This window comes from Amblyomma maculatum, chromosome 1 (genome assembly GCF_055883805.1).
Source record: "Amblyomma maculatum isolate TAMU_Amacu chromosome 1, ASM5588380v1, whole genome shotgun sequence".
In the NCBI taxonomy this organism is placed as follows: domain Eukaryota; kingdom Metazoa; phylum Arthropoda; class Arachnida; order Ixodida; family Ixodidae; genus Amblyomma; species Amblyomma maculatum.
In genome coordinates this window covers 57297904-57418610 of record NC_139344.1, presented here as the reverse complement: position 1 = coordinate 57418610, position 120707 = coordinate 57297904, and the positions used below count along the sequence as shown (strand labels likewise).

Sequence of the window (120707 nt, the reverse complement as noted above, 5' to 3'; positions counted from 1 at the left end):
CTTTGCCTCGCAGGTGACTGCTATTTTTAGGGCGTTGTTGCGACCATTATAGTGCCTGCGGGCTATTTCTCTCTTTTCTTTGTTTTCCGTGCGGTGGTATAGAGAGCTCGTAGAATAGTTCTCGTCCCCTATTGTGTATTTCACCTTTCCTCCATGAATCAATATCAGCGTTCGAGAGCTGTGGCAAAATTAGCGAGATGCGTCAGCGAATAATGCGCCATCAGTACTTATGGCAACCACAAAGTGCCGCATGATGTGAAAAGCCGTATTTGGAGTCCGCTGCAACAGTGTCTGACAATAACAATACAACAAAAAAGACCCATACACAAATGCTCTCCAGAAAAGAAAAAAGAAAAACACCGCCGGCAACGATGAATACTCGTCAAAGCGCATATTAAATATCAGTAGGTGAACTATGTGCAGCCAATGATCCACCCTTCTTACGTGAAAATAATTGTCCACGCGATATCCGACGTGCTGTCGCATATTGTTTACTTAATATTCAAGTTTGAAACTTTTCCTAAAGAACTTAAACGTGCAAGATACTTCCAATTTTTAAGAAAGGTGACCGCACATTACTAACGAATTACAGAGCCGTTTGCATGTTGTCATTTTTCAGTAAGATCATTGAGAAACTTTTCGAAATGCGCTCAATGAAATAATTAAACAAATTCAACATACTATCCTCAAAACAATTTTGTTTTCGACCTGGAAAGTCAACTTACCTCGCTCTTATCACCCTCACAGAACAGCTGAAAATTGCAGTAGATGAAGGAATGTTCTCTGGCTAGGTTTTTATCGACTTATCAAAAGCCTTCGATACAATTAATCATGTAATATAGTTTGACAAACTAAAGGAAACAGGCATATCGAGTCTACGCTTACTTCTGATTAAAAACTGTTTGCTCAAGAGATTTCTTACTGTCAGCATATCCGGTGTTTACTCTGAAACTAAACTGTCTAATACAGGAGGTCCTCAGGAATCTATTCTTGGGCCAATTTTATTTCTAATTTATATTAATAATCTACCCAAATGTCTCTCGTTTTCTAAATGTATACTTTACGCTGATGACACTACAATATTTTGCTCTCATACCTCCAATTATACACTCATATTGAGCTTAAACCAAGACCTTAATAACCTTGTGAAATGACGTAACACTTTTGATGAATAATCCAGACAAGACTAGTTTTATATTATTCAGCTCCCATAAACGACAGATAGCGTTTATTCCTCCCGTAAAGATTGGTTGCCATACTATCCCACCAAGTGATTCCTCATAATTCCTAGGTATCATCCTTGACTAAAACCTTACATTTAATCTTCATATCGAGCGCGTAAAAACGAAAATAGCGTACGGGCTAAGGTCACTTATCCGAGCACGTCCATTCTTTTTACAGCCCACATACGTCCCTGTATTTTACTTTTATCCACTCTCATTTCACTTATAGCATTAGTTGCCGAGGTAACACATACAGCATTCACCTCCAATCTCTTCAAATGGTTCAAAACCAAGCATTTCGAATTCTGACTTTTAACCCCTATGGTTCTCACGGAAAAGTGCTATTGTACTTCATCAACATTCTTGAAATACCTCAACTTTTTAATTATAACCGCTCAGTTCTTGTGTATAAGCTCATGAATGGGGTGATTTCTTTAACTCACATTCCCTCGTTTTCCCTCTTTTAAATGCTAATAACACCAGGTTTGCCTTGAACAGCAACCAGATTTCGCTAAAGTCCGCACTATGAAAAACAACAGCCTTCTTTTCATAAGTTTTATTCTAGAACTCATTATTACCACATGAACTAAAAATTAAGAAACCTGTGTGAAATGTTAAGAAGGAATTAAAAGCTTTTCTGCGCAGTACATCTTTTCTACAATGAGGCTTAATTTGGCTGTTTTTGTCCATATTTATTCCAGTGTGTCACTTTTTCGTCTTGATACTCTTGTACGTCTTCGCGTGTTTTTTTTTTCTCAACTGTTTCTAAATGTTATCTACTGCTGTGAATTGGAAGTTAATTTGTACTCACTGATATGAGAGGTCCCGATGCAGTCTATGGCTATGGGACCTCCTTCTGTATACACTGCGCCCTATGGTATCTTCAAGAAATAAATAAAATTTTGTTTGATTGATTGATTGGTTGATTGATTGACATGCAGCTTCTTTTTAGTTTCAGTTTATGACGTCATAGACTCAATGATAGTATATAAGAGATATGCGCAACAACTTAAACAGGACACAGGAATGAACACATACAACAGTTCACGAGCGCAACTACCAACTGTTTAATGGGGTGAATCAACAACAGCATATATACAGACAGGCAGAGCATGCGTAAAGGTAGCGCAGGCACACACATCACAAACACCGCAATTTTACACAAACGAATCAAGATATGAAACTTCAGCATCATGATCTGCAACGAAGCATCACTTACGCAGCGATCAGATAGTTTCTTGACATGGAAGGCCTCTAAGACAAGCCGGGCTTTCACATTGGTACTCCTGCCTAGAATCTTTGTCATCTCAAATTTTGCCCTACACGTGCTAATGCAGGAAGAAATGTGCCTTACAAGGTTTGAATTTTTATCATTATTGTCAACATTTTTATCATTATTTTCTAGACTCAATGAAAATGAGCCAATACGCAAGGCTCTGCTAAAATAAATACTTTTGTGGTTGATTCCCCGTCATTTTATGCTCAAAATGGGTATCCGCATCACTATTTCAGAAATAAATCACGATATGCATCGGTGGTCACGTATAACTATCAATCATTTGATAGGCGGCGATTGTTACAGTCATTTCATCATAACTCGAAAAACCCGACGAACAGCTCATGAGGGCACCTTCTCTGATAAACATTGCTGCAAGTAATGGACAACACAAAAAGCAAATAAGTGGCGAACATGGTCGAGGGCGCATGCCTCCCCAAGTTTGTAATACTGCATATAATAGCAGATAAAGAGTCTTGTTACGCAAAGAATCTGCTCTACAGACAGACCTATGATAGCAGTGGCGTAGGAAGCCGAATGACGAACATCTTTGGTACACTAACCGCGAATGGTCGGATATTGTTGGAAGCAAACCATGGTGCAAACGTGATGTTCCACCGTTTCTCCTTGTCAAGATAATGTGCGAAATCAAAACCCTTGCGACGGTTGTACATTTACTACAGGCCCATTTGACTCCTGTATAGCGTAATTCTATGCAAGAAGACAGTCGAATTTCCTTGCCATGCATAACAAAGCCAGAGCCGCTCGAAAAACGCATTTTCGCACCAGAAACATAGCCAAAACTACTTTTATTTTTATATTCACCGATACTCTGCTGATGATCGACGACTATATTATTGGTAGCTCGAAGCAGTTATAGGTCACACTTTACCGTCAAGCAGCCGGCGCGAAAGACCTCCCGCGACGGCCGGTGTCGAGGGAAGGGTGCGCTCTTTCCGCGGCCTTCGCAAACGCCATGATGGCAATGAAGAGTTTTTCTCCTTGTGTTAGGTCCGGAAGTATAACGCGCTAGGCTTCCGTTATTCGTACGTTGTAATACCGCAACTCTGCTCTCAGGCTCTCAGCTTTTTGGGATGTCACTTTACGAAGGGCATAAAAATGGGAGAGCGAATATGAAAATAGTGTTCCTGTGTTCCATTTTTAACGCACCCTCAATGGAAAGTCCGCGCAGTGTCATTTTATCATGTCCCGCGGAAATCAGTAAATGAGCCCCAAAGAATATTGTCGATCATGAGCCTGAAGATTCGAAAATGTGGCCTCTGCCATGATCGTTTGTCGCACGTATTTCATTTAGGACGACTTTTGCCTTCCTGGAAAGCATCAACTTGCAACCATTCATTCAGTGTCGCTTAACCGTGCCGTGTTCGTATTGTTTTCCTTCGTGGTGTTTCGCTTTAATTGACAAGACAATTTCATTAAAGCTATCGGTAGTATCTCCAGCTCTCTTGACGTTGCTATAATCAGTGTAAAATAAGCTAAGAGCAATTTTTCGCGCCCGATTGGGTGGTGGTGCCTCGTTCCGCATGGCCCTACGTTACAGCAATGATGCATTGAAACAAGTAACGACGAAACGGCAGACAGGTATATAGCGATGACTAAATTATAGCGGCGAGCGTTAAAAGTGCACCACTGGGTGATGTTGCCAGGCTTCATATTTGTCTTGTTTTCTCCACCTTCTCAACCAGACTCCCTATTAAATGCGGTCTTGTTTGGCGTCTGTAAATAGGGCAATCGAACTGCTCGCGCATCAAGTTCTGATGCTGCCTGCCTTTCCCAAGCTGGGCAGTCGGAAGCAGACGGCGAATTGGTCAGCGAATGCAGATCGGCACGTATTTAGTTAGTACCGTCTTTGCCAAAAGTAACCAGGCTGCTCCGAAGGCTAGCGGAGCAAGCGCGCGGCCGCGTGGCGGCGTTGCGCTCGCTGTGGCTTATCGGTGCTCGTCAGCTCCGAGAGTACAACAGCTGACGTAACTTCGCACCCTCACTCTCGCCCGTTGGATGATAAAACCTAGGTGCGTATGATGGGCCGGCTGCGATTTCATGTGTGCGAAGCTTGGTTGTTCCCAGTGAGGGCGCTCAGTATAGCGACGGGGCTATTCGCTCTTCTCGCAACTTCCCTGAAGCTTATATTATATCGCGTTTCTTGCTATTTAATTATACGTGTTGTGTTCTGCAATACGTTGCTAAAACGCATCAGCAGTATTGCGCTTTCCTGCGTGTTTGATGCGTCTGTGCATTAAAGAATGATAACGCACCCCGAAATTTCAATATGCTTTCTCCAAGGTGCTTTGCGTAGTGCCACATTACGGGTCGTAACTCCGGGACAAAGATATGGGAAAGCTTGTGAACCCTTTCAAGCCAACTTATCTCTCTTTTAGGCTTGCAAAATTGCGTTAGCCCCTTGGGGAGGCTGTTTAAAAATAAGTGCAATGATTGATTCTAACAAGTTTTTGCATTTGCTTGTAGGTAAGTTTTGGTTTCAGTAAAGAACTAAAAATAACTGAAACCTTCCTCACGCTTAGCCATTCTATGCACATGATTGCTTTCTCGTTCGCAGAACCCTAATTTCAGGGCGACACTGTCTGGAAAACCTAGCACATATTCGTCCTAGAAACGAACAAGAGCTCACCCTGTCTACTATCACCTGCTTTTCTGTTTTCCGCATTTGCCGAGAAGGGCGAATAGCCCCGTCGTTATACTGAGCGCCCTCACTGGACACAGTCAGGCTTCGCACGCGTGAAACTGCAACCCGCACATCATACGCGCCTAGTTTTTATCATCCAACAGGCGACAGTGAGGGTGCGAAGTTACGTCAGCGGTTGTACCCTCGGAGCTGACGAGCACCGATAAGCCACAGCGAGCGCAAGGCCGCTACACGGCCGCGTGCTTGCTCCGCCAGCCTTCGGAGCAGCCTGGTTACTTTTGGCTAAGATGGTAACTACGCAGTGTGTATGTGATACACTAGAAGTGAGTATGCGATACACTAAGGTGTTAGCACGCTTCACAAAATCGGTTAGCGTATGTGCTCTGGTCTCCTAGCGCGTCGAGCTTTCCGAAGTGCCTTTTTATCTTGAGATAAATCTCGTGCGGCTCGAACTGCAATCGTGCAGACTGCATGCACAGGGCAATGATTTCGGCGTGATTGTGGCTGGCTGGCTATAATTCGCTCGCCTTCGACAAGCACCGCGATTGCACATCGCAACTTACAAACCGAAGCATAGCAGAAAGCGAATGTGCCATCACCTAAGCTTTAGAATTACATGTTTTTAAGAGCGGTGTAATGTTGCATAGAACCCCAGTCTGGGGCCGAATTTAGCAACAATAAAACCAAAGAAACAGTTCAAAACCCATAAATTAGCCCCGCTACAAATTAGTCGACATTTTCATTGTTTAAAACCGACCAATATGAGCGAGGCTAATTTATTGGTTCGTGACTGATCCTGTGTTTTGGTTGCTGCATAATTCTGTCCCTGTTATCGGTGTCTCAGAGGAAGAATGACCGAATCAATGATCATAACGCGGAAAGCTACAAAACTGGCAACCTGTACGACCATTTATCTGTCACAAATGCAAAGCTGTGTATGATGGCACTATTATTCTCGCACGTGGCAAAACCAAAGTTGAGGCCTTTTTAATAGCGAAAAGCGATGAAATATGTATTAGCTCAACTTCTTTAACGCTCCAAGAGCTAGACTTTTTAGAAGGACATGTGTGATCTGCTGTTTCACTTGCTGTTACACTTATTTGTTGTTGATTTTCATGACTGACGCGGTTTTTGCTTAGGAAATCGATTTTATTCACGTAGGTTTTTTAAAGCCTTTTGGCTGTTTTATCGGTTTTAGTTTGGGATTCCATAGTTTACTTTGTTTTCTTAGGTGTGACTTGGCTTTGCCATATAGAAATGCGTTGTTACGTTGTTACGTGTGCTTGTCTATATATGTGTTTGTATGTGTGTCTGTGTGTGTTAGTGCGTGTGTCTGCGTGTATGTTGGTTGTTTGCGCGCGCGCGCGCAGTCTTGCATGTGTGCGTATCTGTCTTTGCATTTGCTGGTATAACCTTATCTTCATCATTCGACCTTCTTAGTGCAGAAAGCAACCTTTGGCCTCAATGATAATCTGAGATTTAAGCTTTTATTGCCCTGCTTGGCAGTAGGTCTTTGCTGGTAGTGTGAACCCGTGTTTATCTTGGATCGCTCTGATATCTGATTCACTTTGCTATATATGTAGGTACAGTCTTTCTAATAAAACCAGTTTGAAGTTTGCCCTCTGTCCTGTCGTCACGCCTCTTTCCTTTTGCTCATAAGATGAGGGCGCGCTAAAGGGATTGGCAGAAAATGTTTGCCTATGTAGTATTCGTTATTTCGTACCTTCTTCATTTGACCTCACGTATCAACCGCACGCTAGTCGTACCTTGTCCGTTCTCTAATCATACTTGATATACGTGACCCTCCAGAGGATGATGCACTCTACCAAGACAACAATCATCCTCAGGGCGGGATCATAGCGCTCTCTAGGCAAGTTCTTGAAGCAAGCAGGCAGAACAGCCTTCTCGCAGCATCAATGTTAGGACTCCTGCAAGAAGTGAATGACTAATGTAGACGATTAATTTGACATTACCTAATCTTTTATAATCTTTCTCATCGAGCGGTGGAAGTATGATGGCTCTACGCACGCTGGTACACCTATGGACGCGAGCGTGTTTTGCCATGCCGGATCAAAATAAGCAGGGCCAAGGAACCATCGGTACCAGAAATTGAATTCAAACCGCAAAATTGTGAGCTGTGTTCCGGTGACGCGACTGAGATCGGGCACTCTATCGGTGATATTGCATCAGCCGAGTACGTTTGCATTATGCTGTGTGAGACAAGGACTTTATACCGGTGAATAAATATGGCGAGTGCGTCAAGTGGCGTAAATAGCTTGATGTCGTATCAGCGCAATGGCGAGGTTTAGAACAGGGGGCAATATCTGTTAGAGGAATAGGGCAATAGCGGGGTGCTAGTGCGCATGCCCAGAACGAAAGCCGTTCCTTCATCCATTCATCGCAGCATTCCGTGTGTGCGCACTGGCACCCCGCAATCGGGGTCCCCTGGTTTTAAAACCCGCTAATACACCTTATACAGCTCGTTCGGTCGAAAAGCCGTCGGCGTAGTTGTAGAAGTAGACGGCACTGTGTGTCAGAAATAACTGGGGGCTGCGCGAAAAAATCGTATCATAGTAATTTGTGACTCCAGTGTTGACGATTGGTTGGTGTGTGATAGGCGATGAAGTCAAGAAAGCATTCTAATTAATTGAATAATTGGTGAATTAAGGAAAGGAAAAAGGAAAAAAAAATAGAAAAAGGGTTCCAATATGTCAAAATGCTCAGAATGAAAAGGTAATGCTGGATGATGCTAAATAAAATATTTAGAGTGGGCAATTGGTGAATTAATTACAATAAGTGAAAAAAAAAGATGAGTTCATTGGTGTCAAACTGCCCAAAATGGAAATTCAATGTTTATGACGCTAAATACAGGTGTATAAAAATGAAAAAAAAAATTGAAAATCAAAAATGTGAAAAACGTTGTCCACGCGTTTGAAACGCAATCGTGTCATAACCCTAACGGCGGAGCTTAAGTGTCCGCCTAATTTTTTTATTACAAGGGATTAACTAAATGTTGTCAAAAGCAAGCTCGCCCCATAGTTTAGAAACTGAGGTGTCTATTAGATATGCATTCTGTCGCACGTCCGGCCATCTTTGAGGAGAACACAAATAAGGAATTCATCTCCAGCCGCATACAATCGAAGGCGTGACACGTTGCAGACGCGCTTCATTTTCAATGCGAAAAAATAACTAGCCCCATTAGACGAAATCCCGTCGGCAACCGTTGCAGTTGAGGCCGGCCAGTGGTTCCGAAAAATGGGCGCTTCACGTCGTCTCCGTTCACAGCACTGTCGTGACGCTGGGGCTATGGCGACCCGGCCTTCACTTGGTAGCGTGCAGAGACTCCGGGTTGAAGAAGGACTGAATCTTCGAAGTTGGTAAAATATGTACAAGCAGGTTTACTGGCACTTTGAGAAAACGTATTTACAAGAATATTTACATGAAGAAGAAGGGTACATCAGCAAAATGACAAGCGTTAAGAGTTCATAGCGAGAAGCGACTGGATGAGCCGTTTACCCAGGGCCCAGAGCGACATTTCGTGCTCTGCAGCGTCCTTAAAACCCCCTATGTCCAGCCCCTCTCTGAAGATGCTGACCAACCAAATCCAGGGCACGCCCCTCAGGTATCGGCATCCAATCGAACACATCACTGCACTGATGGTCTGAAGCACTGACTGGTCCGGCATTGTTTCGTTGGGCGTGATCACTTGTTGGCGGGAAAAGCTTGGGAACGGCGAGGAGAGGAGGTACATTTCTATTCTTCAGCCAAGAATCGATAGGCAGCTGGTTCCGGCAAGAGGATTTACTTCTCAGAAACCCAAGTACACGTGCGCGCCGCATAGGGCTCCCAACATTGTCCCTTTTCGACAATTGCAAATCTTTCCTGCATTCCCGGGAAATCACTTAATGGCCGTATGAGTCATGCTCCTTTCTTGTCCTGCACGTCAGCGGACATGTCACTCTGTCGTCTCCTTTGGATAGGAGGCATTCATCACTGGAGGATAGCACTTCTCGACTGGAAGGGTGAACAAAAGAAAGAAAGCACTTCCTGCTATTTCCCTCAGGGGGACGTTTCTTTGTGTTTTTCCAGACGTTCTCTTGACAGGGTCAATTTGGCATTTGCAGGTTGTCCACAAAGCAAAACATGCTTACAAAACAGGATTCCTGGAAACAGGCTCACTTAGAGCCATTGGACCATCACCACATATTCACAAAACTTATCCATGCCCACAGGCGAACAATAGAGCGCGCAAATGCGGATGCTTGGTCGTAACAGCCTCCTCCCCCGCCAGAAGAGTCTCGGAGGGCAGCAGTCCCAGCTGCTGCATGAAGAGACGACTTAATGGCCTGCACGTGAACGCTTGAAGCTCGCTGTGGCTTGTCGCGTTGTCTTGATTGTTGTAGGCCAAATTGCTCGAGCTGTCTGAAACTCAACCACATGTCGAAGCAAGCACTCGGCTCCCGTCTGAAGAGACCAGGTTAAAGGAAAACTGCCATTGTTGTTCGAGAAAAGCCCACTCTCAAGACGTTCAGGACCCACGTATTCCTAGAAAACCAAACGTGCTGCTTTACATAGCCACACATATACAAGCGCACGAAAAAAAAAAAAAAACCTGATTATCAATTTGGATACATGGTGAGGAACATCTCGGACCGCTTAGAAAGAGCGGCTAAGCGCGTCCGCATTCCCATTTAACTTCCCCTTTTTGTATCTGATTTCAAAATTGTACTGCTGTAAATTCAAGCTCCACCTAAGAAGGCGACTGTTCTTCGATGTCGCAGTTTGCAGCCAAGCCAGGGGACAATGGTCCGTCTCTACGGTGAATTTGGCCCCTCCAAGATAGCACTGCAATTTTTGAATGGCCCATACAATGCAAGCGCATTCTTTCTCTGACGCGCAATAAGCCCTCTCTCTAGAACTCAGTTTTCTGCTCAAGTAGAGCACGGGGTGCTCATTACCGTCGTCATCTCTCTGGCAGAGAACAGCACCTAACCCTCGATCACTGGCATCACACTGGACCGTGAATTCTCGGTCATAGTCTGGAGCTCGCAATACCGGACGGCTAATCAGCACAGCCTTCAGGTTTACGAAGGAGGCTTCCTTTTGTTCGTCCCAGACTACATTTGTCGGTTCTGTCTTGCGGAGAGCGTCGGTCAGAGGGCTAGCCAAAGCTGAATAGTTAGGGATGTAGTGATTGTAGTACCCAGTCAGACCTAGGAATGCTCGAATTTCCGTCTTCGTGCTCGGCCGCGGGTAGTCTGCTACCGCAGAAATCTTAATCTCGCTGGGTTTCCTGAAACCTTGACCTACATTGTGACCCAAGTAGTCCACGGTCGCCCTTGCCAGGCAACATTTCTCGGCCTTTACGGTTAGTCCAGCTTGACGCAAAAGGCTCAGTACAGCTCTTAGATGTACCATATGGTCCGCCCATGAGTCGGAAAAAACCGCAATGTCGTCTAAATAAGGCACCGCGAATGTTTCACACCCCTTTAAAACCCTATCCATGAGTCGGGAAAAACAAAATGGAGCATTTTTGAGCCCGAAACTCATCATTGTTGGCTGGTAGCTGCCCGTCGGAGTGACGAAAGCCGCGTATCTGCTGGCGCGTTCAGTGAGCGGTACTTGCCAGTATCCTCGAGTAAGGTCCAGCGTAGTCACATATGCCGCTCTACTGACCTGTTCTACTCTCTCCTCAATATTCGGAATAGGATACACTTGATCCCTGGTGAGAGAATTTAGCTTTCGGTAGTCTACCACAGGCCTAGGGTCTTTACCTGGAGCTTCTACTAAGATCATAGGCGAAGCATAATCGCTTTCCGAGGGTTTTATTACTCCCAATTCCAGCATGCGAGTTACTTCCCTATCCAGAATTTCTCTTTGCCTTGGAGAAAATCGGTAGCACCTTGATCGCACTGGCACGTCTGAAGTCAGCTCAATATCGTGCTCAGTCAAATCAGTTCTGCCTGGCCTGTCCACGAAGCAGGCCTCAAACTCTGTTATTATCTCGCCCAGATCGGACAGCTGGGATTTCTTTAGTTCTCCTCTCTGCTCCGTCTTTTTGAGAAGCTCCTGAGCGTTGCTTCCCTTTCCGCTGAGGCAAATCAAGTTGTCCCCCATCTCCTCGGGAAGGTTTAACGTTAGATTTACCACGGCTTCCCTCTGCACATAAGGCTTCATAAGATTGCAATGATAAATGCGCACTTCTTTACGCCTACCGGGAATTTTCACTGCGTAGTTAGTGTTAGAAAGCTTTGCAACGACTTCAGCCGGTCCTTCCCACTGTACTTCGAGCTTATTCTGCCTTGAACTTCTCAGCAACATCACCTGGTCCCCGATACAAAACGTCCTTTGACGGGCTGACTTATCATAGTACACCTTGGAACGAGCCTGGGCTGACTTCATGCTGGCCTCAACGAGTTCCTTAGTGTTATGTAAGCGATTCAAGAGGTTCAGAATGAATTCTACTACTGTTGGGTCTTCTCCGCGCCCCTCCCAGGCTTCGCGCACCATTCGCAAAGGTGAGCGCAGTGACCTTCCGTACACCAACTCGGCTGGGCTAAATCCAGTGGATTCGTGCGGCACTGACCGCAAAGCGAAAAGCGCTGCAGGCAGGCAGGTATCCCATTCGCGCTTGTTTTCATAGCACAGTCCCCTCAGGACTCGTTTGAGAACAGAGTGCCATCTTTCTACGCTGTTGCTCTGCGGATGATGGATCGAGCTATGCACTACCTTAATGCCGCATCGCTCGAGAAATGAGGTGGTGAGGACACTCGTGAAAACGCTACCCTGATCACTTTGGACCTCGGAAGGGAATCCAACTCGTGCAAACACTGACAGCAGCGAATCCACTACACTCTCGGACGTCACCTCGCGCAGCGGAACAGCCTCTGGAAACTTTGTGGCTGGGCATAACATAGTGAGGATATAACGGTACCCTGACTCTGTCACAGGAAGTGGCCCAACTACATCTATTACTAACCGGTGAAACGGCTCGGTAATGATTGGTACTAACACCATCGGAGCTTTCCACTTATCTTGCGCCTTTCCAACCCGCTGGCACGTGTCGCATGACCGTACAAAATTTTCCGTGTCCTTAAAACATCCAGGCCAATAGTATTCTTGCAACAGCCTCTGCTTTGTTTTCTTTATTCCAAGGTGACATGACCACGAGCTGCCATGGGAAAGTCGCAGTAAGTCTCCGCGGTACTTTTGGGGAACGACTAATTGGTCCCGCTCTACTCCGCGCTTATCCTTGAATAAGCGATACAGCACTCCCTTTCTCATCTCGAAAGAAATATTGTTTGCTGTCTTAGTGGCGCGGTGGCGCTCCCTTATCTCCTGTATCTTGGGATCATTGGCTTGCTCTATAGCTAAGTCCTCTCGGGTTCCACTTAAAAGTCTCGTGAGATTACTAGACACTGGCGGCAAGAGGTTACTCTCAAGAACGTCCTCATTCCGCGTCTCATCAAGCTCACTTTCAAGTTGACATATCTGAGATGCCTCGCTCTCAAAGTTTTCTGACCTGCTATCTTCCGCATTTACCACTGTTTTAACTGCCGTTTCCTCCGCTGTGGATTTTTCTGGAATGAGCAGTGTAGCTAGTTCTCGCGCCTTTGAACGTGTTAAGGCTTGCACAACTCTGTCTCCGAAAAGGATGCCCCTCTTTCGCAGCAGCATGTCCGATTTGTTGGAGAACAAATACGGATAGCACTTAGGAAGCTTTCCTGAAACGGCAGCCTCGGTTGTTAATTCGCCGAAAGGGCCCTCGATGACCACGTTCGCGATCGGCAAGCACACACTCTGTTCCTCCACTACCTGGCGGATCCACGCACACTGTCCTGTATAGTCGGAAGGCGACACATACGCCGGATGGACAACATCCATCGTTGCGGCCGAATCGCGCAGTACCTTGCAAGGCTTCCCGTTGACTACTAGGTCATGCAGGTAGGGTTCTAAAAGCTGCATATTTTCATCGCAGTCACTGACATACGAGAAAGCAATCTTTTCTTTCCGGCAGTTGACGGCAATGTGACCCTGCTCATTACACCTAAAGCATGTGAGCGGCTTCCTAGCCTCAAGCTTATTCTTTGTGTTCTGTGCGTTGGTCACTTCCCCACTTTTCTCACTGCCGTCCTTTCTAGGGAATTTGCCTGAAGAAACCTTCATTTCTTCGTTTCCAACTCTAGCAAAGTGCCTTTCCTGACGGTTATTCACCCTCAACTTGGGATCGCGGGGCCTATCCACTGCTGGGTTGCTGAATTGTCGGCGCGAAGCATACTCCTCAATGAGTTCGGCAGCTTCAGTTGCCGACTTAATTTCGCCTCGGTCCTGTAACCAATTTCTTTCTTTTTCTGGGAGGCAGTTATAAAACTGCTCCAAAAGAATTCGCTCGACTACAGCGTCCCTATCACTGTAGGAATCAGTGCTCTTTAGCCACTCGCCCAAATTTACTCTTAAATTGTACAGGAATTCAGGGTAACTCTCGTCCCTGGACTTAGTAGCGTTCCGAAAACGTTGTCTGAACGCCTCGGCGCTAAGCCTATACTTTCTCAGAAGGCAAGCTTTGACCTTCTCGTAGTTGTCCGCGTCCTCCTTGCTTAGCCGCGCGACAACCTCCGCTGCCTCGCAGGGCAGAACCGTCAATAATCTCTGAGACCAAGTGTCTCGCTGGAAGGACAGTTTTTCGCAGGTTCGCTCAAAGTTAGCCAGATACAGACCGATATCCCCTGATATCACATATGGCTGCATGTACTTTGACATCTTGAAATCTGCCTCCTTGTTGAGACGAGGTACCGCTAGCTGGGGACAATCGCCCGACCTCTTGCTCAACTCTAGTTCTAATTTCCGGAGCTCAATGTCTAGCTTCTTTGCCTCTCTTTCCCTCTCACGTTCGCGCTCCTTTTCCTCTTTTTCCCGCTCCTTTTCCTCTTTTTCCCGCTCTTTCTGCTGTCTGAGCTGCTCCTTTTTTTGACCGATGAGGTTCCATGCTTCACTGAGCTCCTCATCATCGGTTCCCAAATCTGTGATTGCCTTTATAATCAAAGGTTTTCGTGCCAAACCACTTGTATCAATTCCCAATTCCTCACACAATAGCAACAGTTCCGGTTTCTGCAGCTTTTGTAGGTCCATGATCGCTCCGAGTGTCGGCTACTTCCAAAACAACAGTGCAAACTACCAAACCTAAAGGCGTTTCAACACTTTTTACCAGTTCTAAAATCTAACCCTGTTCTAGAACCTGGTCCACATCAGAAGAAAAGCCAAGCACTCACCCACACATGCGATCGATGTTCCGAGCTGCTCTCTTGTTGGCCGATTGTTGCGCCTGCTTGTTGCTTGAGATGCCACCTCCGATCACCAGATGTTGTGGCTTGTAGCTTCAGATCCACCTCCAATCACCAGATGTTGTGGCTTGTAGATTCAGATCCCAACGCTGGTCACCAGTTGTCGTGACGCTGGGGCTATGGCGACCCGGCCTTCACTTGGTAGCGTGCAGAGACTCCGGGTTGAAGAAGGACTGAATCTTCGAAGTTGGTAAAATATGTACAAGCAGGTTTACTGGCACTTTGAGAAAACGTATTTACAAGAATATTTACATGAAGAAGAAGGGTACATCAGCAAAATGACAAGCGTTAAGAGTTCATAGCGAGAAGCGACTGGATGAGCCGTTTACCCAGGGCCCAGAGCGACATTTCGTGCTCTGCAGCGTCCTTAAAACCCCCTATGTCCAGCCCCTCTCTGAAGATGCTGACCAACCAAATCCAGGGCACGCCCCTCAGGTATCGGCATCCAATCGAACACATCACTGCACTGATGGTCTGAAGCACTGACTGGTCCGGCATTGTTTCGTTGGGCGTGATCACTTGTTGGCGGGAAAAGCTTGGGAACGGCGAGGAGAGGAGGTACATTTCTATTCTTCAGCCAAGAATCGATAGGCAGCTGGTTCCGGCAAGAGGATTTACTTCTCAGAAACCCAAGTACACGTGCGCGCCGCATAGGGCTCCCAACATTGTCCCTTTTCGACAATTGCAAATCTTTCCTGCATTCCCGGGAAATCACTTAATGGCCGTATGAGTCATGCTCCTTTCTTGTCCTGCACGTCAGCGGACATGTCACTCTGTCGTCTCCTTTGGATAGGAGGCATTCATCACTGGAGGATAGCACTTCTCGACTGGAAGGGTGAACAAAAGAAAGAAAGCACTTCCTGCTATTTCCCTCAGGGGGACGTTTCTTTGTGTTTTTCCAGACGTTCTCTTGACAGGGTCAATTTGGCATTTGCAGGTTGTCCACAAAGCAAAACATGCTTACAAAACAGGATTCCTGGAAACAGGCTCACTTAGAGCCATTGGACCATCACCACATATTCACAAAACTTATCCATGCCCACAGGCGAACAATAGAGCGCGCAAATGCGGATGCTTGGTCGTAACAGCACACACAGCCGCAGGGAAGCTAGGTAGCATGAGGCATGCGGCCAAGCGAAGCGCATGCGTTCAGCCAAGGAATAGCGCACTAAAGGAAGATCAGATGGAGTCGCGTTTGGAAAGAGCGACCCTTCAATGCCGAGCATTATGTATGAATGAGAGGCCGCCAGCTCCGAGAAAATGACGCTATCAAAGCGGGTGTAGCGGCGCATCATTCGGCAAGATGGAAGGCAAAGCGTCCGCAACTACAACGGATGTACCAGCTGCACATGGCCGCCGTCGCAAGAACGCAGATCTCGCAAACGAAAGAATCAAGCCAGCTGTGAGAAGAGAGCTGCGCTCGAAAAAAAATAATTATTTTGCATTCCCTCACGTAAGCATTCTTGAGGGCTCCAATATAATTCTTTTTTTTTTTTTGTATTGAGTAAAACAGGTTGAGTAAAACGAAATCTCATGTACGATGAAGGCTCGGAAGAGTTGGCCCTCGTACGCCGGTAGCATGACATGGATAATTCTGAGTTCAGTTACGTGTCTTTCTTTTCCACGTCTTTTTTTTTTTTTTTTATCGCTGTCAGACCGGTTTAATCACAAACCAACTATGATGAAAGTCATCACGAGTCTGTTTGGCGGTGGTGAGCCTTCGATTGTATAGAACGTCCATTCTTTCAGATGAGAGGGAACGCCAGCAGCTGCTGAAGAGAGGGGACGAGTTTTAATGCGCTGCGCCCTTCGCGCCCACTCGAGGGACGTTGCTCGCCCCGTAGGCAACTGTTCATCTCCCGCGGTGTTATCGGACAGTGCTTTCGGACTGACCGAAGTCGATCTGTGTGCAGGTGAGTAATCCATTTCACCAGAACAGCTCTCGGAAGAGTGCTGGGAACATGTGCTGGGACACCAGGAGAAGTGCAGCCACATTGGGTGCAAGATATCCGCCCACGACGGTAACATGGAAGAAAGAGACGCCAGGAAAAGTCATTGGGAGCAAACATGGCCAAAGGGGGTTCCAAAATTCGCTTGGCTGGGAGCAGGCTACATCTCCAGATTCGCAGGGCGGACGTTTCCCGCCTTCCGGCAGATTACAATAAAGTAGTCGTGCGGCCAAGGAGCTTTGAGCTACAAGGTTACAGCAGTTCATGCTGGAAAGCCCGAAGCTTAAATGGGACAATCCATGACAAAATGGCTCAGTTAAGTAGGGACAATGACCCGCATACTCTGAAATTTAAAAAGCAATGGTGGGCCAAATTTGTGAAAGCCTGAATGGACAATTCCGCACTAAAAAGATATGGCAACTACTTAAGCATCTCCTACAGTCAGTATCACTAAATCGGCTCAAAAAGATCAATTGATTCGCCTGATAAACCAGCATCCGTCTACAGAGGACGAACTCATCTATGAAGTTCAACAGCGATATGTTAACACTACAGACAATGGGCCACTTCCAGTCTGGGTTGGACATAGGAACATAGGATAGGAACATCAAGGACAAATAAGTGCAGCACACGTCTCGCCAACTCTGTACAGGCACAACGGGTGCAGTGGACGGAGTAACCAATATAGTTCTCCGAAACCTGGACCTTACATCGATCCTCGCCCCAGCAGAATTCTTCGATCAGCACTGGCAATCAGGCACCCTTCCACAAAGCTGGAGACATGCCCAATTACTTTATTCACTGAACATGGCACAAAGCTACCGCTAAATAATTTGAGACCCATCTCCCTGACCTCTTCTCTGGGCAAGCTAAATGAAGTACATTATCCTTACTATAGCTTCAGAACTATGCTGAGGACAAGGCACTCATCCTGGGCACAATTATTGGTTTCAGGGGAAACTTATCCACTGAGACTGTCGTGATCTGTCCTAAAGGGGTAAATATTATCGACAGAGACCCAACCAACGATACCAAAGTCGATCTGGGCCTTGATTTAAGCAAGGGTTTTGACCAAATCTCCATGAGAATCATCCTTAAAAATCTAAGTATAGGCCAACGTTTTGCAGCCTGAAGAGGCTTCGTGTTTCCTCCTCTTGTTGTGACACGTGGGGATGTGACGTGTGGAATATGAAAGGTGCGTTATTGGGCCGACAATGGCTTCCTCAGTTTCGATGCTTTCTTGCCAGCCTTGTACGATACAGGTTGTTTTTCTTACGGCTAAGCCGGTCACAGTAAACCGAGCTGTCTACATTTTCGCTGCTGCAGCCCCATCCAGCGCATCAGGGACATATCAAGACGTTACGTTATCTGCGGTTGGCCAATGATTTTTTTTTCTAAATCTCTAGGAAAGTGATCAACTTGGTGATCGCGCTTTTATAATTACCTTGTAATTTTATATTCTAATGCTTACGGGCGCAAATCTGAGAGTGCGGATAAGTGTTTCTTCTACCGATTCTTCATTAAATGCTGCTCTTTCTAAACACCAGAATGGATGATATCTTCCTCTAGAGAGGAAGATGTCATCCATTCATCCATTGTCGTGCATTCCCCGTCGAAATTTACAAAACGCGTGCTGTTCGCATTACTGCGGGAAAAGCACATTGTTGTAGAGAATGTGTTACACAAATAAGGGTTTTCGAGGGCTAGCTGTTTATCCAACCTGTATATTGTGTCGTAGCAACAACCTTCGCTGTACTGAAAGTGATCTGTCACTCCCAGGCAAATCTTGCCTCCACTCAGTTTCTTAAAAAATAAATAAATAAAGGCTCGTACGAATGCGATATAGGAAAATGATCGAAATGTCTCGCTCTGGTAACAATTGGGAAACTTTCTCAGAGTACTCATTGGCCTTTCACAAAGTGCCCATGTGCGACAGCTCCCATATAATCACCCCGTCGATCACACAAAACTCGATCGCGAACGCGTCGTAGCTTCACGAAAACGACACAGGCGTTCGGCCGGTTTCTCATCGTGTCGCTGGCCAGAGTGAACAGCGTTGACAGCGCGTGTTCAAATCGCTGGGGTCATCATCGGCCAGAAAAGGAACATACGTCACTTGGGCCACTAAAGCTCATATGCATTCGTGCGTACGTGGATTATCGTGCGGACGTCGCTTTCCTCCTACTGCATTAGAGGCTAGCCATTGATATCGCGATCCTTTAGTGATGCGCTCGCCAACTGTTCGATAAGTGGCTCTGCATTGGCCGCCGCTCTTCAACAGGGACGTCCCGACTTACTGATCTCGGACGGTGAGGTGACGTCAAGGTTCATTTACACTTACATCTGTGATTGCCCCATACTTAATTTTCTAAAAAAAAAACACTGACACTTGAGACGCATATTTTATGGTTTAAAAGGTACATCGCCTTCTCCTTCCACACCTCATTAACATTTGCAAACTGGAGTGTTTCTAGACAAAACCAGAAGCTTTGATGTTGGCGGCACCAAAAAAGGCTGGGCGCCTGCACTGACGCTTAAATTGCCGAATGTTTGCAATTTCCTTCCAATGGACTTTTGTAAACGCAGGTGTACATCTTCCTCGCGAGTTATAGCTTTTTCAATGCACTTGAATGACTATTTTTGCGTCTGGAGACGTTTTGTCTAGCAGCACTGCTACCCGCATCCCCGAAAAAAAGCGCGAACGTTTGTTTCGAAGCCTACTTGATCTCTTACATTTGCGACTGCCGAAGGAATGAAAGACTGCTTGGCTACCAGTAGATTTCGAAACCAGGCCGAAGCAAACGAATCAGCGCTGCTGGGCACTGCGTTAGGCTTCTGCGCCATCTCATTTTTTTTTTTTTATTGCCGGTATTTTACAAGCAAACCCAAAACCCAAAAAGGCTTTACAGAAAAAAGAGGGACGTAAAGCGGCAATATATATTAGCCGGCCTAATTTAGCTTCGGGGTGCTGAAATTGTTTTAGCGCCAACAAAAGATCTACTCCGAAAAGCCAGTCAGGAACATGGTCATCAACTTTTTGCGCCTCAAGAAACCAGTGCATGCTTTCTCGAAAACACATAAGCGCAGGCGTTGCATCGGGGTGACACTAATAACTGGCCATGCGAGCTCGCCAAATAGCATGGAGGCCAGTTCGTATAATTAAATCAAATAGTACCTGTCCTCATTGTGAATGTATGGGCATCGGATCTTATAACCTCATAGGGGAAATTTCTTTTTTTTTTCAATGCAAAACATTAAAACAATCAACTCCCTCCTTGCAATGTAAAAAAGAAAAAAAAAAGCATGGCCTATCGTTTCTGATACCTACGAATAAGACATTCGGATCTCCATGGCAGAAATAGCCACACCATTTACCTCGAAAAACTTTTTAACGGATAATGTTTCAGTGCAATTTCAAAAAAAGAATGTTTTTGCTGCTAGCGCAACCTGTATTTTCAGAATGTCACCGTTAGGGTCTCCGCGGTAGAAGACCCTATAAACGGTTCTGGGAGAACAACGCCATACAAATAACTGAACAACTTTCTTCTCTTTTTAGTAGGTATGCATTCTTTAAAAAAACGTGGAAATAGGCTGCTCAAAACGAAACACTCGACGCCACTTCTCTGAATTACCCTGCAATACCCCATGATAAGGTAGCAGTTCTAACAACTAAATTTAATAACGCATAATCGAGCTGGACTTCGCAAACAGCGCCCATCGATAGTTACTGAAGTTGGGTTTGCTGTCTTGGCGTCGCAAGTTTCATGATCGACCCGCAGCCACAATGTAAATGTATATGTATATTGGCAGGAAGGAACCACATTTACAAATTAAAAGAAATAAAATGCTGAACAGACTTACTAAAAACATCATTTCTTCCAAGCACAACAAAGTAATGGAATAATTTGCCCCAGGAAGTCGTTTAAACAAAATTTAATGAAAAGTTTGCCGCACTGCTGTAATACGTGTACTTGTGCTTGCTTCGGCCAAACTATGCTACATTATAGTTTCTGTGTATTTTTCCTGTCACTATGTAGTACAGTGCAGTCCACTTATAACGATACCAGATATAGCGATATATGGCTTTTAACGATCAAATTCTTAACATTTATCATTTTTCCCATTGCCCCCCATGTAAAAATAAACCAGATATAACGATCGATTGTTGGCGATACATCGGATACAACGATAGCTTTATTTCGTAACTCTTCCTCACAATTTCGGCCAGCTAGGGCTTATGAATGTGCGCTGACTTCGCTGAGCGCGTGTATAATCTGCGTGTTTATTGAATTCCCGCACCTCAACGTTGTACCTAGACGCGCCATCTGTGGCAGAAGGATAGTTCACCGCGGAGCGAACATATTTGTTACGGGTATAAATACTGAACGTAAGTCTTGCAACGTAAGAGTGAGCAGTTTTTCGGCCATGTAATCAAGGCCATATAAACACACATCGGGGCAAAAGTACTTTAATGCAGATCCATCGGCGTTTATTCCAAAAAAAAAAAAAGAAAAACGGCCACTTCAGTGTGCACTGACGTTCACCTATCATACAACAACAGCGAGTAGCTAGGGCACTCTAATAGACTAGTAGTGATTTGTGCACTACAAGCGCCATTTCACGTTTTCCCCTGAGCTGAGCGCAGAACAGCTATGAGTTCTTGAGTTTGGTGAAATACGATGGGAATGGCGCCCTTGACTAGGTGAGGCCCGTTTTTCTTCCACAAGTAATACGTTTCCTTTATAGCTGCTATATTATTTTATAAAGAAATTCATCCTTGAAATGCCACGCACACACCCTGTGTTTCTCAGTTAATTCTCGGCCAGTCTGGGGAAAGTTCCGCTTCCACAGGACTCATTCTCAAGTGAATATGCAAACGACAAAATAAAAACAACACTGGCGGAGCTTTATCTTAAAAAAGATACAGGTTGGCGTACGCGCAATGATGACAACGATTCCACTTGTGCGTTTTCCGGCACGCAGACGACGTGCAAAACTATCACTCCGTCTGCTCTCCACCCGTTGTACGCGACGCTCGCACGGTCGCCTGGATCGAGCTCGGAGGCATTTTGTTTCGCTACACTGTCGAGAGACGGCCCACCAATTTGTCTTTTTCGGCAGGGAGGTTAGGGAGCGGAGGAAAGCGTGACCAAAGTTGCGTCGGCGAGGAAAGGGGAGCGGAGGCAGAGAGTACAGTCCGAAGCTGAGTGCCGGGCTCGTCGTTGGTGCAGCAAAATCGGCCTACGCCGAATGCATTGCAGCGCGCCACCGTCGGCTCTCCTGTCTTATCTTACTCCGTGGCTGCAACGCAATTTGGTTATACTAGTCTGCCGCCGTCGAAATGAGTGCGGTCTTGAAGGGCAACTGTCGTCGCGTGACGCTTGTGGCTGCAGTCAAACAAGCGCGTAGAAAACGCTTTGCTGCTTGCTTATCTCAGCAACTCGAAATGGCATGCTACCACTCGCGGGCCTTTCAGGTTTTGCCTCAAAGCTTTCCCTAGAAAAACGGTAGGAAATGCAGAGTAGTTGTGAGTTCACGGTCTGTGCAATGTTTGATGACAAATAAATATGCCGGTTAGATTTGTTCAGCTTCTTAAGGCCAAACTTCCTTCTGGAGCTTTGAGGCCAAATATGAAAGGTGCGCGAACAGTTGCACACCATGTCGGATTCCGAGATAACCAAACTGCAAACTGTTTACTGTGCGCGTGTGTTTGACCTCGACCATGAGCTAAAGGCGGTGACCCGGGCCATGGCAACATGTGCTCACACAGGAGGCGAGAACGTAATCATGTCAATTCGCGCACCAGCTGTCGTCAGTCGCTGCAAACATAGCGAGGCAATTGAATCGGCACCATTGACCTCCTTTCTTCTGCTCTTTGCGGCTCTGGTAGCAGTCCAGGGCCGGCTTGCACGATAAAGTCCGAGCTAAGTCCAGACTTAAATGGTGTCTTTAGAAAGACCAAGCTTATTTAAGACGGCTCGTGTTCCGAACGTCGAACGCTTCGGGTTCATGTTCACCAGAGTGGCTCCCCAGAACGGCCTCAGCAACCACTTGGAGCATTTTTCCTCGTAACACAATCTTAAGCCGCAAAAAGCAATGGCACGGATTTTACACAACGCAAAATTTACGGAATGTGTACATCTTACAGCAGGGACAGTGCCAGCGCATCCCTGTATTTCCCTAATTTCTCTACTTAGACACCTGGCGTCCTTGTGTCTTAACCAAGACAGCACTAGAGTCGTAACCATACAAGCGACTTATTCAAGTCAGGACTGAAGCCCAGTCTTGACTCCAGTCTTAAGCGGCCATGCTAGTGGCCTATTCTTTAGACTCCAGTTAAGTCTGGACTTAGCTAAGACAGTCTTAAGATTGTTTTGTGCAAGCGGGCCCAGGCCACGCTGTCGACCATCTCGATTAAGTGTGCTGATGGCTGTACTATCTATATCTACACGCACAGTACTCACCATGGATGTACACGATAACGAGTCATGCATACTGCCATTTTCAACTCCACTGACATACTGCACTTCCTTCTTAGAGTGGGGAATTTTATATAACCCTTCTTTGAAGGGTTATATAAAATTTGCTATACGCCACTGTGGTGACTACAGCGCATTATTTGTCCCTGTGCACTGTGTACCCCGGGAATTGGTATACTGTCACCAGCGTTTTGTAATATTGCCTTAATACCCCTTGCATGGATTTTACATTATGTCATTGACGTTGTCTTTACTGTATGCTGATGATATAACAGTGTGGCGCACTCACGATGACCTGCTTACTCAAGCGGTGCCATACACTCAGCCTTACACATTACCACCAATATGCTCCACCTGTCGGCCTACAGCTTTCCTAAGAAAAACTACGTTCACGTCAGTCTCCAACCGCTGGGGACGCGGTAAACTCGCCGCAACATCAATCTTTCTCCAAGTGTCTGGAACCCGACTCAGTCAAGAAAGTCTAACATTGAAAATTCCGCGTTTGTACATTCACCAGACGGAGAACGGAGACTGTCTCGCTTTCACGTGCTAAAGAGCAAGCTATGCAGACCTTAGGCCTAATCAGCCGTATTGCTGCCAAAACCGGTGGCGCTAGTTCACGTATCGCACGGTATTTGGCGAAAGCAGTTCTTCAACTGCGCCTCGTTTACCAACTGCAGTTCCAGCACTAATTAACCGGGGCTCAGTGAGATCGCCCGGAAGCCGTCAATTAAGATGCTTATAGACTATATAACTTGCCTGCCCCGCGTCACACCATTTGATCGTGGTACTTCAAGAGAATGCTAAGTTTAACACACTGGAATAGTTGTCGGAACAGCAGCGTGATACTCGTAGTCTTAAGACCAACCTGTGCACTCATCACATGCACTCCGGGCTTATTCTTCATCGCATATCAAACTGCCGCCGCCACCTCCAGTTCCCACGCCATAGAATTTTGTCCAGCTGAGTGCACAACAAACCAAGTGATCTTCGTCGACCAACTTCATCTCATGCGGCGCCATCCCTTCGCGAAGAGTCATTGAACAAGACACTCACCGACACCGTGGTTCGTACATTACATATGTAGATGCCAACATCCAGGGCAGCGAAATGTCAACGGCAGTTTACTGTCCCTGCAAGCCTGTGTTTGATATAAGACGTCCAGGTTTCAATTTGCTGACCTTCTTCTTCCTTCTATGCATAGCTGGGTGCTATTCAAGACACGCTTTGTTCTGTAGCCGCCGGCACCTTGCTTCTAACATCTCACATTATCATACGCACTGACGCCCTTCAAGCAACACGCCTACTCCGAAATGTAAGTCGAAGCCCAAACATCTGCTAGAATATACATCGTCTGGCGGCTCTCATCCCACAACTCATTCAAATTGAGTGGGTCCCACGTGACCTGCTAAGTTCATTGAGCTCTACAGATCCTACAACCCACCTGAAGAACCTACTCACACCAGTGCCTCGATTCCCTAGCACGGATGATGCTAGGGAATCTTAAAACATCTTAAAAACGAAAGGAACACCTCCGGCGCCGCGTCCCTGCTGTAGTCCCTCCGTGTGCGGTAACCCTCCGTGTGCGGTAACCCTCCCCCGCGGCCTTACCCATGCAAAGGCAGAGCTTTTTGATCATACCATTTGGGAAACTCCGCTTTGAGAAGTGACTTGCTTCAGCGTGCATACTTCGGATGCTTCTGAAGTGTGGTGCCAACTAGAAGCGTACAATAAAAGCTGTCTGCTATTGCCGTTATTGCCTTCTGAAAATTGCTTCTTTTATTTTTTCTTTTCCCTTTTATTAACCTTTACGATTCTGACGTCTAAGCGTTTCTACTAATGCAGCATCTAAGTCGATTTTATTTGTTAGGTATAGTTGTGATTTTATCAATAATCTGAAAATTTAAATTTAGACGCCGTTTATAGTAATGATCGCAGGCGCCACCACTATCCATAATCGTCCGAATTTCGACTAATCAAAACCACTGTTTTTTGATACTGGGCCCGATGGGAAGTTTCGCACCTTGTAACATTAAAGAGCTCTGGTGCAGATGAGCTTGCGCTTTGGAGGATCAGGGTCGAAGTTGCCCCGAATTATGCCGTCACTCGGACGTGGACTCAATTTCGGCACTTATATCCCCACCCAGGGCGTCCTGTCTGCAAGTCTCAAAACACTGCGGCAGATATTCACCACTTGTATATAGGATTGACAGAGCGCTGAAGAGAGCAAGAATTCGGTACTTCGCATACAGTGGGACTCGCGATGAATAGCTCATCATCATATATTGCTTGGAAGCAGGGGCTACCATCATCGGTCCCTTCTCGACTTCTTTAAACAGGTCAACCCTTTCTCATTTATAAAAAAAAAAAAAAGAAAACCTTTATTTTCATAGGCAACGTTAAAAAAAGTGGTATAATTACGCCTCGAAAAACAAAAATTGATTAACAGGCTGACGCAAAAAAAAAAGAAAATATATATATTTTCTTCCCTTGGAAAAAAAAAGAAAAAAAAAAGACACCTTAAATTGGAGGTTAGCCTGCTCTTCGACGAACTTGATCAGAAGGTAGGTGCATCTGTTTTCTCGCTGCATTCTCAACAAATGGTATTGTACAATGTCATCCACCAGCCTTTACCCAAGAATATTTTTCGCTATTGGTTTGAATGGAATTTGAATGAGTTTTAACAACAAATTCACATTTCTATTTGAAGTGAATTTTGCGCAACTGCCGTTATAAATACTCAAAACAAGCAATTAAAAATGCGCTGTTCTTAACAGTTGAACAAAATCTTTTTTTTTTTTTTTTTTTGCATTTTATTACAAACGCAGTAACGTCCAGAAATGTAATAAAATGTTTATCTCGACTCATGGGCATAAAAATTGGGTTCGCATAAAGTTCTAACCAACCGCCACCTCGACATTGACTTTTACCCTCGTTCGACTCTGAACACGAACAATTTTTCGAGCGCAAACCAGGAATTCCGCGTTCTTGCGCTGGTATCCTCATGGCTCGTGAAATCTGCCGATTTTTGTTTTTATTTCTCTAATTCCGGCGGTACTCATATGTCTTGACCTAGATTCTACTAAGGTGGGGAATGAAACAATAAAATAATAGTAGTTAAGTATTAAGTGAGCACATATGCAAAACCTTGAAGAATGTCAGTAAATTAATAAGTGTGCCAACGCGTAAATGTTGAACAAACACCCGGGACGGCGCAGTCCATTTTGACGAACAACGCTGATGTCTCCGAAGAGGCGAGTGGTGCATGTGTGTGTGTGTGTGTGTGTGTGTGTGTGTGTGTGTGTGTGTGTGTGTGTGTGTGTGTGTGTGTGTGTGTGTGTGTGTGTGTGTGTGTGTGTGTGTGTGTGTGTGTGTGTGTGTGTGTGTGTGTGTGTGTGTGTGTGTGTGTGTGTGTGTGTGTGTGTGTGTGTGTGTGTGTGTGTGTGTGTGTGTGTGTGTGTGTGTGTGTGTGTGTGTGTGTGTGTGTGTGTGTGTGTGTGTGTGTGTGTGTGTGTGTGTGTGTGTGTGTGTGTGTGTGTGTGTGTGTGTGTGTGTGTGTGTGTGTGTGTGTGTGTGTGTGTGTGTGTGTGTGTGTGTGTGTGTGTGTTCGTTCACAATGCTTGTCATTTATTGCTTCGCCTGGGATAAAAACTGTTTTCATTAGCGTTGCATTCTTTCTCCTGGACGTATTTATAGTCACGGAAAAGCTGTTAGCCCATTATGAATGATGCGCTGACAGTTGTATGCTGTTTGCGGACAATAAAAAAAAAAACTTTTTATGCCTGTCCGTGCGGACAATAAGCGAAAATGTTGTTTCTTGATCGAATATTTCCCCTGCGGGCTATGCAAAGTGTTCGAATTAGAGTCCACGAATTACGGTAGTTGTGACGCCATGACCCTCTCGCCTAATCAGAATTTTTCTCGACTCTCGTTTTCGGCGAAACCAGCTATATACGCTATCACGTATTAAAAACATTCTTTCATTCTCAGGGCCTTCAGTCTTTTGAGTTGCTATCTCGTTGAAGTTATATTTGCCGCGGTGTGGTCTTTTGTGCTGCATTGAGCAATATTTTCAAGTTATTTGCATTTATGTCATGGTACATGTCGTAATTAGTCGCATGTTGTTAACCGGATATATGATTTTCTTTACCGAGATTTTCCTTTGGTATGGTATCAATGCAAACTACAGCTCGTTCGACTACCTCAAAGTAGGCTGCTATCTCAACCTTCTGGGTATGGGCAGAGTGCTTACATGAGATGACCAACGGGAACGACGCATGCGTGAGCGTGCCATCCATGGAGCTTCATACGCAGGAACTTACTATATATGTGATTCGATTTTATCACTTCTTTGCTCAAATATTAGAACTCTATTTTAGTGCTTACTGCTCTTTCACCCCCCCCCCCTCCCCTGCATGGGGAACCTGTTAAATCAGATATGCTTGGTGTGCTGTGCGACACAATGAACACTGGGCATCCACGCTTAGCCGTGCAGGACAACGCCATGTCCGGGAAAGAGAGGATCCTGGTGGCTAAGCCGATGCCGAGTGTTTGGGCCTGTAAGGGCCCTCGGAGCGGACGACACACCACTTTTGCCCCCGCATCCCGTAGAACGCACCTCTGGGCTACTTATCCGGGCTAAAGCTGCAGTCGCCTTCTGATCACTTTCCTATCCCACTCCTAACCCCTATATTGCGGTTAACAAAGTTGATAAATCAAGTCCTGTCCTCCCATTCATCTTTCACTTTCCTACCTTCTTACTTACTAATTTCTTGATTTTATTTCTCTTTTTCCTGGGGTCGAGCGTGAAACTTTTGTGGCTAACAACCCTGCGTTACGCCATACTCGGTTACAGTCGGGTATACGGCTGGTGTGGACGGTACTTCCTTGCAAGTTCTTGTCCCGTCCTCTTGTTATTCTCCGTGGTAGGTGGCTGCCACGCTTGCTAAAAAAAACATTCCATTCTTACGCGTTGTTCCAAACGTTCAACAGATTGGCCTCTCTTAAAAATGGGGCCGCACCGAGTTCAATGGGCAGCTAGCTCTCCACGAAAAACAAAAACACGTTCCGAAGATTCCGCGTGGATCATAGCGAACATGCAGAAGCACTGATAGACACGAGTACACAGGAACGCAAGAAAGGTACGTGCACCCTTTTTTCGCTGTTGAGTGGATATGCATCAATTCGCCTAGTTACAACCACTCAACTGCAAGACAAGTCTCTAATTTTATTGCTACAGGGGCTTCAGCCGACACTATAGGCCAAGGATACAAAATAAAAAAGCCAGCACATGGAGAACTTCTGTTGGAAGTGCTTTACCGTCACCAATACTATCTGGAGTTGCAGCCTTCGGAGACATTCCCGTCAATAATTGAAAACTGTTCGTGATGTCATTTCTGAAGACAACCTGAAGTACTTAACCGGAGAACTTCTTGACGGACTCAAAGAACAAAACGCGAGAAACGTTCACCGAATAAAGATCAGAAGGGAAAACAAATATATAAAAACTGAACACTTTGTCCTTATATATGCACTGAGCATGCTTCCTGATGCTGTGAATGTAGGGTACATGAAAATCAGTCAGACTGTACACATATTCCTAACCAGCAATGCTGCCTCAAGTTTTAAAAATGAGGCCATGTCGCACAGAGGTGCCGCGGCCAACTCGTTTGTGCTAAGTAAGCCTCTCATGAGCATTCCACAGCAGGCGCGTAGTCTGATGTTTTTTAATAGGGTTGAGAAGGGGGGGGGGGGGGGGGGGGGGACTAAGGCAATCTGTTACTGATTGAGGGGAGGGGGGGGGTGTAGGGAGGAGCTTTTGCTAATACAACAACGAAGAACGAAGATGCTAAAATGAGGCACGTCCCTACTTATGACTCACATGGACCAAGTTTCATAGTCGGCAACCGTTGAGCACAAGATGGTCGGATATATACCTAGATCGCACCGAAACATTATACAGTAACGAAATATTTTTGTTTATCTCGAATATTTTTTCACCAATCTTAATGTCGCCTTTTTTTTTACTGTTATGTAACACGAATGTAATATTTTTGAAAATGGTAAAACAACTTTGCGCGAGCATGTATGCTCACCTGATGAGGGTGTACAACTTGAACGCTTTTCAACTGTCAACAGTAAGGGTGACACATGAGCTCCACAATGCAGCACGACATGCAGCTTATGCGCTCACCTCTGAATAAAAACATGGAGTCAAGAGATTTACAACAACAGATATTATAACAGATTTAACAGCTGAGCCAGTTGGCTGCCAGACATTATAACGGGGTTTTTAGCGCAACCAAGACTCACACAAGAAAAAGGACAACACGAGCGCTTACAACTGTTTAATCGGGTGACAGCTGTCGACATATATAGCCCCATCAGCTTAGAAAGAGGACCACAGAACCACTTACAGATGTTTAAATCCGTCGACATAAACCAACCTACCAGCTAGAAGAAGGACAACACCGGGGCTTACACGCAGCTGTTTACTCAGGTGAAAGCGGTCGACATATAAGCCCTGCCTGCAATTGGGTTTAATGCACCGGTGAAATTCCGTGCCCCTCCCCCTCCCCAAGGAAAAAAAAAAAATCCTGTCGCCGGGGCATGACCAGCGTTTCGTAAAGTGGTATCGTCACATATGAAATTCCATTGTGCTGTTGGACAGACGGGACGGGACGTTGCGTAAACGTCCGAATAGGGAACATTCAAAAGATATCGAAAACAATGAGAGTGAGCGAAGTGCAGAACACTGCAGGGTTTGCACCAATTACAGACCAGGTTCCTCAATGTGAGGATCTTAGGTAGTGGAAGACAAAAGACAGGTCGTGAAACTCTAGATGCATTCCGCATCAAAAATGCGGGTTTGAGCTGTGTCAGTAACTCTTGGGTTTATTTCATTGAGACCGAGAATAAATTTCTTTCACGCCTACTCTAACAAAGATTCGTGCTTATATTTTGACATTTTGTGCAAGGAGGGCTATACCGGATGTTTCTTTAGAAAGTCCAAATTTTTTAATGTAACTGACCTTAGGTTTATTTTAGCCCTGGGAAAATAGTGGCGGCTATGGCAGGTACTAGGTAAGAGGTAGAGTATAATATAATTCGTTCCTTAGTTAACTAAATTCGTTAATCACCTTTTTTAATTTTATTGCGAAAGCAATGCTACTTCCATTTTAAGCCCTTCGCGTCACCACGGTCGGTAGGCGCGTTTTACCTTTAATGACCCCAGATGGTTGTGACGTCATACCAGCTGCGAGAGATGGGCTACCAAGTCCAGTCGTCGGTTTGCGGCGGTCGGTAGACACGACGCGCTGCAGCTGCAGCCGCTGCGCTACCGAGTGGAGGCGCTGCTGTCACTTCTTCTAAGAAATAGCTAAGAAACAGGCAGACAACCATTGACTACTGTCTAATGTCGCAGGGAATTTATAACAAGATCACAAAAATGGAAATAGATGAAGAAGAGGAGTGTATACCGGGAAGTGATCAAAAACGTATTAGTCTGCAGATCGGGCCATTGATGAAAAGAGAAAACTAAGACAAAAAGTAAACGCAAAATTAAACGACGATCAAATAGCGCAGACAGCAGCAGACATAGAGGAAGCAATAGAGAAAAGCCTCATGGAAGACTGGGATTATGAACAGGTAGAACTACTCATAAAGAGGAAAATTAAGGAGGTTAAAGTAGCAAACCGCTGGAATGGAAAGTGAAATAAAGAAATCAGGGAAGCTATTGAACGACGGGCTGCTTCAAGGGAACACCGAGTGGCAAAGAAAACAGGTATCTCAGGAGGAAATCGACCAAAAATGGGAATCATATCGATAGAAGAAACTTGAGGTACAGGCCCTTGTCCAAAGTAAAATAAAGCAGTCCACCGATCGCTGGATGGCTGACATACACGATGCCTCTAGACGCTGAGCAAGAAAATTCTGGAACCATATAAGCTGGCAAGGAAAAAGAATCAAAGAAAGCAGGATTGGATTCAAGATAACAGGGGAAATTGTTTAAAGGGAGACAACGCAGTGAACTACATAGCCGAGCCCGCCGGGGTGGCGCAGTGGTTACGGCGCTCGACTACTTTTTCCAAGGACGCGGAATCGAATCCCGGCCTCAGCGGCAGCTTTTCGGTGGAGGCGAAAAGCAAGGCGCCCGTGTTCTGTGCGATGTCAGTGCACGTTAAAGAACCCCAGGTGGTCGAAATTTCTGGAGTCCTCCACTACGGCATCTCTCATAGCCTGAGTTGCTTTGTAACCATTATAAGAACCAAACCATTATAAGAACGACGATAGTGTAATCTCCGCAAATTAGGAAGCAGCATAAGGTAGCAGAATACAAAGCAGCTTAGAACTGACAAATCTAAACTGGAAAAAGGCAGAAAAAAATATTCCTAAAAACACATCTACAGGAATAGATGGAATTCCGATCAAGATGATTAATGAGCTTGGTCCAAAAAGTAAGGAAACGTTGTTAAAAGCTCTGGGAACAGTCATAACGAATAAGAAAATTCCGAACAGCTGGCAGCAGAGTGAAATGAATTTGAGTTATAAAGGGAAAGGAGAAAGAAGTGTAGTAGTAGTAATGCACTTTATTCAGGACTCAAATTAAGCGTCCAGCAGGTCGGCTGCCTGTTGTACCAAGGCTAGTTGTTCCTTCGGTGAAGATTCCAGCCAGGCACGCCAGGATACAGGTGGGGGGTATGGATAGTGTGAGGATTGTATGGCGGCAGGACAGAGGAAAAGACAGTGTTCAAGATTCGCGTAGATGGAGGGGCAGTTAGGGCACGAGGGGTCAGCTCGCATGTGATAAAGGGAGAGGCGCGCCGGGGTAATGAGGGCATTTGATTGAATTTTACGGAGAACTCTGGCTTGGGGGATAGTGAAGGCTGGTTGGGGCGCCGGAAGACGGGCAAAATCTTCCTTTAGCTGCGTATAATGCTCTTTCAGGATGTGTTTTAGAGCGTATGCCTCGTCACTTGTCGGTGGGATGACCCAGGGGATCACCGGAGCCCGGTTATGGAAATCGCCGGCGATCTGATTACACAGCTTATTTCCGGCGATCCCTGAATGACCAGGGATCCACTTTAGAGTGACAGTGGCTGGGCGTAAGGCGAATAAGGCCTCATCGAGACTGTCTCGTAAGTCAACGGGTGTGGTGCGGTTGTGGATGGATCGAAGAGCGTTTTGTGAGTCCGTGTATATAATGTAGTTGTTTGTGGAGGGCATTTGCACGAATGTCTGAGCGGCGTGCACGATGGGCGTGATTTCAAGCGTGGTTGAGCAGGGAGGGTTACTAAAAGGTCCACACGTCTGGCATATGGGGTCCGGAAGATGCGGGGAATGGATGACATATGCGCCGGTGCCAGTGTCTGAAAGGCGTGAGGCGTCTGTATGAGTAGAGACCGTATGAGTAGAGAAAGGAGGGTTGTGGTCGGTAGCTTGTGCCTGTCGACGACCGTCATGTAGCCCCGGCTGCATGTGCCGAGGGATGGGTGCAATCCGGAGGTTAGAAGGGAGTGCATGACCGGGTATGTGGAGAGGAAGATGAATGGGGGGTATTCCAGCCTCCCGCAGAATCCGTCGACCCTGTTGCGTGCCGGACAAGCGGGCTAGCTGGCGCTCCCGATGGAGGTTGATGAGCGCAGGAAGAGGCAGGAAAAGGCCTGTTTCGTAGAGTCGTTGGTTGGACGTGTGAACTGGGAGATGTAGTGCGGCTTTGTATAGAGTGTTGAGTGCGGCACTGAGCTTGGTAAGGTGTTGCTGTGTAAGTTTAAGGTAAGGTATGTAGTAGAGGATTTTGTTTAGGGCCAAGGCGTGTGCTAGCTGCGTGGCACGTGACTCGCTTAGTCCAGCATGACGCTTAACTACACGCCGAACCAATTGAGTAACTTGATGACATGTGTTAATGGCCTGTTGAACGGAGGGCGTGCTTTGTTTCGTGTGAAGGTGCATACCCAGAACCCGGCATGAATTGACTCGGGGTATTGGTTGGTTATCGATGTGTAGTGATATGAGTGACTGGGTGGAGCGTTGATATTGTGTATGCGTGAGGAAAATGAGTTCGGATTTTTCCGGTGCTGGTTGAAGTCCGGTGTGAGAAAGAAAAGAGGAGATGAGGTCAAGGCCTTGCTGTAGCGTGTTTTCGACATCTCCTGGGGGCCCGCGGGTGCACCAGAGTGTGATGTCATCAGCGTAAAATATATGATGCAGATCGGGGATGGAGGTGAGCTTTCTGGCTAGTGCGGTCATGCCGATGTTAAAGAGAGTCGGGGAGAGCACAGCACCTTGTGGAGTGCCACGTGTTAGGGCGATTGGTTCAGTAAGAGTATCTTGTAGTCGAAATTGGGCCGTCCTGTTCTGCAAAAAGTTACGGAGATAAGTATATGTGTTATGCCCGCAGTTAGTGTGCTGAATGGAGTCGAGCATGTGATCATGACTGATGTTGTCGAATGCCTTGCGAACGTCAACTGTGACCAAGGCATGTACCTGAGCTGAGGGGGGCTGGAGGAATGTGTGTTCGAGGAGGAGGAAAAGGTCTTGCGTCGAGACGTGAGAACGGAACCCGATTAGGGTGTGAGGAAAGAAGTCGATGGCGTCGAGATGCTCCTGAAAGCGGGCCAGAACCAGCCGTTCCATAGTCTTTCCCACACATGAGGTAAAGGAGATGGGACGAAGGTTTTGGAGAGTAGACGGTTTACCTGATTTCGGAATAAGGACAATGGTCGAGGATTTCCACTCGTCGGGAAAAGTGCCCTCAGACCAGTGTTCGTTGATGTAAGAAAGAAGAGTTTCTTTGTCGGGGTCAGGAAGGTTTCGAAGAAGAGTGTAGGTGACGAGGTCCTCACCTGATGTTGAGGAGCGGGAATTTTGTGCGAGAGCAAAATCAAGCTCGTTGAGAGAGAAGGGTTTGTCGAGATCTGCTTGAGAGGCGCCTGTGTAAGCTGGATAGGTTGATAGAAGAGGTGGAGGAATGTATAGGTTCGATAGAATTTGCTCTAGTTGAGCGGGACCTTGCAGGGACAGAAATTTATCGATAGTGGGGGTGGGGTGGGGTTGGGGACCGAGAAGGGAGCGGAGGAGATGCCAGGTGGATTTTTGGTGGAGGGTGCCATTGATGCGGTTACAAACTTTATCCCAGTTAGATGCCTCAAGGGTCGAACAGTAGTGTGTTATGTCAGAGTGTAGTCGGTCTAGTGTTTCTTTGAGTTGGAGGTTGTGTGGCTGTTGTCTGATTCTTCTAAGGAGTCGCTTGCGCCGCTTCCACAGGCGGATTAGGTGTGGGTCAGGAGTTACAGTGGGCGCAGAAGACATTTCTGTCGTAGTTGCAGATTGTCGTGCCGAATGAAGAGATTGGAGCCAATCTGGATATGGGGGAGCTTGGGATGAGGTGGAAGGGCGGATTTTGCGGAATGATTCCCAGTTTGTGAGGTGTCGGGTACTTTTCCGGTGGCGTAGAGAGAGATCGAGAGATAACAGAATGATATAGTGATCGCTGAGGAGCTGTGCGTCCGTGCTTTGCCAGGTGATTTGTGTGGAGCCTCGGAAGAGCGCGAGGTCAGGGGTGGACGGTTTTTGTGTGCTTGCTCCTGTGCGTCTGGGTATGTCAGGAGTGTTGAGTACGGTGAAGTGATTCTGCATAATGTGTGTGTGAAGTATGCGGCCCGGCCGTAATGTAGTCGGGTAGCCCCAGCTGACGTGCGGGGCATTGAAATCTCCTGCCAGTAGCAGCTCGTGGGTGGGAGCTAGGGATGCAGTGAAAGAGAAGAGTGGTTTGAAAAGGCAGTATTCGGTGGGTCTGTTATAGAGATTGAGGAAGCATATAGGGCGCTGTTTTGGTGAGGGATAAAATACGAAAGCAATGAGATAGGGTTGTAGCACGGTCGGGATTTCGATGTGTTCGAACTTGAGGTCTCTACGGATGAAAGAGGAAACGAGGGGTTTGGTAGTGTTGGGGGTGTGCAGTCCACGGTATCCAGGGATGTTATGAGTGTGGCGTGTTTCTTGAAGTAGCAGGAAAGCCGGTAGAGAAGGAAGAGTGAGAAGCCATTGATACAGAGGTGCTTTATTTGTTCTGATGCTGCGGCAGTTCCATTGCACAATTTGGAGTGCGGTTGTGTTAGCCATTATAGTGCGTTAGAGGTGGGAGAGAACGACGAAGACGGCGGGGGTGGAGGCAGAGGACCTACCTCGGCCGCCGGAGTTGGGTGTGCACGTTTGAGAGATTGGGAGGTGGCTTGCATGGGGGTGGGAGTGTTGAGGTGGATGGTTTTTTCGAGGGAAGCGACGCTGTAGGTGAGCTCCTCGATTCGGGATACGAGGGGGGAGACAATGGAGAGAACGTTAGAAACAAGGGTTTCGGGGGTGGAAACACGTTGGGTGATTTCGGTCAGTTGTTGCTCACACGGAAGAAGACAGTTTTTTAGATCAGTGTATTGTTGCAAAAGTTTAGCGGAGGAGGGGCGGAGAGGGGGGATGGGAGAGTGCCTGGCATACCTGAGCATGAGGGGGTGTCTTGCGAAGTTGCTGTCAGCTGTGGTTTGACCGGGGGCAACCTCTCCTGAGGGGCCGCCTGTTGGTTCACTGCGGAGGTGGACTGATGCGGGGTGGGTTCTTTTGGTCCCGTGATTTGAGGTTGAGGTTGGGCTGTCAACTGAACAGTAGCAGGACGCAGGAACGATGTGGTCGGTGCTGTAGATGGCGGTTGAAGAGGCATCTGATGAGGCTGGTTCTTTCCCCAGGTCGATGTGGCAGGTAGAGAAGTTAAAAATTGCGCAGATGACTGCGGATTCGCATGTAGGGCAGTGCTATCCGGGCCCGTAGGTGGTGAGGCCTTATGAATCGACGTAGCACTGCATAATTTGATGCGCTGCTCCTATGAAGCTTTGGCCCGGGCTTGGTCTTGCTGATGCTGAATGGGACATGCGGTGTCGAACGGTGGATGGTCTGCTTTGCAGTGAAGGCACCATGGCGAGCAGGGATGGGCGTCGTCAGCTGATTGGAGCTCAGTAGAGCAGATGTTACAGCGGAGGTAACGTTCGGTGCAGGTATAAGTCCGGTGCCCGTATTGCAGGCATTGGGTGCATTTATATGCCTTGGGGTGATTTGGGCGGCAGCGATACGCGGCGCGGCGAAAATAGACGGTGTTTGGAATTACTGAGCCCTCGAAGGTGATGAGGAAGGGCTCGGTGGTGCCCATCATGCGGGCGTTGAGGATGTTTGCAGAGTAGCTTTCCAGGCCTTGCATGAGAGCAGCTGTGGAGAGGCCAGCGTCGACTCCGTGTATCACACCGCGGCAGGAGTTGGTGGGGGCTGCGATGTATGAGTGCACGAGCATTTCTTCCTTGTTGAGGGTGATGTGATTAATGGCACTCAGGCGTGAAGCAATCAGCTGGGACGAGGTCTTCATGATAGCAATCCGTTGCTGGGGCCGGAGATGGAGAGAAATGTCGGAAGAGGCACCGGCAGGGAGCTGAGCCGCCGCGGAGAAGGCGGTGAGTAGAGCGTAGGGCTTACAGTAGGCGCAAAGGCGGCGGCGGTGAGTTGCACGCACACGGAGTGGAGGGCATACCGGGAACGGGGCTCAGTGCGTGTCTTACGGGCGGCGGGTGTAATCCATCCGTCTGCGGGGTCGGGGGTAAAGTCCGCGGAGTCGAGGAGGGCATCGTTCTAGGTGGCGGCGGACGGTGCGGCGGTGAGAGGCATGGCGGCGATGTTTCCAGGGGCAGGCTGCAGTTGGAGCGTCGCTGGGGCCGAGGAGTCCATGTTATGCTGCGGGGCTGCGAGGCTTACGAGGGCGGCGGCCGCTTCGGATTTTCGAACAGCCGCCTCCACGCAATGCGGAACGGTACCGGGTTGTACTTGATATCAGTCGGTGCGCGGTGATGAGGTTACGCGCCGGTTGAAAACTTTCAGGGGTTGGTGGCGCAGAACAGCGATGCGTGCAGATTTGATCGGAGCTCGACGCGGGTGCTGCTGCCCTGGGCGACGCCACCTGGTGGCCTCGGAGAAAGGATGCACATAAAATCCTACAGGCCGATTATCATAACATCTGTTATGTACAGGTTGACCGTGCAGGCGGTGAAATTAAAGGTGCAAGCATGGGTAGAAAGTAACAAGATACTCGGAGAACTTCAGAACGGCTTTAGAAATGGTAGGGGCTTAAATGATAGTCTGTTCGTGCTTACCCAATGCATCGAAATATCTAGAGTGGAAAATAGACCTTTGTATTTGGCCTTCCTGGACATAAACGGGGCGTACGACAACGTAAACAGGGAACTCCTGTGGAACATATTAAAAGAAGAAGGTATCGGTTATGTGATAATAGAGTTCCTACAGGCAATATATCGGGATAACAAAGTAGAAATTACATGGGAAGGGATAAAAAGTGCGGAAGATGTCAAAGTATGCAAAGGATTAAGACAAGGCTATCTATCACCGCTGCTGTTCATGCTTTATATGATAAACCTGGAACGGAGGATACAAGACAGTAACCTAGGTTTTAACCTGTCATATAGGTTAGGTGGAAAGGCGGTAGAGCAGCGCCTCCCCGGTTTTATGTATGCAGACGATATTGCGCTGCTAGCTGAGAGTCTGGAAGAATTGCAAACTCTAGTTAAGTATTGCGGAGACGAAGGGGACGCTCTAGGCTTCAGCTTTAGCGCAGTTAAGTCGAGTCTGATGATTTTCAACGGCTCAACTGATCAGGGTCTTAAAATACAAGGCCTTGAAATACCTAGAGTAGCAGAATATAAATATCTGGGGTATGGGTAAACGAAGGATTGGCATACATTGGAAAGCATGAGCAATCACTTAAGGGCGAAGGAATGCCGGGATAATGAAGCGTAAGGCATTGTGGGGATACAATAGGTATGAGGTTTTGAGGGGTATTTGGAAAGGAATTATGGTGCCCGGACTTACTTTCGGAAATGCGGTTTTGTGCCTAAAATCAGAGGTACAGTCGACATTAGAAACAAATCAGAGATCCGTTGGACGATCAGCACTAGGTGCCCACGGCAAAATTACAAATGAGGCGGTACAGGGAGATATGGGCTGGGCATCTTTCGAAGTACGGGAAGTTCAGAGCAAAATATTATATGAGGAACGCCTGAGGAAATTCTACAGTAACAGACGGGCAGCTAAAGTTTTTAAATACCTGTACTTAAAAAGCGTTGACTCACAATGGAGGAAAAGAACTGGGAAACTAACTAGTAAGTATGCTAGTCACAAGGACGGAGAAATAAAGAGCATTAAGCAACAGGTGAAAAACACAAAAGGTAAAAATTGAATCAATTCGATGGAAAAGAAACAGAGTGTGGAAATATACCGAAAGTGGAAAATGCAGATCAGGAAGGAAGCTTTCTTTGATAACTCAAGAGGCAGTGCCCTACTTTTTGAAGCTAGATCAGGGTGCCTTAGAACACGCAGCTGCAAAAAGAAATTTAACGATGGAGATGACGCATGTGCTATATATGGTAACTCCAGCGAAACAATTGACCATAATATACTAGATTGTAATGGTATCCATCCGGAAGTTGAAGCAGGCGCAGTCACTGTTCCTGAAGCCCTGGGGTTTAGAGATACCAGTGGCCGGGTGAATAAACCGGCGGTGGAAGCTAGCAAAAAACGACTGGAAGATTGGTGGCTTAAAAGCAGAGATGTGACATAATGTTAGTAATGTAGAAAGAAAACTTAATTGAATAGAATGATGGTATAGTTAACCAATCTAGAACAATAATAAAGATATAGGGAGAAAAATGAGCACGATAGCTACTGCTACCACCCCGTTTCAAAGGGGACGCTCCTATACTCCATCCATCCAACCATCCAACCTCTCGCAGTTGAGAGGAGGAGGAGGAAAACGATGGGTATATAAATTCTCACACTTGCTCAGCTGAGGCACTCGCTATGCATCCTGATAATCGGAAAGAAAAGTCACGCCGTCTCGATGAAGCCAGGAAACGACAGCGGGCTACAGAGACAGATGAAGAACGGGAACAGCGTCTCGCTCGACGGCGCGCTCAAGATGCAGCTAGACGAGCGCGTCGTGCTTCTCTTAAATTGTCCTCAACCGGTGACGACTCCGAATGGAATGTAATGGACGCTTTGAACAGTGAAGACTCTTTATCGACGTGTTCACTCAGCAGGCAAGAACGTAAGAATACAACTAGGCGTAGCCATGCTATTATTGCTTTCGCAACCTGTCGAGCTTCACTAAAGCTAAGCCTCAGCTAATTTTATTTGTCTTGGGGGTAGTTGTATTTGTATAACTGGAGGTCGTGCTCCAAATAGTATAGCTAAGAAACAATTTTCATAAAAAAATGTAACCGCGTTACACGGCCAACAGATGTCATCCTGATAGGCGGTTTCACCAATCTCTTTCTCTATGGTTTCACGTTGTAACATAACGCCAGCGGGGGCGTCCGGCGTCGATCGTTTGGCCAGTGCGTGCTTTGAGGCCGGACTGCAAGCGCAATGACTGCGCGCATTGGGTAAAAACCCGGCGGCTATCAGCGAGGCCAAGGTCGAAGCGAAATTGTTCACGAACCACCGCGCGCCTGCCTGGCTCTCAGGTGATGCCAGTAGAGTGACGAAATCCTTGGTTGGAGGATGTACGTCACACGCGCTGTGTTACTGTGGGAAGCCGCCTATCCGGTTGACATTCATGGGTTTCGTAATGTGCGTTACAATGTTCTTTTAGAAAACTTTTCCTTGCTTATAAGTTCGGTAGATACAACATACCTTTTTAAATGAAAATTACTAAGTTAGATAGTACATTTTGTTAACCAGCCAACTCATCGACGCAGTATGCCTCTTACCTGGTGTCCGCCGTAGCCCCCAATGTAGCCCCAGATATAAAGTAAATCTCAAGACATTTACCTTAGCCTTAAACTGTTGGACCATTAAAAAGACACGCGGGATGTCGACCGCTTTCACCTGATTTATAGTTGTAAGCCCCAATTAACGTTGTCCTATTTCTAGCACTTGTCTCTGTAGCACTAAAAATGCCGTTATTATGACAAGGTTATACATATATCTATCCTTGAGGGCTGTCCCATGAGTTCTAGTGGTGAGGAGATAATACGCAATACTTTCTAACAAAAAAAGAATATCTGTGTACACTCTGTGGCAGGCATCATCTCCAAGATTAAGTTGCAAAGCACTGTTTAGTTGAAAAAAGAAAACATTAACTAGAAGACAAAGGGGAAAATCCTGGGACCTAATACTTGAAATGTATTTCTGATGCTGTTTTATATTATTATTCAAACATTAAAATAACACGCGCAAGGTTATACTAAAAACGACGTTTCTTAGTAACATTGGTAAGACGCGATGACACTTCGGAGTCAGTGAGGCCAACATCACGGTGATGAGCGTTGAGAACCTGGTGCTTGGGCAATGTCGCCTGATGAATCTTGATTCCAAGCGGAGAACTGTTTTTTTTTTTTTTTTTTTTTTTTTCGGTTTCGCATGACGCTTTATACGCTGCGCGGAATTCTAGGCTGAGTCTTTTTCTTGGGACGTGTTTTCACGGTGGGATCTTCGCCTGTCTCCCTGAGCGAAACGCAGTAATAGAGGGCGTTGCAGCAGGGAACACAGGAATCGCCGGGAGATTGCGAGAAGTTCAGGAGGCCCTTTTTGGTTTGACCCGGCCAGCGTTTGTTCTGTGGATCCGTGGATCGATCGGAAGACGCCGTCCGACCCCCCCCCCCCCCCCCCCCCCCCTGCATTTTTGCATGGTATGTGAGACCTCCCGTGCTGAAAATATAGGGACTGCATTATTCTGAAGCGGGCGACCATTTTCATGTCAGGGGTGAGCCGAATATTGCTTCTCTATCGCTTCGAAAATTTCCCTCTCATTGTTGGTATAAATCAACATGATTTCCGAAGCCCGAGAAAGCGAAAAATCTGTTTGGTTCGAAATCCCTACCTGTCGTCGCCCTCGAATATTTCTGCTTTTAAGGAGTCATCATCGTCATCAGCTTGACTATACCCACTGCAGGGCGAAGGCCTCTCCCATATTTCTCCACTTTACCCGGTTCTGTGCTAGCTGCATCCACTTGACCCCTGCGAACTTCTTAATCTCATCCGCCCACCTAATTTTCTGCCGCCCCCTGCTACGCTTTCCTTCCCTTGGAATCCAGTTTGTTACCCTAAGCCTACGGATACCAAATTCTCGCTTCCATGTTTTCTTCTTTAAAAAGATGCATTAGGCACTAGTATACACATGCGCCACCCCATTATATTTTCCAACGACTGCTAAATGAATTATATTTGAATTTATTTTTCATGCTGTTTTGATTTCACTTTAATAACTTAAGTGAAGACTGTGATGTGGAGCCTGTGTTTAGTTCACATTGCACACTAAAAGTACTGCTGATGCTTCTTTTGTAGTCACTCACCCCGCCCAGCAGCTTGGCTTATGTCGTGCAGTGATTTGAAACTACATATCAGAGATAATATTGCATTTTTTTTTGTGCCTTGTGATAATCTGGTTACCTCCTGCATCACTACACGTCTGACCGCTCCCCATCCCCTCCCCCCACGCGTTGGGACAACGCCGATTGGACGAGAAGGTAAATATCTCTCCGGGTCTCTATGTGAAAGATAAGAGGCGGGGGGGTACAGAAAAGTAAACGTCTAAGCGGAATACCACAAAGAGGCGTGAAAGGCTTCCAACGCGAGCGCTCGTGGCCGTACGCTCTCAGGGCCTCCAGCTGCATGCGATAAGGGATGCATAGCCCGAACTATGTGGTGCCAATAGGAGAACTCCCCGTACATGGCTGTCCGTCTGTTGGTTCAACACCCCCTAGGCTAAGAGAAGGCCATCGCAAGTCCCCCTCTCCACTAGTCCTACGTCACGACAGTGAGATATGGGGCGCCGAACGAAAAAGCGTACGCAAGCAAGGCGAACTGGAATGAGCGTGTTTTCAGCCTGTATTTACTGTGTTCCTAATCCGTGCTGCATAGGCGCTTGCGAGCAAGATATCTACAATGTCTAGGCGGTCTTGTGCGCCAAACTGTGGCTCTAACAATACCAATGGATCCAAAGCGCAAGTGTGCAAGTTTCCGTCGGACTCGGCTCAAAATGCAGCGTGGCAAAGGCTGTGCCAAGGCCCATCGCTGTGCCGTGAAAAGACTTCATACCGATGAAGTGCGCTGTGCCAAAAAAGCATTCTTGTTTGCTTCCTTAGACTCGTGTTGCTATTCACCACTATTTGATTTAGCACAGTATATTAATGCGTAGGCGTGCCTATATTGAGTACACATTTGGACAGCACAGCTAATAATAATCGAGTATCATTCGCCTTGTTTTGAGTGCGGAGCAAAATTGTTTTCCAACCTAAAATTATTTTCTTATGGAAACACTTTTACTTTGACAGTTGCCATGTGATTAAATGACTGGTTCAAAGCCGAGTCAGCTGCTCGCTGCGTTAAGATATTCATGGTAATCGCTGCTCCCTGATTAAGCAGCTTTTTTTTTTTTATATTTACGTTACAGCTTTGTGACCAGCACTTCCGGGAAAGCGACCTCGTATTCACGACAAGCTACATCAAGTGTCGTCAAAGTCTCCGTTCTTAGTAATATCTCTGCCTACCATTCTTATCTTTGTAATATCTCTGCCTACCATTCTTATCTTTATCTATTAATCTAACAATAAATGGATTTTGTGCTTTCTTAATGTTTAAAAAATAACTCTGAATGAAGGTGAAAATTTCCCCTAAACTTCATTTCTGCCATTTAAATAAATCCCAGGTGGATTGTATCAAACTTCACATATACTTCAAAAAACTGGCAATATTAAATAACGCAGGTAACCCAAGTATCGCTAGCCCTAAAAATTTCAAGCACCAAGAGACGCGTTGAATAAAAAAAAAAAAAAAAAACTCAACGGCGTAGGGTGAAGCCGAGTTTCAGTATGATCTCACAGCGATGAAGTCACATAAGCTTGCACAGGCCTTGTAGTAGTCTAAGTGGCGTTGGTTGGTTTCGGAGAGTGAAGCAACCGATAAATACCGCACGCTCTTTCGGAAAACGACAGTATAGATCTTACCGAAGAATGCGGTCCGCAAGGGAGATCCCTGCCGCCATCCTCGCCACATGCAAACGTTCGCCACTGAAGCCACACCCCTATTCCCCAGTTGGTGACAACGTTACTAGAACCAGTTTCAGCATAGAGAAAGAGACCAACCTCTTCCTCTATGGCTTCAGTTTCAGCGCGGCGAGTGGCGCTGCAGTCGAACTAAGCTTCACTGCGCCCGCGCGTTTGCCGGCGATTGCAGGCGTTTCAGCCGCGCGCTCGCCAGTTCAAAGCGCTGAATTGACGCTGTGGAGTCTAGCGGCTTCGGAAATAGAATGAATTTAGTGTTCCTATTTTGTTGATTTTTTTCTCATAGTTGGCTAAGTTGAGTAATAAATTTCATTCATGTAGGCGGCGTGGTGTGCGAAGTTTCCACTGCACCTAATAACGGCAGCGAGAAGGATAGGAAACGAACTAGAGCAATGCGCAGGCCTAATGTTCTGACCTAGGCTTATCGTTTAAACATTGAGACCAGCCCGTGCTCATTGTTCAAGGCTTGGTCCCAGTCAGGGCCCACGCTGACATGAAGCAGGCCCGAATTGGGCCCGCTCTACCAAGTCTCGCCCTTGCCCAGGCCCGGCAGTCAGTCTGAGCGGATTTCTTAAAAAATGTGCAGTTATGGGTAAAAACGAAATGCTCAACGCTTTTTTACTCCATCATAAATGATTTGGTCCTCATTTACATGCAACAGTACATGAGACAACATTCCAAATAACGCGTTATGAAACCGTGTAGAAGAAACAATTTCCAAAAAACTGCATGAAGTATTCCTTTGTCAACGAAAGAGCGCGAGACTGCACTACTAAAGCTCTTATCTAGGCTAGTTCGTTGCTAGATTCGGATATAGTTGCTATCACAAGAGGAACTGCCTACCTATTTTCTGTATGTACCTTCCACTTGCTATAGCCACTAAGTCCGAAGCGCGTTTGTGATAAATTTATCAATAATATTGTATGTACTAAGAGTCGTAATTCCCTCTGTTACCTGATTTGCTGAATTAGCGCTTGTATCGGTGTGCTATTCACGAATATTTTTTCCTTTGACGATGACTGAAGAAGAATAAGATTGGGATGGAGTGCATTTGGCAAGCACTTGCAGAGTATGACTAGCAGCTTACCGGTATCGCTGAAGAGGAAAGTATACAACAGTTGCATCTTACCTGTACTCACCTATATAGGGCTGAAATGTGGAGGCGAACCAAGAGGGTTCTACTTAAGTTGAGGACAATGCAGAGGGCTATGGAACGAAAAATGGTAGGGGTAACATTAAGAGATAGGAAGCGTGTAGAGTGGGTCAGAGAAATAACTCAAGTTACTGACATTCTAGTGAAAATCAAAAAGAAGAAATGGGCATGACATGTAGTGCGAAGAGAGGATAACCGATGGTCGCTTAGGGTAACGAACTGGATTCCGAGGGAAGGAAAGCGTAGCAGGGGGCGGCAGAAAGTTAGGTGGGAGGATTAGGCTAAGGAGTTCGCAGGGGTCAAGTGGATGCAGCTAGCACAGAATCGGGTTAATTGGAGAAATATGGGAGAGGCCTTCGCCCTGCAGTGGGTATAGTCAGGCTGCTGCTGCTGCTGCTGCTGCTGCTGCTGCTGCTGCTGCTGCTGCTGCTGCTGCTGCTGCTGCTGCTGCTGCTGCTGCTGCTGCTGCTGCTGCTGCTGCTGCTGCTGCTGCTGCTGCTGCTGCTGCTGCTGCTGCTGCTGCTGCTGCTGCTGCTGCTGCTGCTGCTGCTGCTGCTGCTGCTGCTGCTGCTGCTGCTGCTGCTGCTGCTGCTGCTGCTGCTGCTGCTGCTGCTGCTGCTGCTGCTGCTGCTGCTGCTGCTGCTGCTGCTGCTGCTGCTGCTGCTGCTGCTGCTGCTGCTGCTGCTGCTGCTGCTGCTGCTGCTGCTGCTGCTGCTGCTGCTGCTGCTGCTGCTGCTGCTGCTGCTGCTGCTGCTGCTGCTGCTGCTGCTGCTGCTGCTGCTGCTGCTGCTGCTGCTGCTGCTGCTGCTGCTGCTGCTGCTGCTGCTGCTGCTGCTGCTGCTGCTGCTGCTGCTGCTGCTGCTGCTGCTGCTGCTGCTGCTGCTGCTGCTGCTGCTGCTGCTGCTGCTGCTGCTGCTGCTGCTGCTGCTGCTGCTGCTGCTGCTGCTGCTGCTGCTGCTGCTGCTGCTGCTGCTGCTGCTGCTGCTGCTGCTGCTGCTGCTGCTGCTGCTGCTGCTGCTGCTGCTGCTGCTGCTGCTGCTGCTGCTGCTGCTGCTGCTGCTGCTGCTGCTGCTGCTGCTGCTGCTGCTGCTGCTGCTGCTGCTGCTGCTGCTGCTGCTGCTGCTGCTGCTGCTGCTGCTGCTGCTGCTGCTGCTGCTGCTGCTGCTGCTGCTGCTGCTGCTGCTGCTGCTGCTGCTGCTGCTGCTGCTGCTGCTGCTGCTGCTGCTGCTGCTGCTGCTGCTGCTGCTGCTGCTGCTGCTGCTGCTGCTGCTGCTGCTGCTGCTGCTGCTGCTGCTGCTGCTGCTGCTGCTGCTGCTGCTGCTGCTGCTGCTGCTGCTGCTGCTGCTGCTGCTGCTGCTGCTGCTGCTGCTGCTGCTGCTGCTGCTGCTGCTGCTGCTGCTGCTGCTGCTGCTGCTGCTGCTGCTGCTGCTGCTGCTGCTGCTGCTGCTGCTGCTGCTGCTGCTGCTGCTGCTGCTGCTGCTGCTGCTGCTGCTGCTGCTGCTGCTGCTGCTGCTGCTGCTGCTGCTGCTGCTGCTGCTGCTGCTGCTGCTGCTGCTGCTGCTGCTGCTGCTGCTGCTGCTGCTGCTGCTGCTGCTGCTGCTGCTGCTGCTGCTGCTGCTGCTGCTGCTGCTGCTGCTGCTGCTGCTGCTGCTGCTGCTGCTGCTGCTGCTGCTGCTGCTGCTGCTGCTGCTGCTGCTGCTGCTGCTGCTGCTGCTGCTGCTGCTGCTGCTGCTGCTGCTGCTGCTGCTGCTGCTGCTGCTGCTGCTGCTGCTGCTGCTGCTGCTGCTGCTGCTGCTGCTGCTGCTGCTGCTGCTGCTGCTGCTGCTGCTGCTGCTGCTGCTGCTGCTGCTGCTGCTGCTGCTGCTGCTGCTGCTGCTGCTGCTGCTGCTGCTGCTGCTGCTGCTGCTGCTGCTGCTGCTGCTGCTGCTGCTGCTGCTGCTGCTGCTGCTGCTGCTGCTGCTGCTGCTGCTACTGCTGCTGCTACTACTACTACTACTACTACTACTACTACTACTACTACTACTACTACTACTACTACTACTACTACTACTACTACTACTACTACTGCTGCTGCTGCTACTACTACTACTACTACTACTACTACTACTACTACTACTACTACTGCTGCTGCTGCTGCTGCTGCTGCTGCTACTGCTGCTGCTGCTGCTGCTGCTGCTGCTGATGATGATGATGATGATGGTGTATTTCATGTGTAATTTTTTAGTTTATTGCCATGGGTGTACTTTTGATGTAGCCAACGCACTAGGACTGATTATTTAAAATAAATAAATGATACTTGTTAAATGTTTCGTAATTGCAAATCAAGATTTAGGGTTTGAGAGCTATAGATTACAAGAATTTTAAATATGGCTGCTTATTAGCAATTAGCGCTTGGGGAATATTATTTACTCAATCACACAGGCTGTCCCCGGCAACTATGCCTCAAGAACCTGTGCTAGCAAGAGCAGGAGAAGAAAAAAAACATACATATTCTTCTGAAGCAGTCCATGACGCGCTCCGCATCCTCATGGAGACGAGAAGCGAGACACCTGTTTATTGTGCATGTATTCGTGTTTGAATACCCGAAGATTCCTATTGCTGTACGCACTTATTCAATGCCGTTTATCGTAGCGTAGAGATGTTTCGATTTTGTGCGCGCTTAAAGTAACTTGAGCAAACTAATGCGGCTGATTAAAATCGATCTAAAAATTAGCTTTCCCTCATTCCGCGTTAACATTTAGTGGTTTATTCATAAACCACTTGAACGACTTTAATGTCGCGATTCCTTCATTCCGAAAGAAGACTACACAGCTAGCTCTATAGCCTGGCCTGGTTCCGCAACTTCAAGCTCTAGCCCGACCCGGGCCCGGCAAAACAGTCATTTTTGGGCTCGGCCCGAGCCCATGTAGTGTTCTATAAGGAACCACTACATCCTGCCTACAAAATCATTTTTAAAGAGTGTGTATGTCCGTGAGTCCTTTTCGCTCTTGAAGGTCCCTCTCCATGATACTACACACAGTCATTCAATGGACGACTGAAGCGTGCGCTCAAAGACCCGCCCACGCCGACTGGGCCCGTTACATTCCGACAATTCTAAAAGAAAAAAAAAAAAGCAGTGCGCGGTGTGAGGACCTTAGCGCGACAACTTGAAGAGAGAGAGAGAGAAAAAAAAAGAAGAAGACGTAAGCAGCGCGGTCGCCTGCGTCTGTCTACGCTTCCATCCCACTCCAAGTTACCGCGCTTTCTGTTCACAGCAAAATGCAACACCAACTTTCCTGGCAGTATGTTTAGTGCAATCACTAGTGCAATCGGGCTCGATACAAGCTGTCCAAAGATATATGACTTGATACTGTAGCGTAACGTTCGCATTTAATCACAACTCACTAATTACGGTAATCAATACACAAGTGCAGTAATATTAGTCATAAGCTATCTAACGATATAGAATTTGATGCTGCAGTATGAAGATATATTTTAATCACAGATAAGTAAATAATGACAACTAAATAAGTGTAACGCCCAATCCAGCGAAATTATACTTCACAAAGCAATCCAACAATATATTACTTAATGATGTAGCGTTCAATATAGTCACAGAAACCTAATTAAAGGGTAACAACGAACTACAATTAGTCGAGTGCAATCATATTAACATAAGCTACACAGCCACTGCGGACACATTCTGTACACACATTCCAGACACGGTGGGTAAGAAACAAGTGAAGCTGAGCATTAAAATTGCCCATTGACCAATACGCATGCACGCTCATTTCATTTCAGATTACTTAACCAACAAAAACCAACAACTGGGAATAGTCCCTATTGATTCTGGCAAATTGCACGACCGGCAGTTCCTCATGCCGCTATTCTGATACTTCGCTATTCCAACTGCCAAGTGTGGCAGGGAAAACAGTGCTAACATTGCATCCGATAACACGCGCGGTCACCGCCACGGAGCTAGTCTGCATGCTCTGTGTTACTTGCGAGTGTAGTAAATTGCATCGAGCGCACACGCAATGTCCTTCCCGTTGTTCCCTCCTCGGTACGAGAGCGAAGCCGCTGGATCGGCGCAGTGGGAGCGGGATGGAAGACCGTCCCCTCTCATATCATCACAGCCTCGAGTGACATCGAACTACACATCAGTCATAATTCATATGGTGTAACTGAAACAAACAGCATCAAGGAAGAAAATCACCTATTATAAGTTATTTAGCGGTAGTAGGCGAATTAACGTAGTAGCACATGTATTCTAATACTACTTAAAGCGCCATTTAAATGAAGAAAACACAAAATTAAATTCATGTTTCATAATCCCTTAAACATGGCGTGTACAATATCTCAATTTTCACAATAATACCTCATGAGTAATACCAATTCCCATCGGCTTATAAATCACCAGATCGACAAGAATTATCACGTGTGCACGAAGCTCGGCAAGCGACTAATCCACCAGACACTTCTAGGAGCAGACGATCTTTGATAGGTGTTTATTGTGGCACATGTCAATACTGGTTGATTGCGTAAATTCTCGTTGTGTTGGAAGGCTGTGATCGCTACTGTCAAGCAGACAAAGCTTGTTCTTCTTGTAATATTTTGTAATTTTTTTTTCTTCCCGAGCTTTTCATTGCTTATTAATTTTCTCCGCTTCATTAAATTTTTCATCAAAGTGGTATTAAAACATGCACTTTCAATAATGTGTAATTAAAGCACTCTTTTCGAGAATTTCATCAACATTTATTTCCTTTTTAACCTTCTGTTTCACTACCCGGTTGAGACTGTTCGGAAGGGCTACATTTGTCCTCGATGTCACGAGTGCTATAAAATTGTGGCTTCACGAATGACAAGACATACATTACAGGTGTTGACGCTGCATCTCACTGTGAGCTGTTTTAGTCCATGATACTGTCGAGCGCACTGCAGCGCGTGTAGATTGTATGTTTCATGTCTATGTCACAAAATGAGCAAGAAACCGCCTTTAAATATGATTTCATCTCTCTGTATAGAACGACGTGCAAAACAGGCCGCCAGCGGCTTTCTCTCTGCCTCTCTTTATTTCCCTCTCCACCAAAGCCCTAAACCATAGAGACCCACCTACGATGGAGCCACACTTTATGCACTGAACATTTCTTCCTTTTAAACTGATCTAAAATATACAGGGATAATTCTTTATCGTCATTCATCAGCCTGATTACGCTTACTACAACATAATTGCCTGACCCACTGATTTCCATTTAGCCCTGTCCGGTGTCCGCCAAGGCCGCCTTCTCCCTGCAAAGTTACTAACACGATCCGTTCACATGAAACTCCGCTCCGTGTTTTTACGCTGGCCGTCCTTGAGAACATCCTTTGTTACCATAAACCACCATCGGTTTTCTTTCGTTCGCATTGCATGATCTGACCATGTCCGCTTCCTTTGCTTTAGTTGGGCTACGCTGTCATGACCTCGTGCCTGCTCCCTTTACCCTGATCAATTATTCATGCAAAACCAAGTAGTCATTTTGAATCCAATGGTTATGTTCCTTGAAGAGTTTGTCAGAACGTTGTAATGATGGTAAAGCTATTCTCGCGAGATTTCAAGCAACCGTTAGTTGCTGCCACCAACGCTTTTCAACTATGCAGAATTAACTGAAACGGCACGCGCGCCCTGTGGAAATTGCAGAGACTAATTGGTTAATAACTGCCATGAAACTCACCAACAACAGAGGAATGAATGGCATAGCCTGTGCTCTTTGCGGCGAGCCCTCTAATTTCGTGTGGCACCTTCGTTGCTTATGAAATTGCGGCCTTTGGCAAAGGAAGCCCATAACAGCATGTAACAAAGGAAAACAAACAACGAAGCGAAGGTTTTCTAGGGACAACAGGAGCACCGCTTTTCTATGAGCGGAATTCGACAGAGTGTCATAAAGAAACATTTAATTACAACAATGTACAACCGAGAAGTATACATACTGGTAACTGTCCTGATGTTTCAGAGGCAATAAGGCAACATGGACGCTTGTACGAACTTTTTATTTCTGAAAAGAAGTCCTGTACCACATAAACTGAGCGCATTGAACCCTTTACGAGAATACAGAGCCTTCGTTATGCACTGGCCACACGACAGTGAAACTCTCGGATGGTACAATGGCTCGACGCCAAGTGTCAAAGCGGCCTGCATGGCTAAAGAGCAAATGAGTGAGTGCAGATGCAGCGGCCTTCCGGACACCCATATGATAGCCTAACTGGAAAAGTGTGCTCGACACAGGTCCACCTGACGTCGAAAACGTTTTGCTTGGCTCCGGGGAAATGGCGCTCACCACTGCAGACTCTTCTCCACAACGTCTTGCCACTTGGGGCTGCTCTCGCTGTAGAATTGCGAGAACCACTTTCGAAAGGCAACGATCATCCGGTCCTCCTTCACAAGAGCAGGCTGCTTCAGGTACGATTTGTGGTTCCACACGGCGATGTCCCTTTCCACCTAAAATGCAGCACAAAACCGCACAGTAAGAGAACATGACTGGCCTGCCGTCTCAGCATGTAACGGTTAGAGGCCCGCCCTAGCGAGTGTGCGGCTCCTACAAATAAGATCATATGATCTCATTCTAGCCGCAACGTCCCCATATCGATGGATATTGCCAAGGAACACACATTAATCCTATATCACTCTCCTACGGCGTCTCATTCCCTCTGCTTTCTTCGCCTCCTTCGCTCACCCCTTCCCTCACGGAGGCATTCGGGCATCTACGAAACTGAGGCAGCTACCGCGATTTTCCTTCGGAGTATCACGTTGCAATGCTCTGCCTAAACTAAAGACACGCGCTTAAATATTGTCGCCTTCAACTTTTCATGTATACCTATTCTGAAGACAGGAAAACAGGTTAAGACCAGAATATAGATATATGCAAGGCTTAAAACCCGCCAGGGTGGCGCAGTAGTTAGAGCGCTCGACTACTGTTCCCAAGGTTGCGGGATCGAATCCCGGCCTCGACGGCCGTTTTTCGATGGAGGCAAAAAGCAAGGTGCCCGTGTGTCAGTGCACGTTAAAGAGGTGGTCGAAATTTCAGGAGTCCTCCACTACGGCGTCTCTCATAGCCTGAGTCACTTTGGGACGTTAAACCCCACAAATCAACCAACCAACAACTATGAACGACCGCGAAAGCGTCAAAGAATAAGTACTGAAAGGGTCATTTCAGTAATGGTACAATCAAAAAGCATCACTCCACCTTTAAATGATGCAACTTCTGTAGAATTGCGAGCATCTTATGCTTTTATCGATGCTTCTTTTCTTAAATTTCAATTAATTATATCTAATGGCGTGGCGTGACATGGTCCATAGGGTCACAAAGAGTCGGACCCGACTGAACGACTGAATTGAACTGAACTTTCAATAAATTATTAGCAATTCTGAAATGCGCTGCCGCAAATAAGCTATAGAAATTTGTTTGTGTTCAAATATACATTTATAGTTCTTTTGTCGAACGCAATTTCTGCTCAATTATTCTTCCACGCGCGAACGAGAGCTATACCGGATAATATACACTAGAACAAATGCCAATTTCCTGACGCGGTTGAGTGTGACAACTGGCTAAATGCATTGAGTTTTGTCCTCGACCGCAATGGATTAGTTCTTAAATACAGGCGTGAGTATCATGCGGACCTTGGAAGAAATAACATACCATTAGCATCTTCGCAACCTAACTGTGCGATGTGCAAAATTTTCCTTTGTCTATTTTTCGCTCACCATGCGCCATCACATATTAATAGATACTTTTTGCTAGTGTCGTTTCATTCATAAATATTTCGAACTCAGTGCATAGAGAAAGCATTTGTTTCCAAGGTTTATTATTACAAATTTTTCATTATACACGAAGGCAAACCCATTAATTAAATAATTCAATGAGCAGCAATAAAGTGAAACTAGCTTGAATTCAATGCCACTAATTACGGGCAAATTTGACAAGTTAAAGCACGGAAACTTCCGCGAAATCTTTTTCTCCTCACGTGTCTTCAGAGGATTCTGTTTACAGCTAAAGCCATTGCTGCTTCCCAATTTAGTGGTGACAGGGAGCTAAAAAATTAAATCTGCAGTCCCCTCCCTCAAGCTCGGAAAACGATTAGCTCTGCCAACGGTATTTAAATAATATATGACTACGTTAAACGAACTATTCATCTGAGTTCGTGCGCAAATCAAAGTAAACAAAATTTTCCGACAAACCTCGCAAAATTATGACGCGCAAATAAAGAAAACATGATGCAATAACATTGGTGCATGTTCCGAATGTGTAGCCGAATGGTGTGTTCGGCCATCTGGCGCGTCTTCATCGCGTCTTGTGATTCTTCCCGATGTTCTTCTTGTTCCCTTAGGAGGTTCGGCATCGACTTGACGTTGTTAGCAATAGGGTGTCATGCCGCGTCCTGATCCCACCTCTGACTCCAGTGTTAGATGGCAGCAACCGGTGCCGCCTTGACCATCCGCTGCCAAGGCGACAACCGACCAAACTGGAGCGAGAACACCACGGTCCCGATTCTAATCCTTGTGTCTCACGGCTTCTAGTTCGCGAGACGAGTTGAATGAAAGGTGACTTTTTACAGTATTTAGAGGCATGGTACAAGAAAGAACAACATCGGCACGGGGGCAGAAAAGTCTGTCTTCGCAAAGCACCGCGACTGTCATCGCAAAGCGCCGGCCAGGGAGAATCTGTCACGTCCCTCCGGCCGAGGAGCACAACACAGGGTGGACGCTCACGACGGTCTATCTCGACCACCGGCCGAGCGCCTTCTTTTATGGGCCAGAAAGCCGTTGGCATTCGAACTGTCCAATCCGGACGCAGTAGTTGGTGACTGGCCAAGCGCGTTGGTGTCCCGTCGCGTACCCATCGCGGAACGTGAGGGAAGAGGAGGGCGCGCCTCCATGGCGCCGGCGGTCGCTGAGGCGCCAGGGCGTCTGGCTGGCGTGTTCGTGCATACCCGATGCCAAAGCTTCTCCTCAAGGCGCTCATGTCATGCGGATCAGTATCGGGGCTTGCGAAGGGGCGTCCGCCGCTCGTCTGCCCCCGCTCGACTCCAGTCGTCGGCCGCTGCAAGACCCGCATGAACCGCGGATAGAAGCCCGATCCTAACAACGTATTTGTCGCTCTGCGCCTTGACGTCGCCGCTTGACGAGAAGTTATGCCCTCTCTTCAGGAGTCATCGACACACGCTTAGTCCTTCGAGCTTTGTTCTTGCGCTGACGGGCTTCTTCACGCTAAGCAACGGTTTGGGGGTCTTCCGAGGCACCTTCTCGCCGCCGGCCAAGATGCCGCGCGCAGTACATGGCACATGCATAGTTCTGGCAGCGGCTGACCCCCGAAACTCGCTTCTGACTAGCGTAGTGTAGCTCTCGGTACAAAAAAATATATATAAACAAGCAGGTCGCAACGGCGCCCCATCGCTCCCCATCCCAGCCGCTTCACTTGGGAGCGTCCAGTGAGTGCGGAATTCTACACGGAACAGAAAATGACAGTATCCGATCTAGTCTTCTGAGAAGAATATTGTGAGTGTCTGGCTCAGCCCAGTAAGCTGCCGTCTCACTCCTTATACAGTTTGAAAAAAGATACATGGTATCCGCACTTGACAAAGGCACAACTGTTTGGAGGCCGCTGCACTGGGTGTGCTTTGCTTCATCATTTGACTGCTGTTACATTTGGGTCGCAAGTGCCTGGGGTATCGTACCGCTGCGGCGCGCGGCCCCTCGGTAGCGTTGGCCTGGCGACTCTGTGGACGGCGGACGGTATCAAAGGTGCCAGCAAAGACGAGGCGTCTTTTAACGAAACAACCTTTACTAAAACATCATGAGGGAACGGGCAGTGAAGCTGACCCGGAGAGAATACAGACACTCTCACACAGCTGGTGTCTTGCGTCGCGCCAACGGCGCGTCAATGTAGTCTCTATCTCAGCGGAGTCGGCCGCTGCTTTTTATAGGTTTTTCCCGTTCACAGGGAAAGGGTAAACCCTCTCAGGAAATGGAGCGCCCAACGTGTCTGGGCAAGATGGGATGACTCAATCGCAGCTGGTCCGAACGCATCTCCTCCACCTCCTGCAGACGGGCGAGGGCGACGCTCTCTCCCTCGAGCTCCAGGCTTGGCCGGCGTTTGCACACACACGCACGCACACACATTTGGCGCGTGGCAGGATCACGTTGAGACTTGTCGGCGGGAGGAAGCGTTGCGCGGCCGATGAACGGCGTCGAAATGGCCGATCCGCTCGCGGTTCTGCCTGTTGCTATGCGGTGGCCGCGTCAGCTGTCCCACTCGTCGGAGGAGAAACGTAACAGACTGCCCCGCCGGGGAAGGGAGATCCCGAAGGGCAGGGGACTGCATCCGCTGTCCGGAGGGATCGGGATGTTGCTGCTAGCCGGGTTCATCCGACTCTGTTTCTCTTGAGCCAGTCAGCCTGAAGAATTCCTTGGTAAGTCCGGGTTTCCAAGGCACTCTGCAACTTGTCTTCAGGAGAGATTTCTGACAACCTACAGCATCACAACCACGCTAAAAACTCAACCGGTCAGCCAGCAAGCACGGCACAATCTTCACTAAGTTATGCCAGACTATTTCCCTCTTATACCCCCATCTATACTAAAGGGCAACTCAGCAGCACTTGGAACGCGTCCACAAATTTGAAAAACGCATTTTCAGAAACATCACTTCAAACAAAAATAATGCAATACAATATGTTCAAAATCCTATGTCAGGAAGAAAAACACCAAGAAGTGAAAATTGGGGCTTCTTCTCACGTTATTGGCTCCGAATTAAGCCATCGGCGTTACCATTGAGATAACCCTTTTCACTAAAACTTCGGTTATCCGTTTCACGGAGCAACCTTATCTTCCTGTCTCTGTGCAAAAAAAAAAACACAAGAGCATAAGTCACTCACTTTTCTGAACAACCTATCCCTCTCCTTAGGTGTAGCACACCAGTCACGAGATTTCTCGGCATGGGCGCATTTGTGCCTTTGGGATAGTCGCTTTCTTTTTCGCGATAGCTTCAACTTGCTTCATTGTTTCCCGCGCCTGCCTTTCCGCTATTTTCTACGGCTGCACTGAAACACAGGCTTTCTGCTTTCTTTTTGCAACCGTTTGAGCTTGCTCTCCTTACGATGGCAGCAATATTTCTCGCGCCTGCCTTTCCGCGTTTTTCGGTGGCAGCACTTGAATATTAGCCTTCTGCTTTCGTTTGGCGCCCTCTCTGACAAGCTAGCGGTAACCGTTCTAGCAGTAACCGGAGCCAGTCGGGCACGGGTGTCGTCGAAGTGGTCAAAGTGCGGCGCCGCGTCTGCATCACGGCCAGCAGCGCATGACTCACTTTCAGTCAAATCCGAACAACAACGACTGAAGTCAGTCACATCAGTCCTCCTCCTAGGCATTTGCTCTGGCGGCTCGCCACTCAGTGCGTCGCCTCGCTCAGAGCTAACCGGCGCACGATCAAGCTCTTTCGACAGCTGGGGCGCTTCGGATTGCGTGAGGGTCATGTGTGCTACGTCCGCGTTCGCACTGGGGTTGCTTTCGCGAATACAACCTAGCGTGGTATCAGGGCACGAACGATTCTGACTCTGCTCTAGACGTTCGCTGCGCCTTCGCAAGTCTCGCTCTCTACAGCGGACGCGCGCTCCTCGTCGGTCTGCCCTGGCTGATCACAACTCGCGGGCTGCGCTGTTTCCCTGATCGGCACTTCGTTTTTCTGCGTGCCCTGCTCTACGACGAAGCTGATTTCGGAAACCGAAATTTTCTCATTTTCTAGCTGATTTCCATCTCCGCCACACTCTCCAAAAGCTTCTGCTTCTGACTCGAAAGGCGGTTCAGCTACTACCAGTTCCCCACACTCATTTGATGGAACTGTATCTCCTACAGCTACTTGGGTCGGCGTGCAGTTCACCTCGCTTAACGGCGTCACTTTGGACTTCTCGCCGATTAAGCCTGTGCTAATCGTCTCAGCTAGTGGCTCGACCAAGGTAACACGATGCTCTTCTGTTCGAGGATCGGTCGGCTCACTACTGCGGTCACATTGCTCGGCCGCTTCCCCACACTGTGTCTCACACTCCGGTGCAAGTTCGATTTGCTCCGGAACTTCCGCACTGTCTAGCCATTCGTTTACAGCGGCTTTCAACTGATAGGCCAAATCAAAGTACGACTTGTAACAATTGTTCTCGCTCTCATATCTCTTCCGAAGATCATGAGGCGTTATCTGATATCGTATCAACAATGACTCTTTTAGTGCATCATAATATTGAAAGCTGTTGCCAACCAATCGCTTGATTTCTTCTGACGCTTCAGCGAAGAGAACAGCTACCAACTTTAGCGCCCAACTATCTCGCCCGATGCGTTTATTTCTGCAGACACTTTCGAAGTCTGCCAAATAATTTGCCATATCCTCGGCGATGAGGAACGGTGGCGGACCGTCTCGCGGTATCGAACCGTTACACTGAATGGCATTGAAAGCTTTAATCTTTTCCACGCTCATTCCATGTGCTGAAATCTCCAGCTGCATCAGTTGCCTTACGCGGGCGTCCTCTTTCTCGTGACGTTCCCTACGCTCACGATCCTCTTTCTCGTGACGTTCTCTACGTTCACGAATCTCTTTCTCGTGACGTTCACGTTCCTCTTTCTCATGACGTTCGTCAATGATCTCAAGGCATTCCAAAAGCTCGTCATCTTCAGCTTCCAACGAAAGAATAGCCTTTAACACTTCTGGTTTTCTGAGTTTGTCTGACAAATTCAGACTCAACTCCTCCGCAAGCTCCAGCAATTTCGGTTTGCGCAACGACTTCAAATCCAAATTCATAGCTGTTCCGAGTGCTGCCTTCTCTACTGCCCACTATTGTCTTGCTGCAATTAACCCAGCAACAACGACAACACAATTACCAGCCCTGTTCTCTACTTAACAAAAGCCTGGCAAAACTCAGTAGAAGAAAGTCCCGCACTCACCAAACCTCGCAGCCAAGAATCCAACGCAGTCCTTCCGCTGCAGGCAACCAGTCATCACACAGGGCTCGTTGCACTGCTCCCGACTTTCCGCTTAGCTGCTTGCTTCACGGGTCACGCCTCGGACATCTCCGCTCTTCCCACCAGATGTTGCACCTCGGTCAGGCCTGGCTCGTTTCACCGACCACGGTCACTGCTTGGTCGTCCTCGTCTCTCCGCTGTTCACCGGTTGTTGGACGACGGTATCGCCTGGCTCGTCCCTCCAACCACGGTTACGGCTTGGTCGTCGTCGTCCCACCGCTGTTCACCAATTGTTAGGTTTCGGTTTGCGCGCCCCTCGGTGGCGTTGGCCTGGCGGCTCCGTGGACGGCGGACGGCATCAACGGTTCCAGTTGAGACGAGGCGTCTTTTAACGAAACAACCTTTACTAAAACATCATGAAGGAACGGGCAGTGAAGCTGACCCGGAGAGAATACAGACACTCTCACACAGTTGGTGTCTTGCGTCGCGCCAACGGCCCGTCAATGTAGTCTCTATCTCAGCGGAGTCGGCCGCTGCTTTTTATAGGTTTTCCCGTTCACAGGGAAAGGGTAAACCCTCTCAGGAAATGGAGCGCCCAACGTGTGTGGGCAAGATGGGATGACTCAATCGCAGCTGGTCCGAACGCATCTCCTCCACCTCCTGCAGACGGGCGAGGGCGACGAGCTCCAGGCTTGGCCGGCGTTTGCACACACACGCACGCACACACATTTGGCGCGTGGCAGGATCACGTTGAGACTTGTCGGCGGGAGGAAGCGTTGCGCGGCCGATGAACGGCGTCGAAATGGCCGATCCGCTCGCGGTTCTGCCTGTTGCGGTGGCCGCGTCAGCTGTCCCACTCGTCGGAGGAGAAACGTAACACTGCTCATTTCCACCAAGCGCGCAGTGTGCAGAAATCCACTGAAATATTATCCTGTGGCTTTGGGCATCCTAAGAATACGTTTAAACGCGGATTTCACGCGCAAATACTTGCATTCAATTGGACAGGCGGATCTCCCGGAATATTCGACTTGTTGCATTATAGAAACCGTGGAGCATACATTAGCGGTGTGCCCAGTGTATGCGCACGGAAGGATAATTAATGCTAGCTACTTTCTTGAAATGTTTTGATAACAGGCCTCACTCGGAGGATTTACTACTGGCGTTTGGCCGCACAAGTGGAAAGCTCCACAGGCAATGCGGGTTTTTCTGACGCCAACTGGTATGAGGAGGCTACGAGCTAGCAGTAAGGTGCCGCCCTAATTTGTTGCGAACGGTCGGCGAGATCACTTTAAAAATACATCGAATTGTTTTTTGTTCCTTTATTTCTAAAGCTAGCGCCGACAAATCATTAGTCAGCGGATGTGCTGCCTCATATACCATCAGAGAGGCAGTAAGATGAGTTGTCGGCCTAGTTGGTGCAGTACTTCAGACATCTTATAGTTGCGCGAACAAAGACACACAGAAGACAGGGCACAGGACGAGCGCAAACTGCCAACTGTTTATTGGAAAGAAAGAGGAACGTATAATTAAACCCTCGGCCATAAACGCCTGAGTGGCTGAGGGTTTAATTATACGTTCCTCTTTCATTCCAACAAACAGTTCGCAGTTTGCGCTCGTCCTGTGCCCTGTATTGTGTGTGTCTTTGTTCGCGCAACTATAAGATGTCTGAATGAAAAACCAGAGATACCAGCTACCGCAAAAGGAGGTAAAAGGGTCCCTACCATGTGCCGGAATCCGAGGACGTTGAGGCGGCGGATGATCCAGGGCAGCTGGGGCTCCGGGTAGAAGCGGTGCACGAGGCGCACCCGAAAGGGTGCCAGCGGCGTCAGTGACTGAACGATGAGACAGTCGCCGTGACGGCTGCGCATGCGCACCAGCACCAGAGCGGGCCCCACTTGGAGCACTTGCACGCGGTGCTTGAGGAATTCCGGACAAGTGCCCAGAACAGACACGCACGCCGCCACGTCCACCGTAGCCGTGTGCTCGTGGGGCGTCCAGGTTGCCTGCATGGGGATCGTCGAGATAGGGACAAGTCATCCTGACCACAGCCTTATAAGAGTTTCGTTTATCATCGTCAGTAGCTCAAAAAGGTCCTTAAAACGCTATCCCAAAGCTATCACTATGGCTCTTTTACACGATCGCGTAAGGGCCCCATGTCAGAGAAAACCAGGTGTCGTCGGCATCGCCTGTGTATGCTGCATCGTTCGGGACCGAACAATTTGAGAAACCTTACGAAAGAGTAACAGCAATTAAGCAAATGTATAAATTAAGCAGAAACCGGTTAGTATGTTCTTGGTAGCATAGACAAGCACGAATATTAAAAAACAAAATGGGGTTAACTAGGGCGGGTATTGGGGACAGACCCAGGTTCTTTAGTAGCAAAATTAGCAGGCTATACGAGGGGGTACCCAAAAGAAACCGAACTAATTTTTTGGTGGGCAGCGCTTTTGTAGTACCGTGTTTTGCCGCTAGGAGCGCATAGAGTGAACATTCCAGAGTCAGTCGGCCGAGTGGTGGCGCTGAAAGTCAGACGTACTAGCTTCGGCAGAGTTTATAGTGACAACTGTTTTCTGTGAGCGCCGTTTTTGCAATGGCTGATTTTCGAGAAAAGCGTATGTGCTTTCTGCTCGGAAAAAATGGAACAGAAACTCTTGAAATGTTAACGACGGCGTACAAGGATGATGCTATGGGGAAAACTCAAGTGTTTGAGTGGTTCTCCCGTTTAAAAATGGGTGAAATGTCAATTGATGACCTACTTCGTTCTGGACCCTAATTGACTGATTTAATTAACTATTTTAGTATTTGATACATTCAAATGTGGCGCCAAGCCATGAGCTAATGAGACCATTTTTGCCTTTACTTTTTCGCTTTTTCATCATCATCATCATCAGCAGCCTGACGATACCCACTGCAGGGCGAAGGCCTCTCCCATATTTCTCCAATTAACCCGGTTCTATGCTAGCTGCATCCACTTGACCCTTGCGAACTTCTTAACCTCATCCGCCCTAATTCCACGGCCCGAACACATGAAAGTGTTGAAAAAATTCGTGAAATCATCAATATTTGACCAAAAATGGTATGACCCCTGTTCTTCCCCCTCCGCCCCCCCCCCCCCCTTACTCACCGGACCTTGCCCAGTGTGACTTTTTTGTTTCCCAGAATGAAAAAAATATATGAAAGAAAAGCGTTTTGCTGATGTTGCAGAGACAAAGAAAAAAACAAAAAACGACGCAGGCGCTGGCAAGCATTACAAAAGATGAATTTAAACAATTTTTTGAAAAGTGAAATGAAAGTTTAAACAATTGTATTAGAGAAAGTGGAGAGTACTTTAAAGGAGATTGAAGGTTTGGGCTTCAAATGTGAATAAATAAGTTCAAAAAGAAATAAGTTCGGTTTCTTTTGGGGACCTCCTCGTATATAGGCCACTAAGCCTTCGCTGGTCCAGGTGTGCTAGAAGAATACCTAGCGAATGCATTGTAGTCTTTGACATAGTGGCATGTTTTGAAGAGGTGTTTTGAGGTTAACTGTAATTAAATATACAGTAATCATGACTTATCAACCGCGTACAAAGCGGCATTGCAATCGAAAGCGAATGCATTTGTGAATATAAATAAAAAAAAGAAAACGACCGTGTTTCAGCTTCGGTTAAATCTCGTCTGAAGCGATAGCTGAGGCATGGGGACGCAGAAGCGGCGGCGCCGGCGGACACCTGTGCGCTCGTCGCTCACGCTTTGCAGCGTCGTCGCGGCAGCAGACGCTGCTCACGTTGTTCCTGCGTTTCCGCCGCTCTTTTGGCTTTCAGCCATTTTCTTCTCCTCCACAAACTTTCAGCTCGCAGTGCAATGTCTTCCGGATTGTCAGATGCAGCCAACCAAAGATCGTAACGAGCCCGGCTGCCCAGCTGCTCTTCCTCCAATTCCATGGCGCGCGACTCGGCCTCTATATATACTCGGGATTGACGTCACCGATCATGTGTCTCGCCAAGCAACTGCTTATGCGATAAGCTACTTCGCACGTCAGCTGACCTTTGAGCTTCACCTTAACCCTTCATGGGAACATAGCTACACAAAGTGATTGTGGCTTTGCCTCGCCGCGGTGGTGCAAGGGATAATATGCCCGACTACTGTGCTGAAAAACCCGGGTTTGATCCCGACCGCAGGTGACTGCGTTTCGATGGAGGCGAAACGAAGAGGCGTCCGTGTGCTGTGCGATTTCAGTGCTTGTTAAAGGTCCCCAGGTGATCGAAACTTCTTCAGAGCCCTCCACTACTGCACCCCTTTCTATCTTTCCGCCTTCACTTCCACCTTCTTCTCTTCCCTTACGGCACGGTTCAAGTGTCTACAGACCAAGTGTGGCAAATACTGCGCCTTTCCTTTCCTATGAACCAATTAAATTAAGTTCCAGCTTGACTTAGTTTGAAGGTCAACGTAAGCACATGGTGACCTTGACTTTACCTTGCGTAGTGAAGGTATCGCTCCAAAATGAAATGTACAAAAGAAAACAAATAGTTATTGAACCAATCACAAGATAAGCAAATTGTAGCGAACGACAACCAGGAAAGGCGACGATGCGATCCATTAGCAGTATCGCATTCCACGCTTATGATAATGCTTGAGCGCCTGCCAGATTTCTGCGTGTTGATCAACATCTGAGTCAAATATAGCTGGAATATGCAGAGGAACCCCTTCAATCTCGGTTCAACAACTGTCTTGGATTCCCTGCTCCTTCACAAATCCTCACACTTCACTTTTTTCTCCTTATGTAACATAACTAAGAGACTGAATAGCATCTTTTTACAATAGACCTCTTCACTCTTACACACGAAAAGGAAAGCTGGTCCGAATAAGACGCCTGAATTTCTAACAATCTGATTAACGGGTTATAAAATGGAAAAAAAGTATAAACAGTAAGGAGAGTCACTGGGCATTCGCCAAGTCACTATTATCCAAATTGCCGCCTTTATTATCTTGCACATATTCATTAACATACAGTCGTAGCTACCACATTATGTGGGGTGTCTCCCGAGATCGGCAAAGCATAGTTCGCTTCAACTAACCCGTATACAAACGTGTCTGCATGGCCTAGGACAGCGTGTTTGACTCAGGATCCATGGGTCCCGGAGGGTCCGATTGCCATTTCGTTCACCCATCTCAAATGTCCTACCCGACTTGACAGCGCATGCCAACTCGGCCATGCAATGTGGTCTCATGACTTCACGCAACGCGCCGAACAATCGGCACCTGGTCATGTCACCAGCCAACTACCATCTGCCAGAGACATGCTAATTGAGGTTGTGGTTGTAGCAAGCTGCCCGTGGGTTATAGCCTTATGTAACCTGCCGGCAACAACTCCACAGTAGCGCCATGGAGACAATAATTAAAGTCCGGAATGAAGGCACAGCTGGGTGGCCTAGCATACAGGAAACAAACACCATGTACGCAATCACGCACAATAACCCGCTGCTATAAGCACATTTAGAGTCCAGGTCAGCCTCGCAGGAATTTAGATGAACAGCGTCCCCCCCCCCCCCCCCCCCCTTAAAAAAATATAAATGCTCGATTCCGGGAATTTAAGACGTTACTTCATGTGCTGTTCATCTTGCAATGCGAAAAAGTCTCTTTCTCGCTTCTCTAAAGAGGGCAGGAGCGCGCTACACGGTTTTATTTAAGATGATGTTTACCGGATTTTCTGGTCTTGAAGATGTCGTGTTAACATTTGAGTGTATCGAGGCATATAGTTTTTGATCGCTTATAGTTCCAATGCTGCTGATTGCCTTCGAGAAATTCTTGCAGGGGGGAGGGGGGGGGGGTGACTTTGCATCTTTGATAGAACCAGTTACGGTGCGCTTTCGAAGTAGAGCGGAGTTTCACTTGGAGAAGCACGTGACGGGCTTTAATAGCCTCTGTGCAGGTATTCATTTCTGCTACTCCCGTTGCTATGCCTCTATGGCTTTGTATAGTGTCAATAGGCGTTGTCTTTCAACAGTCACGCTCTGCCGCCAGTGGTACGAACCTATCGTTCAATAACGAAATTTTCACGATGACTTGGATTCCTACCGAAAAAGAGCGAGCCAAGTTCGACTAGCACAAAGGAAAGCATATGGGATTTTTTTCCTTGCTGATCAGTGATAATGTAATCGGGGGAGATAACTGATCTTGAAGTAGAGAAAAACAACAACATGCCACGGTGGGATAAGCTTTACTTAAAATGTAAACCTGATGTAGCAGCTGCTGCTTATTTAAAGTTACTTCAGAGACATGCGCACCCTGACTGCTTAATATACGCAACTACAAGGCCTCGCTCACTTCACGTGCAGTGCGACGGCATTCGAAAGTGATCACTTTAAGCTGAGGCTACTTAGAGAAGAAGCGCTCCTGAGTCTTGCCCTGCCTCGATATTTTATTGCAGATAGGCAAGCGTCATGTCATGGAATATGTTTGGTCCCAATCGACCAACAGGTCCCGTTTCGGCCTATTTTGATAACTTTCAAATCGGCTTAGATTACTCGATTCGTGTCGCATGTTTAACAGCAAAGAGCACTTTCATAATACATGAATGTATAGCTGCTTGCACAGGATGATCCTGTATTGCAACAAAAGCATCGTTGAAAAGTGATATTGTTCTCTAAAGTTATTACTGTCATTGATTATGATGATGACCACAAATACCACACTTCGTACTACCTTAAGCACTTCCTTTTTTGCTAAAGAGTACCTCAATTCGAAGTTAAATTCCATAATTGCCATTTCACTTCACCTCTTCAGGGCGTTAAGCATTCTTTGTATTTGGCATTTTGGTTTGGTTTGGTTTGTGGTGTTTAACGTCCCAAAGCGACTCAGGCTATGAGAGACGCCGTAGTGGAGGGCTCCGGAAATTTCGACCACCTGGGGTTCTTTAACGTGCACTGACATCGCACAGCACACGGGCGCCTTGCTTTTCGCCTCCATCGAAAAGCGGCCGCCGAGGCCGGGATTCGATCCCGCGTCCTTGGGAACAGTAGTCGAGCGCCGTAACCACTGCACCACCCCGGCGGGGGTATTTGGCATTTTGAATCACTTAGTTGGCGTTGCGGACAAGCTTAAACACCTTGAATAATCATCGGTTGCGTGGAACGTTGTAGTGGAGGGCTCTGAAAGTTTAGACCACCTGGGGTTCTTTAACATGCACTGGCATCACACAGTACACAAGCTCTTTGAGTTTTGACTCCCCCGAAACGCGGCCACTACGGCTGAGACCGGACTGCAGCCCTCGGTTTCAACAGTCGAGCACCCTAGCCATTTAGCCTCAGCAGGGGGGGGGGGGGGGGGGGGGGATTCACCTAGCTGCGCAACATTAATAATATCGCACTTATATCTGACACGGAGTGAATAACACTAGGAAGATATATCGTCTCGTCTTACGGACGCCTTTTCTAATATTTTATCACATCTGTATAAAATATAAGATTGCTGAGTAAGCATTCGATATATTTTTTTAGAATAAAATACGTCCGCTTCTCATTTGGTTACCCATTGCAGTGTCTGCATTAATGTTGGAGTTTATTGCCGATAATGCGGAATGTTTTTCTCCGATTCCATCCAAGCGAAATATAGAGGATGGGATTTTTTTTAACTTAATCTTTTCCGTGACACGCTGGTGATGTTCGAGTATCCCTCTGGATAAGTGGCTCTTTTCCAGAATGCTCTCATTCTAATTACTTATTGTTTTAATAAACGCCTTGCACATAACAAGCCGGAAGCTAACATGCTTTACCGATGTTGGCGACCTCCCCGACTTTCATCTTTCTACTGCTACAGTTCTAAGGTAGGATGTCATCTTTGGACAGACCGGTTTCCCTAACTGCACATTCAACCCCCACGCAAAGAAAAAATGACGTGTTTCACGAGCTTAAAGCTTAGTTACGGCAGCCATTACTGTAGAACTACCCGCTGTACCAGCCTGGACCTTGTACACAACTCTGAAATAGTCATACAGTTCCCGAATTCAAACACATTAATTCTTCTTCAAAACATGAATTAAAAAACTCACTAACGCTGTAGGAACATGTTCTCCGAGGCTCAACGATTTTCGGTCGGCTAAAATCGTGATTCGATAGGGGCTCTGTTCCGTAGGATAACTAAAAAAGCCAGGGAGACTGTGCCTAAAGTCAACGCTTAACGACACCATAAATTCAAATTGGTCGTCAAAAGTGTGTGAGCTTTTGACCGGCCTAGTGCGGTACTTGGTTAATATCCCCCCAAATATATGTTGAAAAGCGTTCTTGACCCCATTCTGTGTACAGTCAACGGCTGCTTACCTGCCACGAATGATTGACCAGGCGACCCCACCAGGAGTCTCCCTGAGTGCGCCGGAACTGCTCGCTAGTCAGAAAGCACGAAGCACGGTGGATCTGGTTGAAATGTCCCAAGTCAGCCCCGTTCTCCGCAATGTCCTGGATGTGTGTTTCAACGATGTGCTCGAAACGATGTTCCTGCTTCCAAGGACCCCTCTCCACCTCTTCCACGTCTGGCAGTTCCCACGATGGGTCCGCCCCGTCCGCGTGGTGCCACACAAAGACCAGGCCGAGAACCTCACGTGACTTCCATTTGGTGGCTTTCACAAACTCTGGAACTGAAACAGAGATCGCCACGCCCGTGCAGGTGAGCATTACATGAAAGAACGAGCGGACACATGTGATCTTTCAGTATTCGCAAGTCGCAGATATTGAAAAGACTCTCTTCGCAGTTTGCTTAGCGTAGAAATATATTATTCGGGTTCATACAGCTCTTGGTGCACGAGTTGGACGAGCCCCAGTTCGGGATGGAAACCAGTTGCCCGGATGCTGCATATATATATATATATATATATATATATATATATATATATATATATATATATATATATATAAAATTTATTTATTTATTTACTTTCGGTTTCTCCATCCTTCAGTAGGGTCGGTTTACAGCTAGCAGCGGCTACGCTCTACTATACCAATGGTTCTTACATCGACCTTTGTTACAATTTTCATCCTTCATCGCTTCCCAGCTCCCTAACCCGAGCTGTACCATCACCCACTCGCTTCCTTTGGCACCCTCCGCAGTCTGGCCTTCGCTAAAAGCAATAAATGTTCAGCTGAAAGTCACCATTCCTGTGTCCCTCACTGTGTTATCCCATTTTTTCGATGCTGTACCACACCTCTACGACTCATAGATTAGGATATCATTACGCAGTGCACCAGCCAGCTAAAGTAAGACATTGCATTAGCTTCTATAGGTCTACAGATTTATCGGTTATGACCAGAAAGTACCGTGAATCTATGCAAAAGCGGCAATATGGAGCAGAAAAGAAATCGACAATTCGGGATGTTTTGTACCAGCGCAGAAAATGTAAGAAAGTCGTCCAAGGAAAAGCAGCGCCAACGTGCAAGAAATTACAGGCAGAGAGTACAGCAATATCGATATGACTTAAATTTGCACAAATGCACCGAATGCTCACATGAAGCGCACCGTTCCGCAACAGTTTGAACAAATTCGACCCCAATGTCATTAAAATAATCTGATAACCTGAATATAGCGATCGCCTGATCTCCTTTTAGTCCAGCTTGCAGCTGGGTACGTTCAAAGCAGTTTTCAAAAGATCCAGGGTAGCCCCAGTACCGTTAGGACAGATTAAATACGTCAAGCAGTTAGGCAGGGCTTACATTCGACCTACTGGTTTGTTCTCAAGGTTGCTTGCTACAGCATGTGTGTAAACCTTCCCAATAAATATTAGAACTACACATGATATATATATATATATATATATATATATATATATATATATATATATATATATATATATATATATATATATATATATATATATATATATAATCCTTGAAACGCTAAAATACCTGGTGTGTGCCGATTACGATCATTCGGAGACTATGCTAAAACGGAAACTTCCAGATGCTTTTGTATTCCAAGTGCATTTTTGCTCCATTTATGCTATTGAATGATCTTTAACAATCGAGCGCATCAAAAAAGGGCCTGCACTTTAACGCCCTCTGCTCCTCCTCGCATATGTTTTTTTCTCCTTCTACACCTAACACACGTGTCACTGGTCCAGTCGCGCAAAACGGCCACATCGCTCCCTAAGGGCATAGACAAAACAGCGGGCCCAATAGTGCTTACATTCCGACTGTATTGGCGGGATCGTTGCAGTAGCTCCACCCCCGTGGTGGTCGCCTTGGTGAGAAATTCCGCAACAGTACAAGGTGGACTGCACACAAAGCTCGCGAACAGCTCTTGCTTTAGCCTCTGCGATTGAGGGGTAGGCACATTTGAAGAGACGCGTCATGTCCTCCACATTCAAGCGGAGGCTTTCGTTCGCCCGCTACTTATACGGGAATTCAAAGCAGCTTGGGCTTTCTTCAGGCACACCGCCTAGGAGGTTGCTCCTAAACATTTCCCAGGTGGACAGGGAGGTTTCGTAGTTCTCGAATCAAGTCATAGTGGAATTCTCGCGCGCAAAATACACGTTACGGAGCTTCCGCTCGTCGATCCACCCATTGTAGTGGGCGACCTGCTCGAAGTTTTCCAGCCAATCTTGCGCATCTTCGCACACGTTGCCGTCAAAGGATGGCGGTGTTCGCGGCGTGTGTTAAGCAATGGCCGTCGGGGGCCGATTAGTTGCTGCCATTTCTAATGGGATCAACGCTCGAGGCTCCGACGTCTTTGTCGCGGTCCGAATTCAGGTGACTCACCGAGGAGGACGCTGATGGAGCGTTGGGAGATCCGCGTTTATCTCGTAGACGTACGCAGGTCGGGAAGCGTATCCAGCACGGCGTCGCCAGGTGTGTGACAGTTGTTACACCGAAGTGCAGAATCCAGAAGCGCAGAAGGGCAAACAACTACTGCAGGAGCCGAACGAGCGCACCAAGAACGGGCTGTCACTTCAACGTCGTTTACTCCTAACGCATATTTTATTTCTTATTTACACCTAACACACGTGTGAGTACGGCGACTGAAATGTTTCATGAACAATGTTCTCTAACCCAAATTCAAGTCTGCCACCGGTAATGGATTTTAAAACATCAAATTCACCGGCTTCCAGCATGCTGCATTTAGTGCTTCGCGTTCTTATTGCCTTGAAAAATGGATTCAATTATAAAAAAGGGACATTTACAAAAAAAATTAAAAAATCAATTACAGGAAAGGAGCAGTTCTTTCAAAGAAGCGACAAACTAGAGAGCCTATAGTCTACTCGACTCGTAAGCGCCACCGCAAAGAAAGGCTGTGTGTGCATGTTTGTTATGTTGCGGCCGCAACGTTCGAGTCCCCCCCCCCCCCTCCCCCCCTTTTTCGGTAACTAACTCCGAGATATTTCAAGCCGCGCAGGGCACAGAACGAGTATTTGGTATTCTGGTCTACGCTTCATTATAAAGCTTTTGAAAAGAAAACCCCTAAAAAGCTTAGAAATAAACGGGCCCAGAAGAGCAAGTGTTTCAAAGACGCGCCAGTTAGTATTCCTAACACAAATTTTCTCTACCTTTTATTCTTTTTTCTTCATTATGCCTTTAAGAAGGAAGGCCTCTGAGCATGTCGTTTTTTTTTTTTTTTTTGTGTGTGTGCGTTTGTCTTTGTGCGTGTGATCGAGGGTTGTATTGCAGAACACAAGCATGTTTTTCCTTATTTCCATTTCCCTTCCCTTTCTTTCTTTTGTTTGCATTTTTTATCCCGACACGTGTAGAGCCAGTGGTTGCTGCGGCGACTAGCGTCTCCATCCATCTCCCATATTCTTTGCTTTTCCTTGCAATCCAAGGACGTATTTAAAGCTTTCCGCTTGCTCTTACAAAGCGTCCCTGTGTGGCTGAATACGTCAACCACCCCAATCAGTATCTCCTTGCTTTTTTTTTTATCCTTGCTCATTTGATGAATCATGCGGCCAATTGCAGTAGTCTATCTGTAATCGTCAACCAAGAGCTGCTAACATCCTCGTAACGAGAGCCACGTGTGTGTGAGCGCTTGTTATTCATAAATTCTTTTCTACCACAAATGCCAAGTGCTCTGTGTCACACCGTTACAACGCGAGGCAAACTTAGGCTACCACGCACTCATGAGAACTTCACTGGACTCGAGAGAGCAGGGGCTTGTAACGCTGATTCAGTTTGTTGTTTACAGCCGGCTTCGTACTGTTCGCTACTACGCAAGTGTGATTCCTTCCCGCTTGGAGACAAAAAAAAAAAAAAGGCAAGAAAAGGCTACGACTGTTGCTTCAACACGTGGATCCCCTGTGTCTAAATCATGCATTTTTTTTTCCATGTTTTCGTGTGGAATAAACGAAGCACAAAGTGACAGTCGAGCTATAATGGGGTCGTGTGCACTTTCTGCGGGAATTAACGTGTTGGGTCCTGTTTTATGACATATGAAGCACCGATGTGTATCGTGCATGTTTGTGTATCGTGCATGTTAGTCATTTGTGTGATATATAAATGGCAGGGGGCGCTGTCGTATTTTCCTCGTAAATTAAGTGCTTTAGAATGCCCCGAGGCTTTATATATTTTCTGCCGTTCGCCTTATCTAACTCAAGATTCGCTTTCCCTGCCCTATTTTCGCTATCGTAAGTGAGAAAACTGTGCTTCCCGAACGCCTTCGATGGAATAACCATGACTGAATGGTTGAGTTATGTGCTGCTCACTCCACTGCAATCCAGTATAAAGTGCAGCTTCAACCTTTTCTTCGCTACGTTGTTAGGATATAAATTGCGTCAAGAGTATTGACAAGCCGCTACATTATTCTGGGCTTCGTTTCTGCACTAATACAATGGGAAACGGAACGAATAAAGTGCTACGATGACGCTTCTGGCGATACGGAGAGTAAGCTCAGGCCACGCTAACGGCTTGCGCCGGAGAAACGCGCCGTGCGATATCGGCTGGTTGCTATCGCTGCGGCGGCGTTCATGTACGTGTTTTTTTTTTTTTTCCCGGCGAAGGTTCACTGCTACATCGACGGGTGGCTGGTACTTTATCTGGTCACTTGTGTCTAGTGCCTCACGCGTACTGTGTCCCCACCTATAATTCTTGCACCGTGGACCAAGGGAACTGGGATGCCGTATTTCCATTCGGAACCTACGCATACAACACCGCGAAGCATACGGTCACCGGCTATGCACCATTCAACCTACGGTACCTCAGAATGCCCCGCGCTTTCTTAGATACCATCTTCCCATTGTCGTCTAACGACGACCCTTCATCCTGTCAAACGGCATATCGCGCAGAAGAAGCTCGTCGCCCACTTAAAAACTTTATCCTCGCAGCTCCACTTCAAAGAACCATATAGCGAGCGTCACACTGAGGCCACATACGCTCCTGTCGGGTAGCTTTGGACACCACTGCGTAAGCGCGAATGTCGGCAGAAATTTCTATGCAAGTACTCTGGCCCTTTCGGTGAGTCAGTTGAACAATTTCAAGCATGTAGTCGCCAAAATTACTGCACACAATCCCGCTACCTTTCCACCGAAGTAGCCATGTTGGCCGTCTCAAGCACTGCGTCTGTCGTCAACCTTGACTTGATCGAGGACGATCTTCGCATGCTCAGGGAAAAATCGTCGGGTGCCACGCAGCGACTGATTTGAAAGAAGTGGAAATGACAGTGTGGATAGAGGAAGAGGTTGAAGAAGCGCGAAGGACGATCACCTGGCTACGCTATCCTCTGCCTGGAGTTCTTTCTCTATTACCTGTAAATCGCAGCCATCCATATATAAATATATATATTTTTATATATAAAACGACAGACCAAAAATCAGGGAGGCACCCCAATAAACATAAATTACTGAGAAGCAACTGCCGCCGTGCAAAACAAAAACTGTCTAACCGGCGCATTTTGAAATAAGCCAGTTAACTTAGCCCTTCAAAGAACACCAGTGCCGACAGCCGAACACCATCGATAACAAACTGGTGGTTCACCGTATAGAAGTACATTATGCGGTGCTTTCAATTGTACTTCGAACATCCTGTCGCCCCTCTAACTTAGAACTTCTGCACCTGCAAACATTACTGTGACTGAAGGGCCCACGTATTCTGACTTTCTCGGCTTTCGCCTTAACGTTGAACGTGCATCGGGCCGATGTTCCTCTCGGCAAGACGGTAGTGTCATTCGTGACATACTTGCTGCTACCTGCATGGGGCAGACCGGCAACAAAGACGAGGACCATGCAGTGTGCATGAGAACTCTGTCGCTGCCGCTTCGCCGCGCTTCTCCCTCCTGCTGCTGCCAAGGCCCTGGTTTAGGACGTACTGGTCTTCCTCGTTGTCTTACGGGTTGCCGCAATAACCCGCGACAATGTACAAACTGTTTTAAAGTAAAGGACGAGACGTATAAACATGAAGCGACATGATGACAACATAAATGTATACAGAAAAAAAAATGAGAAAACAACGGCCTGTACAAACAAGCTGCGGCCAAAAGGAACGCCGCCTTCTCCCATTAGAAGCCCTCAAAGCCCGGCAGAGCTGCAGACGCGGACATCTCCATGTAGCGGTAGACATACAGCCGGTAGTCTTTGCTGGCCAACACCACCGAGTCATCATCCATAAGGGCCACGTCAAAGCACTGGGTGTGCTTCACTTTCGATTCCAGTGCATTCACCAATTGTCCATCCTGGGTGAACACGGTCAGATTGAAGTTGTTGTGATTATCTGCAACCAGAATCTCGCCTTTTTTGTTCATGCAAACTCCGATTGGGTAGTTGGTAATACCCTTGCCGCCAATCTTCCTCAGGAACAGCCCGTCATAGCTGAAGACTTTGACACAGTGTGCCCGGTTGTCGGAGATGAAAATTTCTTGCCGATCATTGACCACCACACCGTTTGGGAACTGTAGGTGCTTGGAGCAACCAAAGTTATGCAGTACCTTGCCGCTTTGGTCGAAGATGATGACTCGCATCACCTTGCTCTCGATGACCACTACACGGCCGTTGGGGTCCACTGCCACTCCACGAGGGTGCTGCAGAACCACAGCACCGAACTTCCGCAAGAAGTGCCCATACTGGTCATAAATTTGGATCTGGTGTGTTGGCGAGCGTTCAGTCACTACAAAATGGCCCGTCTGGCGCTCCACAGCCACTCGGTTGGGGTACAACAGCTGTCCGTCACTTTTGCCACACTCACCAAACTGGAATTTGAACCGCCCCTCTCGGTCAAATACCTGGATGCGGTGATTGTTGGCATCAGCAACCACAATGTCGTTCTGCATAGTCACTGCCACACCAGATGGCTCAGTGAATTGTCCCTCCATGACACCGAATTCTCCAAACTTGCGATGGTAAATCATCTTTTGGCGCATGATCTGCGACTTGAAGGGGTACAGACCAACGCCAGTGCCAGCTGAGGGTTTTGGCGAGAGTTCAGCCAGAGCTCTCGGCGGCGGAGGCGCAGGAAAATGTGAGCCGAGATCAAGCTCTGAGCCTTCATAAAAGATGTCAGCACTTCCACTCGCGAATTTTTCGTAAGGGTTGACATCTGTGAGGCAGGTTGAGAATGGATTTGGGCTGTTTCCAGAGTTGAAGCGCTTGGCCAGAATGGTCGACTCAAAAGGGAACATCGCAGGGGGCAGTGGATGGTAGTCATTCTGATGCAGTGTGGGCTCACGGTCAGCGGAACCCTGAGCAAAACCACTGGGCTGAGCGATTGGTGACTGCAGTGGAGCACCTTCAGAACCCCTGCCTTGCTTGATGTATCCAAAGGTGTTGCGTACGCCAACCTGGATTGCCTGATAGTTGGATACGAACTCCAGGTTCATGTCATGGAGCTCTGGCTCAGGCCGAAATGAGAGAAATTCTTGGAACTTGTCATTTAGCAGAGGCTTAAAGACCAAGGCCTCGGTGCTCGTAGAAAAGCGAGTTAACTTTTCCACAAAGGCACATGCCTGGTGGATGTTGTCAATCGTATGTTGAGCCCTTTGCTCGAGCAAGCCAAGAGACGCCGTCTTGGTGCTGTAAACATTGCCAAGCTCGCGCAGTGTCTCCTGCCGCCGCTCCTCCAACATGGAGCGGTAGAAGTAAAACGTGTCTGCCACTTCCCGCTCCGCTCGTTGGTACTGAGCTTGGAGACGACTGGACACCTGATCAAGGGTCTTGAGTGCTTCCTGGAGGTCGTGCGACATCATCCTTCCTTTCTCCACCATGTGCGACAAGCTCTCTATGTCCCGAGGGGTCGCCTCACTGAGTGGCTCCAATTTGTGTGTTGCCTTGGGGTGGTCCAGCAAGGCGCACTCCTTGCAGACAGGCAGGTCACACGATAGGCAGATGTAGCGCGCTTCCTCCGACCGGTGGCGCTGGCAGGTGGCCGGCTTGTCCTTGGGCACGCGTAACCCATCGCTCCTTCTCTGCTGCTCTCCCAAAGGAAACACCCGATGTTTCTCGAAGCAATGCATAAATTGGTGCGCCATCACACAATTGGGGCACAGGAAGTTGTTACAATCAAAACAGCGGGCGACTGCACTCGACTCTTTGTCTTTGCAACCTGCGCACCCAAGACTGGGAACATCGGGGGTCGCAGTTTCTAAGATGTTGGAGACTGCGCGATCGGATGGAAGGCCAGCCACGCCTCCCGGTGGCAAAGGTGTTTCTTGGCTGCATTGGGGGCAACGAATCTCGTCCCCAGTATTCTCTTTTTCCAGGCACGGTTGGCAAAATGTGTGCAAGCAGGCTAATACCTTAGGAGTGATGCAGGTTTCATGGCACATGCAGCACTTGGTGATGAGATGAGGCAGAGGTGCACTGCTGGCACAGCCGCCGTCCGAGGGGCTGCCTCCACTGCGGGTTTCGCCATCACACCGAGGTACCGTGGACGCCGCGGGCAGCAAAGTGGGCGAGCTCAGTCGAGAGCGCGCTGTGAGGCCAGACCTACTGAGTGTTGTTGGCGGACTTCTGCCCAGGGACTGCTGAGCCGTTAGGTCGACTTCAGAGAGCGTCTCCTCCATGTCTCCGGCCTGGTCACGCAGAACTCACATTGGGAGCACGAGCAGAGGAAGCATACACAGTCTTGTGCGCAAGTTGCGGTGGCGCCTGTCGTCGCCTGCAATCACAGCATCCACGACGGCAGCGTTCACTACTCGTGATGGCTGTGACACATCCTCGTCATAGTGAACGAGAACCAGGCGAACTTCCCGTCGGAGCTCTTAGGCCTCGACACCACGTATGCGCGCGGTGGCAAAGAACGACTAGGGGGCCCGTCTTCAGCGCAGTCGTGCAGCTTGCACCGCCGTCGAGCCTCGCGCTGTGGGCTGAGCGGAAGCTGTCGATTTCGATGGACTGCTATGACAACTGAAGAAGAAGTAGCTGCTGGCAGACGCGCGCTGTGGTGCTCTATGTACACGAACGTAGCGAGAATGCTTCACGGCGGATTAGCAACAGAATGTCCGTTTTGGGGTGAAGAGGAAGAAACACTGCAGCTTGCGGGGGTAGGTTGCAGTGCAATTCAATTAGTACTGGAGAGCATTGATTATCAGAATTTATCAATTCAAATTTGGGCTTAAAAAAAGAGCCACTGTCGGCCGGTCTTCACTTTTAAGAGACTCAGGGCAGAAGCATGGCGCTCGAAGACCGTCTTTATTATTGGTGGCCTGGGTGTTCGTTGCGGACATTTCGTCCCGTCGGACCTCAATTGACCCTTTGAGTATCTGAAGCTTTGCTCCACAACCAATTCTTTCTTTCTTTCTTTCTTTCTTTCTTTCTTTCTTTCTTTCTTTCTTTCTTTCTTCCTTTCTTTCTTTCCCTTTACTTGACTGTGCGTTTGACGACGCACAGTCATTTGATTTTTTTATTGTAGAGCCAGGATCATCCCCGAACAAGCGTTGTGTGACGAGATGCATCGGCAATTAAAAGGACAGTCTATTGGCGGAGACGAGTATAAAACTATTGGCATATTCTGGTCGATCTTAGCACTTGGCAGAATCAAGAAAACTTAAGGTTTAACCATGGATGTAGATTTACATTGTTCAAGAAAGTCAGGTGATGATGGTGATATATTTTATTGACCGGCCCCTTTACAATGGTCGCCATACTGTGTACTCTCGTTGCTACTAAATTGCAAATTTTTGGAGTGTCTAAAGTAAATATACTAGGCTTTATGACTATCTCAGCGTCATGCAGAAAGGCATTGCTCTTTATATCAACTTAAGGGCAGCCTAATTTTTTCTTTTTCTAAAATTACGGCTACTTTTATTCTTTGTATATTGCTTGATTCGCTTTCAAATTCGTTCAAGACAAAAAATTACACAACCAGACGCCACCATACATGTATCAGCGCTGCCATCATCAGCGCTGCTACAGGCAAGAAAGGTTCTCGGTATTTGCGGCCGATGTCACCGGATTTGCTTAGTTTATTGATTCAGTTCATTATATTTAAAACCATTCTTGTGCTCTCAATGAAAGTTTTAGCGAAATCTGTGCATCTTAGTCCTACACGCGACTTAGGCAGCGCGGCCGTCATGGTGTTCAAGAGATGCAAGGCTATGCCAACTGTATGTCGAGTCCATGACGTCAGTGTTTGCAGGCGTGGTCTACCAATGAGAAAACGAGGCCAGCGTATGAAAACATTAATTTTTAATTGTCTGTGCCGCATTGTCAGCTCCACGTCAGGTATTCGGTAATTTATGGGTGGAACTTTCGAATGAAGCTAAAAAAAGTATTTGAAAAAGTCATTAAACTGTCCTTTTAAGTTACTTGAGAAAAAGCTCGTATTTTCTCGTTCCCCAGATACGAGTTCACACTAACAAAGTGGATGTGGGCCATTTCTTGAAAGGACTTCACGCCAACAGAGTATACCAAGGTATTTTCATAAGTATTTATTATTTTTTCTTCCTCTACACGCACTTGTTTGTAGGAGAATGACGTGCTTGTACGTGCAGTTTGCAAAAAATTGGAAGGAGGAATTTATTCCATTGCTGACATCGTCGTGAAAAAAAAAACAAAAAAAAAAAGCAAATGGCCGTTGTTTTTATTTATACAATACCAGTGTAATTCTAAAACTCGGTTTTTTTTTGGTCCATGTGTATTTGTGCGCTGATCATTTTGACTTGAAGTGCATAGAGTAGACGACGACATACATTGAATAAATTATTGGAAGTTGATTTAGATGTCATTTTCGGTGCCGCGTGGCGCCACCGTCACATCGGTAGAACAGCGCCGCCCTCGGCAAGGCGCGCGCCAGCGGAATGTCGAGGCAGCGCTACGGCAGCCTGTTCCTTCCGGCGAGGCGTACACGAGCATGCCTTTACCCGTTGTTATGCGGTGTGGCTTTCAAAGCTTAAGTAATCGCGCGGAGATTTTTCGACCAGGATATTTTTGAAAAAGAGAAAAGCTGTCCTCGGCCGCGAGTTAATGTTATCGGAACTACCCGGCGCATAATATTTCTCTCCTACACTCGGATATGCCGCGCGGGCGATTTCGCCATACGCTAGAAACGCCTTTGAAGACGACTTCGGTGACACGACCCACGCCCGCACTGCGCGGCAATCTTTTTTCATTCTTGAAATCGATCAGAACACCAAGTACCGCCCGGCCGTTAAACGATGACGCCGTAGCAGTGGTAGTCGCAATGATCCGGAGATTGTTCATTAAAAATAAAAAAACAAAGCAAAATTTATAAGCTCAAGCGATTCAAAAGAGAGCGATAGACGATGATTTTGCAGCTTCAGCCTTGCAACGAGAGGTGGAAAAATTGAGAAATGAACAAACGAGGCAGAAGTAAAGATTAACTTTTTGGCAGAAAAAGCAAAGTAAAGAACGTGCGGGATTCCCTGCACAGCTATGCTATCATGGCTCACTGAACCCAGCCTTGCGGCTCCCCAAACTTTATCATCATATAAACGAATTGAAGCATCATCTTTAAAGATACAACGATGCTCTGGTTGAGCACTTCGGAGTTGCGGTAGATACCAGACTTCGGAAATGCTATAATATCAATACGTTTCTCTTTACATGCTGCGGAAGTTGTAAATGGAAAAGCTAAATTTACTGTTCTTAGCGGCAGTACTTTTCGGATACCTATTTTGTTCATCTAGGCATTCTTCAAGCACAGGAAGTTCGTCGCGATTGACGGAACCTGTGTAGAGTATTTGAAGGCATTGATCGAGTATTGCCAAAACCGTAAACTACAATCAAGTAAAAACAGAAAGCGTGATGTGTTATAGGAGAGGCCGCCAAAAACTAAAAAGGCATTTTATTTCTAAATTACTTGCCGTGATGGTCGTTCGCTAAGGTGTTCTGCTTTATTTGCGTTCCATGAATTTGCCCGTGCCACGCTAACTGCGGCTTGTTGGAGAACAGTCAAATCTGTTTTACAGCGTTAGTCATATTTGCAACTTCTCCGAGGTAAGAAGTTCTTGCGTTGCTAGGCCCGAATCTGGAAATCTCGGGTTCTCAAAAAGGCCAATCATAAACACCGTGCTTAGGTGGGCCAGGAAATGGGCGCAGCTGTGAAATCGCGCAAACCGGTGTCAAGTACGCGCAACACCAATGCCAATCTCCTGTCGCTTCCTTCTCTGTCCCTTGTCTTTGTGCGCGGTTTCATGATTCAAGCCAAATTAACAACTGATAAATATTTGCTACTCGAAAAGAAACGGGAGCTGTAAACATTCCAGATACCAATCTCGTGCCTTCGAAATGAAAAAAAAAAAAAAAAAAACTGAGTTTATGGACGTACATTCATTAACTAAAATATAGTTTTTTTTCTTCTCGTTCGCATTTTATATGGAGCTGATAGCAACTCTTGTGGCCATGTGGTATTGAATGAGGTCTACAATAAGTGTTTTTATTGGGTGAGAAGGGCATGTCACAGACAAAGCTGAACAGATTCGAAGAGTCTAAACGCGGGCTCGTTTATCGGCACACTGGCATTGGTTGACGAAAGAAGAAACGAATAAGGACACAAAGTTTGTAGAATAGCAGTCGTTCGTGTCTCCTGTCAGCTATTTCTGTAAAGAGATAAAAATAAATGCGCTATAGCTATGCCAGCGAAAGTAGGCGGGCTAAAATTATCTCTTAATTTCCCATCACTGAGGGGGCTGCCTTTTCCTTTTCCGTGCCGGCCTTTTCTTGTTCACAGGCGGAAAAATGCTGGCATTGTAACTTAGGTTGTTCGATTACTCCGATTTCTATTTGCCGATAAAATGAACACTATAGATGCAGGACTGCGGCTTCAGCTCCGAGTCTCTCGTGCCCTCACTCCAGGTGAGCAGAAAGCACAAAGGTATTGCTTGCAACAAGAGTTTAAAGTTCCGCACTTTCCACGGCCACGCAGCAATCAAATCAGTAGATACGGGCCTCTGTCTATAAACGAACCATGTCCAGGTCACCCGACGCTCATGCTTGTGTGGAAACCGGTAGAAATGACTCGACTTAGAAGCGTACGCCCAGTTTGCGTAGCAGCCAGTGCAGCCAACAGGACAAAATTGCCTAGACTTCGTTTCACCGGACATGTTCACGCACAACGTCACGTAAAGATGGAAGTACCGAGGGAATCTCAAACAAACCAACGACAGACTGCGCACTCGAGTGCGCCGGCTGGCGCCGTTGCATACAAGCATCGAGAGAAGTGCCGAGAGGCGGCGCCACCCGTCCAGCAAATCAGGAAGCAACACAAGGTAGCAGAATACAAAGCAGCTTAGAACTGACCAATCTAAACTGGAAAAAGGCAGAAAAAAATATTCCAAAAACACATCTACAGGAATAAATGGAATTCCGATCAAGCTGATTAATTAACTCGGTCCAAAAAGTAAGGAAACGTTGTTAAAAACTCTGGAAATAGTCATAACGATTAAGCAAATTCCGGACAGCTGGCGGCAGAGTAAAATGAATTTGATTTATAAAGGGAAAGGAGACAGAATGCACATAAAATCCTACTGGCCGATTACCATAACATCTGTTATGTACAGGTTAGCCATGCAGGCGGTGAAATTAAAGGTGCAAGCATGGGTAGAAAGTAACAAGATACTCGGAGAACTTCAGAACGGCTTTAGAAATGGTAGGCGAAATGGTACCCAATGCATCGAAATATCTAGAGTGGAAAATAGACCTTTGTATTTGGCCTTCCTGGACATAAACGGGGCGTACGACAACGTAAGCGGGGAGCTCCTGTGGAACATATTAAAAGAAGAAGGTATTGGTTATGAGATAATAGAGTTCCTACAGGAAATATACCGGGATAACAAGGTAGAAATTACGTGGGAAGGGATAAGAAGTACGGAGGATGCCAAAGTATGCAAAGGATTAAGACAAGGCTGTCCTCTATCACCGGTGCTGTTCATGCTTTATATGATAAACCTGGAACGGAGGATACAAGACTGTAACCTAGGTTTTAACCTGTCATATAGATTAGGTGGAAAGGCGGTAGAGCAACGCCTCCCCGGTTTGATGTATGCAGACCATATTGTGCTGATAGCTGAGAGTCTGCAAGAATTGCAAACACTAGTTAAGTATTGCGGAGACGAAGGGGACGCTCTAGGCTTCAGTTTTAGCGCAGTTAAGTCGGGTCTGATGATTTTCAACGGCTCAACTGATCAGGGGCTTAAAATACAAGGCTATGAAATACCTAAAGTAGCAGAATATAAATATCTGGGGGTATGGGTAAACGAAGGATTGGCATACATTGGAAAGCGTGAGCAATCACTTTAGGCCGAAGGGCGAAGGAATGTCGGGATAATGAAGCATAAGGCATTGTGGGGATACAATAGGTATGAGGATTTGAGGGGTATTTGGAAAGGAATTATCGTGCCCGGACTTACTTTCGGAAATGCGGTTTTGTGCCTAAAACCAGAGGTACAGTCGACATTTGAAATAAATCCAGGATCCGTTGGACGATTAGCACTAGGTGTCCACGGCAAAACTGCAAATGAGACAGTACAGGGGGATATGGGCTGGGCATATTTCGAAGTACTGGAAGCTCAGAGTAAAATATTATGTGAGGAACGCCTGAGGAAATTGGACAGTAACAGATGGGCAGCTAAAGTATTTAAATACCTGTACCTAAAAAGCGTTGACTCACAATGGAGGAAAATAACTAGGAAACTAACTAGTAAGTATGCTAGTCACAAGGACGGAGAAATAAAGAGCATTAAGCAACAGGTGAAAAACACATAAGGTAAAAATTGGATAAATTCGATACCGAAAGTGGAAAATGCAGATCAGGAAGGAAGATTTCTTTGATAACTCAAGAGGCAGTGCCCTACTTTTTGAAGCTAGACCAGGGTGGCTTAGAACACGCAGCTACAAAAAGAAATTTAACAATGGAGATGACGCATGTGCTCTATGTGGAAACTCCAGTGAAACAATTGACCATATTATACCCGAATGTAATGGTATCCATCCGGAAGTTGATGCAGGCGCAATCACTGTTCCTGAAGCTCTGGGGTTTAGAGATAACAGTGGCCGGGTGAATAAACCGGCGGTAGAAACTAGCAAAATACGACTGGAAGATTGGTGGCTTAAAAGCAGAGAAGTGACATAATGTTAGTATTGTAGGAACAAAAATTTAATAAATAGAATGATGGTTTAGTTAACCATTCCAAATCAATAATTAAGATATAGGGAGAAAAATGAGCATGATAGCTACTGCTACCATCCCGTTTCAAAGGGGACGCTTCTATATTCCATCCATCCATCTTCCATCCATCCGGTTCCTATAAGGCGTGCAAAAAGATGGTGACGCCACTTGTGGCGGAGTTGGTAAGTACATCCGGGAGCGCAACCGGCCGCGTCGCCTGCTGTGTGCTGTTATGCTGTCGTCACGTCATGAATTCGTTTTCTCACGGCGTTTGCATCGTTGCATTGACAGTATCCGTTGCCAATGCACTGTGACACAAACTACAGGTTCATCTCTAGAAATAGTTTTTTCTACGGTAAATGTTCGAAAGCTATAATACAACCAAGAGAGAACTGGTTGAGTTCATCTCGGGTTAACAAGCCGCTTGTTATCCCTGCCTGTTTCGATATGAAAGCACTTGAAACAATATCGGCATATGTCATCGCGAATATTCTGACTATCGTTACCATTCACGTTTAGTACAGGAAACAATTTATATTGGTTACTAAGTAAACCAGCAACTACGTTGCTGCATATTTTTGTGGTGCCTAATTTTTTAAGTTTCTGATTTAAATTCACGGCTGTCGATTTTGGATAATTTTTTTTTTTTTTTGCTATCCTCTTAAATCCAAGCCACAAAAACGAAAGCTGTGAGCACTTACTGCAATAAATGCGCTTCACGAGGAGCTGGAGAGTAGTTTTGCTGATCACCAAGAAAGAGAATAAATTTTTTAAGAGATCAATTACTGCTGATCAGTGCAAGTCGCATTCAGTACAATGCGCAGCTGATGGTGTCCGCTTGCCTTCTGTACACAATATTAGGTCAACCTGGAAGTGCAAACACACTGACCTTTCCCCATCCAAGCACCCTAACGAAGCTTTGCTCTTCATTCCAATTGTCTCCTGAAACTGAGTCCTCTACTTTTCTGCAGTACGTGAAGCAGAGATTCAAGAAGCTGAAGCCACACGAATATCATGTGATGCTGATGCTAGACAAAATACACAGTACGCCTTTTCTAGGTGATAAAGGCGGCAACATTAGTGGTACTGTGGTCAATTCTAGTGGTGTTTCAACGTCAGCTCATGCAATTATGATTCATAGTTTTGCTGGTTGTCTTTAAAAAGTAGCACGCGTGCACTGTTCCCGTGAAAACGCTGACAGCTAACTAGCCTCATGAGATTCTAAAGGAAGTCATTCTACGTTTGGAGGATATCGGTTACAAGCTTGTGCAGTGGTTTCCGAAAGAAATTCACTCAGCAGATAAGCCACAATGATGTTTTCCCAACCACATAAATCCAGAATTCCTTACCCACATCCCACATACCCTTTACGACTATTTTTATGGGGTTCATTCTGTACAAGTTTTAGAAAGCATGCGGAATAACTACATCAATGAAAAAATCCAGGCACATATCTTTTTTGCCCCCACTTTTACCTGTCGAACAATAGCGTCCATCCTGATCGTATAGGCTGGACATCTTTCGCAGATATAAGAGAGCTGCATAAAGAAGCAGCAGAACGTTTGAAGCGTGGATATGGGCTTACCTTAAGGACCCTGAATCTCCACAATTTGAAGAGATAAATATTAAGAGTGCATTGAAGGTTTCCAGTCCATTTGTTGCGGAAATCTTGAGTGCTAATAAGAGTCAACCAGGTTTACGCCACGCTGTGTCAACAGCAGATTTCATCACGATTATTGTTTGGCGTGGGAGCATGGTTAGGGCAGAGACACTTTTGAACGAAATCCGCCACAGCAACATCTTTGAAGAGCTAATGTCAGGAATTCGCGCGTACGGAAGTTTACATTCCTGTGAAAAGAAGAAAAAAAACTTCGCTGGTCAAAATGAAAGCAGGATCCTTCCTTACTACAAGGCTCACAGGCGGTGCAACGTTCGGTGCGGCTTTTTAGAAGCAAACGCCGTACAGGTGCTGTCTACAAGTGTACATCTGCACGTTGTCATAGTCCACCGATTTCCTATAGGGCGTGGGCAGCCTAAAGATACCTGATTTGCTGGACAGGACTGTGTGATTAGACTTGTCGCGAATCATTGAGTTCCTTAATTGTTGCTGTGAAGAACCGCTCGGGCAGTGTCATGACTTCTGAACGCTTCTATGCAGTGACATACTTTCTCAAGAGCAAATATATATGCTTCCATTTTCGGCAGTCTCTGCCTGGACACTAGCACTATGCTTATGTAGCCGCTACAGATAATCGCTGCGTCCAGTGCAGCTTCAGTAACGCCACGCTCCAGCTGGGTAGTACAATCGCGTAAACGTAAAAGTGGATACACTATGCGAAGTTTGGCGCATTTCATGACAGCCGAGCAGCTAAAAATTTATCGGCAAGTAAGGAGAGGCTTTATATTACAAGCTCTATAAACAGTGGCCCCAGAGATGTTTTTTTTTTTTTTTTTTTTTTTTTTTTTTTTTTTTTTTTTTTTACGCAAGCTTGCCATAAGGCATATTATAGAAACCAGTGTAAATTATTTTCGGTAAGGAACCGGAGCAGGCTCCCACTCTTGTCGTTGTCGGTGAGCCATTTAGAGAAGTCCTCTTCCCTTGTCGTGGTTAGTCCCATTTCGCGCAGAAGCTGTGTCCTTGATGAACGCCCCTTTTTAGCACTACCTCGACCAAACCAATTTATTAAAATACCGGAATGAGCGAAACACCTTCCTCAACTTCAACGGTCCAGAACACACGTTCCGCTGCCCATTTGAAGCGCCACGTAGGTATGCCATCCTTGATGTCCTCCGTGTTATACCGCTGTCACACGGGCATTTCGAAGGCCCTCGAACCGACTGCCTATCAACTCCAAGGACTTCGAAAGCTGCCACACGGGCGTTTTCAATGATCATTGAGTCGATAGTCTATCGAATCAGCGGAGCAGCTCAGAACTCTACGGAGATTTCGAAGGCCCTCGAACGTCCTCAAGGTTGCTAGCGTTGACCCGAGGAGCGTCACGCACACATGTGCACAGCACGTTTACGATACAAAAATATGAACAAGCGTTATTATTTTATTTTATTATTTTATATCTTTAATTTGCGTGGTGAAATATTAAAGTTCTTAATAATTTTAAATAGCATCGCTCTTTTTTAAGGCACATTATTTATGCGCTATCACTGTAAACTGTGCCGCTGAGAAATGCAAACATAATGAAAAGCACAGCCGTATGAACGTCAACGCGATAAAAAAAAAAAAAAAAAAAAAAAAAAACGTTGTCCTTGAATAACAACTAAACACCTGCAGTTACTAAAAAAGGCAACAGTTATATTTTATTTTCCATTTATAGGAAATTTTAGTTCTTTAAGCAAAACCGAAAGCAATGATAGTGGCGCCACAAACGTTTGGCGCCAAACAACAAAGCTATTTCAACAGCCTTCGAGTTTTGCCGTCTAGCAGCGGCACAACTCCATCGAGTTCGATCGGGATTGAAAATCTCGAAGGATATTGACTCAATCGCCTTCGAAACTGACCGTGTGACTGGGCTATTAGACACCTCTGGCTGGTTTCAAATAACACGTTAGCACTCTTCACCACAAGTAATATCAAAGCTGCCTCCGGCCAAGCTGCCAAGCGTTTCTTTCTTTTTCTTTTTTTTTTTTTTACGCAAGCTTGCCATAAGGCATATTATAGAAACTCATGTAAATTATTTTCCGTAAGGAACTGGAGCAGGCTCCCGCTCTTATCGTAATCGGTGAGCCATTTAGAGAAGTCCAAGCGTCTCTGCATGGCGGTTTTTCCGCTGACTTGAACGAGAACATCTTCGGCGGAACTCCGCCTGGTTGGGTACTTGAAACAAAAGTTTGAGAAACACTTATCACCAACCAATTATCGCTGATCCGCAGATGGGTAGGCCTCAGAGCATTCGAGCGAACTGTTTTTATAGGCCTAGTCTCATTTTAATGACGCCTCCAGCCTAATACTCAAGGATTCAACATCCTCAGATTTGCAGTGAGTGTACAAAAAATTGGATTAAAAGCGGATAGATAATGGCGCAAAAAGTATGATTCGGCTTTTTCTTCTTTATTTATTTCACCCGACTAAGGATTAGGAGATGTATGGCAAGTATAAATGTAAACCTTACTTTAGTTTGAAGAACTCGTTCAGGAATGCTGTACAAGCGTAGGCGAGAAGCAGCAGATTTGATTGGCTGCCTTCCTGCACTCCAGGTTTTTGCGCAAAGAACGAAGGTTGACAGAAGTATGCGCTGCCATATTTTTCCATAGAATGAGTGCGCTCTACAGGTTACGAGGCGAGCAAGTAATCGATACGCCACAGAACCACGTTGCTTCTTTGGAGTAAAGGTGCCCCTAGTGTATGCTTTGCCGCACAACTGTACGCTAATGAACAGCTGTGTTATTAGAAAGAAACATTTGCTGAATAATCAGGCAGTGTTAAAGGCGCTGTCGCGTCTACTCATAAGACCACGTTTGAGCGTCTCCCTAACTTCGCAAGAAATACAGAATATTTTGTTCTGGCCTGCAGGAAGTAAGATGTCTGAAGGTATCGCTGTTATAACGTAGAGCGCTGTAGCTACTCTCAAAATCAAACTTCAGACCCTTGCACTCATCATTTTAAGCTTTAAACTAATTACAGTGTCTTCAGTATAACTTTAGCTACATCTAACCGCAACACTTCACAACTTAGAAGCGCTATACTAGTACTAAGCTACTAGAGTCACATCTGGTAGTCTGGCACTTTAATGCGCAAATATTAAACCCACAGACACGTGTGAAAGTTTCAAACAAGTCGTGTTCGGGGAAGCCCTTGTGGAGTGCCGACTGAGTGGCTGGCGAGCCCTAATTTAGACTTTACAGAGCAGATTTCACTTTCTCTGTCTGGGATGCGGATTACCCTGCCAGAGACTTTGCATGGGAAGTGGCCAGATCCCGGTATTGTGTGCCGCAACCACACACGACGTCGGCGAAATATGTTTTTGCAGCGAACAGGAACGTGTCTTGTGCTAGAGAGAATCGCTGCCGTGCTTCCTTGAATCGGTCTTTATAGTTATTATCCCTTTTTGCCAGGTTGGCCATGACGGCGAATATGCGGCGTTGTCCCCTTTACTGTCTGCAAAGCGTGACACAGTTTCCACTCGTCAAATGAGTGATAATTAGTAGTGCCTTTAGCCTTAATTGGGCGGTTGTTACACCTCTGAGAGTTGTGGCTGAATTTCGGCACTTGGAGAGCTGACAAGAATTAGGAATGCATAGGTAGGACGTTCACTTTAATGCACCCAACGTCGATGGAGCTGGGAGAGAGCAGGAGTTAAAGATCAGAAATGTGTGCTTTGTATGTATGTGTGCATCTTTGTTACTCTTAGAGATTTTGACCCCTGTGCATTAATTGCATTTCGCTTAGAAGGGGCTGTTAGCATTCTTTCTTCTCAGAGTGGTATTACTTCTGTTTTGAATAAAGGGCCCTGGACAGTGTTAAATACCTGTGGACAGTGTCTGTTATGAGGTTGTCCCCAAATGGCACAAACCTTTTTTTTTTGCAGATTTGAAAACTGATCTCTGTTTCGAAGCTCAAGCAGGGGAATCCTACTTGACAGTTCTGCTGTTTTGCATCCAGGGCCTAGAATATCTGCGAGGCTTTCATAAACAATCAGATGCAATGCTATCCAGACTGATTTGTTTGGCTTTTTTCTGTGGACTACACGGTATTTAGGAAAGAAGGCCTGTTTCCGTTCAGATAATTTTCTAGTAGCTTCGGACCACGTCTTTTTGTAAGAACGACAGTTTTAAGAAAAAAGGAAACCATGAAAAATTATTGTTCGTGAGCAGGGCCAGTATAAGCCACAATTGAGCACAACAAATGAGTGCGACAGGCACCTGCAACCAAGTTCTGGCAACGTCAGCTGTACCTTCAAGCTATAACCATATATGGAGCAACTCGGGGTGGTTGGCCACATAAGGTTAGCCCATAGCGCCAAGAAAAAAAAGGAAAAACCAAGAATCTATAAGGAGACAGGGTGGTTTTTCGAAGGAATACAGGAGAGGGAAAGATAAAGGGGAGGATAGGAAAAGGCGACAGCCAATTTCCCCCGGTCGAGTCAGCCCGGAGGTGCCGTCTACGGGAAGCGAAAGCCGAAGTGGTGTTCTGCCTCTGTCGAGGGTTCTTAGAGGTCCAAACACTCGCCGTCGGCTTAACTAACAGTATCCATCAAGACGCTGGCGGGCCAAGCCCACCTAATCTCAAGGAAACCGTGGTGCTGCGACTTATCAACCCTTCCGTGTCGATGCCTGCGGAGCTGGGCGACTCAATGCTCAGAAGAATACCTATGGTACGGCGGTCTAAGGAACCATAACAAAGTTTACCACGTGAATCTCTGTGCCGTAGCACACAGCCTGATGAGAGGAAGCATTTCTTCAGGCGCCTCAGTAGTGCTCTTCCACACTACATGCTGGAGCTGAGAGGAATTCTGTCGGACTACTACATCCTATATTCAGATATAACGAAGAAGGCAGCTTTTTTCCTCCAAAGGAGCTCCTGTAGCAACTTGCGTCGACATATACGACGTCATGGTTAATCCCTTTAGACGTGCTAGTGTGACAATTCAGGGTGTGGCAATAAAAGGGGATTCATCACGGCTTCACCGCGATTAACCACAATGTCAGGAAAATCGGTCGACACCACTGGCTGAAGGGGCTTCGGAGAGGCACATCTGCCGCTTCTTTCTTGATCTGTATTCGGTTATAGTTCACTATAGGCACGGTATAACACGCTATGTCGCAGTCATACGGTGATCCGCTAACGGGCGTCGGTCGAGAGCGCCTATAAGGAAGGAACGTGGATTCTCTTCCTGTAAGGAAGGAAATGTGGATTTGAAAACTTGTTTAATTGGTTTTCTCGCATTCTATTATTTAAAATCGCATCTCTGCGCGTGGTATCAAGGCGAAACTCAGGTGAACTTCTTCTGCATCATCAAATACACGAAAGACGTCTGTACTTGGCGCGCAAAAGTGCAAGCGACGTCATTTTAAAGAATTCAGATAAAAAACAGTCATTGCTTGACATTTTTGACACTTGATATTTGGAATGATGCTTTGATAGAGCACTTTTTAACATTTGGATCACTCACTCGTAACCACTGCGATCAGCGTTGTTGTCGGCCGCTCCGGAAACACGTGCTATAGTGCTGATGTTTTTCAACACGATGATGCATCTGCAGGTCAGGGTGATGCATACACTGCGATAATAGAGACTCCTGTCACAGTTACCCCCCCCCCCCCCCCCCACCATACCACACATTCAGGAAACCAAGCTTATGCTGCAAAGAGCTCGTGTGCTTGAATTTATATTATCAATAGTACTGTCAAAATTACTACCAGTAAGATTATCGATAGCGCTATCGATAGACAATCGAAATTACTATCGATTGGACTATCAACAGTAGAATCGATAGCTTTTTTGCCATCGATAGTTTGATATTCACCTAACTATCGCTAGTATTATCCACAGTTTTGCATCATTAACGCTCACCTGTGCGCCGAGCATCACCTCGCGCCGGTTGCCAAAAAGAGGAGTGCCTCTCCACGTGTCACTATAGTGTAGTGCCGCTCTGTTGACGCGAGTGCGTGCTCTAAATATTTAGTAGATTCAGATCGGAGCGTCGAAACTCAAGCTGCTCGCATTGATCGCCTAGCGCCGCTTGGCACATGTGCCGTTGTTGTTTAGGTTCACATCAAAACAGCTGCGGCTGGTGCTTTGGGAAACGTCATCGCTCACCATAAAAGCTGTACTTCTGATAATTGCATACTTAAACGGCATAATAACTCAGTTGTATAAACGACATTTTATTTCTCCGTCTCGATTCAGCAGCAAATCATGCCGCACGACATCAAGGCAAGCTTTCGATCAGCTAGGCTGGCTTTACCGCACCACAAACAGTTCATTGAAGTTTGGCTTTTTCGCATAACAGTACTGTCGCCTTGGAAACAAGTACGCCAGACCAAAGGCAATTTTCTAGCGGACTCGCCGTTCCCCTCATCAAGCGGTTTCACAGCGGCCGACCCGGCTCCGCACGTGCAGAAGTTTCATATCGGCTCCATTAGGAGAAGCATGCCTTGCAGGGGCATGGCGTGCCGCTCGATATATCGATTGTTCCACCGAACGCAAACACGCCTTCAATACTTTTCATGATTTTCAAGAAGATATTCTGAGAGCTCGATATAAGTAATAATTCGATACATCCGGGGTCGAGTCTACATGTCAAGACGGACCCTTTGTTAAACGTAAACAGCTGTAATAATACATGCGCAAATATGTTTTGTTTTTATTGAAAAAGGGGGGGGGGGGGGGGGGGAGAGAGCAAGAAGCAGGCCTACATTATGCCCACAATCTAATTTTATGGACAAGATGGTGAAGATGAACCATGCAATATGTACCTGCAGTCTAAGGAGGATCGCGCCAAGGAGCGGTATATTAGGCACTGCAAGTAACCGAACTAATAAAACAATGTACTATAGCCCAGTGTAATTACCTGAAAGCTGTTGAGGGTCGCGTGCACCAGTCTGTACAAGTTTTTTGTTTGTTTGTTCTCCAATTGAAGGAGTAAGTAAGTACAAGTAATCGAAGGATAAAGTTACAATGCTCACGGGGGCAGCCTAAATTTGCAGCTTCTGCCAGCCATGTGGCGCCACGAAACCTACCCACCAGTCCAGTCAGCAGTCGACAATCTCACCTGCCAACTAACTACCACACGCCAGAGGAATGCTCATGGTCTTTCGCTCACAACGCCCACAGCGCTGGATTTTCCCCAGAACGGGGCATTTAACGCTCTCATGTTAAATTTAATAACACAGAAAATTCGCGCAGGTATACGCTGCTATCAGCTGGACGAAAAGCATTCTTTCAAAGCTGGACACGTGTTCCAGGGAAGGTTAAAAATATCGACCATGTTCAGCGTCGGAAACAGCATCCAAACAAGTGAGGTCAGTTCAGCACAGGGACGGAAGCTCTCAGTTTCTTTTTTTTTTTTTTTCTAGCTGTTATTGGCATGTAAATAATGCGAACTTCAATGTCCGCAAACAAACCGCGACATAATTGAGGTTCATACTGGCGTTTCATACTACGTACCTTTTCACCCTGAAAAGGATCTGGCAGTTTTCGCCCTGTAAGTTTATACTTCTGCGACGTTTGGTCTAAAACAAGTACAACACAGCTATACTTGCCTTTCACGGCGTAAGGCACGTGTGCGCATGCTCCAGTGTCCGCCTGGAACCTCCAACCGTGGAAAGGGCACTCGATGCAATCACCCACCACGCGACCCATGACGCCCAAGTGGGCGCCCAGGTGCGGGCAGTATGCGTCCATCACGTGCGCCGCGCCATCTTCAGTGCGGAAGACCACCAATTCGTGTCCTTTAACGAGTAGGAAACACCAAAATGAAGCGCTAGTGGGGTCAGTTTAAGCATATTGGCCAGTCACTGCGAAAATGAGTGATAGGGTAAAAAGTAACTTATTCCAAACGTGTATGCTCATAACGGTAATTTGTTTCTCCCTTCTGTTTCATTGGAAGCACGGTTTTAAAGTATGAAGGCGCAGATTCAAAGAGCAACATGCCGTCGCAACTTTTATGCATTTCGTTCCAGTCCTAATGCCTCCAGTTAAGCAACAGATGTTTTCAGTGGAGCGATATCTGCTTTTAGAATGAACTGAGCCCCATTATGTGTCCGAGCATCTTTGTCACTCTTTGCAAATGGGTAGACAGGCATCTTTTTGTTTCCTCTTTAAATGGGAAATAATATGACTAGTAAAAGCCACATGTGTGCGTATCGATGAGGCTGAGTATCTTCTGTGCTCACTACAGGTAGGTACAATTTCGACAGCTGGGACTTTTTAGCGCAATATTTTCAAATAGAAAAGCGTTGCATAGAGGTAAACAGATGGGTAAGAAATGCAAATAAACCTAAGGGTATATTTAAAGCTCTTACAAGAGTTTTCACAAAATCAGGCTACAGCCCCCCCCCCCCCCCCAAAAAAAAAAAAATAAAAAAAAAGGTATTGGAGAGTTACTGCTTTGTCGTGTTCGGTTTTACAAAAAGCAAAAAGCAAGGAAGCAATAGAAAATAAGAAACACGAGCTCTCTATGAAAGCAAGCAAAATAACAGTAAATTCTCTCTTACTACCCAAGCACCAGTTATGCTTTAATAAATTATTGCGCACAACGTTTTGCATGAGGGATCGTAAATACGACTCACCTATAACGTTGAGAGCCTTTACTTGCCCCACCTGAAGATCTTGCGACTCAGCTATTGGGATCCATCCATTGGGGTACACGGGCGGCGCATTTCTGAACGCTCGCGCCGCTCGTGCACGTAAGTCCTATAAAAAAAGTTGGGGGCCTAGTTAGTACGACATTCTTTAAACTTCAAAAACGAAGGTCTCGAATGAGAAGGCACAGAAAAGAAGCACGCAGAACGAACGCTGACTTAGTATAGAACTGTTTTTAGTGCGCCAACTCCCCGCTTCTTCGCGAACTACAATGCGCTCGGGCAAAGTTAATCAACGAGGTCTCCAAACGCAACATCCGTAGAGATAAGTTCCAGTGCAATAAGTGCATATGATATATCTTTGAGAAAATAACCGAAACACGTTATTTCATCATCTGCCCACCGAACTCCTCACTCAGGCCTGGTGTGAAGCACTTGAAGTTACCACGTGAGGTGATGTAACTTTGACGTCATGAACCTGTCGGCCAATAAGGATATTTTAATTTTTGAGGATCTTGACTTACGACACCGGTTTTTTCCGAGAGACAGAACCCTCAACGCTACCGTGTTAAAAACGCCAAAGCAGTCGTCAAGTTTTTCGTCGATCAAAATGTCCTACCTAAAAATAAACTAGCAGTACTCAAGACGTTGACAGGTCTCGTGGAGAGGGCACACGCTGCGAAGTAGAAGTCTGAAATGTACCGTCATTTGACCGGCCTTGGTGGCCTTGTAGTTAAACTGTTGCAACAGGAGTTCTCGGTAGCGTACATATCCGCGCAAACATATCCGCAAACAGTAAACTTGCCCACGCCAGCTAGGTTTCAACTTTAGTTCAAGTTTGCCAAACCTGTCGAACTGAATTACGGTTTGTCTCGTAGCTAGCGTCATCGGCCTTGCAGCTGGTGTCCACGAGAGAGAGAGGGGGAGCGTTAACGAGCACGTACCACTTCAACGTGGCAGTTGAGGTGCGCCTAGAGACTAGAAACAACAAGCTAAACAGTTGATTGGTCACTGGGCAAGCTTGAGCTCACAAAAGCTCCACGTCGTGATTTTGAGAGGTATGACTACTCTAAGGACTTAAGTGTAGGACAACTGTATCTTAGTGCGAAAGCACTATGTCACTGCCCACAGCTGGAAAACCTGGGGTATTTGTGAAGTATTTGACTTTCGGAAGAAAAAAGTACTGCTGTGATTGAGATTCGATCACGCGCCAGCGCGCAAGGATCAGCTTCATTACACGAGAACACGGCGCTATAGCCGCAGCCGATCGCCCAGCGTGTTTAAGGGCCGCTTTTAGCCGAAACATAGACATTGTCGAAAAAGTTCCAAAAGAACTGTGTCGAAGCCAGAGAAATTACTAGCAGCAGCAAAAGACTGTGGGTTGGAACTTCGGAAAGGGCAGAATCTCTCCAGAGGTGGCCAGGATAATCTGCCATGGCGCGGTGCATTTCATTTCCTTTCATTCATCAACTTCCATTGGTGTGCGACGCACACAGGACACACCGCTGTGGTCTTGCCCTCAAGCGTTTTTAAGGCCTGGTGCCTTAAAAACGCTAAACGTATTCCTGCCATAACGGCGCTCTCGAATATGTTTGCGCACGATGAAATGTTGCTGTGCGGAACCAAACCAACTCTGAGTTTTTAAAATGCGTTGTCGTTCATTTTACATCAAGGGCGATTTTCGTACAATATTATAAAGCGGCTAGAGTTCCCAAGCTGAGATTATAAAGTGAAGCTGCGAGCTGCGTCTTACGCCAAATCTAAAAGATGGTAAGGAGTACGCCTGCGTCAAGAGGAACGCAGCAGAATTGGAGCAGACATTAAAATTTCAATCACGGAACGAACTTCTGAGCACTCGAAGATTTTTCATTCACCGTACAAGTTTCATAAACCTGGTGTTAAGTTGCTGGATAAATATGCAAAGGTGCTGCATAAAAAGAAAGATTGGCTGATATGACAAGCATAACAGCACAGGCAAAATAAAGAATCCAATACCCAGTACAATCCATGCTGCACGGACATGAAGGAGGTAGCATTGGCTTAAGGTCTATCGTAAAACCTTTCAGCCAATTGCTCTCTCCTTCTTGTCCGTGGGTATTGGTGCTGTCATGCTCGTCTTAGCAAGCAATAAAAAAAAAGCATAACTCAAGCTCAAAGACAAAGACAATGCTTCGCCTGAATTCTATGGCGATGAGAAAGCTGATAATGAAGATTTCTGCAGTTTGCCCACAGGTATGACGTAAAACCACCGCAATTTGTTTCTAGAAATAATTAACCCAGTGATGAGGCCAGTGCCGGGGAATTCCTTTACCACTGACACCGATCAACCACAAGTAGCCGGACTAGTTTGCGAGTTATTGCGCGAGTTTGTGAATGAAAGAATGCGTGTTCTGCATCACGGTCTTTATTATTTAGCTTCTGCTTTGCATTGGGCTCCCAAGTCGGCCTTCGCCGCATCGAAGAGACCAGAACAGAGTGGTGGGGCCCATGAACCGGAAGCTTTGGAAAGTAATGCGAAACGTCGATAGGAGGGGAACGCGTAGAAAACGTTTTCTGATGTCAGTTACTGTAGCCAACCAGTTGGCGTTCGTTCAAACAGAGCGCGCCTTTCCCTTCATTCGTTTATAAACACCATCTACCTGAACTGCCTGATCTCTGTAGAGGTGGCAAGCTAATGAGATGAGGTCATCCACAGCTCGAAATTTTCGTAATAAGGTCAGCAAATTGGACGCCAACCTCAAGCGTGATTTTGAGGTTGACTGAGGTCCTCTTTCAGTGAGGTCGGTTTGTGAGCTAGTCGGTTTCAGAGTTACTGCGACGACCACTTCTTCCGAATCGAGGCTCAAGTGCGCAGTGAATGTTACTGCCATCTCCCCTCAGTCAACAGTAAGACCGGAAGACGCGGCCCACTCCTAGCTTCGGGCGGTCCCATTGTAACGTCATTTCAGCCCGAGAGATCAAGGATCACGGTGCCGGCTGTTTGTGTTCGAGTCGGTTCTGTTGTTGACATTTTTATCTGCTGTAACTATTGCTTTAACGACGTAAACGGCTTCGCGGAATGAACGGAGGGCTTACGAGATCCAGCTGTATTCCATATATACTGTAAATAAGGAACACCCGGGATTTAAAGGCCACCAAAACCTCCGAATATGATGTAACATCATTTGCGCAGTGAAATACGGTAAATACGATTACAGAATCGGTGTAAATGACGGCTTCGCAATATTACTTTTCCTGCAGTCGCGCAAACCCTTAGCAGTGAAAACAGATGCACAGTGTACTTTTGATGTACTTTTCTCATTTTCAATTCAGCCTTTCACCTTCGACGTGTATTGCGGTTTTTTTAGTCGTCTGGGTGAAATTCCGTGCAACTGACATGTTTTCCTGTAAGAGTCTGGTATTGCTGCAGTATAAGATCATGTGCTGTTTGTTTATTACGAATGCGAGTTACTGTGAAGTCGCATACAGTGAGAAGGCTGTACCATAGTCGTAACAAAGAGGATCTTGATGTAACATTAGAAATGGCATTTATATTTTCTAATTATTGACGAATTTTGAAGCGGAGTTGAAAACGGTTCAATGACAGAGGCTTCTTATTGAACGATGTTTTGAAGGGGCACTTTGTAGTTATAGAGTAAGATATTTTTCGGCAGAGGTCATGTTTTTAGACTATACGAGCAAGTATGTTCTCCTGTACTCGAAGGAAGGTTCCTTTGTTTCTACGTACTAACTTCTTACCGGAAAGGTTCTGTACCCCTCAGGTGAGAGACACAAACCCACGTTATGTTTTGGCTCCAGTTGTTTTAGGTGTGGTAGCCTTGCAGGTGCATACACAATTTACTCATTGCAATCAAGGCAAAAGCGAAGAATGGAGCGCTAAATGTGCAAAAGGCATATCCTCTAAAACCCCCAATATATTTGTGAGATCGTTTTATTTGTGTTCAGGATTTTAGAGTTTTTCTTTGAGGGCGTATATGTGAGGCAGGAATGTGAGCTTCCTGTTGAAAATTGTATCTGGAAACGTATGTTCATTTTCAAAGGTAGCACGCTTTCGTTTATGTGCAGGGTGGGATCGAGCTGCAAGCCTCATTGCAGTGAGAAAAGAGCAACTACATATTTTTGCTTTTTTTTTTGTAGCGAGAGCCTAATACATTTCTTACAGCCCGAATGTCTAGTTTGTTTAGTGTCAGTTCTGTTAATATGCAAAAGGGTGTGCACGCGCCTCGACTATCATCTGCGTTGTCTGTGTATAATAAAGGACTTTGGAATTATTTTGGCTATGGAATTGATTTTTATTATGAGGAGTGAAGTGGTCAAAACGCAGTCTTAGGTACATCTTTCTTCGGAATGGAATACATTATGATGGCTGAACCCAGGTGTGCATGAAGGGAACAAATCGACGAGAAATCTTTGCGGCAGTGGCGCATCCTGCCATGCACCCCTATCTATGCTGTCATGTAGAATCCCTTTGCTTCTCGAACTGTGTTTTTGAGTCGAACGACGTGGTAACTGCAGAGCACGCGCTTCTTAAAACCACACTGTTGTGTATAAAGCAGTTCACGGGATTCGAAAGTATATTAATCGAATATTCAGTACACTTTCCAAGGATCCGGCGAGATGAATTCTGCGTTAATTTGGCTTACAACTACTAGGGGAGGTGAGCAGCTTTCCAAGATGCAAGAGTAGGTACAATTACAGCTTTTTTTCAAGCATCGGCTATATTTACCGAGACGCGTTATTAAGGAATCTTAAACGTGCCGCTGCAGCATGTTTATAAAGATTTGCTAGTATCTCGTAATAATTTTATCAAGGCCAGGGTGCAGTTCGTTTACCGGCGGCCAGTAATGTAGCGATTTTTTGACGAGTGCATAGATTATTATGGTTCGGTGGCCTGCCATTTGTGGGAAGCTTTTCGTTTTTCAGCCGTGTTTTCGGGCTTCAGAAATGAACGTGTTAGATCTGGGTTATTGAAAAGTTTATTGAAATGCTCTTCTAATATGTGTGTCTGTTCGGCAACACTGCTTTGTGCATCAGGGGCTGTCAAAAAAGGAATTACGAAGGAAGAGAAGCCAACTTTAGGTTGTGAACTTGCTCCACCGTTTTCTTTGATGTGACTGAGCTGTTTATGAAGGATTCATAACGTTGCCAGGAAACATCCTCAGCATCCCGGCAGATATTCTGTGCTTTGGCTCTGACCCTTTAAAATTTATGATGCTCTTATACTGGGCATCTGCGAAAGCCTCCCTAAGAAAGGAAGACGAAGACGCCGAGCTGTGTCGACGTGTTCCACATGGGCCCTCACTTCACAGCCAATTTTTCGTGGAACTACTGGCTTCTCGGACCTGCCGTTGTTGGGAAAGTCTTCAGAGCATTGCCTCGTACTCGAGCACATCAATTTTGGCAAGTCAACGGCATTTGCTTTTTGTGAATTTCACCGACTTATCTTCTCGCAGACGTGCCGTCGGGGCCCTACACTCGTTTGTTCGAGCCACTCCGCCACTCACAAGACCTCAAAGATGAACTACACCGTCGAGGGGGAAAAGATTTTGCCTGCAAAGCTTGCATCCGAGGAATGGGAAACCGTTTTTCGCCTACAAGGCCGCGCCCGGCGCCTGAAACAAGACGCCGCCTCAGCTAGGTGTAATCTGGGGCAAGCCAGCGGCAAGCCTAACTCCGGCGTTCCCACCAAGGAGAAAGGGAAGCCGCCCGCTAACAAAAGGCGAGTGCCGCTACCACAACTCCCACTGAGCGAATATAATATAGTCTACCGTCCGCGAAGCTGGAATTTAGACACCTTTGTGCCACGCCAACTCGAACTCGCCATATGCGAGGCAGCCAAGGTTCCGCTTTAGGCCGCATTAACAGAAGACACCACGCATGCCAATTTCATCTATAACAAGCTCACTCTGAGCACCCCGGCACGCCAGCGAGCTGCAGTGGACTCATTCCTCAATGTCGCCGCAACACTAATAATACAACCTAAAGGGAACACATCCCAGTAAAGATGTAACTTAATTTAAAAGGGAAATATTAACGCGGCGCCGCCGCCATTTTTCGACGGTCTTGAGGAATGAGCCGCTGCAGTGTATTCCAGAGTCAATATTTCAACCTCGAAGGTCGCAATTATGAAGTGGCGACGTATGTAGCGGCGCCAGACGGCTTGGTCAGAGGCGTAATTAACCATGCCTACGATGGAAGCTCGCCGGACGCATTCCGACAAGGCTTCATGAACCGCAACCCATGTGTCGCAATTGTCAACGCTCGACGATTAGGTCGCTCCAAAACGATCCAGATCACATTCCAATGGAACAAAATTCCAAGCCAGATTTGCTACTAGGGATCCGTCTTTCATGTACACCTTTATCGCGCGACAAGTAGAAGCTTGCTACAACTGCAGGTCTCTCGAACAACGAGCCGACGGATGCTGCCGACTCAAGACTAACTTTTACCACCACCGATGTGGCGAGGACATTCTGCACCTCCTGACGGGGAACCACGCTCATGCAAACCCGACTGAGTCGTGTGCCACGGGGCACACCACTCCGGGAGCTGGAACTGCAAGCACCGCCTCGTGGTCCGTCCGGAAACGACGACCACTTAAGCTTAGCGAGGGTGCGGCAAAGCGTCACGTGGAGCATCACCCGAGATCCAGGCAGCGATCTTCTAGCCGGGCAAGGGACCAGCAGGGAACGAGACGAGAGACAGATCCAGCTCCTTCCCGTCGCTGATCGGGGCGGCCGATGGAAAGAAGAGAAGTTCAAACCGAGGCAGAAGCAGCAGCAAAACAAACAAAAAGGTGAGCTGGCCAAATTCGGCCTCCCAACAGATGAGCGCTTTGGAGAAGGAGCTCACAGACCAATTGCAAAAACAACTAAAAGCGCATGACGAGGAAAACGCGAGACTAAAGAAAGGGATGACGGAGCTCCGTCAACTTGTAATAGCCTCGAGAGAGAAAAGACCGCAGTCATAGAAAACACCGGTGCAAACCCTTCTGAGAACGCCCGCTTGCGAGGCTATGGATACTGACAAACTCGCCACAGATATAAGACCCCTCTCTCCCCGCGGTGAATACCCGAAACGAATGAGCTGCCGAAGCCTCTGCAGGCGTTGTACCGCAGCCAACTAAGGCCACACCATTAAGGGCTGATCTTAATGCACTCAATAAAACAGTAGGTAACAGAGATCAAGGTACACAACCTAGATGTTAGATAGGAAACTTAGAGACTAAAATAGATGCTTTAGCATAATTCAAATCGTTCCAAGCCAGAGTAATGGTTATGTATAACAAGTGACAAAGAAGCTGACCGCATTGGAGGAAGATTTACCATCATTACAGCAAAAAGCGGATCAACAGTATGGCCCCCTCGCAAGAAATTGAGGTATTGCAGTGGAAATTACGGAGGCTTTCAGTGCAAACAGAGAAACCTGCAATTTCACGTCCAAGCCCCACTACGTCCATCGAACATTATTGGAATGGAAGAAACTAGTGGCGCGGTCAAATTACCGGGCTAAGGGGCATATCTACCGCCAGAATACGATGCCGGCGCAGTTACGGGCGTATCCCCCTATTTATTATTGCAACGGAATATTACAGCGATACAACACAACATAAAAAATTCAAAGGAAAACTACGGCCCCCTAAGAAAGAAGAAGATGCAAGTTTTGCCCGCTTAATGTATATAGCCTGCCCAAAGATAAAGGCACCGGTATACCGGTGTTACCTATCAAAACTTTGAAACTAGCGACTAAAGCCCAGCTATTATTAGTAGGGTACTTTAACGCACCACACCCGGAATGGGGATACACTACAGCTAGCCCCATAGGCAACAGGGCGGCAGGCGGTCCAAAACCTTGGCCGAACTGTCCTGAACAACCCCCAAGATAGCAGTCTAGGCAACGGCGTATGTGCAGACACTTCGCCAGACCTAACCTTGGCTAGGAACATACGAAATGGAAAGTGGACTAACACAGGGTACGTGATAGTTAGCGACCACTAAATTATATCTACCACTTTTGATACAGCAAAACAAAACGTAGTCTTTAATGAAGTAAAAATTAAGGTCTGGAACAAGTACAGAGAATTAAGAGAACAAAGACAAACAAAGAAGGGAAGAAAACACAGGCCAAGTAATTGAAGATCTCGGGGAATAGGTGCAGTCACTAAAAACGGGCTACCACAGCAGACATGGAATGGGCCGTAGTAGAAGGAGGAAAAGTCACTGATTCTATGCTATTGCACATGTGGGTTGCACATTTCCGCTTGCAAAACCGCTGGAAGAGGAACATACGCCGCGGAACTTTTGAAGAGAGAATAGCACAATCCAAGAGACAAATTGAAACCTTTACTCTAGAGTTTCAACACAATGGGAGTAAATTTGCGACCTCATGAATGGTCACCTTGGGTGCAAGAGACTTGGCATCTGCTAAGACACCTTCTTGACCCCACACAGGCTAAATCAACTCAACGGAGTCAATTGATGAAATTAGTGTATCGGTATCAATGTACCCCAGAGGAGTTCTTAACAGAACCACGCGAACGATACTTAAACACAACCCCAGAAGGACCACTGCCAGACTGTCGGGGGACACCAAAGGAGAACTTGGACGCCGAGATCGCGGAAGCGAAGGCATGGTATGCCATGAGACAACTACGCACCACGTCCACAGCTGGACCTGAATGTGTTACTAATAAAGAGACTCAGAAACTTGGGCGCGGGATCAGTGAAATCACTCACTGATTTCGTGAACAAGTACTTGACGGACGCAAACATTCCACAAGTATGGAAACATGCAAAGATTACATTCATTCTAAAGCCAGGCAAGACATGGTGTATAGAGAATCTACGGGCGATCTTTTTGACATTCTGCTTAAGAAAATTAATGGAACATATAATTTTCAACCGACTACAAGAATACTTCGAAAGACAATAATTTACTCTTAATGTCCATGCTAGGCTTCAAGGCTAATTTTTCCACCCAAGATGTTATGCTGCAACTCAAAGCAGACATAATAGACACGGAACGTGACAGAGGAATTAAAGCCACATTAGGCTTGGATTTAAACAAGGGTTTCAGTAACCTCACTCACGATGCCATCTTAAGGAATCTCTCGGACATCAACCCAGGAGAAAGAACTTTCAATTACATAAAGTCGTTTCTGAGTAACAGAATGGTAGAGCTAGCAGCGGGAGAGATCATAGCAGACTCTATCTCACTACTTACAAGTTAAAGAAACGCCTCAAGGCCCAGTCCTGTCACCTTGCCTTTTTAACCTTTCACTAATCAAAGTTCCCTCTATATTAACAATTCTCCCTGGGCTTCATCACACATTCTACGCAGATGATATCACTTTATGGACTACAACTGGCAGCGATGGTCAGATAGAGGGTACCGTGCACACAAGCTGTGAAATCATAGAATACCTGGCGGGTAAAGCAAGGCTAGCCTGATCGCCCTGCAATTCCGAATTATCCGTAATAAGAGTCAAACCAAGCGGCCCTCTAGGCAAAAATTATAAGCCTCCGTCTCCACATAACATCTGGGTGGAAGGGCTCCTTGTAAGGGAAGTTCAAACTATAAGAATCCTGGGGCTCTCCCTTCAGTCGAACAGGAAGAACAATGAAACACTAGAAAGGCTCAAGACAACCTTCAACATGACGCTTATACTAATTAAACGAATTGTGACTAAAAGGATAGGAATAACGAAGAAAGAACTCCGCAAAATAGTAGAAGCACTTCTACTGCTAGCAGCCTTGTCTACGCACTTTCGTACCTAAAATTAGCCAGCACTGAAAAAGCCAAAATAGAGCTTATGATTGGACAAGCATACAAGGTAGCATTAGAGCTACCGAATTATACCTCCACTGAGAGTCCACAGCACCTTAGAGGAGCTTAAGGAGGCACACTAAAGAAAGCAGCGAAGCCGGCTTTCCCGCACCAAAGTTGGAAGGGTCATACTCTATCGTTCAGGACAAGGCATCGAGCTGCCACCACAAGATACCAAGGCACAGATACCTAAATACATCGCTAAGGAAACACAAGCCAAGCCACTGTCTAAGAATATGCATTCTACTCACCACTAGGGGAGAATGAGGGCTAGGGTAAAGACTCTACATAGCATATACAGCCAAGATTAACATGCAGTATATGTAGATGCTGCAGAATATCTACAGGAACAAGCATTCACACTAGCAGCGGTGGACACGCAAGAGACTCCGGCAAGACCAAAACGAGAACCTCGGAAGGGGCAGAAGAGGCGACAATCGCTCTTGCCATCATTAACACTGAAGCTACTACTGTGCTCAGCGACCCTAAATTCAGCATACGCAATTATGCGAGGGGTAGAATTTATCAGGCAGAAATGAACATTTTTGGATCAAACCAAACATTTACACAGAATTATTGAATTGATATGGGCCCCGGCTAACTCGAGGAACCCTGATAACGAAGCGGCACACATCAAAGCTGGAGGATTCGTCAGCCGAGCAGGGAACGGGGTAGTTACTTAGTTTCTCGAAGGACGGCCTAGCATCATATCACGGCATTACTAAAAAATTTAAGCTTGAAGGAGGATATTCTCCTCTCCCGACAAAACCTTAGATTCAGAGCTGGAGACCATCTGGAGGCGCACGGAATGTACGCCAGGTGGTGAAATTGTCACTAAATGATCACACATTGTGGAATTGTAAAGAGGAGCCTCCCCGCCCCCCCCCCCCACCCCCCTCCTAAACTCTAATACAAGTTCCTAATCTCGATCAATGGCAGGCCGTATTGGTCAGCTGAGACCTGGGAGTTCAAACCTGGGAGGTCGCTGTCGGCCGTGTTCTGATATCCACTTAGCAGGGACCATCTACATTTTCCCTTTTTTGACGAAATAAATGTTGTTCTTTTCTTGCAACCCAATTCCCAGGGTTTATTTTCTCTCTCCTCTGCTTTTCTACTTTCTCATATTTGCCAAATTGTGATTTTAGGGGGTTGAAATCTGGGTCAGTTGGTACGTAGTCTTAGAGAATAGAAACCAGCCAAGGGACGAGGACGAAGAAAGACGATGAAGCTTCCGTGTGTACATCGTCTTTCTTCGTCCTCGTCCCTTGGCTGGTTTTTATTTTCTAAGACTATGTGATTTTGTCGTATCACTACCGACGACTCGGAAATGGCTAGGCGTGCAGTAGTAATAATGCAGGTCGTGAATATTTCATTAAGTTTGTCGACACTGAGATCTGACATATACTTCCTACAAACTGGCTTTTTAGTGACCGATGAGCTAAGTGAAGCCTTAAATGACGTGGTTTCGTTGGGATGACTGCCGATGAAAATGATAAGCTGATCATTCGAACCGCGCTACAACAAACGCTACTTGAACGAAATTTTCGCTCCAACGAAGTATTTTCAAATACCTGTCTGCTCGCTATATGGAACACATTCGCCGGCACAATGAACCATTTCTGGGACGCGTGTCCACTTCGGCAAAATTTCGGTAAGTGCAGCTGAGTTTTAAAATATATTTGGCGACAAAATAGTCATATCGCTACCCATCTGTGCGCTCCTGTAGGTTCACGCTGCTCTATTTCACTAAAACCTTTCGTTTGAATCGATATGTGCTACTTCCTGATCCAACCATTCACAGGCACATAAAGAATTTGAATTTAAAAACTTTCCTTTTCACATCTTATGTTAGGCCTTTGCTGTTTTCAGAGTTGCTTCCACATCCCCAGCTACGCTGGCTGTCTCTCCGGTTACCGCCACATCTTCGGCAGCCAAATCGCCTTCAACAATCATCGAGGCGATAGTCCAAGTTCCTGTTCGAAAATCATTCTGGCCTGACGCTGTGGTTGGAGCAATGGACAGAACAGAACAACATGTTCTGTGGACTCTCCTGGTTACTGCCACACCGCACACATTACGTCTGTTCTGTCTGTATTCCGTCCTCCGCACTTCGCCCATCAAAGCTTTGTGAGTAGTACCCCCGCACGGGCTCTGGCTTGATCCCAGTCTGCCCGATATGATGCATGCAGAAGGCCGATTTCTCGGCGGTCGCCTTCCACAATTGTGCATCTGCCACTGAAACCCATTCACGCAGTTTAATGCAGCTCAGGCTTGTGTCCTTCAGGTCGCACAAACCGGCAAGGGTACTTCAAATTTGGTTGCTAGTCAACACATTCTCTTCTTCCAGCTTGAGGATTGGGCCCGGCTGCCTTGGTACAAGGCACATGCGTAAGCTCTCGTTTTCTTCCGCGGCAGGGCCGCAATAAATCCCTATCGTGTAGCACCACCATCTGCACACTAAATGTGATGGACGCATTTAATTTGATCTGCAGTTTTATCGGTACCTACGAAGACGACGATGCGATATGCCATTGCTCACTGAGAGTTAAAATCTCACCATGACGACCCCCCCCCCCCCCCCCCCCCATGGCAAATAAAAAAAATATAGAATTTCGACCGTGTAGTCAAATCTGATTGTGGTTTGGGGCTAGTTCCGCCTCAGTAGTATTTCGCCTTAAAAGAAGTTTTCGCGCGCCCCGTCACTTGTTGTGGCAAGGTTCAGCTGTACTTATACAAGCGTTGTCTAAAACATGCCACTTAATATCGGTAAAAACAGAGGTCGACTGAAAAGATAAATCGTTTCATCTCGGAGGGCAGTATAGGTCTGCTGATGTTCAGTGAAACAAAATTCTGTGGAAAATGACGGGACGGGAGCTAGCACTCTGAGTAGTTCGGCACTCAAGGTTAACCTTAGCCGCCTGCAAGAATAAAGCCAAGAATAGGAGAGATGGGAGACAAGATACGAGAATGGAGATAGGAAGATAAAAGATGGAGGTAAGTGTAGGAAAAGGCGACGGCCAATTTCCCTGATTTGGTCTGCCCGGAGGCGCCTACAGAAAGCGGGTACCAAAGTGACGTGTTGCCTCTGCCGAAGGGCCCGACCACACGGCAGTGCTTCTTCGTTGTCGCTCGGCGCTCGCAAGAGAGGGTGACCAAACACATGACGGCGTACGAACGGTGGCAACGGGGACCTACCGGGGAGGGCGAAGAGGAGGCAAGGGGAACAAAGGCGCAGAGACAGAAGAGAAGCTCTTGCCTTCGCGGAAACGAACCGCGTCTGTGGCGGGTACAGCAGCACCCAAAATCGCTGCGAATGCGTAGCTTTTCATATATGTTCAAATCTGTGAAGTACTTCCGACGTCGATGCCGAAATCTGGCGATCTGGAAGTGCCAGATACCTGGTCTTTCTACGCACTCTTGCCCCGTGCTACTGGTGAAGCCGGTAGCCGAACGCTAAGCGTGAATGCTGGGGTCCGTGTTTGTGCACTTTTCGCCAACATGTGCTTTACCCTCTGAGGTGGGGGGGGGGGGGGGGGGGGGGTAAGCGTTTTATTATATAGTTCCCTTTTCTGCCTGTCTTTCAGTCAGGCAGTGAATGGCAAAGCGCGTATGCATGCTCTTACACCTTAACCGCGTGTGTGAGCTGATGTCCTATTGTACATACGCACACTTGTTCCCTCACTGGACAGCTGCAACTGCTCGTCGGTGCCGGCTTCGCCATGAAAGCCCCTAAACACTCAGTGCAGGCTACCTGTCTAAGGGAATTTTAACATTTCTTCGAAGAGGCGCGCTTTGGTGGAGTGGCTTAAATGCAAGACAAACTACGGCCACGCTCCCAAATAGAAGCCGTTCCCCTATGCGTAGAAATGAATGCAACCCTTCTTTTTCCGTGAATTAAACTCTACATTTACTGTGGATTGCTCATACGTGCTCATAAGTGCTCATGCCTGCAGTTGCAAGGTATCAAATCTTCAACTACACTGTCCTCTCTCGCTATGCCGAATAGAGTTTGAAAATCTTACCTCATCGATATGTTCTCGTGTAGTTTTCGGTCAATGCATTCATGATCAGTTCTGCTACATTTCTACTTAGCTTTAGCTTTAAGAAGCGTATCGTGCGAATTGCCTCTCCTTTCACCCTCCATGGAGTTTCTATTCTATGTGGTAAATGGCCCGCGTGAATGCTCTCTCGCTGCGCTCATGGACGAAGGCGAAGCCCTATGGCAGGGTGCAGATACGAAAAAGGGTGCCGAATATTGATGCCGATGCGCTTGCAAGTTATACACAGGAGCAAACGCAATTGTAGAAGTACCTCGCGACGTACTAGAGGTCACCAGACACAGCAAGCCCAGGACCGCTAGCCATTAAGACAATGGGCGAGTAGCACGTGACTGACAAAAGTATACGCGGGGCCTTCTAAGAGCCGAGAGTTAAGCACGTTTTTCCTCGTGCAATTCACTCAGAGAAACTCTCCAAGACTGTCCAAACATCGGTTTTTCGCCTATCATCCTCATTGAATAGCATATATTGGGTGTTTTTTTTTTTTTTCTAATGTTGAAAACCCTTATAGAGAGGTTAGCCCTGCGGCTATACTGGGGACTGCGAAGGACGCCAGGTAAGGGGCAAACTGTTTGTATTACTTCGCTAAATAACTAAACGCGTTGATTAACTTTTTTAATTTTGATTTGAGGGAGTATGTTGTATTGCAGAAATTTAGCTCATCCTGCAAATGGTATAGTTTCCAAAGAAGATTTTCTGAAAAATGAAAAAAAATGTAGCGCGCGTTATAAGGCCACGTTAAGGCGCGTTATAGGCAGTTTCACACACAAGCACAGCGCCTTTGACGTAGATCACTCCAACCATATATTTCTTCGCTCTGATTGCATCCCCTGAGAGCAAGACGGGTGCACGGCGGTTCTTTGTCAATTTCGTTTCGACGCTGCCTCACTGATAGCCGCCGCGTCGGTACCCAATGCGCGCAGATATTGTGCTTACAGTAAGACCTCAAAGAGCGCACTGGCCGAGCGATCTACGCCGGATGCGCCGCTGGCGCTGTGTTATTGGGTCAAACCGCCTATCAGGGTCACATTTATGCACCTTGTAACACCTGCTGCAATTTTTTCAAAGAAAATCTCTTTTCGTGGCTATACTATTTGGAGGACGAGCTCCAGTTTTGCAAATACAAAATAACTCTAAAATGAAGATTTAAAAGTTTAGTTAATTAACAAACTAATTGAAGCCTTCTGCGCCTTACCTAATGTCCACCGTAACCCTTTATATAGCCCCAGGGATTATCAGTTACCTTTTATAAAAACAAACACCCGGTATACGTAAAATATTGCACTGCTGCGCAAGGTGACACATTCAAGCGCGGACATTAATGTGTGTTTTTAACTATCTCTTTGTACCATCTGTGATCTAATGCGGCCTAAATGTTTTCTTAGTTGCACAGAGTGTTAGTGCTGAAAACGACTGAATACGCACAAACTATAAAGCACTGCATGCTATTTTTGGCGCCATTGGCAAATATAAGGCTGCCGTCATTGTTTTCGTTTACAGAAATGGCGGGATTCTTGACGTACGGTTTTTCAATTCCAGTGTCAAGCAGGTAACGGATTTACTGACTTGGTTTTCGTTTTTTTTTTTTTTTTTTTTGATGTCGAACGCTCAACCTCAACTTCCAGGTTGAGTGGGGTCTCTAGTGCACACACCAAAAAATATGAGGTGAAGACACCTCCGGTGAGATCAGCCTAAGTAGGAGAGGTCGAGGTTGAGCGAGGACGCCAAAGTTAATTTAGACAGAGGTGAGATCGAGACTTTTGAAGTCGAATGCCCAACTCGCGATCTCACCGAAAAATGGCTTTTTTTCTGCGCACCCACAATTCTGTCAACCTTTGTCCAAAACAATACTTGCGTATATAAGTGTCTATCTTTCTGCTGTGGAGCGGTTCATGCGGACCGAACCGCGACGATCACTCCGGCAACACGAACTGGACAAATTAGGCTACAGCTAGCGGGGTATTAATCATGGAGGTAGAATCGATTACTTGCAAGTGGCAGAGCCAAAAATTAATTCAACATGCATTGAAGCTTTGTGAAGCATGGAGGCCAGTGAGATTTTTTAGTGTCTTGCTAATGTAGAATGAATTAGTGCCTAGCCGTACTGATGGCATCGAGATATGACCGCGCCGCCGCGGTGGTGCAGTGGTTAGGGCGCTCGGCTGCTGTCAGGATGCGGGATCGAATTCCGGCCGCATCTGTGATTTCTCGGAAAGGGGGGGGGGGGGGGGGGCGATATCGATATCAGTGTACGCTACAGAACTTTGAGTGGACGAAATTTCTGGAACCCTCCACTACGGAGTCTCTCATAGCTAAAGTCGCTTTGAGACGTTAACCCCAAACCAAACCGAGATATGACGTTAGACGCCTCGTCGTGAGGCTTCACAGTATCCTTGAACGAACTGTCACGCATAGACGATAGCTATGTGAGTTGGTGCGTTTTATTTAGTGCAAAAGCGCACTTAACACGGCCAAACCCAACCGGGGGGGGGGGGGGGGGGGAAGCAGTTAGTGTGGAGCGGATTCGCGACCAAAAACTTCTCGACGGAAGCAAGTGCGGAACCTTCTAGCTATCGGCGCAGCTGACCACTCCGCGGGACACACTGCGACAAACTCACATGCTGTGCACTGAAAGCCCTTGTCTTCATCAAGTTTTCAATCCGTATGCAAAACGTTTCACGCGTCATGCTCGGTTTAACTGCATTAAAACCCTGCCATTCTCTGATATATTGCTACACGTAGACTCGCCAGTATAATTACTTCCTGTGCTTACCATGGTGAGGTTCAACAGAGTTGTGTTTTTAGCCAGTTGGTTATGCATACTGACGAACGCGAACCAACGAATATGTCTCAGAGCGCCGCGGGTGCATTACCGGGAGGGTTCGTCAAACTTCCACACTTTTATCGAAACTCTACTTAGGTGGAATGTCTTCATCACAGATACGTGGTACCGTTCTCGGGTGCTCTAGAGCACTGGATCATAGTGATTTAGTTTTAGCGCACACTGACAGGAAGCTTCCCACCGATATGAAACATTTTAGTGTTCTTAAAATATTTAATCGTTGTTCTCTAATTATTATTGCTAATGGGCCCACTAGAGTTCAACGGGACCTTACAAGCCGTTTAAGCTTCTTCACGCAATGTATTTAACGTCCCTAGATTTTACCCGCGATTTTCTTGTCAAAAATAGATGCAGTTTTTAATTTAATGTTGATCTCGGAGAGGCAGGTAAGTTGGTACCACCAGCTGAAAGTCAAAAACCAATTTTTTATATTCATTCTCTCATTCGAAACTCGCAAACAAAGGTGAAAATGTGCTTCAGCAACACTTCTTGCCCTTTTGGTGGCACATAGTCTTAATGAGCAAGCTAATCTTCCGGTTTCAGCGGGTTGCCTTTTTTTTTTTTTTTCGTCTTCAGAAGTGTTTGTAAGAAGGAAATTAGGAAGACAGTCAATCTCCGCTTTATGGGTGTGACGCGATAGCGACCTGCGGTCCTATCTATTTACACACACACTCATTACCATGTAGTCTTAAGATACCATTTTAAGTGAAAGCCGTCCCGCCCCACGGCGACTTAGTGGTTAGGGCGCTCGACTGCTCAACTCAAAGACGCGGGATCGAATCCCGGGCATGGCAGCCACTTTTTAATGAAGGGGAAAAGCAAAGCGACCGCGTGCTGTGCGATATCAGTGCACGTTAAAGAACCTCAGGTGGTCGAAGTTATCTGGAGCCCTCCACTATACGGCGTGCCTCAGTCTGAGTTACTTTGGGACGTTAGACACTATTACAATAAATAAAAAAAAAACTGTGTGCGAAAGACTGCACCACCACATATATATAAACCCTCGCTTGTTCCGCCAACCCTGTAAGCGGACCTTGGGGAGTCTAGTCGGCAGCGTGCTTGGCTCCCAACCAAAGATACGTGGGCTCGAATTCTGCTTCAAACATAGAATACTTAACATAGTACTTTAAGCGAAATTATTTATTTATCAAAGTGAATCATCTGATACTGCGGCGGTTTTTAATTCGCGTTGTATATGACGTTTTAATCACCAGCGTTCTGCGCATTAAGGCATGTTTCATGTGAGAGGTGTTTGAAACTATGACGCGAGTTGATTTAGCCGTGACGTCCTCACCCTGTCAAGCAATCAGGATTTTCGCGACATGACCTCGGGCCCCGACGGAGCAACGCGGGATTTTTCACTTAAACGCAGCCTTAAAAATATTGATTTAAAAAGGTCCACCAGAGCCATTCCCAGCAGTCCGCACAAAGAGGCTGTAGCAGCTATGATTCCATACATGTACGGTATATTACACAGGCTCAATATGATTGCCGCTAGAACAAAGGCGACGTTCCTTTTCTCTGCCCCAGACGAGCTGTCGAAGTTGCGCATGATGAGATACCGCATAACGCAAGGAAGTCAGAGAATGCATCACCAATAGTATGTTCCGGGCGCACAACTTGCGGGGTATACACTGAGCAGCCGCGAGATGCCTGCATGATAGGCTCAGTAAACACAATCGTAACGTGAAACAGCCTGCACATAAATGGTGGCTTGTCTGTGTACTGTCATGAGTGTCCCAGCATGTCCTATTAAGCAAACGTACCTTTGGAGAAGCCGGAATCGCAACAGTTCTTATATTATAGAGGTCCCATTGATACGTAAGGAACGAGTGAAGTGGATCATTAAGCATCAGTTAACCTTTTGAGCGAAGAAGTAGCGTTACGCGCATAAGTTAACTAGTTAGGATTTTTTGCTCTATATGCGTTCGCTTCTGTTTAAGTTCCTTCATGCTGGCAGTAAAATTCGAATTAATGTTAGCACCGTGTTGATCTCTATTGCATGTCTTCGTCTATTCTAAACTGTAATACCTTAGAAAACTTGCTCAATCTATTTTCTTCTCTGTCATGCTGTCTCGCCGCGGTGATGTAGTGGTTAAGGTACCCGACTGCTGTGCCCTAGAACCCGGGTTCCATCGCTACCGCCGGCGGATGCGTTTCGATGGAGGCGAAACGGAGTGGCGTCCGTGTGCTGTATGATGCCAGTGCACGTTAAAAATCCCCAGGTGGTCAAAATTTCCGCAGTCCTCTACCACGGCGTTTCTCATAGCGTGAGTAACTTTGGGACGTTAAACCCTACAAAGTGCAAAAAGTGCAGCGAAGCCTTTCGAGATCAAAGATGAGGTAAATATATGCCAGATGTCTATCGATTGGAAGCTTCATTTACAAAAAAGGTTTGAAGCGACTATTGCTTTTTTACAAAAAAAAAAAAAAAAAAAAGCGATCGTGAAAACAATTCCGAGCTCTCAGGTGCAATGACAGCATTTTCGCCACGGTAAATATTCCGTTAACGTCAGAATATAGATATGCATTTAATGTTCACGACTGCAGCTTTAAAATACAACGCTGAGCTTACGGAAACTACTTCAAGAAACGCTGTTCGATTTGCACTTTAAGTGCAGCACTTGTAGTGCATTACTGCGAGCTATTGCAAAGATTAGTTATGGAGATTGCAGCTGCGATAAATTGCACACAATGAGCCTTTAGCAGCTTAGTGCTTGACCAGCGTGCGCACGTGCACAGCGTTGAATGTATTGGCTGTGCAACCGGCACATTGGAAAGGCACATCAAAGCAATGGCAAGCACCGTTTCGGTCCCGACTGATTCGAAGTTACAAGTACGTACCCTTCTAGAAGTCTTGGCCGCTTTGTTTCGCCTGAGGCAGATCAGTGTGACCACGAGCAATGTGACAGTGGCAGCAGCAGCAGCGATCGGAATGGAACCGTCGAGGAAGCCCACGCTTCCGCGGCTCCTTAAGTCGGCCCGGTCGAAGTTTCTTCCGAACGACGCGGAGCTATCCATTGCGCATCGCCTAGACCTCAACTACAGCCTAGACTGACCGCGCCGCGACAGTGCCAGCTGCCCCTTTCGTCAGCGATAACAATCGTTGCGGCAGAGAGGCTCAAAAAGGCGGAACCACCAGCATGCGCCATGTCTGAGGGGGTCTTGCCGAAACGTCACCGTCTTCCGGCGCCGGCATTATGGCGATAACTGGGGTTAACCTCGGCACTGCGCACCCACGGCACGTGGAGCAGCCGTGGCGGGTTAAGATGTGAAATTCTTTCTTTCTGTGCTACTCCTGTGTCGCATAGCCAGGGTTTTCGGCTTGTTAAATTCGTGCCTCACGCTTCTTTCGTAGTGTGCCCACCAGTAACACTTATTTTAATTTTGCCTAGTGATACCTTAAAGAATTCCTAGACTGCTGTTAGCAACTGCGATGCGAAAATACGGCGCTTTATTTTTGCTTCTTTCTTATCCCTGCTTTCCTTGTTCGTCACAGCAGGCCACGTAAGCCACAAGAAGGAAATGAACATATATTATCGACGTTGATGGCTATTTTCTTGGAAAGTGTGTTGTTCGGACTTTCAAAGTATATGCCAAAAAAAAAAAAAAAAAGAACAGAGCTCCTAAATACTACCTGGGTTGAGAATATGAGGATACTTAATTATCCATAATTTAAATATATACTTTACGGTATGTCATGAATGTACTATCATGTCATTCTATAGGATATCGCGGTCGTCTCGCTTTTTTTTTTTTTCGAGAATGCTAATATTTTTTAAACAAAGCGCCCCATTTCTCTAGTTGCCCCCTTCCCCCTTTGTTTATTTCTTTTTCTCTTGCCAGCCACGCGATAAAAATATGTCAATTGGCATTTTTCTCTGACCTACCTATTTTTTAACGCCTGCTTGTAATTACTTGTGTGCTGGCTGAGCTGCTAATCCTGCGGGTTCATGTACATAAAAGGACTAGCGCATATAACACAGACACAGACATCGGGAGAAGACAGGACTACAGGACTGTCTAGAGAGCTGTCTCACGCCCCTCTACGTTTGCCGATGTTTCTGCGTGCTTAACCGTTGCCTTCCCTTCCATGCCGCCATATGCCCCCAACGAACACCAATGCTCCTCCACTCGTATTGCCTAGCTTTCATTCTTTCAACGGTTTGAATAGCATGTGACCGCGTGCCACGCATCCCGAAGAAACCAGGCTCTACCAACGTCATCGTCGATGCGCACGTATCGCCGGTTTCTTCAGTGAGCCGTGAACTTCGGCGGTGGTAAAGAATGGGCGGGCACGTGATTTGACCGACAATGGTTGGTTGCACGAGTTTCCCGACCGCTCATTATGCGCGACGGCGGCCACCGAGCGCGATAAGACTTCCAGTGGCGCTGCCGTAGCCGCTTTCCCTTTTCTCTACAGGTTGCAGTGTCTGGTCGCGTGCAGAACTACTGATGGTTCGGTACAGGTAACTAGAAATAGAAAAACAGGAGAATTATAACATGGAACAAAGAGGCTTGCCTCACCGCCTGACCGCAAAAGGGAGTGGTTCAAGAAAAAAAAATAACAAGGTAAAGGATTCGGCGGCGCGGCACGCGAGATAGCTCCTATCTCACCCACTGACTCAGGGAAACCGGTTGAGGCTAAATGCTTTGCCCCGTCATCCTCTCTCGAAAGCTGGAAATGAAGAGGAGCATGTCAGTGTGCCAAGGAATCGGCCAGACGCGCGGTGAGCAGCTCTCAAAGTCGGATCGTTAACAAGCACCAAGCAAGGGCCATTGGCCGCATGGAATGCACGAGTGGAGAAACGTTAATTGCTTGCTCTCCGTTCTTTATTAGTAGCTAATTCAGTCAGGGCTGCCGAAGTGTCCGCAAAATATGCATCCACGTATTGTCTACCGTGCAATAATGCGTGAGGGCGACAATGGCAAAACCATTAAACAACAGCTCGAATTCCTTTTTTTTCAGCGTTGTAGCGCTCTCTTGCGGAGTCAGAATTATCAAGAAGAACGAAGCTTCGGTTTAGCGGCCAAGAAGCGACGCGTGCATACGCTGAGGCCTGGGCTGACTGGCATCCTCACTCGCGCCTGGCCGTCTGACATCGGGTGGTCCACTGGTAAGTAGACCTTCTTCCCTCGACTTCAGCGCCAACTGGCGTCGGCAACACACGTTATTTATTTATTTATTTGTTCATAATACCTTACAGGGCCCAGAAGGGCATTGAGTAGGGGGGGGGGGGGGGGGGGGCAAATAACAGCAAAATGTGCAAAAGAAACTAAATATTCAACATGAGATACAAAAGAATAAGTAAAAAAAAAACTATTTTACAAGGCAAAAATATACATAGGATACAAGGTACTTTTTAGCATGAATGCCGGACATACGGGAGATATCATTCGTAAAAAGAAGAAAAGAAAAAAATGCAGAAGCACTAGTCACTGTAAAAGTCATAAGACGCACAAAGCACCAAAACAAAACGCAACTATAGAAAAAAAAATACACTGCGACAAAGAAAATAAAAGAGAAGAAACGATGTCATGTGAGATGTTTGCGTAGCTGATCCTGTAATGGTTGATGGTTGCAGATGCATGCGATGCTGTCAGGAAGACCATTCCAAACAGCGATGGCGCGTGGAAGTGCAGATATGAATTAAAAGCTAGGGTTTTTCCGTGTATGCGTTTTATGCTGTACTGGTTATGTAGGCGGCGTGAAATGCGTGTAGGCGTTTCAAGAGGTAATGGAGATGGCCTTGCGCTGTAATAGTATTTATGAAATAAACACAAAAGCGCATACACACACCCTGTCGTACTTCTGAAAGGGACCAGCAGGAAGTGCTGCCCCACAGGTGTAGCCAAGGCGCAAATGTCCGTGCACCAACCGACGGAGGGGCTCTCAGTCAGTTCATCGTTAACGTATGGTACGTAAGTTGGTCTGAGCACGGCCCATGTCAAGGGTAGTTCTGCTTACTTCTGACACTATGAGGTCCAGGAAAACTCAAAGCGCGAGTATCGGGCAGAACTTGGCCTTTTACACACCGTACATCTTCATGATAAACAAGACAAACTATTTCACTCAAATGCGTCTTCCACGTTCAGATAATTCCAACCTGACAGAAGCATTGTGTACAGCTTTGGTAGAAGATTAGGATCCCAAAAGGGGAGTGCCTTCAAGGCGTGTGACTGCGCCCTGTATCATCTGTGGAAGCCATAACCTTTGCCGTTCCCACATTTTCCTCTCACTCTGAAGATATTTGTAAAGTTGCAAATGCATAACGAGGCACTTCGTATTGAAAAATCGTGTATAATCCCAAACTCGTGTTTACAGGTACCAAACCGGACAGACCAGTCCTGTTCAGTGAGGCACACCGGGTGGGTCCTCTTGTTTATAAGGGCATCGAAGTGGGCCCTAGCTACCACATAAGCTCGTCGCATATTGCTTGGTTCGTGTTATTCCCCGTTAGCATATGTGTTAATTACAAGCCTCAATTGCTGCAGCTCGCCGGACCTTCTGGTGTACCTTCATATCAGTGGATTAAGAGCAGGCTTAAAATGCACAATTTGGAGATGGAACGTATCTTTTCGTGAGTAACAAAAACAAAATAGGCCCGAGCGAAGTTGAAATACATCGATGATCACTGAAATATGCACCTATACCTGCATATTAGGCCATGTATTGCACGAAGCATGAAAAATACACTATCTTCTTTTAAAGGCCGGGTGGAAAGAGCACTGCAAAGATAGGATGAACCATGCAGTATAGAAAAATAAAAATAACATAGCTGGCTTTTTACAATTTCTTTCGTTTCCTTCGCTGCTGATGTTATTAATATGTACCAACCGAGCTGTCGTTCGTGCAACGCTTCTTTTAGTATTTAGGCTCAATCGAAAGTAAATTACTCGCATTACTGCTCCGCTTGCCGCATGTGAAGTAAAACTGCTTAGCATGACACGCATTATTTCAGCGGATATCTGTGTATCTAGCAAGAATGAGCTATATACATGCGTTCTAAGACCATGAGAAAACAGCCAGCGCTATAAATTTGGATATCGAGATACGTCTGCAGAAAATCGATGCGTATTATATATACGGCACATCGACAATATCTCTTTATACCCAGTCAGAAGATTTAGCATGCTTAGTGGGCAGTCGAATATAACTACGCCCACAATGCCTACACTTAAGAAAAAAATATGAAGTGAGAAACAGCGCAGTTACACTTGGCAAGGAAGAATGACAGCTCATTCTCCACATGTCTGCGTATATAGAGTGCGTAGCGCTCTCGCGTGTGTCTACAAATGGTGTGTCTACAAATCCTTGCGTGATCACTATTTTTGTTTTCTTCTTTTTCTTAAACGTAACCATGCTATTTACGGCTCTGGAACGTTTCTGCAGCCCAGCTCCGTTTTCCCCCCCAAATACCAGGGCCGCCGATTTATACTCGGTAATTTTGTATGGCAGCTCCCCCTATTTTATGGAGGTCTTTCCTGCACAGCAAACCTGTATGCCGAATCCTGTATAATATATATCACGGATTTTTTTCAGTAGATCTAGCTTTATTGAGAAGTTAATTGCCCGTTCGCTCCAAATATTTGATAATTGTGCATTGTAGGTCACTGGCTGACACAGATGCGTTCTGACTCGTTGTCGAGGGCACAGGAATTTCGATTTAGGCAGCTTCTTTTTCTGCATCTTTTCTCTCCCTTCACCCTTTTGTTCCAACAATTCGGTTCAGATGTCTTCCAGGAAAGAGAAAGTTACCGTGCCAACGCATTTCCTTTCTTCATGGCCCCGCCGGGGTATCGCAGTGGTTAGGGCGTTCGACTACTGTTCCCAAGGGTGCGGGATCGAATTCCGCCCTTGGCGGCAGCTTTTCGGTCGAGGCGAAAAACAAGGCATCTGTGTGCACGTTAAAGAACCCCAGGTAGTAGAAATTTCCTGACTCCTACACTACGGCGTTTCTCATAGCCTGAGTCGCTTTGGGATGTTAAACCCCATAAACCAAGCCAAATCAAACCTTTCTCTTTACTTTCCGAGCCAGCATGCAATGCATATGCCACGAAGGACATTTGATTCAAGCGTGTTAATGGGGCACGTAGTGAAGCGTTGTGGGGCGTATATAACTTGCTATAACTGGCTTGCTAGCGTAAATCACTGAGCCCAGCTGCCTTAACTTTTCTAATGAATTCCAGCGACCCAATCCAGGATTCAAGGACACCTTCTGATTTTGAGACATCTATAGGATATTGTAAGATACTGTTATGCCCACGTTGATAGTGATAATCTAAGCTCCCGATTCGTGAAAGCAATTTGTTTTTATTGTTTTTTTTCTGCGTCCGGGTGAAAACAAGAGTTGAACACGACGCTTCGCGCGACTTCTAGATGCTGTGCAAGGTCGTCGTATACCTTAAAGCAAAGCCCTTTTCCATCAGGCGCATACGGCCGGATACCCCTGATTTCCGCTACCGGTGTGTTCATAAGCAACCGTGGGGGAATAAATGCCCCGAGAAGTTTTGAAAAACAACTATAGTAGATGGAGGAAGCCGCACGACCTCGTTTTAGTCGATGTATATCTGTGCTTCCAAAACAAAAATTGAATAAAAAAATCGGCGGAATATCATTCGATTACTTCTCACTAATCTTACAGTTGCTTTCTTTGGGCTGTAATTGTGCACTGAAATCAGTTACATTTCAGATCAAGTATTTGTAATTGCAGTCGGTTACTTACTTTACGTAGCGTGTACAAGACTGGTTCACGCGTGCATGTGTAGGCATGCAGCATGCACTTGGATATGTGTACGTGCTCTATACGTGCAAGGTTCCTCCGCCTCAAGTACGAACACAAGGCCAGGTTTTATTGCACTGTACTAATACGGTAAATTGGCCATGGTTACGCAGTTGATTATCTAGGATAACAGAATCCATAAAGGGGCAGGATAACGGAGGACAGCCCTCTCCTTGCTTTTTCTCTGTGCTGTGTGCCAAAAAGCATCAAGCATCATTTTCCATTTATTGCGTATCGACTCTTTCTATTCAAATTATTGCACCAATAAGCTTGGTGCCTGATATTAGGGTATTAGCGCAAATACAATGTCTTTTTTGTTTTGTTTTTTTCGTTACTGCGGCACTGCAACTGTGCCCAATCACTGCCATAAATTGCAGGTCGGGGAAATAGCATCACAAATTGCAAAATTTCGACATAACAATTAATCCAAATCCGTCCAATGAGTAGCACTGACGTCCTGCTTCATTTTTTGTACATGGCTGCAGGATTCTGTTCTTGTTCGCACAGACCCAGTCAACTGTGCTGTGCTCGCCTTCCTGAGGGTCACCAATGTTATTGTGAAGAGGTGTCATCGAACGCAGCTGAAAGCTCTATAGTTTTCTACGCGAAGTTTAGTCTTAACATTCTCCTTAGGTAAAAAAACAACAAAAAAAAAAAAAAACGCAGGGAGCCAGCGGCACAACACGTCATCCGTTCACATGCGACTCCCTTCGAGTGCCTCGCGCTGAGCGTTCGGCGCTAGCAAGGTTCGCTGACTGCCCTTCGAACGTGTACGTCGTGTCGCCTACGAGGACAATTATGGGCTGGAAGATCAAGTTCTTGAAAACCAAGAGCGCCATGGTACGAGCCCTCGATGCGATACGCAATGCCAACCTGAGCGCGCGATGGGCATTCGTCACGGAAGAGCATGTACTCATGCCACGATCAAAACTTGCGACAGGGAGGTCAAATCATACTGTGTACAACTCAGCCGCTACACCCCTCCCCCCCCCCCCCCCCCCCCTCCACTCAAGGACTTAAAAACGATTCTCATGACGTGCTTTGAACAATGTTGACTGTCGCTTGAATAAATTTTGAGATGATTATTGTGTTTATATTCTCAAACTCCGACTGCCTTCATTATATTTGCGGGTCGCCCGAAATCACTTAAGATTTCATTAGACTTATTTAGGAAGTCGCAGAAGTACAGAGGATAATGTCTTAAAAGAGCGGGGGGGGGGGGGGGGGGGGTGTTATTCCACATTGACAAATGATTAAAAAAATCTAAGAATGGCTGGTGATCTAATCACCCAGGAAATGACACTGCCGGCAGAGAGTGCGGCTGTTAATTTGACGGTTATCATGCGTGAGAAGTCACCGGAGTGCTATCAGCAGCACATCCAAGCGGGTGAAAGTTAAGATGCTCTCAGCGTTTTATCTCTGGCACATCTGCCCTTAAATCGGCCGGTGTGAGAAGATTCTGTGTTTAAATTAAGTGCAAAACGCTCTTTCCCAGCCTTTCAAATGGCTGTCAGCTTCAAAGACACGGGGATGTATACAAAATTTACACCTCCTTATACTGTTTCCGCTGGAGAGTTATCCATGGCAGCAGAGGAGATAGACACCAGAAACTCCCTCGAGGGTAAACGTCGCTGCTTACCGAAGCGATATATCGGTACGGTTGTGCTTCTTTACAGCCCTTTTGGGAGATATTGAAGTGCTCCGCAACCATCGACAGCAACTGCCGCATCCTGGACCAACCCGAGAAACTTGCATACTCTCGAAACTCAAGACTGTTGCCTATTGGTTTGAGCGTCGTAGCTTTGGAGCGGCTGAGCTACTTATTATTTACACGACGACGCCTTTCTTTTCGCCCCGCTCTTCTCTCCCCCACAATCTACGCCCGTCGCCACGTTCACTGACACGTCGACACACACACTTCTTACTCGTCTCTCTGCGCGCTTCGCTCTGTGGGGGGGGGGGGGGGGGGGGGGGGGGGGGAGATATAGGTGGGTGGATGAATGGATTATAAAGCCATCCCTTTTGAAATGGTGTGGTGGCAGTATCCACTCCATTCGGCTTCTTCTCTTTCTTTTTTCTCCAGTATCTTGAATACTGTTATAAATGCCTAAAATATTTCATCATTTTAATTATTACATTTTTATTTGTACACTTAGGTCATCTTTCTGCTTTCAGCCATTAATCTTCTAATCGCCTTAGTACTAACTCCACCACATATTAATTTACCCGACCACATGTGTGTCTGATCTGCCTTTTTCTGCCCATCCATCCATCCATCCATCCATCCATCCATCCATCCATCCATCCATCCATCCATCCATCCATCCATCCATCCATCCATCCATCCATCCATCCATCCATCCATCCATCCATCCATCCATCCATCCATCCATCCATCCATCCATCCATCCATCCTCCTATCATCCATCCATCCATCCATCCATCCATCCATCCATCCATCCATCCATCCATCCATCCATCCATACATGTTATAAAATGTTATAAAATGTTATAAAACATGTTATAAAATACATGTTATAAAATGTTTATAAAGCAGTTTCTTTTTTAATTTCGCAGGGCACTTATGACCAAAAGCTGGACTTTTCGCTTTTAATGGTTACAAATTTCTGTGTTCTTTTTTCTGTCTTGGTTTCATAATGAAGTTCTCGATTTCATTCGGCAAATATTATTGCCTGTAGATGAATTTGTTTCTGGTATATTTTTTTTTTTTTTTCAGTGATGTAAAGTGGTATTCCTGCAGCATCAGAAATCACTTAGAGTTTTCCATGTCTCTTTTGCTAGCCTGAGCTTTATAAGTTCCAGTAATTAAGGTAGAAATGGCCATCAAGTTTACAAAAGCAACAATTGACAAGCTTGCAGAAGAGAACGATATCGCGAATGAAAACATAGCGGGAAGTAGATGATCGAACATTTCGACGAAAGCCCAAGTAAATGTTGATTTATAAAATATCAGTTTCCATGTTATCACTGGTTCTTTGCGTGCTGACGACAGCGGGGAAACTTTCTCAATCATCATTGTATCTAGAACATGATACTCTTTCTTGAAATGTATTCATGGTTTTGAGCGTTCCTATCGCAGTCAAGAAACCTACTTAACCAAGCAAATGCTCTAACCTGATGACGACCGTGAAATGCTCTATAATCGAATGGTACTGAACCGCATCCCAGCAGAGGTGGCTCAGCGCTGGACTTTTGATGCCGTGGAAGCAGGTTCGATCCTGGCTGCTTTTCGATGGCGATACGAAAAGTGCCCGTATACCGCGCGATGTCAGTGCACGTTAAAGAACCACAGGTAGCCGAAATTTCGGGAGAGTTCCACTACGGCGTCCCTGATAACCCGAGTTGAATTGGTGCGTGAACCTTATAAACTAAACTCCACCTCACCATGCCCTTGACTTCTGTAGTTTGATATTCCTGTTTATTCTCTAATGTCACTGCTGTACTCCATAATCAGCTAGCGGTTTACTGTGTACAGCTCGGTAACCAGCTGGCTTGTTACCGAGTCATCGCTGCCTAGTGACCCGACTACTACACGATACATCACCGCAACATATTTTTATTGAACATCGTTAAAATATCCGCCAGCCTATATAGACCCCTTTCTAGTGAATTAATTAGCAAAACATGCATATAAAGAGGAGGGTTAATCACATCTGAAAGTTTACTTGTCCTGCGCCTGCTTCGAGCAGCGTGCCTCCATACATGCGTTTTGATGCCACTGTTCGTTAGGCACCTACAGGTGTCACATGAGCGCCGCGCAACGGCTGCTGCGAATAGAATCACGTGTATTTCAATCGGCGATTCGGAGCATGCTTTTTCGCTCTGGGGAAAAAGTATATTTGTTAGCCCCATTCTCCTTAAGAATTCTGAGAATTGCTCCGTGTCGCCGATACGAATCTGGCATTAAATAAAAAGCGGACAAAGAGCCTTCGGGTCAATATCACAGAATGGCCGAGAACATAAGCGCTATGACTGAGTATAGCTGCCTACTAATTTTAGGTCATCAAGGAAGCGGAAAGCAAAAGACAACACGGTTACGAGAACAATTATTTTCATTAATTTTGACTGGCAGGAAGGACTTGTAAAGGAGCCTCGATCTGAATCTGCTGTCTCACGAACGTAGAGGAAGCATCGCTGAGTGGCACTCGTGCTCCTGTATACGGTGTTCACAACGTCTTTGTGGCCGTGCAAAACGTAATAATGACATGGGCCAATCAAGATTATGAGCACAGCATGAATTTTTCCTACCACATTCTTGCACCGTGGTTG

The 120707-nt window shown here is 46.6% G+C and overlaps 2 protein-coding genes and 1 pseudogene across 2 annotated transcripts; all 3 read right to left on the bottom strand.

The window, feature by feature from the left end:
- Positions 1 to 31537: 31537 nt before the first annotated feature.
- On the bottom strand, positions 31538 to 33583 carry LOC146202446 (uncharacterized). The gene has a single exon (XM_084601285.1). The coding sequence runs from the start codon at positions 33566 to 33568 to the stop codon at positions 31538 to 31540; it is 2031 nt and encodes a 676-aa protein (XP_084457411.1). The 5' UTR covers positions 33569 to 33583.
- A 16597-nt stretch (positions 33584 to 50180) lies between these two features.
- LOC146202444 (cholesterol 7-desaturase nvd-like) lies at positions 50181 to 110655 on the bottom strand. The gene is made up of 6 exons (XM_084601273.1): positions 110479 to 110655; positions 90898 to 91021; positions 89869 to 90057; positions 65443 to 65756; positions 58868 to 59149; positions 50181 to 50651 (listed from the first exon to the last, which is right to left on the bottom strand). The coding sequence occupies exons 1-6, from the start codon at positions 110653 to 110655 to the stop codon at positions 50487 to 50489; spliced, it is 1251 nt and encodes a 416-aa protein (XP_084457399.1). The 3' UTR covers positions 50181 to 50486.
- On the bottom strand, positions 71591 to 74086 carry LOC146202445 (protein brain tumor pseudogene; annotated as a pseudogene).
- Positions 110656 to 120707: the final 10052 nt, after the last annotated feature.

Excerpts from the sequence above, each read along its gene's own strand:
- LOC146202446 (XM_084601285.1), bottom strand. The coding sequence starts at position 33,568 with ATGGAACGGCTGGTTCTGGCCCGCTTTCAGGAGCATCTCGACGCCATC.
- LOC146202444 (XM_084601273.1), bottom strand. The coding sequence starts at position 110,655 with ATGGATAGCTCCGCGTCGTTCGGAAGAAACTTCGACCGGGCCGACTTA. Across the intron at positions 65,757-89,868 it reads CGTGCCTTACGCCGTGAAAG|TTCCAGAGTTTGTGAAAGCC; the intron begins GCAAGTATAGCT and ends TCTCTGTTTCAG. Across the intron at positions 50,652-58,867 it reads TCCTCGGATTCCGGCACATG|GTGGAAAGGGACATCGCCGT; the intron begins GTAGGGACCCTT and ends GCTGCATTTTAG.